This window comes from Pinus tabuliformis, chromosome 9 (assembly GCF_031772625.1).
Source record: "Pinus tabuliformis cultivar Carrire ecotype Pingquan chromosome 9, CPIR1, whole genome shotgun sequence".
In the NCBI taxonomy this organism is placed as follows: domain Eukaryota; kingdom Viridiplantae; phylum Streptophyta; class Pinopsida; order Pinales; family Pinaceae; genus Pinus; species Pinus tabuliformis.
In genome coordinates, this window is record NC_142307.1 from 1,443,543,564 (window position 1) to 1,443,687,742 (window position 144,179).

Genomic DNA, 144,179 nt, shown 5'->3' on the forward strand with positions numbered 1-144,179 from the left:
GAATTTAAAAAAATATGTCATATATATATTATTCAAATCAAAGTGGCATAGTATGTACAACTTTGTAGACTTCAGTAATCAAATTGTTATAAAATGCCGATCTCTTTTTGACAAACAAGGGCTCTCATACACCAATTTAATGTCTTATAATATTAAAAAATAAAAAATGAACACATCATTTTAATATATATATATATATATATATATATATATAAATATAAAATTCAAATCAAAGGGGCATAGTATGTACAACTTTGTAGGCTTTAGTAATCAAATTGTTATAAAATGCCGATCTCTTTTTGACAAACAAGGGCTCTCATACACCAATTTAATGTCTTATAATACTAAAAAATAACAAATGAATACACATCATTAAAATGATAAAAATATAAAATTGAATATATATATCTATATATATATATTCAAATCAAAGAGATAGAACATGTACAACTTTGTAGACTTTAGTCATCAAATAGTTACAAAATATATATCTCTTATTAGTCCCTGCCTGGGACTCTTAGCAATCGATCGTGCGTTGACTGCCTATTAATCTCTTGTTTGACCAAAAAATATTGCTATACATCACAATTTTAACCAAAGTTTTCATATTAAAAAATAATATAAAATTTATTATGTAATTGCTGATTGGCCAACAAAGTTGAGGGTCTTATTGCGGGCTTCGCAGGTTTCAAGACGGGTAAAAGTAAGATATCCTAAGTTTTTGGTACCTCTTCTGCGTGTCCTTGCGGCAAACTTTTCTGATATCCAAAGTTTTCAGGTGCAAAAGATATTCAACTTTTCTGCTATCCAAGGTTTTCTCGTGCAAAAGATTTTTATATTATAAATAAAAGTTTTATTTTCTAGCAGCTACTTTGAATTGATATATTTCATTTTTTTACGTCATATTTTAGTAAGTTTTTAACAATTATCTCTAATAATTTCTTTAGTCAAAATATTACTATTTTTCCATATTTCGATTAGAGCCCTGAAAGGGTAGCATCATTGTGTAATCTCTTGTATTATGTTTTTTTGGGCATAACTTTGAAGTAACCACATCAAAAATATGAAATGTTATAAACCATAGAAAATTTAATATTTTTTCCTTTTTCCTAATATCTTTTTTACCAACAATTTAGAATATATCACACATACATATAAATGATAGACATTCAAAGTTAATTTTGTAGATAAGAAATATTATTTTTCTTATTTTCCTTTCTGGTAATATAATGAAATAATGCAAAAACTAAATATTTTTTCATTTTTCCTAATATCTTTTTAACAACAATTTAGAATATATCACACTTACATATATATGATTGACATTCAAAGTTAATTTTGTAGATAAGAAATATTATTTTTCTTATTTTCCTTTCTGGTAACATAATGAAATAATGCAAAAACTAAAATATAGATGTTTCTTCTACTACTTTTTCATTTCGTAGTGATTTCAAAACCAAATATCATTTTTTCTGTACCATTAAACCAAAAATAATCCATTTTCATTCATCTTGACAAACATATTATTTTTGAATTCATATTCATAATTTAAAATAATATTTTTTCTTTTTTAATATGTAAACAAAAGTTTCGATGATAATCCCTTCATTTAAATATTCAAAAAAATAACGCTCTTGTTTATATTTTGTAAAATATATAAAATATATGTTTTTCCATTCTATGTTTCTTCCATTTATACTTTACTCTTTTTTTCTTTTTAATCTTTTTCTTTATTTACTTTTATTTTTAATAACTATGTTTTAATTTATAATTATCAAGATTTAACTTTGAAATTTTTATAAACTTATTGGAACCTATTACCCTTTCATTTACTATCCATTTTTATTTATTTTTCAGATATTCCCTATTTTCATACTATAAAAAAGCTTAATAAGTATGTGATTATCAATTTGATTATTTTTCATGTTTTGATGCCTACTTAAAGCGGATTTTGTAAATTCCTAGTCCAAACTAAATATAATTCACTAAAGATTTTTATATCCAAACTACATATAATTCACTGACACAAACTTGCCTTCATTTTATCCAAAGTGCAGTTGGGGCAAAGTTTTGTATCTGCCACATGTCTATCTGCATGCATGCAACTCTAGTGCTATCTACAAGTCAGCAAGCCAGTTTATTATCCATCCCAACCTTGGGTTGATTCTTTCTTTCGACCAGCGGTTGGATTCTATCGTCCAGAACAGGCAGTCGATTATCATGTAATCTCAGTCACCGGGGGAAATTAGCTATGGAAGGGCGCAAGTTATGGTAAGGTTTGTGACCTAGACTACAAGATTACTGTTACTGTTTTTTGTTAATATTCTGTTGATATATCAGTGATCAATTTTTTTGGTTATATGTACGAAGTTTACAATCCAGCTAAGGCAAAGCCTGCCATAGATATAAGCTGATATAAAACAATCTTCACATCTAATAAAACATATTTCTATTTTTTTTCTTCCGAAAAAAAAGAAGAAGTTTTCTTATTTATTTATCCCAATTTATTATCTTTTTGACTTATAATTTAGAGATCCATTAGCAATAATGCCCGCATTTTTGTGTTTTATGTATGTGGGTTTATTCATGTGACTGAAAACGAAATGTATCGTTATTTTTTGCACAGGCATAATAAAATTCTCATTCAGGGACTCAGCCAACCTGCCCCGGACTCAAAGGATTTGTGTTTCGAACGGCAATTTGGTCAATCCTTTGTCGTTCAAACCATGGCTTGTTTCTGGAAGCAGCACTGGTCATATTGGTGAAATCCTCAGTACAACACCGTTCGACTCATTTTCACCTTTTGCTGCGCCCTAATATTTGGCTCTATTTTTTGCAGAATTGACCGGAACATGTAAACATTACTTTCTCCAATTCTAATGTGTTGTTCGATGTGGACAAAACGATCCAATTCTTATGTGTGGTTGGATGTTGTTTGCAGGCAGAAGCAACAAGATATATTCAATGCTTTGGGATCCATGTTCGCAGCTATTATCTTTCTGGGCTTCTCTAATGCCGTCTCTGTCCAACCAGTAGTTGATGCGGAAAGGACAGTTTTCTATAGAGAAAAGGCAGCAGGGATGTCTCCCGCTCTTCCCTATGCTACTGCTCAGGTAACTATTTTTAATTTTTTTGGTTAGGGCCGTTCGTATTTTTTTGGGTGCGTGTATTGTAATTTTTGGTGTGTGTATCATTTTTGTTGATGCCCTAAGATTTTCATTCTATTCTTTATTGGTCTGAATTTTTAGCATTTTTCTGTCATGAATTTATGTGCCACACTTTTTCCCTTTTTTTTTTTTTGGCATTTCCATGATTCGAAATCAAATAAATCCAAAAAAATTCTGTGCTAAAGTTCTTCATTTCTTTCATCTTGTCATTTGCATGAAGCGCGATAAAGTCATATGCCTGCGGTAAATTTACCCAAAAATAATTATGAATTGAAGTTCTTAATTACTCAGCAATTATTTCCTTCCCACATTGTACAGAGTTTAGATTGGTATTTATCCAAAAATCAATTATTTGTTTTACATAGGTTAAAATAATGTAATCACCGGGTTTACATTGTTATTCACTTTATAATTTCTGAGTTCAATCTTTAATTATTTTTACCTATAACATTGTTGTCTTTATTTTAGATAGCAACCATTTTTCTATGTATAGTAAATAAGTTAATTTTACTCTTGTATAGGTGGAAGAAGCCATCAAAATTTTGTAACTTATTTTCAAGTTATTTTTATAACCCTCTTCACATTTGTTCCTTTAATGCTAAATTTTCTTTGTGTTATTTATCCAGTTCTTGTTTACTAATTATTAATTTCGTATATGCTTATTTCAGGTACTGATTTCTCTTTTGAACATAGCATTTTCCTTTAACTTTTCCAAATTTGGCATGGCTTGATTTCAACTTATTCAACTCTTCCGCCACGTCTAAGGTACCCAAATTTTGGTTTCTCATTCTACATGGGTGTGATTTCTCTTGTTCGAAGAGGAATCTCCCGACTGTTAACCTCCGAAATGTTTGTTAATTGTTTTCTTTCACGTCTTTTGGGACATGTAGTTCCTCTGAAACATAATTATTTATAAAATGATATGAGCCTCTCATGTATTGAGTATTGTTTTCGATTATGAAGAAAACATTTAAGTTATATAATTATTTTTCTAATTACATGTTTCTTGAGGTTGGTTAGAGCTCTTCCAAATCTTGTCTCCATGTAATGATATTTTTAGATCATAAATGAAACTTTGTATAATTTTGGAAAACAATACCATTGTGTTTTCTTGTGAAAACAATGGTAAATATTGATACTTTTGTATTTTCGATCATTGTGTATCTAGGCTAGTTTATTATATTCGCAAAGTGAAGATTAAGAGTTATTACGTTAATCAAAATTTATTATATACATATTTTATTATTGTTTTGTATACATATTTACTCTTCAAAGTCGAACAAGGTTTTCCAATCCTGTATTACTAGGTGCGGTGTGTGTTGAAATAACACATATAGATAGACTTGTATACATAACCAATACCTATCTAGTTTCAACAAATACCTTCATGTTTAATTTCTCAATTAACACATTAAATGTCTACTATGTATGCGATTGTTTTCTTTAGCATAATTTCTAGTTTTCTTCCTTTAATAGTCCTCCACACAATATTTATGAATAAAAATATAACCATAAGTTTTCTACTATATAAAATTTATAAAATAAAACAAAACAATTAGCCCTTTTCTCTTTACAGTTCAAAATTCTCTAATAAAATTATAACTAACTCTTTTCCTTTTCTTTTACTATGGAAAATGAGTAAGTAAAATGTAACTAAATTATTTTCTTTCTTCTACATAGAATTTTCTAATGAAAAACATAATTATTTACTTTTTCCAAAGAAAAAAGAACAATAGGTAAGGACACTGACTTCAAAATCAGTAGTTTGGGAAAACTAGTAGTTGAGTACTTGGCTCCTCTCAACATTGATATTGCATCCAACCATTATCCCCTCAAGGATATTGCTTCTCTTTAGCATTTTCTCTCACAATGAGCCAAAAGAAATCAAACACAAGATTTTTATCAATTTCCAATCTACCACTCTTTTGTGGTTAGTAACTACCTCCACCTCACCAAAAAGTGGCAGGTAGTTGCTAGATCATTAATGAGATTTTGTTTCCCACTCCCAAATACAACCTCCTATTTTTTAGGGAAACAATTAATTGGTCAATTTCATAACTTCTGGATAGACAGTTTGCTAAATTTTAATTTAAACATTTTATAAGCATATTCATTATATAAAATAATGTTTTAATTTAAATATCTTAATAAATTAATGTAATAGTTTACAAAAGTTCGATTTTTTTGTTTTTAAATTAGAAGTTTTATTCTTAACAAATATTTAGACAGTAAATTATATTACAGTAGAAATATAATATTCGTATCACAAAACACAAAATTGAGTTTTATGTTGGATGGAATGTGGTTGCCGCACCCACCAAACTCTTCATTAATCACATTTGGTCATCCAAAGGCAAAGTTAAATATGGTTTCTGCAAGGTTGCCACCTCCTCTAAGTTCCCTGCAGACCCTGGCAGGGACTACCGCCACGGCAGTGGCTCCTTGTTCACAAACAAAAACCCTCATATACTAAAAGTTTCAGAATCTTAAAAAATAATAATAAAAAAAATAAATGCCCATCATTAAAATGATTAACATATAAAATTACATTTAAGATAAAAAAGTAAAAAATTCCATAACATTAATTATAAATATTTAGAAAAAAAATCCTCAACATATAAAATTTAACCATATATATTATATGAAATTTAACCAAGTGGATGAAGTAGGTCAACACCCACTTTTTCTCCAAGGAATTTAGATACATAGTTTGGTTAATATTTCTAGATCAACAAAACCACAAAATGGATAAGCAATCCCACCAATTTGGGGGATTATAGATTATTTTTATTCTTAGTGATTGTCCTTTGATGGAAGCTATCTTGTCATTATAAATTTCAGTCAAGTTAGATCATAGATAAAAATGATATGGAAGTGATGAATTAGCAATCATATTAGAGCTAAAAATAGTAAGGAAGTAATAAATTAGTGGAACAGAAGCATATGCTCTATAAGTTTCTACATTGAGCGCCGAATGACGTTATCGTCAGCCATTGAGCGTGAAAAATGAAAAAGTTCATATAAATAAATAATAAATAATAAATACTTTCGATTACTTTTATTTTTATGTTTATCTAAGGTGCATTTACATATATAGTATGTATTAAGATTTGCATTTACATATATAATATGTATTTAAGATTTTTAATTACATCGGTCAGATTATTTTTATGATCAACACCTCTTTTGTTGAAGACTCTGATTTAAGTTTTTGATTAAAGATTCTTGAGCCCGTTTTTATTTTGTGACGGGAATTTACTTTATCTGACTGTCTATGCTCGAAACTCAAAAGAGTATTTGTGCCCCTTGTCGGGCTTGTCGTTGGATCAAGAAAATTCTGTATTAGACCTGCATTTTTCTGTTGGGCATTTAGCTGGGTTGTGTAGCATCAGAGGGCAGATAACACCGAGCGAGTTGTGTTTGACACAGAAAATGGCGTCGTCGTCAGATGACGAGGAGGAAGAAGTGAGGATTCCTTTCAGACAGAGGCCAGAATGGAGTGATGTTGAGCCAATCCCTCAGGATGATGGTCCCAATCCAGTTGTTTCAATTGCTTACACCGATGAATTCAGAGAAACCATGGACTATTTCAGAGCTGTTTTCGCCGCAGATGAGCGGAGTCCTCGGGCTTTGGAACTCACTGCTGAAGTCATTTACTTGAATGCAGGCAACTACACGGTGAGGTTTTAGTGTTCCCTTCTTACTTTTTGTTTTAAACAGGGAAAATCTTAATGGATCGAGACTGCATGGGCTTTAGATAGTTGGGTTGATTTCGTATCACAGCACATATGGCATTTATCTGGATTTATCCAGCTAATTGGGATCTTTTTGTACAACTATAGACACTAAATTATTTCTATTTATTTGGGTAATTCAACTTTTCTGCAAGCATGTCCTTTTCCAGTATGGGAATATTACAATGAAATATAGCTGGTTTACAACCTTTGAAAGAATCTCTTGGTTAAGCAGCCACAGATGGGGAGTCTGCTTTGACAGATATGCCAAGGGCTTGCACCTAGTCCCATATCCAACAAGACTTGCATACACAAGTGTGATGACTTTCTTGGATGGGCGAGCTGAAATTCCGTACCTCAGTTAGGGTATGAAACACACCCTCTTTATCATCATACCAAGACCCTGTTGACCGCTATAGTTACTTTTGATTGAGTTTTAACTGCCATTAGGATATATTTATGGGCGGATTTCCGAAGCCATGGTGAGAATGTGGTGCCTGATAAGCATGAAATTACAAATGAACGCTGACTTTGCCTGCTTAAAATAAAAAAAATTAAACACAAGTATTTATGCCCTCCATACTAGCCAAATGCTTGAGAAATGCATTATGGCTACATGGATAACTTTTGTAGATCAATGACATCAGCAATAACATCGTAGAATCTTATTGGATGTCGTTCAATATATTACTATTACAGGGCACACAGAATCTTATTTGATGTCATTCAATATCTTACTATTACAAGGCACACCTTCAGAAAATATTTTAGCATATTGCATTTTCCATTCTTGTGCAACACCATGGGCTTGTGAAGGGTGTCTCTGTTCTTAGTTACTTCAAGGTTTTCTAGTCAGCGTATGTTCACTCGACTACGATTGTCCTTGGGAAAATAACTTTATTAGACTCCAAACCAATTAAATTGCACAACTACGTTAATATAATTTTGGAATTTTTTTAATTTCTACTACGTGTCTCTGTTTAAATACCCTTTATTGGTGGAATTCTCATTTTGCTGTCTGGTACGAATCTGATTCTTGATAATGAAGCTCTTTGCACATGCCCAATATTTTTCAAATAGCTAATGGCTGCCACCAAACAGCTAACAGTGCCTTGTGGCTGGCAATACCATTGGTGGGAAGGGATGTTTATGATCCATCTTGTGCCCAATCATTCTGGGATCCATAGGACAATTGTTCACCACAACCATAATGATCTTTTTACGAAGACAATTCCAGTGGGTTTGACAGGATAATGTCTTTCAACGCCATTCTTTATAATCTGCTTCAAGCTGTAAGCTGTGATAGACTGAAATGGAAGAGATTAATTTCACAAGGCAGTCATTTTCCTTTATTATAGCTGAAAGAAGAGTGAAGTTGCAAGAAATGAAGAAAATCCTTTATATAGGCTAACATGAATTTCTCTAGTATGGATACGAGTCTAGAGTATTCTGCTTTTTTTATATCATTTTGTACATTGCACTGATAGGAGCAACTTTTGAAAGGCTGGAAAATTAGAATCCTAGCATTGTGAAGAGTTAAATATAGATTAAGATTTCACACTACAGAGTCAACATGGTTGATAGCATTGAAAAACAACTGAATATGTTGTTTTTCCCATGTCAGACTTAGCCAGCTATTATGCCACAATCTTTTAATCTGAAGACTAAGACCAAGTAGAGGCATTTGTGATAACGTGGATAGTTAAAAATGGCCATACTTTGTAACTTAGGTGTTTTAAATTAGGAACTTTATTTTATAATAAATTCATGCTATAAAGTTAAGTTGTGTGTAGAAAATCCATGAAATTCTGCAATTGCTCTAATGAACAATCTGAAAACTAGTTTCTTTTCATTAAGACATAGAATTTCTCTACTTGTTTGCAGCGGAATAGGAACAGAAATAAACACAGTCACACAATGACAAAAACACAATATTTTCCAGGGAACCCAACTGGGAAAACCCTCTGCTTGCTTGAGAATTTTATTGACAGAATTTTGAGCAATAGATCTCTTACAATACAAACTTGTTTCAATAGAAAAACAGTCTTGTTCTCCCTGCTTGTCCTAAGCTGAAACACCTTGCAAGAACCCTGATCCTGCTTCCCTATTTCCTTGCGCAAACCCCAAGGAAGTTCTCTATCAACTGCGCATAGGTTCCTCCTTAGTATGCCCTTCCCACACACAAGCTTCTGCACACAAACTCATGCTCTCTATTGCCTTGTCTCACCAACTCATGCTCACAAAACAATGATCAATTATGTGCCTTTGTCCTCCTTATAAGCTTTTTGACCCATCTAAAATTGGCAAGTTTATTTTTTGAACTCTGACATGTGATTGACTAGTTAAATGAGTCTAACTAACTCATGCAACTTGTCCTAGCCACAAATAACCTTTGAGACTAGTCTCTTGTGCTTTTCCAAAGCTAACTCGCACTAGGAGACAAATAACTGAGCCTCCAACTATTCACATGAGTAAAAATTACTCCATGAACTCATCCTGATTTTTAGGAACTCATCCTAACTTTTAGGAACTTATGCATGCTAAGGAAAAAGTGGTTTTGTTCTCATTGACCAAGGCACAATTCAAATAAGGACCTTTCTCGCCACTATTTTCAACACTCCCTCTTAGCGAGGAAGGTGCTTCTGGAAGAACCTCATCCACTTAGATCTGTCTCCAATACTACCACGTTCTCCACTGTTGCTGCTGCTCCCTCTAAATTAGAAGACTTCCCTGCTTTCTTTTGCGGAACTTGATTTAAAGACTTGTTCTTCTTGTTAGAAAATCAAAAAGGCATAAAAATTTTCTTATATTGATAATTACTTGTGATATTGTTATGTTCTTATTTACTTCTTTGTGTTCTTCTTTTATCTTTTTCTCATCAAGCGATTATCAAATAAAAAAAATGAAGATTATGGACACCAGATGTAGGTACTCAGCTAGGGCTAAAAACCCTTTATAGGGGAAAACCTAGTCAAACTCTTCCTTCAGTAGATTCAAATTGAGATAGACCCAAGATCCTAGACCAAAAGACCTTCCTCCTCCACCAAGTCATCTCTTCCTTCTGATAGATGATCTCTTCCAAAGTTACCAAGTGCCAACTTCTCAAATGCAGCTTCAACCCAGAATTTCGACCCCCAGCTTCAAAACTTCGACCCAACTTTAGGACTATAGTTTCAATCTAACAACTTCAGTAGCTTCAGCCTAGCAACTTTACAACTTCGACCTTGATGTAGCTTCACAACTTCGACCTTGATGCAATTTCACAACTTTGACCTTGATGCAGCTTCACAGCTTCGATGTAGCTTCATTGCTTCGATGTAGTTTCACAACTTGAATGTAGTTTCAGAATTTCGTTGCACACGAGAGAGAGAGAGAGAGAGAGAGAGAGAGAGACCCAAAAACTTCGATTCCAACTTCCTTCTTGAACTTTGCACTTTTTCTGCTCCCAACTTTTGCAATTCGAACTTGTGAGAGATGTGCTTCCAAATGAGTCAAGTTGCTCCAATATATAGAGTTTGTGAGGTTGAATTCCTTTATTGAGGCCGACTTGTCCTTTCTTGAAGCCAATTTGGTGGAGGAGGCTTATTGACCTATTTTACAATAAAATAAATTTCTTTCTTGACAAATAAAGCCCAAGAAGGGTCTTTTACATTATGACATGGACAAGGACACTTGACATAAACCCTATAAGTCTTCAATGGAGACTTTGACCTAAAAACAATTGACCCAAGCATGAAACCCATGCTTTAATAAGTCAATTTCTTTAATAATAAAATTTCTTTTTCTTTCTTTTGACAAATATATTACATCATGACTCAAGTATAATTATGAAGACCGATACTAGTTACATTCTTCAACACTCCCTCTTAACTAGGGAGGTATTCATAATTACATATATATAGAGGTACATGGAAGATCTCCAAAATGAACTACGAAGAGTTCTAGCACACTCAGTGTTATAGACTAGAAACCTGACTAGGGTATTCTATCCGGGTGGGACTAAGATGGACTCAAGCTTTCAGCCACTCTAGGTACCATCAGGCTTACTTGCTAACCATTAACCCAAGGTCGGAGCTCCATGACCAATGCCACCCTCCCTCTTCGGGATCTAGACATCAACACATAAGCCGTCCAGATGTCCTCTCAAGCATCTGCCATTAGATGCTTCATCTCTCCTTAATAAACTAAACCAGATATATCCATTTGTCCAAGCATGCTTCCAAAGTGTTCAATCTTCTTGTGGAGAGATTTACCTGTACAAATACAAACCCTAATCAACAATAAACTTTCAAATATATATACAAGTAAACACAAACCTTCGGGGTTCCCAATAATCTTGATGTTGCTCTCATCATCAAGTTATTCATATATAGTTGGTCGAAAGCTTTATTCTTCTTTCATTTCTTCAACAACACCAAATACATCCTCAAATCTTCTCAAGTCTTTTGTTTGCAACTTCATGAATATTTATCGATAGTACTTTTGTTTACTTCAAAGTATTCACTGTCATAGTATGCCCTCCCTTTCAACTGGGAGATATACTTCAGATCTCTTTCTCTTTTCTCAACTTAGGGAGATCAACCACTTCCTTTTTCTATAACATCGGAGAACCTTTTACGACTTCATTCCTTCTTATGGCATCAAGGTCATCTTGATTATCATCATTCATATAACTTCCTTCATCATGCTTATTAATATCATATGATCATCTTCATCATCTTGAAGATTATGTACCTGCAAAAACTTGAATAACAAGTACATAGAAGCATGAAGTTAACTATATCAAAATTATTTGAATATAATGGAAGCATCATAACAATCAAATACTTTAGGTATCAAATACCTAAATCTAGTTAGGTTCATAATCAACAAGAGACACATTCTAGACTTCAACCTCTTGCTAGGGTTTTGTCACAAACCCTTAGATTCCATATTCAAGACACACAACCTTAGATATCAACAATTCAATCAAACAACAATCCTACTATACATCTAAGATTTCAACAATTTTAGACTTTACTAGGGTTTGTAGCAAACCCTAGTTTTTATTATCAAAACTAAATCATATAAGAAAACAATATCATTATATCCTAGGGTTTCGATTAGATGAATACACACCTAGGGTTTCATTCATAACAAACCCTAATTCACCAAACCCTAAAGATTTAGGGTTTCAATACATAACTTAGACATTAACAATAAGCCTTAAAGAACTAGGGTTTCTATCATAACAATACCAAAACCCTAAACATCAAAAGAATAGGATTTCTAGATTTCATCAACAACCCTAAGTAGTCTAGGGTTTCATAATATTGACATACCCTTAGCAACAAGAGGTTAGGGTTTTATAGTGAACCCTAAAGGTTAGGGTTACACAAGAATGATCAAATAATATCATGAGGGTAGATTCAATCTAATGACTAATCACCCTAACAAGAATCTCTATGATTCAAAACCTAGGCATAACGATGTCAGTGATATAAAGTAAATTTCAAAACTTTATAACAAAACTTATAGACTAAGACATACCTTGAGTTGTTCTTTAACAAACCTTGTAGGATATCAATTCTTGAAGAGCTTCCTTTGCAACAAAACTTTCTTCTTGATTCAAGTCTTCCTTTGAAGTTTCTTGCATAACCTTTGTGTATTTTGCAAGCTTTTCCTAACCAAGGAAAATATAAAGGTTATTAACATACAATACAAACAAATCTTGATATGAGAGGAAAACTGAACATAAAAGAGGAAACAAGGAACACGATACTTATCTTTTGGTAAAATGGTGAGGGCTCCCCCTCTCTCAATCCAATCTTGAGGGATATGTATAACTTAAAAAAATAATTCAAAAATGTTCCAATAAGACATGTTAGACCTGCAAACTTTAGAAATCAAAACATAAAGGAAAACATTGCAAAACTTAAAGTTGAAGGATATGCAAGGGATAGTGTCCTTAAGAGTCTCTAGCAAATAAGTCTTTGACTTCAAATTCTTCCATCTTGTTCTTCTTTGGTGGAGCTTCATCGACAATATTTGCTTGATCTCTTTCTCTCTTCCTATTCCTTGGATTCTTCGAACATTGATTTTTGTAGTAACCCATTTTGTGTTAATTGTAACATTCAATCTTGGATAGGTCAACTTTCTTCTTTGGTCCTTTGAACTTCTTGAAGGTTCCCTTCTTCCTATGATGAGCATAATAGGCATTAGAGATATTTTCTTCCTCATCCTCCTCCTTGTTAATTACCAATGATATTTAAGCTTCTTCTTGACTGCATGCATTCCACATTTGTTCAAATGTTGGAGTATCTTTCCAACTGTTAAGTCCTGATGCAAAGGCACTCCAAGATTTTGGTAGTCCTAGAAGAGTAGTAATTACGAGCTCCTTTTCTGGGACAACTTCATTTAGTGCTTGGAGTTCATCTTTGATTCTAGATAAAGTAGTATCATCTTTTTTAATCCTAATAGTCCTTAATTCATTCTTGAGGCTTGCTATTTGACCTATGTTCGTAGTGGTGAATAATTTGATGAGAGCCTCAACATTTTTTGAGCGGAATTTATGTTGGATATGTATGGAATTAGGTTGCCCTTAACTCCATCCACTATTAGGTTCATGGCCAATATTTTTGTTTCTTTGAACTTTTCTTTCTCTACTTCACTTGATTCATTTGTAGGCTTCTTGATTTTTCCTTGAACAAGATTCAAAACTTTGTTCTTTTCGAGAATAAGATTTATCCTCTTTTTCCAGGCCCTGTAGTTAGAGGCTCCTTCTAGTTTGTTTTTCGCCTTCATTGAGCTTGACATATTTGCTGTAGATAGTAGGCGTATCCCTTTATATATGAGCCTCTTTAATGACCTTTCCTTGATCTCCTTTTTCTTCAATAGATTTTCAACCTGCCTTTTTCTTTCTTCTTCACTTTAACTCTGATACAATGTTAGAAAATTGTAAGAGTGTTGATAATTACTTGTGATATTGTTATATTCTTATTTACTTCTTTATGTTCTTCTTTTATCTTTTTCTCATCAAGCGATTATCAAAGCAAAAACATGAAGATCATGGACACCAGATGTAGGCACTCACTCAGCCAGGGCTAAAACCCCTTTATAGGGGAAAACCCTGGCGACACTCTTCCTTCAGTAGATTCAAATTGAGATAGACCAAGACCTTGGACCAGAAGACCCATCCTCCTCCACCAGTTCAGCTCTTCCTTCTGATAGATGATCTCTTCCAAAGTTACCAAGTGCCAACTTCTCAAATGTAGCTTCTGTTGAAGAATGTAACTAGGTTCGGTCTTCATAATTGTATGATGTAATATATTTGTCAAAATAAATTTACTTATTAATAAAATGACTTATTAAAGCATGGGTTTAATGCTTGGGTCATCATTTTCTAGGTCAAAGCCTCCATTGTAGGCTTCTAGGTTTTATATTGAGTCAATAGAGTCATTGCTATTTTTAATAGACACTTCTTGGGCTTTTGTGTCATGTAAAAAAAATTAGTTTTGAGTCAAATAGGTCATTTGACACCTCCACACCAAGTCGGTCTATCCTATGAAGTCGGCCTAAATTAGGCCAATTCGACCCACAGAAAGACTACATATAAAGAGACAGTTCGATCCATTTGAGACATTCACTCAACAAGCTCGATATATAAGCAAGAGAGACAGAAAAAGTGCGAAGTAGTTGGAGAAGGACGAAGTGTGTTGGAAAGGATCTAAATCTAAGTTTTGGGCTATCTCTCTCTCTCACGTGCAAAGTTATTGGGCATTTGCTGGGGCTGAAATTCTGAACTCTACTGTAAGTCGAAGTTCTGTGGGGGGTCGAAATTCTGCTGCTGGAAGGTCAAAGTTCTAGGTCAAAGTTGTTGATGGGAAGCTGTCGCTTGGAGAAGAAGGAAGGGCTGAGTTGGTGATTGGAGGAAGTTTGTGTCTAGGTCAAAAGAGTCTTGGATTGTCTAATCTTGTTCTTGAAACTGCTAAAGGAAGAGTTCTGATTGGGTTTTCCCCTTATACAGGTTTTTCCTTGGCTATGCGCCTACATTTTGTGTCTTTTGTTTTTGTGATCTTCATACACATATAATTTGGTGATTGCTTGATGAAACATAATCTAATAAAGAAGTAAAAGAAGCCAACATAATTCCTTTTTTTTTAACATCATCGGTTGCTATATTATATTTCAAAAAAAAGAGGAGAAGGCTATTCCCCTGAGGTACATAATTAGTTGCCGTGAGATGCAAGGATAGCAGGAGTTACAATAACAAAATCTTCCTTGTTCCTGCCACTTAGGCTTTGAAGTAAAGTCTAAACTGAAATAAATCCTAACAAACTGAAACACTAAAAAACAACATTTGCAGAACATCGTCAATCTATATTGATATGGTTGATGTGCCTCGCTGTCAATTCTTCAGGTTTATCATCTTCTCTAGCTTGCTTGATACTTGAAGAGCTGGTTGGTATTGCATTCTTCTTTTCCATCATGTATTTCAGTATTTCTATAGATTCTTCCGCATGAGCACATTTGTTGGATAGATGTATGAACTGCTCATGCAAAGAAGAGATTCGGTGCAGGAACATATTTATGTCAGCTTCGTATTTTTCTTTGATAATCCGGCTTTGATTATCAATCTTTGCATCTGTGATCGCCAGTTGGCTATCCATCTTGCTGTCCAAGATCTTTTGCTGTGCTCTTAACTGCTCTAACTCCGCTTGTAGATCCGCGCAGTGGAGGCAATCCTCACTCCGCGCCATAGGTGAAGAAGAAGAAAGGGCCTGAAAAACTGAGTGATCCGGGGAACTTGCTTGAAGTGCTGCACTTGATGGCACACAAGGGAGTCACTGCCAGGAGGTAGAGTCTTTAAGGGAAAGAAGCCCAGAGGTTCCAGAGGATGGAAAGTATTTTGAATCGAGAGACAGAGCAAGGGCCGCGAATACCACGAAAATGAAGGAGCGGAACAGAGATTCGAAATTACAGAAGGGGAAAATGGAAGGATGCGGGAAGGGGAAATAGGAGGGGCATATAAAGATGAGGAGGAGCTCGGGAGGGCGGTCACAGGGCATGAGGGGAGAATCGAGAAGGGACAGGGAAGATCAAGAAGGCGATTCAGAGTTGCAGGGGAGGGATGGCCGGAGGGAAGAAGGACGAACAATCACCTGACTGGGAGCATGTGAATGAAGATTTCAAAAGAGTGCCAGATCCCTATGTGGATCTTAGTCACAAGGAGGATTTTATGGATCTTTGACCTTTCCATCATGTCAGGGATTACAGGTTTATTGCAGAACTGATTGAGGATAAAGAGGATCGCTGTCATGGCAAATGATGAAGAGTCTCCACGCCGTTGCAAACTAGGCTGCCCAATGGCCTGGCACATGCCTTGTTGGCTTGAATGTCAGCATTTTTGTTTAGAGTGCGCAGAATATGATGGAAGCGCAAATCTGTCATAGATTGTCCTAAAATATGGCATCGACTAAAAGTCTGCTGAAGAAGAGCGTTGGAGGATTCCCTATTCTGAACCATTGAACTGATAACCACCGCCGAGTCTCCAAAAATGAGGGCCGAGTCTATACCAAGTTTTCTAAGCTGAATGAGTCCCTGATAAAGGGCCAAGGCTTCTGCCCTGTTGTTGGAAATGTGGCCAAGTCCCCATTCATATGAAAGAATGTTGTCCCCATTAACATTAAAGATTACTCCTCCTGCTCCTGCAACTCCAGGATTCGACTTTGAAGCCCCATCAAAAAAAAGGCAATGCCTGTTGCAATTTTGAATCCAAACTGCAAATTCATCTTCCTTTAATCTAATTTTCCAATTATGAGGAACAATATTATGTCTGTTACTAGCAATGCCGCCAATTTGTTTGCTGTTGTTTGTATCCAACAAGTATCCAATGAAGCTTCGCTCTTCAACACTGAGTTCAATGATGTTTATGTTTCTCTGATTCTTGACTGATATAGTTTCAAGGGCGAGACCCCTTGCCTTGTTGCAAAGACTTCTAATGGTCGAATCCTTGTCCTTAAAAACTTTGCGATTTCGAGCCAGCCAAATATTCCATAACATAGTGTAAGGGAGGGTATCCCAGACTCTCTTCACTATGTTATTCTTCCTTCGCTGCCAGGGATAATTCTTTTTCCATTTATGAAGAATTTCTCCTATGGTATTTTGATTGCTCCATAGGATTTGGTTGTTATGAGACAAGTTTCTCCAACATTCTATAGCAAAGGGACATTCAATAAAGAGGTGATGAATGGATTCCTCAGCAGCTAGGCAGTTGGGATAGCGAGAAGGACCATTGATGCCACGCTTTTGCAAATTTTCAGCCGTTCCCCTTGAGAAGAGTCCAGAGGGAAAATTTGATTTTTGGAAGGGCCTCAGACTTCCAAACAGCTTTCCAATGATTCCAGATTGGTATAGGATTAACTCCTTCTTGTCTATTTATTGGCTGCTGACCCATGATTTTGTCAGCTCCAATATTGATGCTTGCACCTCCCTTGGGTATTTTTGAAGTGTTTTGGGCAATTAGAGGAATTGCTCTTTTGCATAAGGTCCATGTTTTGGAAGAATCTCTGTTGGGGATATCTTGATCAAGAAGCTGTTGCCTTGGAAAGTTTAAATATTTAATTTCTAGGACCATTTTCCACCAGGCAAGAAGTCCGGTTATGAGTCTCCATACAATTTTACCTCTGAAAGCTCAATTGAGAAATTTGGGGGATCTGATACCAAGACCTCCTCGGTCTTGGGGCTGAATTACCTGCTTCCAACTGATCAAATTGAATTTCTTTTTGTCATTTTTCCCTCCTTACCATAGGAATTGGCGGAGGATGCCTTCCATTTTATAGTGAAAGGAGGTTGGAGCTTGTAGAAGGGAGAATTGGTATAGAGGCAGAGAAGATATACCTGATTTAAGAAGAATGAGGCGACCAGCTGGGTTGAGCCAAATGGAGCCCCACTGCTGTACTTTCCCTTTCATCTTGTCAATTATAGTGTCCCAGACTTCTGCCGTCAAGGGACCTGCGCTTACAGGCATGCCCAAATAAGAAAAATGAGTCCAATCATAATTGCATGAGACTCCAAAGGTGGTGGCAATATTGTGGAGGACCTGTGCTGTTGTATTCCAACCGTAAATGCAACTTTTTTGCTGATTAACCAAACCACCAGAGTAATTCATGTATTTGTCTAGGAGAGACTTGAAGCGCCTGGCTATTGTGATGGATGCCCCTCCAATTAATAAGGTGTCATCTGCAAATTGCGAGTGATTTATATTCTTGACTCCATTCCCAAATTTTATTCCTGTAATGAGACCAACCCTCCGATTGAATTCTAGCGCTTTGCTAAAGGATTCAGCCATCAAAATAAAAAGATAAGGTGAAAGAGGGCAACCTTGTCTTAAACCACGGGAGGATTGAAAAGCTTCACCTGGTTTGCCATTTACAAGAGGGGAGATCCAGGGCCCGGAGATGCAAGCTTTGATGAGATTTAGAAAGCCTGTATCAAATCCCATCTTCTTCAAAGCGGCCAAGAGAAAGGAATGTCTCACTCTGTCAAATGCATTGGCCAAATCAAGTTTGAGTATAAGCCCTTTCTCAGTTCTGGATTGACTCGAATGAATGGCTTCTTGTACTAGGAGGATGGAGTCAGTTATTTGTCTATTGGCCAGGAACCCCCCTTGATTTTCAGAGATGAGAGAAGGAAGAAAAGGTTTAAGGCGAGAGGCAATGACTTTGGTCAAGATTTTATAGGAGGAGTTACAGAGTGATATGGGGCGGAATCGGGCAAATGAAGAGGGGCAATTTTCTTTGGGGATGAGTGCCAGATGAGTAGCATTGGTGTATCCCCCTATTTTACCCTTTCGCTGGATCCATTTGAACATTTTTATCAAATCTTTTTTTATAATTCCCCAGAATGCTCGATAGAAACATATGGGAAAGCCATCTGGACCTGGGGCTTTGTCAGGCTGGAGTGTCTAGATCGATCTTCTGATTTCCTCCTCATCAATCTCCTTAGTTAGACTATCATTCATTTGCTTGCTTATCCCTGTAGGAAGATGTTGTAACAGTTCTGTGTAATCCTCCTCTTCTTTTGTTTCAGTTAGGAGATCTCGATAATGTTCTTTTGCTACCCTTCGGATAGCATCTTGTGTGCTTTGTCGATTACCCTCAGCATCTAGGATGGAGCTTACATTGTTTCTTATCTTTCTAGCTGTAGTTTGCTTGTGAAAGAATGCTGAGTTCTTGTCTCCCCCTTGCAACCACAGTTGCCTTGATTTTAGTCCCCATTTTAATTCCTCTTTTCTATTTACTCGGCACAACTGTAAATAGAGGTCGCTTTCCTGTTGTTTGTTCTCTTGGGAGAGACCATGTTCCTCTATTACTCTTTGGATACTATTAAGGTTATTCTTAATCTCCTTTTTTACCTTCTTAGGTTCTTTATAGCTGGATTTAGCCCATTCTTTAATTGCCTGTTTTGTTTTTCTTAATTTGGATTCCCAAATGAAGCTGGGGACCCTTCAACGTGCTGGTTCCAAGAATTGAGGACTATTTCTGCAACTGTTGGAATGTCGTTCCAGAGGGAGCTATACCTGAATGGAATGGGTCCGAGAGGGCTATGATTTTCCAGCGTGAGCGTTATTGGGTAATGATCAGAGGCTGAACATGTCAAGATGCTGGCATATCCAACAGAAAAGGTGGAAAGCAACGAGACATTGATTAGAATTTTGTCTAATCTCTCCATAATGTTACCTACACCCATCCTGCGGTTATTCTATGTATATCTTCGGTTTTTTGGAGCAATGTCCATAAGATCACGTTCCTGCATGATATTTTCCAAATGAGTTCTGTAGGGATTAGAGGTGAAACTACCTCCTCTCTTTTCATTGGCATGGAGAATAAGATTGAAGTCGCCTCCCAAAATAATGTTAGAGTTTTCTTTTGCATCTATGCTGACTTTTAGATCATGCCAACAACACTCCTTGTCTCTGAATGATTGGGCACGTAGATGCTGTAGATGATTATAATTTGCTTATCTACTTTGTTTTCCAAGACTGTTTTGATCTAGTGTTGATTGACAGTTTCTGAATTATGGTTCCATATGCTTTGATTCCAAATTGTTGCTATTCCTCCTAAAGCTCCTCTTGATTCTCTGATGCTACCTTTATACTGCCTCTGCTGTTCTATAATTCCATTCATTTCCTGTTGGCCTTGCTTTGTTTCTTGTAATAGAATAATTCCTGGTTTCTCACAATGTATAAGATCTCTTAGGGCTGCTACCTTGGAGGGGTGCCCAAATCCCTTGTTGTTCCAAGACAGGATTTTCATCATTGGATTTGCAGTGTACGGGGAGGTGCTCGCCCCCCTTGACCCTTGTTAGCTGTTTCTTTGTCATATTGCCCCAGAATGTAAGTTTCTATGGGTGTTTGAGTTCCCATTGCTATGTCTTTCTGTGCGTTCTCATCCCGGTGCTGCTTGGTAGATTTCCTACCCGGACTGGGTTTCTTAAATGATTCATTGGTGCCTCCATGGTCTTTAAAAGAGCTCTTGGTTATTCTGTTGAGGGGAGGATCAAGAGGGGGCTGAGAGGAGATGATCAGGGGCAAGGTGGATTCATTGGTGTCCTGGGGAAGGCTTTCAGGGAGAGGAGGATCTTGGGGGTGGCTTTAAGGGAGTGATAAAATAGAGAAGGGGTTGGATGAAAAGGGCGGAGGAGGGGAGTGGGGAGGAGGTTTAGAGGGTGCAGAAGAGGAAGGGGTCGGTTGAGCTGCTTTAGAGGCCGAAGGGCCTGCTTCAGGGGGAGCTTTAGCCAAAGAGGCCGATTTCTTTTTTTTTTTTACCATTTCCCGTTGTTCCTCTTGTGGATCATTCTCTACATTAATAAGCTTAGTACATCTATTGGCGAAGTGACCATATTCGTGACATACCTTGCACTTGAACGGGATCTGCTCGTAATCCAGCTGCTGAATATGGCTCCAGTCGTCCACTTTGAGCTTGATGGCTTCAGGAAGGCCTTTGCCAAGGTCCACTTCAACACAGATCCGGGCATAGGCTTGCATGTTTTCTTTTGGTTCGCTATGATCAATATATTTGCCAACTGCATTCCCAATGGCACGAACCGATTCATCCCCCCAACAATGGAGAGGGAGATGAGGGAGCCGGACCCAAACCGGAACAGCACTGGGGACATCTAGCTCAGGATCGAAGTCTGGGGTCCATTTATTGAGATACAGGCCCCTGGAATCCATGAAATAGGGTTCGTTTCTGAATATTAAATCCTTATCTTCTTTGGATTCAAAGTGAAATGTGAAGTACCCTTTCCCGCAGAATCTAATGGATATTTTTCCTTGTATTTTGTCGGACCAGTTCCTTTCAACCCATCTTTGGACAGTTTTTGGAGAGGGACAGAGACCCGTTCACTGACCAATGAGTACTTTTTCTGCCAGAGACAGAGCAGCCATGCGTGGTAGGGCTGGAGGCGGGTTAACTTCTTGAAGAACATCCAACTTCTTGACGAATTTCGAAATTGTTGATCGAGGGCGCTGAGGAGGCAGTGATTTAACTAAGTTAAAGAATGCCTGTTGTGGATCGACCCCCTCCAGTGGAGCATCCGAAAGGGCCATGGACGGTCGCTGAAGGCCCAAGCGACTGCGCAGTGAGAAAACCTAGGGGAGGCAACGCGCGCAACAGCTAAAAGAAGCCAACATAATTCACAAGTAATTATCAAGAAGAAAATCAAAATCCTAATTCCTACAAGTATTGATTTCTCAACAACTTCAACCTAGAATCTCGACACCCATCTTTAGAACTTCGACTTAGCTTTAGGACTGTAGTTTTGATTTAGCAACTTTAGTTGCTTCAACCTAGTAGCTTCACAACTTCGACCTTGATGCAGCTTTACAACTTCAATGCAACTTCACAACTTCGACCTTGATGCAACTTCACAACTCCGATGTAGCTTCATAACTTTGATTTAGTTTCACAACTTCGATGTAGTTTTAGAATTTCGTTGCACATGAGAGAGAGAGAGAGACCCAAAAACTTTGATTCCAACTTTCTTCTTGAACTTCGCACTTTTTCTACTCCCAGCTACTATAATTCAAACTTGTGAGAGATGTGCTTCCAAATGAGTCAAATTGCTCCAATATATAGTGAGTTTGTGAGGTCGAATTCCCTTGTTGAGGCTGACTTGTCCTTTCTTGAAGCTGACTTGGTGGAGGAGGCCTAATTAACCTATTTTACAATAAAATAAATTCTTTCTTGACAAATAAATCCCAATAATGGTCTTTTACATTATGACATGGACAAGGACACTTGACATAAATCTTAGGTCGAAGTTGCTGCTGGGAAGATGTCGCTTGGAGAAGAAGGAAGAGTTGAGTTGGTGATTGGAGGAAGTTTGTGTCTAGGTCAAAAGAGTCTTGGATTGTCTCATCTTGTTCTTGAAACTGCTGAAGGAAGAGTTCTGATTGGGTTTTCCCCTTATACGGGTTTTTCCTTGGCTGTGCGTCTACATCTCGTGTCTTTTGTTTTTGTGATCTTCATACACATATAATTTGGTGATTGCTTAATGAAACATAATCTAATAAAGAAGTAAAAGAAGCCAACATAATTCACAAGTAATTATCAAGAAGAAAATCAAAATCCTAATTCCCACAAGTATTGATTTCTCAACAACTTCAACCCAGAATCTCGACCCCCAGCTTTAGAACTTCGACCTAGCTTTAGGACTGTAGTTTTGATCTAGCAACTTTAGTTGCTTCAACCTAGTAGCTTCACAACTTCGACCTTGATGTAGCTTCACAACTTCGATGCAAATTCACAACTTCGACCTTGATGTAGCTTCACAGCTTCGATGCAGCTTCACAACTTTGATTCAGTTTCAAAGCTTCGATGTAGTTTCAGAATTTTGTTGCACATGAGAGAGAGAGAGAGACCCAAAAACTTCGATTCCAACTTCCTTCTTGAACTTCACACTTTTTTTGCTCCCAACTACTGCAATTCAAACTTGTGAGAGATGTGCTTCCAAATGAGTCGAGTTGCTCCAATATATAGTGAGTTTGTGAGGTCGAATTCCCTTGTTGAGGTCGACTTGGTGGAAGAGGCCTAATTGACCTATTTTACAATAAAATAAATTCTTTCTTGACAAATAAATCTCAATAAGGGTCTTTTACATTATGACATGGACAAGGACACTTGACATAAACCCTAGAAGTCTTCAATGGAGACTTTGACCTAAAAACAATTGACCCAAGCATGAAACCCATGCTTTAATAAGTCAATTTCTTTAATAATAAAATTTCTTTTTCTTTCTTTTGACAAATATATTACATCATGACTCAAGTATAATTATGAAGACCAATACTAGTTACATTCTTCAACACTTTCCCACCATGCTTTGCAAGTTTATCACTTTAGTCATAAGTGCCATGTAACCCGTGTACCTCTGTGGCTGCTTCTTCTGGCTGAAATTGTTACTGGAAGATCCAACTCTCTCTTGATCTCCCTTAAATAAATCCTCTGCCCATTTGGCTCGAACTCTCCCTATACTGGGAGTCAATGACTGAGTGGCTGCCTCCACTCGCCCTAGGCTCTACTCATCATCTTGCTGGTCAGCTCAACTTCCAACTAGCTTAGACTTGTTGACCACACTTTGTCAACAGTCCAAGGAAGCAGGGTACAAAGAAGTGAAGAATTTTTTTCAAAGATCAAAGTCATAAGCCAACATGATTATATCATTGTAAACCCAGTTTCTGCAAGTTGTATTGTAAATGATGCTAGTATGACCATTTAATTATGTAACAACACCTAGGTAAGCCTCTGATTTTGGCAAAAGATTTCATCCTAGGAAGTTTTTAACCTGCCCGAATTATGTGTGTTTGTAAACACGCATAACTGGCATAGTTTTCCTTCTAGCTTAAACTCCAAAGCTAGGATGGAATTCGTTGACAAGGTATTAGGTGAGTCCTACTGTTATATCGAGTCTATTTCAAAAATGTGTTGAATAATTTTAGTGCCTGGTTCCTCGCAGACAGACACCATGGCTAAATTATTTTATTACAAGCACACTTGGTTTCATACTTGATCATATTGTGTCACAGAATTGGGTAAATTATTGAGGGTCTATGTGTACAAGTGTTTCCCCTTTGAAGGGTTGATATCTAATTTATCGATGTAAAAAACATTTTAGTGCATGGTCTCTCGCAATAAAAAACCATGGCTAAAATATTTGAGGGTGGAAAAAATTATTAATCTTCTCTATAGTCAATTAATTAATTTTTATGGCTAAATTAAATAAAATTCTAAGTAAAAAAATTAACTAGTTTTGAGTCAAAAATATTTATAGAGAAATTAATTTTTCTCCAAGTAGAAAATAATAAAAAATTCGTCAGTCAAAGATAAGTCAATTTTTTGAGGTTCTCCACCAAGGGAAAAATGGATATCTTAAGAAAATTTGAGCCTTTGGACCTTGGTGGTTTTTGAGTAATTAATTAAAAGTGGTTTTTAAAAAAAAATCGAATTTTTCCTCAAAATAAAAAATTGATGGTGGAGATTAAAAGATGATCAAGTTATTTTCAATGGTCGAGATTATTTTGACGAGGATCAAGCCAACTAGCTGTTATTTTCCACTTGGAGGGGTTTCTGTATATAAAGAAGCTATTGAACTTCTATTTGATATGATCTTTGGACGATCTCTATATGAGATTTTTTTTTTTTTAATGCTGGTATTGAGCTGTTGCTCTGCTGGAACATTTTTTTATCATAATAGAAAGACTTTGGGGTTTAGTTCATGGTGTTCTTCTTCTGCTAATCTGTCGTATGTGTTAGCTATGTGCGATCCTATATTATGTTGATTAAAATTTCATGAATTGTTATTTCAATTGTCGGTGATAAGAACATTCTATTGGTACATGCTATATTAGGTGATTTGATTCACATTATGATCTAATAATTTTATTTTGAGAAAATTATAGAGATTTACAGGTACACTCAAGTGCTTGTATTGCCATGAGTTGGACACTATGCAACTAAGTGTCCTAAGCAGAAGAAGGAGTCCAGTTTGGATCATGTAGTTGCATCAACGGAGGTAGATGCATTTTCTACCCAATTCGAGAAAGATTTCCCATTGATTGCTTGCATGGCAATCTCATCAGATAGCTATATATGGTATATTGATTCAGGAGCATCCTTCCACATGACCGAGAACAAGAAGAGTTTCAACCACTTGAAGGAAAAGGACATGCAGTTTCAGATTGAGCTAAGAGATGTTGGTCAGTATGCAACTAGAGGAGTTGGTACTGTCAATTTTCAGAGGAGGTGAAGTAATCCTCTTCATCTCAAAGATGTTCTCTATGTTTCAAGATTAAGGGAAAAGCTTGTTCCGATAACTACCCTTGAAGACAAGGGATATGATATCATCTTCAGCAGAGGTAAGGCATACCTCCAACACTGAGCTTCTGGATGTAAGAAGCAGATAGGTGTGAGGGTGAAGAATTTCTACAAGTTGCAGGTAGAGACAGGTGCAACCTTGAGTAGTAAGGCAGAGAGAGCTCAGAGTAGAGAAGTGGTTGTTGAGCAAGAGCAGAATAGAGCTCTCGATATGGAGCCTTAACCGGTATCTCAGTTTGAGTCTTGTTGTCACCCAAAATGTACAGGCTAAATGTGACAACGCTCAGGACGGGGGTTGTCACTCTGATCCTCGTCCTCTTCGTTCTAGTTGCCTCCCTACAGTAGGCTATGGGGGGTAGTCCCTACGAAATGTGAAGATGCAAGACCTAGTGGGAGAGTGTTGATTTGTGGTAGCATCAGATGTGCTCTAGCCACGAAATTTGGTGGAGAGGTTGGAGCACATGAGATCTCCAATACCCAGAAAGGGTTTGGGCAGATTCTAAACGATTTAGGAGATATTAAAATAATTAATATTTTTAATGGAGTCCCTAAGTCTAAACTTGGGGAAATTAAAATATTAATGTGGATTAATATAAAACTGTGTTAGAATGGTCTAAAAGACATGGATCAAGCCAGATCTAATATTAGCTGTTGATCAGGTATTTAATCTTGACCGTTGATATGTAAACGAGAAAAGTATAAGAGGAGGCTTGAGGGTCACTTGGAGAACACACCAGAGTGATCAGTCATTTTATTCTCTAGAGCGGGGTTTGCTAAGAGAGATAGAATTAGTGATCAGGAGTTGCAACTGAGGGGCATTGAGTACAGAGAGATAGAAAGGCAGAGATAGTGTTGGGAGAGCATTGCAGTAGCTGGGGAGAGTGACGCAGAGCCAGCTAGGGCTCACGCAAGGCCACGTAGAGGCAGTCAGGAGTTGCACAGAGCCTTAGAGAGGCCAACATTGTTGACGTAGAGGGCCAAAGGGCTGACGCAGGGCCTCCTAAGGCTGACGTAGACCCATCTGGGGTGACGCAGGGCCAGCGCTGGGCAGAGAGGGGCTGACGCAGTCCAAAAAAGGTTGACACTGGGGTTTCTGGGGCAGATTGGTGCTGAGGAGCTGCCAGAAGGATTATCCGGGGTTTCAGCCAGGAGATTTGTCTCAAACTGAGAGGTATTAGTGCCAAGGAAATTCTCTTTTGGGTAGGCTAGTTTCGACACCCAAATTGTACTCTAATATTGCTTAATAAGAAAACCCTCAGATAGCTGCATTGGTTTCCCTTGGGTTTTTCCTGGGACATTAGTCAAAAAATAATGGTGTCATATGGTGTGATTGTTCATGTTTCTTTCAGTTGTTGATCTGTAATATGTTGAGCATGCACTAGTGTTTATTTTCAGTATTTACATTGTAAATAACTTGTTAAGTAACGGGACAAGTAGGTAGGAATAAATCAGATAAAGTGCATGGAGGGTTTCTAACTAAGTAGACTTAGAAACTTCAACAGGGTATCAGAGGGTGATTGTAGATCACAGGAGGATTGAGGACATCAGCTGAGCGGAGCAATAGTAGTAGAAAACCACTGTCCCGAGGTGACAGAAGTTGTTTCTAGCAGAGCAACAACACGAGAAGGGTGATGCAGTCCCTGCGTCATCAAGGGTGAGTCGGGAAGAGGCAGTGCAGAGAAGGCAAAGGGAGCCTCACGCAGAGACACGCAGAAGCTGGGAGGGCTGACGCAGTTGGCTGAGGAGGCCGGGTTGCTAGTGCCGGGATTACGTAGAACTTAGGAGCTCTCACCTTCAGGTTGCTGGGGTTTAGAAGGCTGTGGGAATATTGCAGAGTGGCGCTGGTGAGGTACTGTAGTCAGAACAATGCCTGACAGAGCAAGGCCAAGAGGAGGGAGTTGCTATTGAGGGTTTCTAGCTGAGGAACCTGGATCAGTGGTGCGGTTGCACAAGATGACTACAGTAGGGGGCATCTCGACAGCGGCTGGAGGATTTCTAGGAGGGAAATCAGGACTCAGATGGAGTCCAGAAGAGAACTTCCAGACGAGAAGTAGAGACACCGAGGAGTCGAACAGAGAACTTCCAGGAGGGAAGTAGAAGAGCATCATGGCACTACACGGAGTAAGAGACCAGGATAGACTAGACGGAGCGTCGAACTTCGTAGTCTGGAAGGCCAGAATCTTATCCGTACTTGACAGAAATCGTGTCAAGAACTTTGCCTTGAAGATTATAGCTATCCCAGTCGACCCCAATGATAACGACAAGTACGAGGAGGCAATGGCGAGGGCCAAGAGCATCATCCTTGATGGGGTCAAGAACCATGTAGTACCACACATTGCCGAGAAAGAAACGACATATGAGATGTGGGAGGCCCTCAAGAAATTGTACCAACATACTTTTGTTCAGAGAAAAATGCTACTTGAGAATCAGTTGAGGTCGTACCAGATGAAGAAGGGAGAATCGATTGACACCTTTCTCGGAGGACTGAATGAGATCCGAGATCAGTTGACTGCTATAGAAGCCACACTCAGGAGTTGATGGTGAGGACAACCCTGAATGCTGTCTTAGAAGACTGGGAGGTATTTGTCCAAAGTATACTGCGCAGAGGGACTCTCCCACCTTGGGATGAGATGTGGGCGACCCCACTCTTCTCCAGGAAGAGATCAGACGGCAGTCGAAGATGGGTAGTAGCAGCAAGGGGATCAAAGTAAAGCAGGAGGAGGAAGATGTTGCCCTAGATCTGAGGGAAAGCAGGAGAAGTGGAAGAAGAAGGATCTCTCCAAGCTCAAGTGCTTCCACTGTGGGGAGCTGGGTCATTATACGACCCAGTGTCCAAGGAAAAAGAGTAAGGGAGAGTCTTCCGAGACTAAGGTAGCGCCAACAAGGGCAGAGAAGGAAGTTTTGACAGACGATGACTGTGCCATGAGTGCACATGCACCATTGAGAGGAAGTGGGGAGACATCGAGCTATAGTCAGGTGGACTATAGGCGATGAGGGGCAGGATCCTCGAGGTACCTAGCCTCTTGGATCAGACCTTGCTACGGGAGCCCCGAAGAGGAGTAGCAGGACTGGTTGAGTCGGGCAGAGACGGATGCGGATGGAGCGACAGCAAGAGCTACATTGCAGTAGTCCCGAGACAGCGCGAGGCTAGCACGCTGCAGCAGTGCGAGAGGCACAAGAGTGTTGCACCAATGCAGGATGGCACAGAGAGGTGTGCAACGGTGCAAGATGTAGGGAATTGTTGCAGCAGCGCAGAGGTCAGTGAGGGAGCACTTGTCAACGACAGAGGGAGCTTCAACATCAGTGGGTGTCTCTAGCCCAATAGAGAGGTCAATTGGGAGATCAGTTACTTACTTTTCAGTAACTAAGTTGCAGTGCAACAGTAGGCAGCACGATGCAACATGATGAGAGGAGGTGCAGTGCAGATGCAGTGCTGGGAGAAAGGACCAGCAACAACACGGATGTAGAGGGAGCTGTCGTACGGATGTAGCAGTGGCAGTGGCAAAACCATGGGCAATAGTACAAGATACAACAGTGCAGAGGATGGTGGGCAACAGGCCTAGCATCTGCACAGGGACTGATGCCGGATGATCAGAGTAATACTCATTGAGGAGTATTGCTAGAGCACAGTCCTCGCTAAGAGGGAGTGTTGATTTGTGGTAGCATCGAATGTGCTCTAGCCATGAAATTTGGTGGAGAGGTTGGAGCACATGAGATCTCCAATACTTAGAAAGGGTTTGGGTAGATTCTAAACAGTTTAAGAGATATTGAAATAATTAATATTTTTAATGGAGTCCCTAAGTCTAAACTTAGGGAAATTAAAATATTAATGTGGATTAATATAAAACTATGTTAGAATGGTCCAAAAGACATGGATCAAGCCAGATCTAATCTTAGCCGTTGATATGACAACGAGAAAAGTATAAGAGGAGGCTTGAGGGTCACTTGGAGAACACATCAGAGTGATTATTCATTCTATTCTCTAGAGTGGGGTTTGTTAAGAGAGATAGAATTAGTGATCGGGAGTTGCAGTTGAGGGGCATTGAGTACAGAGAGACAGAGAGGTAGAGATAGTGCCGGGAGAGTAGCGCAGTAGCCGGGGAGAGTGACACAGAGCCAGCTAGGGCTCACGCAGGGCCACGCAGAGGTAGTCGGGAGCTGCGCAGAGCCTCAGAGAGGCCAGCGTTGTTGACGCAAAGGGCCAGAGGATTGACACAGGGTCTCCCAAGGCTGACGCAGACCCATCCAGGGTGACGCAGGGCCAACGCTGGGCAGAGAGGGGTTGACGTGGTCCAGAAAACGCTGACGCTGGGGTTTCTGGGGCATATTGGTGCTGGGGCGCTGTCGGAAGGATTATCCGGGGTTTTAGCTAGGAGATTTGTCTCAAACTGACAGGTATTATTGCCAAGGAAATTCTCTATTGGGTAGGCTAGTTTTGGCACCCAGATTGTACTCTGATATTGCTTAATAAGAAAACCCTCAGATAGCTACACCAGTTTTCCCACATTGGGTTTTTTCGGGGACGTTGGTCCAAAAATAATGGTGTCATATGGTGTGATTGTTAATGTTTCTTTCAGTTGTTGATTTGTAATACGTTGAGCATGCGCTAATGTTTATTTTCAGTATTTACATTGTAAATGACTTGTTAAGTAACGAAACAAGTAGGTAGGAATAAATCAGATAAATTGCATGGAGGGTTTCTAACTAAGTAGACTTAGAAACTTCAACAGGCTGCACCTGTCTCTATCTGTAACTTGTAGAGATTCTTCACCCTCACATCTATCTTCTTCTTACATCGAGAAGCTAAGTGCTAGAGGTATGTCTTACCTCTGCTGAAGATGATATCTTATCCCTTGGTTCTCGAAACAAGATTTTGTCTCAATCCTGGAACATAGAGAACATATTTGAGATGAAGAGGATGCCTGACTCCCTCTGAAAACTAACAATACCAACTCTTCTAGTTGCATACTGACCATCATCTCCTAGCTCAATCTGAAACTGCATGTCCTTCTCCTTCAGGTGGCTGAAACTCTTCTTGTTCTTGTTCATGTGGAAGGATGCTCTTGAATCAATATACCATATACTACTATTCACTGAGCTTTCCATGCAAGCAATCAATGATAAATCTTTCTCGAATTGGGCAGAAAATGCATCTACCTCTGCTGATGCAGCTACATGATCCTTACTGGACTCCTTTTTACGCTAAGGACACTTAGTCTCATAGTGTCCAAACTCATGGCAATATAAGCACTTGATATTGCTTAGATCCTTCTTCTTGCCCTTCTGACTGGACTCAGCCTCTCCTTGGCCCTTCTTGCCGTTGGCCTTGCCTGCTAGGGCAAGGTTCTCCTTGTCCACTGTTGTAACTGATTTACCATCTCTAATCCCTCTCCGGATCTCTTCCTAAACGCAGTTAGTCCAAAACCTTTCCTGATCGGGAAAATTCTCTCGACCACTAATAGCATCCTAGAAACCATACCAAGACTTGTGAAGTCCCAGTAAGGCCAAACTCACAAGGTCATGATAAGATACAATCATGCCCACACCACCCAGCTCATCTCATACCTGAGTGAACCTTGACAAATATGTGACGATGGGCTCATCCTTTCTCATCTGGATACTCCTCAGCTTCTCCTTAAGAGCAAGCTTCCTGGTATCACTGGTACTCTAATATAGTTCTAAAATAGTTTTGAACATCTCAAAAGCTGTCTTCTTCTCATGGATATGAGGAACTATATGATCTCTAACCCCTTCTAGAGTAATCCTCCTTGCCTTAAATCATTCTTAGTATGTTGGGTCAACTGTTGGGGATCTTGTGGTGGTGGTATGGCCAGCTTCACAAATTCTCCCACCCCATTATCCTCCAAAACTATCATGATCCTCCCTTTCCATGGAATGAAGTTAGAGGCTCCCTCTAAACAATGGTTTGTTCTCAACCCTTGGAACACCATTCTGCCTACTTAGAGAGCTCTCTAACACCTGCCCACTAACAGTCTTGTAGTCCTTCACAAGAGGCTGTACTTTAGGGCACAATAAGGCAACTTCTAACAACACTCTGACCTGTACTTAAGCTGCCCACCAACCTGTCCAAAAGACTTCACCACTTAGCAATGCATCAACATGGAAGAACAACAAACATACCTTAGAAAGATGTCTTCTTTTTGCCCTTATTAGGTCACGGTTCTGTGGCTGATCTCTGAACTTTTCTGACCCTCGTTAGAACAACTGTCCACAATGCACCAGTCCTCTAACTAGGCCTTTGAACTTCTCTCAAGTCTGCACTGCCCCCTCTCAAATCCTCAAAATATAGTGAAAATCTCACAAGAAGATATGATCCAATCCAAGTGATGATACAAATGAATTCATGTTGCTCCTATTTATACACTCATTAGGAGTTTGAATTACCTAACATGAGCCTACATTAGCCCATCAACTAAAATAATGTGCAAATAACTATCTATTGGTGTCAAGCTCACCAAATTAGCTCATAAATAAAATAATAAGCATCCCAAGAGGTTGAATCATCAATAATGTATGTCGTTGGGCTCTCTAAGAGGGCTGATGAAGTCCACAAATGTCAAAATGATGAGTTGGACTTCCAATAATCATGGACAAGGGGTTGGTCCCTTGTTCTCCACATAATAAACATGTGGTGCTCCCAATGGTTGTGAGGGCACACAAGTGACCTCATGGGTCTCCAAGTAAGTTGAAGATGCCTGTAGACCATCTGTAATCCTACATAAGATGCAATGCGTCCCCTAGCCTTTCAGTACAAAAAGTCATCAAGGAAATCGAGTAAAAGAGCTTACAAACCATGGACCACAAATGTGGACTTCATAATGGCCTGCCCTTCCATAATGGGCTTTGGCATGTGTTAATGTCTCCAAACTCCAAATGGGGTTAACCAAGCATCCCATTAGGTGGTTTCTACTTTTAAAGGGGATAATATGTCCAAGGTACATCTTTTAAAAGGTGGTGGCATGTGATAAAGAGGTGAATGGAGTAGGGAATGAGAAGGGGCAACTATGGGCCACACGCTGGATTACAAGGGTAGCTAGTAGAAGGGAAAACCCACAGTTGGGTATATAATGTATAGGAGGGAGAAATCGTGGTACATGAGGTGCCCTGACCTTGATTTTTCCACCCTTATTTATATGCCTTTTTCCTTTTTATGATTTTTCTTTAATTAACTGCTTGGGGCTCAAGGGGTAAGAGCATGATGTGTGAGATATAGCAGTGGATACCCCCTTTTAAGGTAGGGTGGTTCATTGCCCACCAGGGGTTGGGACAATCATGGGTTCCTATATGATGAAGGAGGCTCATAGAACCTGTAGGAACTAGGGTGATGGCCATGATGATGGGGTAGAGCTCATGTATTGGCTTTTGCCCACGTGCTAAATGTGTTTGTCTCGACCATATTTTGCATTTTGTGGTACATTTTCCTGTTGAATGTGGCCAATTATGCTTTTACTTTTCTTTTTAGTTGCATCAACCTCTGGGGCATCATTCCAGGCCTGACCCAAGGTGTGGGCAAGGGGAAGGGGAGAGCTAGCCCTATGTGGACCCAATGGAGGAATGTGGACCCAGGTGGGAGAAATGATGAATGGGGTTATAATGAGTGGAAAGGGGGCAATATATGTGGATGAGGGAGCGAGACCACGCAACCAAAATCAGGATTTCCCATGAAATACCATCCCTAAAGCCAAATGGTCAATAAAAGAGATCCCACAGGACTAGAATCCAAGGTTAATATACAAACAGGTCTAGGGGAAAAGAGCACAAACCTAGCCCATTCTTTTTGCCGAACCCCCCCATTAATCCATGCCCAAAAGTGTCCATGATAAGCAAACTACAATACTCACTTACCAAATGACAAGGCATACCTTTAGGTTCGGGAGGCCCACCTTCAAACATACGATCATGATAGATGGATGAGGGACCACATGACTGGCTCAGGTGGTGGAGAAAATGGCACAACGAGCTAGTTGGTGGCTGTAAGGGGCTGCCGACTGAGGACCATCTTGGAGATTTTTTTTTCTCTTAGGGATATCACCCACAAAATGGTGGGTAATGTCTGGTTCCAATTGGGACGTGATCTCTTAGAGAAGTGGGTGGAGTTGCTTGAACGGGAGGTCACAAAAACTCCAACAATCTCTTGGTTACCGTAGACCTGTTACATGCATATATAATAGATGAAAAACACAGGGCAACATGCTTTCATGACGTCTCATGATCGCACATGCTTAATGTTAGGTCATAAAATCAACAAAAAAATAAAATATGCAATTTTTTAATGTAAATGCAACTAATCTATTATGAGAAATATCATATGATGTTAGCTCTAATGTGAAAATCAGCATGCAATGCATCCTACCCTAACATGCATATGGTACAGAACTAATACTAAGTGTAATCATAAAGCCAATGCAACCAACATATCATCAAATCAATATAAATATGCTGACCTATATGATTACTCATGTAGTAAATGCCACACCGAATGTGGACACAATCATATGGATGATAAGGCCGGTGGGAGGTATGAAAATAGAATGCCCACACATGGATGATCTTGTGAGAAGAGGTAAGAAAAGGATGTAATCTAATCCATGAGATCCTCTCTTCTAACCAAAATATAGAGATGTCAATGATTAGGCTCATAAACCTTTGATGGATGGCAACCTTCGGCATATTATTTCCATTATGGTCCTTATCATTTATGTCATATTTTATGGCCTCTACAGAGTTATGATCAATAGGAAAGGGAGACTGATGAGATGGAGAAACACAAGTAGGTTGCCCATGATGATCACACTGGAAAGGGGAGATTATAGGTTCATCATGATCCTGAGGGGGCACCCAAGAAGATAAAGAATATTCAATGAGGCGTTTTTCCTCGACACTATCCTTAGAAAGGGGAAAGGGATTAAGGTCACTTGAGATGATATGAGAATAGGTGTGGGAATCACTCTCAAAATGATGAGCAAGAGAAGGAGGCAAAGGGGAGGGTGGAGTGTTATACCCAATAGGATTTTCTTTCTCAAAATCATAATCTAAAGGCTCAAGTGACTTGAACATAGGATCATGAGGAAGATAGGTAAGAATAGAGGCCCTATCGATTTCATTACTATCAGCATCAAAGGTAGGGTTTTCCTTCAAAGGAGAATCAATTACTTCCAAATGCTCCTCTTCATGCAAGGGAAAATAATAATTCTCCTTCCCAAGGGTATCAATGGATATGTCATCACAAGTAATGCCCGAGAGAAGGGGAAAACCAATCTCAGCCTCATCCTCTTTGTCGGTATCATAAATGGGAGCACAATCAAACTAAGGCCCAACAATTTCCCATTTCTCCTTTTCAATGCGGAAATAATCTCCAATGTTGTCTTCCAAGGAGCTCATGGGATCACCTTCCTCAAGGTTCTCAAAAGGAGAGTCATCAGGAGCGGTATCCTCAAGAAAGGTAAGGTCAACCTCAACTTTCATAGCCTCATCCTCCCCAACACATGTGCTCTCAAAATCATCCTGTTCGTCTTGCGGACCCAACAAGGACTCATGTTCCTGCTCATCACCGATATCCTCAATGTTATCTTCATCTTGGTTGGTTGACAAGCAGGACCTTTCTTCTTCCCTCTTTTCCTGAAGAACAATGGCTAAGGTATTTGTTACATGATTTTGGTAATATGCTTCTAGGAGGAGAGCATTAGTAGGGTTCTCTTTATATTCACATTTCATCTTATGAAGCTTTACCTCTTCTTCATGCAAATGGAAGAATACTTCATTAGAATTACATTCCCTTACTAACCCCCTGCATGACCTACTATATTCATCCATTCTTTCTTGCATAATTTGGAGGTTTGCAGGGTCCAACTCTTCGTCATCCTCAGAGGAGGTGTTCCCTTTCTCATTACCATTGTCCCCCAATTCCATAATTGATTCTTGCTCATCATCCTCATCTCCTTGGTCATCCTGGTCATCCAAATCCTCATTTGGTAATGAGCCATATTCCTCTTTGATCTTGTGAGATAAGGAATTAAATGCACTAGTATAATAGGCAAGCTCCAAGAAGAGATAATCTGTGGGCTCTTCTTCATACTCTTGCCTTATGTTGTTGAAGTTTGACTTGCTCCTGTTATAAAAGTTGAGTATGAAGTCCTCGTTCTCATGCTTTATCAGATGATCACAAAGCTCAAACCACAAATCCAATCTTTCTCGTAGGGCTTGTTCTTCTTCGAGGCTAATGTCATGGACACTTTCTTCAGCCATTTTTCATGATCTTGCATATAATGCCAAAATGGAGTCGCCAGGGTGAATTTTAAAGATGCCTAAAAAAATGCTTGCTTCACCCTACAAGCATCGACCTTAAAGTTCAATGAAGAACTAGGGCTTCGTTCTTCCAATGGAGTCACCAATAATGATATATCAGTATGTCGTACGGGGAAGAAAACACGCGGCTCGTGTCCCAACAACAACGCCAAAATGTTACCGCTCAAACTAGTAGGGGTCCTAGGAGGGAATCCTAAAGTCAAGGAGGCCTAAAAGACAACTTCATTGGGCATTAGGGCTTAATGGAAGTAGCTTCAAGGTCATTTATACTTCGTTCAACAATATTTGGTGACTTGTCAAGACAAGGATGTCTCTAGGAACATTCATTCATTCAAACATGGCCCAATCATGATACAACACTATTTAGAGATTTAATTTCCACAATTTCATTCCAAGAAAAGCAGCAAATTAACCTCAGAATAACGGAAATCCCAATATCACGAATGCAGCAAACTAAAGAATAAAAATAGCATTAACATAGTACTTACATGTAAGAAGAATATATCCAATCACCAAGATATGCCAATCATAGAAGCTCCAAGACAAAGAAGAATAACCAAACATCGAAATTCATCCATTCATCCAAAAAGTCTCATCCTCAAAAGATAGCGAAAATCTCACAAGAAGATATGATCCAATCCAAGTGATGATACAAATGAATTCATGTCTCTCCTATTTATACACTCATTAGGAGTTCGAATTACCTAATTTGAGCCTACATTAGCCCATCAACTAAAATAATGTGCAAATAACTATCTATTGGTGACAAGCCCACCAAACTAGCTCATAAATAAAATAATAAGCCTCCCAAGAGGTCGAATAATCAATAATGTATGTCGTTGGGCTCTCTAAGAGGCCTGATGAAGTCCATAAGTGCCAAAATGATGAGTTGGACTTCCAAAAGTCATGGACAAGGGGTTGGCCCCTTGTTCTCCACATAATAAACCTGTGGTGCTCCCAATGGTTGTGAGGGCACACAAGTGACCTCATGGGTCTCCAAGTAAGTCGAAGATGAGGCGTAGACCATCTGCAATCTTGCATAAGATCCAATGTAACCCCTAGCCTTCTAGTACAAAAAGTTATCAATGAAATAGAGTAAAAGAGCATACAAACCATGGGCCACAAATGGGGATTTCATAATGGCTTGCCCTTCCATAATGGGCTTTGGCATGTGCTAATGTCTCCAAACTCCAAATGGGGTTAACCAAGTATCCCATTAGGTGGTTTCTACTTTTAAAGGGGATAATATGTCCAAGGTACATCCTTTAAAAGGTGGTGGTATGTGATAAAGAGGTGAATGGAGTAGGGAATGAGAAGGGGCAGCCCTGGGCCACATGCTGGGGTACAAGGGTAGCTAGTAGAAGGGAAGCCCACACTTGGGTATATAATGTATAGGAGGGAGCAATCGTGGTACATGAGGTGCCTTGACCTTGATTTTTCCACCCTTCTTTATATGCCTTTTGCCTTTTTATGATTTTTCTTTAATTAACTGCTCGGGGCTCAAGGGGTAAGAGCATGATGTGTGAGATGTAGCAGTGGATACCCCCTTTTAAGGTAGGGCAATTCATTTCCCACCAGGGGTTGAGACAATCATGGGTTCCTATATGATAAAGGAGGCTCATAGAACCTGTAGGAACTAGGGTGATGGCCATGATGATGGAGTAGAGCTCATGTATTGGCTTTTGCCCACGTGCTAAATGTGTTTGTCTCGACCATCTTTTGCATTTTGTGGTACATTTTCCTGTTGAATGTGGCCAATTATGCTTTTACTTTTCTTTTTAGCTACATCAACCTCCGGGGCATCATTCTAGGCCTAACCCAAGGTGTGGGCAAGGGGAAGGGAAGAGCTAGCCCTATGTGGACCCAGGTGGGAGAAATGATGAATGGGGTTATAATGAGTGGAGAGGGGGCAATATATGTGGATGAGGGAGTGGGACGACATTGTTGAAGAATATAGGGAAAATCATGGCTTAGTGATTCTTCTTTAAACTTATTGATAACATTTGTGTTGTCTTTCTCTTCTATATGCTTATCTTCATTATGTTAGTGTGTTCTTCAAACAATTATCAAAATAGAAGATGAATAGTAGAACAAGTACACAGTATGTTGGCTCCAAGCCATGGCAAAACCTTTCCTCTTGAGAGTAAAACCCTTGAATCTCTTCTTATAGATGTTTAGTGTATGAATACCAAGTCCCTTGACAAATCTTTGACTAAAGATTACCTTCAATATGCTTGTCACTATCCCTTACACTATTCGGTCTTTGTTTCATAGTCTTTAGTCTTTACTTCACTCCTTCAGATTTCAACCTTCTTATACATTCGTCTTCTTATCACGGTCCACTGCTTCTCGGCTACCACAGTTCTTTAGTTGATCTTGAATGACATAGTCTTTGAGACAATATGTTGAGTTCTTTGCTATGTTGGTAGCGATAGGACAATCTTATACCTAGAGAGTATAGATCATTTGTGTTTCACTGAGAGACAGACTTCACCGAGAGATAGTCCTCACTGTGAGATATATGACTTCTCTGTGGGATAGACTGTGTTCTGAACTTCACCGAGAGACAGACTTGTATCTGAGCTTCTCCGAGTCACTGTGGTTCTGTGTATTTTTTCTTTGCTTTTTCTTCTTCAGAGATGATCCGAAGTTTTGAGCTTGTAATGCCACTTCATGCGTTATATATATGGGTCAACGTTGACATATATTAGGCCGACATGTGAGCCATAAGCTGGGCCGACTTAAGGAGATCATTGTTTTTCATTTAGCCGACTTGCAAGGGATAGTGACACTTATTCATTGAAGCGTAGATCTTTTTGACATGACTTCCATAATACTTATGTTAAGACACAAAATCCTAAAGACATCAAGAAGATGTCTTTGACCTATGGTAAACACATCTTGCTCATGAAACCCATGATGCAAGGAATAATAAATGTTTCTTTTCATAATATTATATTTACAAGTCATAATGAAAACCGAACCTAGTTACGTTTTCTTCAACACTCCCTCTTAACTAGGGAGGTATTCATTAAATGGTACAAGGCTATTCATCACTAAAGAGATCTCATAAAAAGAGTCGGACTAGTAATCCATCTGTATAGCATCATGATAACCAACATTGTCACATAGCAAGGCCTTGACTAACAACTCTATCTCTTAATAGATCAGAGCACAATGTTGGTGAGACCAATGATGATAGACACCTTCATCATTGTCTCTCAAGGTACATACCCACCCGGGTGTTCACCGAGTATGACCTTCTAGGACTATTCTTATCTTGGGTCCCCAACCCTCAAAGAATATTGGTCCTCTTGCCTACTTTTATGTTGGATGCCCTACACATCCTCAAAGAGCATCAAATGCCAAATGATTACTCAATCCTCCATCCTTTCTTCCAAAATGAAGACAAGGATGATGTGTCTATCTCTCCCTCTCAACTAGGGAAGATATGTCAACCAAGCCAAGCTTATTTCTGAAATACATAAGCTTTTTATTGGGTAGAGACTTCGTCAGAATGTCTGCAGTTTGATCATCGGTGGGGATATACTCCAGCTTCAGCACACCATCCTGTACCAACTTTCGAATGTAGTGGTATTTGTTGTTTATGTGCTTTGTTTTCCCATGGAATACTGGGTCCTCAGATAGTCTTATACAACTGGTATTATCACAATGTATGATGGTAGGGTCCAATGGTCCTGCAAACAAATTGGATAGCATCTTTCTCAACCAGACTGCTTCCTTGCTTACTTCACAAGTTGCAACGTACTCGACTTCAACACTACTTAAGGCCACTGTCTCTTGCTTTTTGCTCATCCAAGAGACCATAGAGGATCCTAGGTTAAAACATCCTCCTGTAGTGCTTCTTCCATCCTTCTCGCTTCCTCCCCAGTCAGAATCAGTGAATCCTTCTAGATTTACACTTCTTCCCTTTTCATATTTCAGGCAATAATGGATGGTTCCTTGTAGATATCTTAATATGTGTTTTGCAGCTATCCAATGATCATGTCTCGGTTCTATTTGAAATTGACTAAGAATGTTTACTGCAAAACATATATCTGGCCGAGTATTTACTAGATACATCAGAGATCCTACTAGTTGTCTATACTTGGTAGGATTTACTGGACTAGATTTAGAGTTTCTTAACATCTTCAAGTTTGTGATCATCAGAGTAGTCATGGGTTTGCATTCCATCATATCAAATTTCTTTAGTAATTTGATCACATACTTCCCTTGTCCCAAGTAGATTTCATTTGGCTCTTGCCAAACTTCTAGACCCAAATAGTAGTGCATGAGTCCTAAATCCTTCATGTCAAATTTTGCTGTCAACAATTCTTACATTCTTGAATTCTTTCTTCGATCCCAGTGATTAGAAGATCATCTACATATAGAAGTATGATGACAGGTTCATCATTTTCTATTTTGATGTAAAGGTTTGGATCAACTGTACTTTTCTTGAAACCCAATCTTTGCAAGTATGCATCCATTCTGGCATACCATGCCCTAGGAGCTTGCTTGAGGCCATAGAGTGCCTTCTTTAATCTGCAAACGTGAGTCTCCCTTTCCTTTACTTCATATCCTAATGGTTGTTCGATGTAGACTTCTTCATCTATGGTGCCATTCAAAAATGCTGTTTTGACATCCATTTGATGTACCTTCCATTTCATGGATGCTGCTAGAGATATCAGAGATCGGATTGTGGTGTACCTTGCTATGGGAGCAAAGGTTTCTTCATAGTCACTGCCTTCTTCTTGAGAGAAGCCTTGAGCCATGAATCTTGCCTGGAGTTTGTCAATGCTTCCATCGACAGTGTGCTTGATTTTATATAACCATTTGGAGGTTACCACTGACTTGTCATCTGGTCTTGGGACAATTTCCCAAACTCCATTCTTTCCATTCTTGATGTTTGGTTGCTTCTTCAAAGGCAGAAGGTTCTTCTTTAATGAGATTTGATATGTATGCTGCATATCCTGAGTATCTTTTTGGTTTCTTGCTTTCCATGAAAGTTCGGTTTGCCGTGTGACCTTCTGCTTCTTGAAGAGTGGATGTTAGCCAGTAAGGTCTTTTCCTTCCTTCAGGGATGGTGATAGGTTCACTGGGACCTTCTTCTTGATGGTGAGAAATTTCTTCTTCATTAGAAGCTTCCTCTTCAAACATAGGAAGATCCTCTTCATCAAAATCAGATGGGAGATCCTTGGATTTCTTGAAGGCAATGCTTTCATCAAAGATTGCATCTCTGCTTACTTCTATTTGGTGTCCTTCCTTTATGTAGATTCTGTTGGCTTTGAAAGAGTTGCTATACCCAACAAAGATTCCCTTCTTGCTGGTAGGATCTAGCTTCTTCCTTTTGTCCTTGGGAATGTGGATATATACTGGACATCCAAATATCTAGAGATGATCAATACTAGGCTTCTTTCCAATAATGACTTCTTCAGGAGTTATATTGCCAAGAGACTTGTGAAGACTTCTATTTTGAATATATACTACAGTTTTGGTTGCTTCTCCCCACAAGAATTTTGGTAGGTCTTGATCATGGAGCATAGCTTTGACACTTTCTTCTATAGCTCTATTCTTTCATTCAGCTACTCCATTTTGTTCAGGATTATAGGGAACAATGAGTTCCCTCTTAATCCAAGCCTCTTTACAGAAATCAATAAGTTCTTTGGAAGTGTATTCACCTCCATTATCTGATCTTAGGATCTTTATCTTTCTCTCTATAAGATTTTCTACCCCTCTTGAATTCTTGAAATTTTGTGAAAACTTCATCCTTTGTTTTAAGTAGATAAACCCAAGTTTTCCTTGAATGATCATCGATGAATGTAACATAATATAGATGACCTCCAAGAGATTTGGACATAGGCCCACATACATCAGAGTGAATGAGATCCAAAATCTCTTGAGCTCTAGATGTGTTGTTAGCAAATGGTTTCTTTGTACTTCTTCCCAGAGCGTAGCCTTTGAAGACTCCATGTTCTTCTTTAAGATTTGGAATCCCATTTACAATGGAATTTAGGGTTGGTAGAATTTTGTAATGGAGATGGCCCAATCTTCTATGCCATAATTCACATGGGCTTATCTCAATGTGGACAAGTGCTTGATTTTGAGGAGATGAGAGTCTGTATAGTCTGCCTTCTCTAACTCCAATGACTCTAGCTTTTTCAATGCTTGAATCTTTGGCCCAAACTACTACTTTACCATCAATAAAAGCAACTCTATCTCCCTTTTCTTCTAGAGATGAAACAAAAATTAGATTTTTGTACAAACCTGGAACATATAATATGTTGTTGAGATGAATGTTACCTCCACCTTCCAACACAATTGATGTTGATCCAATTCCTTTGACGGGATAGCTTTTGTTGTCACCAAGCTCCACTGAGTATGAAGATTTTCCTTTAGATAAGGTCTTGAGTTGCTTGTGATACCCAGTCATATGCCTTGAAGCTCCGCTGTCTATTACCCATATGTTTTCATCTTGGAATGTTCTGGAGAGAGCTGAGAACAATCCTTCATTTCTTGAATCTTTTGGGTCTTGGGAAGAGAAGAATTTACTCCATACTGTTTTGAAGTATTGCTTGATTAGTCCAGCTAAAGATGAGCACTTCTTTACCAGCTTTTCTATGGTATAGTTGATCTCCTTCATGCCCTCTTTGAACCATAGCTCTGATACCATGTTGAAGAATCTAGGGCAAATCATGGCTTAGTGATTCTTCTTTAAACTTATTGATAACGTTTGTGTTGTCTTTCTCTTCTATATGCTTATCTTCGTTATGTTAGTGTGTTCTTCAAACAATTATCAAAATAGAAGATCAACAGTAGAACAAGTACACAGTATGTTGGCTCCAAGCCAGGGCAAAACCTCTCCTCTTGAGAGTAAAACCCTTGAATCTCTTCTTATAGATGTTTAGTGTATGAATACCAAGACCCTTGACAAATCTTTGACTAAAGATTACCTTCAATATGCTTGTCACTATCCCTTGCACTATTCGGTCTTTGTTTCAGTCTTTAGTCTTTACTGCACTCCTTCAGATTTCGGCCTCCTTATACATTCGTCTTCTTATCACAGTCCACTGCTTCTTGGCTACCACAGTTCTTCACTTGATCTTGAATGACACAGTCTTTGAGACAGTGTGTTGAGTTCTTTGCTATGCTGGCAGTGATAGGACAATCTTATACCTAGAGAGTATAGATCATCCGTGTTTCACTGAGAGACAGACTTCACCGAGAGACAGTCCTCACTATGAGATAGATGACTTCTTCATGCGATAGACTGTGTTCTGAACTTCACCGAGAGACAAACTTGTATTCGAGCTTCTCTGAGTCACTGTGGTTCTGTGTTTTTCTTCTTCGCTTTTTCTTCTTCAGAGATGATCCAAAGTTCTGAGCTTGTAATGCCACTTCATGCGTTATATATATGGGTCAACATTGACATATATTAGGCTGACATGTGAGCCATAAGCTGGGCCAACTTAAGGAGAACAAAAAAGGAAGAAGAAATGGCTAACTTGCTCCTGCTCTAAATTCTAGGCTTTACAACATAGTCATGGACCATGGTAATACATGTGTTTCTTATGAACTTTGAAAGTAGTACAATCTAGGTTTATGCTGTTTTACAAAACACATTTTAGAAATTGTCATCTGTTTTTCTAATTATTTTTACTCTTGTAGGTTTGGCATTTCAGGCGTCTTATCCTGGAATCACTTCAAAGTGATCTACAAGAGGAAATGAAGTTCATTGAGCTTGTAGCTAGTAAAGGAAGCCACAAGAATTACCAAATTTGGTAAGCTGTTTCTAAGTTTCGTCTGACTTCAATCCCAGAAAGCAAGTATGAAATATAGACACAAAATAGTTCTCTAACTGGCCAAAATATGTAATTTCCGGTAGAAATGATGGTTGCATATGCCGTTCTTTTTATATCATTTGAAACAAACTAAAATATCTCACTATTTGTCATTCCATGCATCTAACATGTGTTGCAGATATTTTTGAATCTCCTGAAATCATTTTAATTTGAGTGTTATGCTCCATACAGGCATCATCGTCGATGGGTTGCTGAAAAATTGGGAACCATAGCAGCTACCAGTGAACTACAGTTCACACAGGAAGTGCTAAGCCTTGATGCTAAAAATTATCATGCCTGGTCACATCGACAGGTTTGTTTTATACTCTTCTCATTCTTCTCCATTTCATGGAGATTCAAAATTGGCCATTATTGTTTGCATCTTTAGGTGAGTCTCAAAATGCAAGTTTTGTCCAATTTCCAAAGTACATGATGCATTCGATCGCTTCTTCATTTAGAAAAAATACTATAACGATATCTTACTATTATTAGATTATATGCTATAATGGTCATCATGTAATACTATCTTTATTAACTTATATGCTATAATAGTCATATCATGTAATAATATCATTAGATTTTATGCTATGAATAAGGATTTTATGTTGTGTTCAATAAAGTAATGATGTCATTAATTAAATTATATGTTATAATTGTCATATCGTCTAATAATATCATTAGAGTTTTAAGCTATGAATAGGGATTTATGTTTTGTTCACTTTACTTCAATAAAGTGATGACATGATATAATGACTTAAAAAAGTTAATTGACATGTTATTTATGGTTAGGTTGTGCGGGTTGCGTAACATATTTCTCTCAGAAAAGACTCATGATTATGTATTGATTTTCACAAACTGAATAATACCAAGAATATCTTTCTTTTCTCTGCAATCCTCTGCATTACTATAAGTAAGCAGTGCAATGGATGGAGTTGGAAGCACACGGGTTGAATTTTGTCTGGAGCATTGATACAAGTAAGCAGATTAGATGACCTCGTTGGAGTCACACGGCTTGAATTATGCATGGAGGGTTGATATAAGTAATCAACAACAAAGAATTTGGTGGGAGCATATGGATTTGATTTTGATTTTTGTTAGTTTTTGGTAGCTCGGGGTTATTTCTGCATTGGTAATGCCTAGCATGCAGAAGTGACCGAGCACATTTCTCTCTCTAGGCACTTTACTTTATAAAGTGATTTTATAAAGTTGGAAAATGTACTTTTTATATTTAATGACTAAAGCTGACTTTTTATAAAGTGAGTTTAACTTTATAAAGTTTAGGTCACTTAAGTGATTTAAGTGGGCCCAATGTGAAATTAAGGAATGACTGTGATCTTGAGATGGTCAGATTGAATCTTAGCCATTGAGATCTAGGGTTAGGGCTTTTAGTTGTTAATAAGAAATAAAAAGAGAAAAGGGAGAGGAAGAGGCACATTCTTTGAGGAGAAAGGAGGAAGAGAGGAGCTGAAGAAAAGCAGAGAAGGAGCCATATTGGGCACGAATCCCAAGGCATTTAGCAGCCATATCGGGCATGTACTTAAAGGCAATTTTCAGCCATTATTTGTAGGGTTGTACAACAGCAATTGGCATGATTTTCAAGGGTTGCTCAACAGGTAATTGGCATGAAAATCAAAGGTCATGCAACACATTTATTGCGTAGCTATTTGGCTCCTTTTTCAAGGGACCATACAATAGGGTATATCTGTACCATATGACATGTTTTTCCAGGGCCATACAATTGAGAGAAGGGTGGCTGTACAACAGGAAAATTGAGGGTGAAAGTGGCTTGGTTTTCAAGTTAAGTACCGAGCATTAATTGCTGGAAATTGTATTTATTGTAAATTTGGAAATTTCCTGTGAGCTCTTTAATAAAATCCCTCCTCTATTGGTTTTCCCTTCGAGGTTTTTGTAGGCGCTTTGCCCAAAATCCCGTGTGTCAAATGTGTGGTGTTTACTGTTCATTTTCAACTGTTAAAGAGATGATTTAGTCGTGTATTTCTACTCATAAAAATTAGATTGAATGTGTTTAGTTTAAAATGCATTATTTGTGAAGTTTTTATTGGAGACAAAAATCAGAGTATTGGCTAAGTGTTTGATGAAAGTCCTACAAGAGAAAACTAGATTGTAGGTGAAATTTCAACATGGTATCAGAGTGAGGTTGCTAAAGTTTAGTGGGTAGATTTTGACATAGTGGTATTGTAGGGAGTGCAAGGGGTTGTGTTAGGAAAAAGTGAAGGGAAACTTACTGTTAGTCATGTTGGAAATTGGCAGCTCAGGGACGAATTTCCTTAAATAAAATCTCATTTCTGACAATTTTGGAGTGACATTCTTAAAAAGAAAGTCATGTCTAGCATCTCAAGTATGACTTTCCAAAAATAGTAAATCACCTTGCATCAATTGGTAATCAAGTATAGTTGAAGGAAAAACACTTAACTTATCATTAGTCAATCCTAATAATTCAATCTCGACTTAATCATCAATATTATTAATATTATTATTATTATCCTTTATGATACCATGATATTATATTAAAAGGAATTACAAGTCACCTTACCTTCATCATGATGAGAAATCTAGGGCATAACAATTGGGTGATTTCTCTTCTAATGATAATTGCGTGTGAATGCTTTTTACTTCTTCAGATTAAGATCTTCTCTACACTTAGATTATTATTGTGTTCTTCTTCATCAAACAACTACCATTGCATAAACAATAAAGAGACAAGAGACACAAAATGTAGGCGATCAGCGAGGGCCAAAACCTCTCCAACTTGAGAGGAAAACCCAAACGAATTCTTTTTCTTATAGAGTCTTCAATTGACGAATACCAAGACCAAGACCCTTGACCTATTCACCTCTCCAAGACCAAGTCACAAGGATTCTTAGCTTGACCTCTTCTTCTTTGAGTCAACGATTGTCAAACTGCTAACTTCTCTCTCCTTCTCAACCACCTTTCAAATTTAGGCTTCCTGCAATTCTCGACGTATTTGAGAAGCCCTAGTTGCAGCACGTGGGAAGTGTCACCACCTAGATGAGCCCTTATTCCCTTCACTTTAGATGGAGACTTCTCTTCAACTCGACTTCCTTCTTGACTTGTCCTCTTCCCTAATTCAGTTCCTTGAGATGACAGTGATACTCTTGGCTTCTCCTGTAACAGCTAATGCTTCTTCTCAATGTGTGATGGATATCAGCCCTAAAATAGACCCAAACAATTTTGCTTTTCCCTTCCTTCTTCTCGCTGGCTATGAGGCTATCTTCCTTGACCTTTTCGCACTTCTTCTAGTTTTAGATTGCTTGACAGAAAATCTGCCCCACAAGTGAAGGCCGAGCTGCTTATATATAATGGTTTGTCCATGAGGAATAAGCCGACTTGACTAATTTGTAGGCCAACATGTCCTTTCTAGAATCCTCCTTAGGCCTACTTGACGGTGAGCTTGTGACAAGGTCTTGGAGGGTAATTTACATAATCAAAATGACTTTTTACAATGTGTAACATGTCTTCACTCCATGATAATGACTCCCTAGACTTTATGACTTGATGACCAATCCTAAAAGCTCACAATGGGAGCCTTAACTAAAAATAAAATTCCTTGCTCATGAAATCCATAAGACAAGCATTACAAAAATAATTTTGTTTTTCTTCTTTACATCAATTACATAAAATCACAATTACACATGTCATTATGAAGGCCGAACCTTGTTACACTTTTCAACATTCCCTCTTAACTAGGGAGGTATTCATAATGGTACTTAGTCATTCTTAATCTGAAGAATTCTCATAAGAAGATTCAGATTGGTAACCCATATGTATAGCATCATATTAACCAACATTGACACATAGCAAGGCCTTGGCTAACAACTCTATCTCCCCACAAGATCAAAGCACAATGTTGGTGAGACCAATGATGTATAGACACCCTCATCATTGTCTCTTGGAACATAAACCACCCGGGTTCTCAAAGTGTGTTCCACCAGGACTATTCTAATCTTGGATTCCTAGTCCTCGAAGAATATCGGTCCTCTACGACTACTCTTATCTTGGATGCCCCGACTCATCCTCAAAGAGCATCAAATGCCAGATGTTTACCCAATTCTCCATTCTGTCTTCCCAAGTGAAGACAAGAATGATGTGTCTATCTCTCCCTCTTAATTAGGGAGGATATATGTATTCCAATGAAGGAATGTACCTAAGCTCCTGTTAGCTTAGGAATTTGCTTCCAAGTTTCTACCAAGTTAGAAACTTGTTTCCAGGCTCCCTTTTAATTAGGGACATACAACATCTCTTTAGGTGGAGATGATGAGACAAACAATTGCTTGAAGAACTCCTCCTCACGATGTCATGAACTTATTTTCTTTATTCAAGAGTCTTCTTGTTTTTGGGACTTCTTTGTAGCGCGCAAAACATCCATCACTTTCATCCATGAGTCAGTCATGTCATTATTCCTTTCATCAAAGTGATCCATCAGTTCATATCTCGCCTTCCTTCATGCCATGCTTCCTTCTTCATGCCATGTTTCCTTAAGGATCTTTCATCCTACTACATGGACATCAGTGGTGGAAGATATCCATAGCTCTTCCCTTCGCAGCCCGACTTAAGCCCATCTAGATATCATTTAAAAATAAGAAATGAACATTAAATCAAAATTACCTTTGTGATGGTCTTTCATCATGACATCTTCTAGTTCGCATCAACATCCTGCATACACATTGACACATCTCCAAAGGAAATATATTGTCAAGGGTCCCTTTCTTTTTCAGAGTTCATCAAAGTCTTCATATCTTTCATGGAGATATCCTAGTCAAATATCTCAGTCCTTGGATGTTGATTACCTTTTTCATAGTTGCATATTTCATGATCTCTTCCTTTCTTTCTTCACACATTTCCTTCTAGGAACTTCCAGTCATAGTTCCTTCAATTTTGTCAACCACCTCATATATCATATGAGGACATATTATGTTGATTTCATCTAGACAATGTGTGACCCATGCCTTGCATCCTTTCAAAGGAGGAGATCCTTTCTTTTGATCATGCTCTCGAGATAGAGCATTTATCCATGTTACTTGCAACCATATGACTTGACTCTACAATATCGAATACAAGCATACATACCTCATTTTTCTTTAGGTCATCTAGACTTCTCTCAACAACTTCCTTGATTGAAAGAACTTCAAATCCTTGATCTACTTCACCTCTTTTGTCATCATACCATCATCCCATGAATTCCCACAAGTTGGAATTCTTGATGAAACACTTGCTTCCTTTTGATTGGTGAGCCTTTTGATGAAGATTCCAATAGAGGACCTTGAGTATCCTCATCCAGTAGATGTTTCCTTTTGACTGATGTATGATGAGTTTTGTACTAGATGACTTTTTCTTCTTTTTCCCATAAGTACCACTTATGTTTTTAATGAGGTTACCAAGAGCTATATCCTTCCATGGGTGACTGCCATATACTTTTATTTAAGCTATTTTTCTCTATGATCACGAGCTCTTTCTTTTAATGCTTCTAAGATGCCATTATGCATCCCATCATTTTCCTTAGTGAATCATGATAGCCATACATTGGAACAAAAATTCTTGAAAACATGAACTTGAAAAGAACTAGGTGAGGAAGACTATCTCAATCATAGTAGAGATCTCTTACTTCCTCTTTTTTTAGACTTCTTCTTTTCAACTTCCTCCACTTCTTTGGTGATATGAGCTTCTTCTCTTCCTCTTTTGATATTGTCCTTCTTGAGCTTAGGAATTTTTTTTGTAATGCCCATATTCTTGACATCCATAACATTGAACCTTAGCCAGGTTCTTTTTTCGAGGACCAAATTTCCCAGACTTTCCTCTTCTCTTTTCCATAGAAGCATATGCTTGATTTTGCTCACTTGATCCCACATTAGTTTTAGCCTTCAGCCTAGTTTCTTCAATCTTGCATAGTGACCATAGATCCTGGAATGGAGTAGCTTCTTTCTTCCCATAAATACTTGAAGTAAAGTTACCCCACTCCTCTGGTAGTGCATTTAGTACTACAATGGTCATCTCCTTGTTAGACATTATTTCACCCAGATCTTGAAGTTGATCCCTTATTTAAGATATCTTCATAAAGTATGAGGCTATTCCTTCTTCTTTTGATATCCTTAGCTTGTAGAGTTCTTGCCTTAGAGAGATAACTTCTCCTGTAGTGCTTACAGAAAACAACTCTACCAATTTGTCATATATTTCTTTTGAGGTGTCGAGTTTAGATACATATGGAATGAGGGGATCCTTGATGGATTCTATGAGAATCCTTTGAGCCCTCACTTCCCCTTCATAAAATTTGCAAGTTTTTGAGCATCTCCTTTTGCTGGTTTGGTGATAGATCCTTTGACATGATCCATAACCTCATTTTCAATGAGGTTCAGATCTGTCCTCTTATTCCATGCAAAATAGTTTGAAGCCCCAACTAATTTGTTCCTTTCCTTGCAAAAAGACATTTTGATAGATTCAGACATAAATATACTTACTTCGAAAAGATGCTTCTTCCACTTGCTGCCTCCTTGAATTTGATGAAAATATAGATGATAGAGATCTTCTCCTTGATGAAGATAGATCTCTTCAAGAGTGATCCTTGACTCCACAAAGAAAGAGATCACTTTAGATCCTTTGATTGTGTTGTCCTTGTTGATAATGATGACTTCTTGATGATGTCTTGATGCTTCTTGGATGATCTTCTTCAATGGTAGGGTCCTTGCTTCAACAAGAGGAAATTGCCTTAGAGATTTTGAAGATGATGTCAACGTCCTTGATTTTATTTCTCTAGGATGAATAGTCTTCAAGAACTTTGATTTTTAAATCCCTTCAACTTGAGTAGGGTCTTTGTGGTCTTTTGAGGATCCCAAGACTTCTTACATAGACTTCTCCTTCGATCTAGGGTTTTGACACTTGTTTGAAGATCTTGACTTCAAGACGATCTTCTAGATTTTCTTTGATGCCTTCTTCGAGATTTGGTCCTTGAATGCTTGAGTGTCCCTTGATGAGATGCCCTTTCCTTGATTTGTCACCTTAACTCTGATACCATGTTGAGAAATCTAGGGCATAACAATTAGGTGATTTCTCTTCTAATGATAACTGCTTGTGAATGCTTTTTACTTCTTTAGATTATGATCTTCTCTTTACTTATATTATTATTGTGTTCTTCTTCATCAAACAACTACCAATGCATAAACAATAAAGAGAAAAGGGACACAAAATGTAGGCGATCAACTAGGGCCAATACCTCTCCAACTTTAGAGGAAAACCCAAACACATTCTTCTTCTTATAGAGGCTTTAATTGATGAATACGAAGATCCTTGACCTATTCACCTCTCGAAGACCAAGTCACAAGGCTTCTTAGCTTGACCTCTTCTTCTTTGAGTCAACGATTGTCAAACTGCTAACTTCTCTCTCCTTCTCGACCACCCTTCATATTTAGGCTTCTTGCAATTCTCGACCTATTTCAGAAGCCCTAGTTACAGCACATGGGAAGTGTCACCACCTAGATGAGCCCTTGTTCCCTTTGCTTTAGATGGATACTTCTTTTACTTCAACTCAACTTCCTTCTTGACTTGCCCTCTTCCCTAATTTGGTTCCTTGAGATGACAATGATACTCTCGGCTTCTCCTGCAACAGATGATGCTTCTCCTCGCATGTGTAATGGATATCAACCCTAAAACAAACCCAAACAACTTCGCTCTTCCCTTCCTTCTTCTCGCTGGTTATGAGGCTATCTTCCTTGACCTTTTCACACTTCTTCTAGCTTCAGATTGCTTGACCGAAAATTGGCCCCACAAGTGAAGGCCGAGTTGCCTATATATAGTGGTTTTCCCATGAGGAATAAGCCGACATGACTGAGTTATAGACCAACATGTCCTTTCTAGAATCCTCCTTAGGTTGACTTGAAGGTGAGCTTGTGACAAGGTCTTGGAGGGTAATTTACATAATCAAAATAACTTTTTATAGTGTGTAACATGTCTTCAATACATGATAATGACTCCCTAGACTCTATGACTTGATGACCAACCCTAAAAGCTCACAATGGGAGCCTTAACTAAAAATACAATTCCTTGCTCATGAAACCCATGAGAGAAGCATTACAAAACTTTTTTTGTTTTTGTTTTTGTTTTGTTTTGTTTTTTTCCTTTTTTTTTTCTTTTTCTTTTTTCTGTACATCGATTACATAAAATCACAATTACACATATCATTATGAAGACCGAACCTAGTTACACTTTTCAACACATCACCTCAATCACTTCACACCTCTCTCGTTGATGACTCACATGGCACTATATAACTCTCTCTCTCTCTCTCTCTCTCTCTCTCTTAATGATACATTACACTCCCTCTTATGCACTCATTAAATACATGGCATATTCCTCTCTTACACCCACTAAAGTCATGTCATAAAAGATTCCTCTTATGCTCTTTTTCATGCATATGTTACACTTTCCTTAACTAAGGCATGTGTACCTCTTCTTAATGGCATAAGTTACTAAGGCATGCGTTTCTCTCCTTAATGGCATGAGTTACACTCCCCTAAATGGCATATGTTACTCTTCCTCAAGGCATGCGTATTGCTCTTCCTTTATGACAAGAATTCAGCTCCTCCTATATATGTCTCATGTCTTCTCACTTGACCACTACTACTTGTGCATTGCAAAAGAAGAATTTGCATTGCAAAAGAAGAATTTGAACTTGAGAGAGAGAGTTGGAGAGACTTGAAGAAGATTGTGAGAGAGAGATTTTGAGAGTTAGAGAAGAATTTGGTGAGCCAAGGTTGATTCAATGTTTCAGTGTTGATTTAGTTGAAGGGAAGGTTGATTCAGTGTTTGCATTTGCTGTTGCTACTAGTGATCTTCTTGCTACAACTTATTCAGATTTGGGTGAACTCACTCATTTTCTTGATCTCTCATTGTACTTTGTATCTTTGCTGATCAATTGATATCTAATAGAAGAAAAATCTGGTTGGGTTTTCCCCTTGTGGGTTTTTTCCCTGGACATTGGACCTAAATTCTCTATCTCATTTTGTTCTTGGTTGTATTGTATTGTGCATTTGGTTTATGTTTTATCTACAAGTGCTTAACTAATATTGTAGCAAAAACAAGTTTTTGGAATAAGTAATTGTTTCAACATAGAACATTGGAATTTCAACAGGTCAGTTGGGTTAGTGATGGATACTAGGGTGTGTTATGAAGATAGAATGGACATGACAAAAAACTTTAGCCCATGGAATGAGAGGATTGTTTTGTTGTTTGAGGAGTAGGAGTTGTGGAATATTGTAGAGAAGACTATCACTATTCCTACAGATGTGACTCAGTTGGCCGAGTTTAATAAAAAAATGTGAAGGCCAAGAGGATAATCTTGGATTCCATTAAAAACCATATTTTACCTCATGTGATAGGGAAGAACAATGCCTATGAGATGTGGACATCCTTAACCAAGTTATACCATAGTACAAACCAAAACAAAAAGATGGTGTTGAGAGAGAAACTGAGAAATACCAAGATGTTTGAAACTGACACAGTTGCATCATACCTGACTAAGATCACACAGATTAGAGATGAGTTGGTAGCAATGAGGGAGATTATTGATAGTGAAGAGTTGGTTAGATTAGCTTTGGGTGGTTTTCCTACGAAATAGGATGTCTTTGTTGATGGGATTGTTGCACAAGAAAATATGCCTAGTTGGGATAGATTGTGGGATGATTTCATATAGGAAGAGACAAGGAGAGGTTCCAAAAATGCAGGCCAACATGATGGTGGAGATGATGAGCTGAATGTTTCCCTTACTATAAAGGGAAAAGGTAAGGTTAAGGGAAGTAGGGGATCTACTTTTGAAAAGGACATGAGCAAAGTGAAATGCTTTGCATGTCACATGACTGGTCACTATGCAAGCCAATGTCTTTATAAGAAGAAGAAGAAAGAGGCTCAGGTGGTTGCAACAACATCAACTGACTTTGATGACTTTCTTGAGAAATTTGAGAAAGAATTTTCTCACTGCCTGTATTTCAAACATTAATACTACTGTGTGTATGAGGACAATGGATTATGGCTAGTGGACAGTAGAGAATCTAGTCACATGACTGGGCTGAGCTCAATTTTCCACAGTATTTCAGAGATAGGCTTAGATTTCCATGTGAGTTGTGGAGCTAGCACCACACATGCAGTAAAGGGGGTTGGATGTGTTAAATTCCAACTAGAGTCAGGAGGATTTCTAGAGGTGATAGGGATGTTATTTGTTCCAGGGCTGATGGTACACTTTCTCTCAGTGTCAACATTGGAGGATGATGGATATAGAGTTTTGTTCCGGGATGGACAGGTGCTTCTATGTTTAGACGGAGCGACCTTAGATGCAGCAATAGTGCTTGGCACTAGACAGGAGTAGTCATACATGTTGTTGGGACAACCTATGGGTGTATCAGAGGGGATCATGGATATAAGATCAGTATCAATTATTGAAGTGGACAGGTGGCTAGGAAGAGTGATTCTTTAGGTACTTCCAGGAGACTCAATTGGCATGATATGACATTGATAGATGCCCAAGAGTGTGATAGGACTCCTCAGAGCATGGTTGGTTGTGATAAATTCTCAGCTTAGGTTTAGGTTAGGTAGAAGGACAAGCTTTAGGGTTAGAGGGAGTAGCTATAGGTACTGCGATGGGCTTGAAGACAGATGGCCGATGCCCTACGAAGAAGTCCCAAAAGATGAAGACTCCATAATGTTGAAGATGAACTTCATGACATCGAAAGAAAGGAGCCCCATAAGCAGCTGATAGTCCCATGATATCCACCTAGAGCAGAAAGTTGCTGGAAGCAAGTCCCTGGTTAAGAGGGAGCTTGGACAAGTCCCAGAATAAGAGGGAACTTGGGTACATTCCTTTTTTAGGAATAGGTACATTCCTTCATAGGAATGGGTATATCCTCCCTAGTTGAGAGGGAGAGATAGACACATCATTCTTGTCTTCACTTTGGAAGAAAGAATGGATGATTGGGTAAGCATCTGGCATCCGATACTCTTTTAGGATGAGGTTGGGCATCAAGATAAGAGTAGTTGTAGAGGACCGATATTCTTTGAGGACTAGGAATCCAAAATAGGAATAGTCTTGGAAGGCCATACCATGTGAACACTCGGGTGGGGTATATGCCTTGAGAGACGATGATGGTGTCTATAAGTCATTGGTCTTCCCAGCGGTGTGCTCTGATCTTGTGGAGAGATAGAGCTGTTAGTCAAGGCCTTGCTATGTGAATGCTGGTTGGCATGATGCTAAACAGATGGGTTACCAATCCGACTCCTCTTATGAGAATTCTTCAGACATGTGGAGGTTTGCTGTTACACCAAAATCCGCAGGTGTTGGTAAACGTTCCAAACCGGTAACTAGGATCCCCAGGGTGGAAATTACAGATTCTATAGAGGTGTGGTGATTCTTCCAACACCCCCCCTCAAACGCAACTTGGGGGAATTGAACTTGGGTCCAAGCTCTAATACCATGTGGAGGTTTGCCATTACACCAAAACCCGCAGGTGTTGGTAAACATTACAAACCAGTAACTAGGATCCCCAGGGTGGAAATTACGGATTCTATAGAGGTGCGGTGATTTTTCCAACACCCCCCCTCAAATGCAACTCAGGGGAATCAAACTTGGGTCCCCCAAGTTAATAGGGAGTGTTGAAATATGTAACTAGGTTCGGTCTTCATAATGACATATGTGATCATGATTTTCTGTATTTAATGAAAAGATAAAAATAAATTAATTATTGTTATTCTTGAGGCATGGGTTTCATGCTCAAGGGAAATTTATTTTTAGGTCAAGCACCCATTGAGTGCTTCTAGGGCTTGTCATTGAGTCTACAAGTTGTGAAAATTTTAAGTCTGAAATTGTATTGCAGCAATTGGAATTTATTTTTCTAATTGTTAATTAATCTAACAATTTATTTGCTACGACAAATACCAAATAAATAACAATGCAACCTTCACAAATAAATTGCGGAAGAAAATAGCGCTAGAAATTGAGAAAATATTAGCACACACACATAAAAATTAACACAGTCATTTTTGGACAAATGTCCTTGGAAAAACCCAACTTGGGAAAACTGGTGCAACAACTGAGTGTTTTTAGTATTATGCATCAATGATAAATTATGAGTACAATTTGGATGCCAAAAACTAACAATCCCATAGAGAAAATACTGGCACAAATATCTTGAGGGAAATTACCCTCACTCCGAGCAATCCCAACACTTGATTGCTACAGAAAAGAAAGCCGTCGAATTGGGTCTGTGCAGGCTTTGCTTCAACCTGAAGCTTCCTGCTACATGTGCTGCACGAATTGACTGCTAATCAAGCCGTTTTGCCTGTTGTTGATTGGGAAAATGCTTCTCCGACACTCTTTAACCTCTACCATGTCTGGAATTGAAGACATCTTCCCCTCAGCAAAATTCAAATCGCCCTTTGAGGGTTTGCGTGCCTCTGTGCAGCGTCCTAGAGAAATCTCGGCCTTTCTCTGCAATGCACTTCACCGGATTTGTAAAGTTTCCTCCGGCCTCACTGTCCTTGCCCCTTACTGTCCCGCTTCCTTCTCTGGCTTTTCGACAACTACTGTTGCTCTCTGGAAATCGAACTCCTCAATGTCTCATGTGTGTTCTCCATCTATCCATCAACTTCTTATAATCCTCTGTTGGAGCACCGACGACCAAGATTAAAACTTAATCAAAGGCCCACATTAATTCACAGTTGATCCGTGTGAGTTTCTAGATATTTCACACCTTATCTCAAATAATTTTGATTAATTAACCCCTTTTCCTAAGTTTAGACTTAGGAAATAATTAAAAAATGGGCTAATAATCTAGTTGAGACTCTTCTAGGTGGAATTTTCAGAAATGATTTCTGGGTTATGGAGAACTCTTGTATTCTGGTCTCTCCACAAAGTTTCGAGACTAGAACACCTCCGATGCTACAAAAACTAACACTCCCTCTTAGCGAGGAAGGTGTTCTAGTGTCGTAGTGCTACAACACCTTGTCTTTGTATCACCTTCTATCACATAGCCGATGTCTGGTCATTGTGACTGCTTGCTACTACCCACCAACTATTGAGCAACTATGATGTTGCATCCGTGTTGTTGTTGACACTGCTGCCAACGCTGCATCTACACTGCAACTTCCTTTCATCTGTTGTTGTTGCAATTGCAACTGAGAAACATCCAAAATACTGAATCATCTATGCTTGCTGCATGTGTCTCCTGAGTCCTGATTGCTACTAGCATCTGAACTGTCTATTGAAGAATCTGCGCTATTGCCAACTCTGCACTGAGCCACCTGCTTTGCTGTCAACATTGCATTGTGCTTCTCAACGTCTGACTGCTACTAGTCTGCAACTGTCACTCTAGATTTGGCTGCATCAATGACACTGATCTATCATGCTACTGAATATTGTGGGCCCCCATGGCAAGGTAATGATCCATGAGGAGGACAACTCAAGGATCCTGCCCAATCTTTGCAGTTTTGGACTACAACTCCATGTCGCCCCACCTCACTCTTGGAGGTATGGTTGCCATCATAGTGAAGTCTTCCTCCAACTTGGAGGACAACTTGTCTATCTCGGTTGACGCTACTGCTTGGTCTTGCTTCTCTTGCTTGCCCTTCTTTTTGAGAGGACACTACGTATTGTAGTGACCGAACTCACCACATCTGAAGCACTTGACCTTTGACAGGTCCTTCTTCTTCTTCTTCTCCCCCTGCCCTTGACTGGGACCCTTGGATGCTAGGGCCACATTTTCTTCTTCCTTTTCACTCTTCATGCCTTTGCTGCTGCTTCCGTTGATGGTACTCTTCAACGAAGTACACCTCAATTCCTCCTACTATAGATCGACCCAAATCCTGTCCCATCTTGGCAATGTGTCTCTGCCCAAGATACTTTGATCAAACACTTGCCAATCCTCTGAGACATTGTTTAGTGCTAGTCGTACAAGCTCTATGGGTTGGGGCGCCTCCCCAACGACTCCTAGTTGATCAAAGACCTCCTGAATCCTAGTGATGAAGCCATCTATGCTCTCACCCTTCTGCATTCTTATGCTTCTCAGCTTCTCTTGGAGAAACATCTTTTGCTGCTCGGAAGAACTCTGATATAGCGTGGAGAGAGCATCCCACATTTCCTTGGCAGTCCCTTTGCTAGCTACATGTGAGACAATATGATCTCAGACTACATCCAAGATCATCCGCTTCGCCTTCACCATTTCTCCTCTGTACTCCTTCAACGGATCCACATTTTAAGGTACTGCTACAATATTGTCCACATAGGCTTTCAGGCCATATTCATCTAGAAGGAAGGACATCCTAGCCTTCCAGATGACATAGTTGGAGGCTCCCTCCAAACTATCCTGATCTCTAAGCCCTGCTGTGGGCATCTCTGAAACTGTCAAAAACTCCCTTTCCCTTTGCTTGGCTGTGTCTGCTATTCACACTCCTTTTTGGAGTGAGAAAATATGCTCACAACTACTGCCAATTTGGAACTGGTAAAATTAGATCTCTAAAACTCAAGATCCCCTGAGAGAAATTTTCCCTCTGTGTGTGATTTTCTTTTCCGCCCGACATTGGTTTTGCTACTGCAAACTGCTACAAAACCCTCTGCGTCCAACCAAGGAATCTGCTCAGCGAAAATCTGAGTTGCTGCTGCTCCCTCTGACTGTTGGAATCACTATTCTAGCAAATCGATTTTTTCTGCCAACCTGCAATTGAAAATCGAACCCTTGCCTAGCAATTCGATTTGCTTGTCTGTGTACTGCACAACCTTTGAAAATTTTAGCCTATTGCTCTCTCTTAACAGTGAAATTCCCTTCTCTGTTTCTGAGCTTCCCGGCTGATCACTCATGCTTTGCTACCGTGTGAAATTTTCAAGTCTAGAATCCTATTGCAACAACTGGAATTTATTTTTATAATTGTTAATTAATTTAACAATTTATTTGCTACGACAAATACCAAATAAATCACACTGCAACCTTCACAAATAAATTGCAGAAGAAAATAGGACCGAAAATTGAGAAAATACTAACACACACAGAGAAAAATTATCACAGTTATTTTTGGACAAATGTCCTTGGAAAAACCCAACTTGGGAAAATTGGTGCAACAATTGAGAGTTTTTATTATTATGCAGCAGTGAGAAATTCTGAGTACGATTTGGATGCCAAAAGCTAGAAATCTTGCAGAGAAAGTATTGACAAAAATATCTTGAGGGAAATTACACTTACTCCGAGCAATCCCGACACTTGACTACTATAGAAAAGCAAGCCGTCTAACTGGGTCTGCGCAGGCTCTGCATCAACTTGAAGCTGCTTGCCACACGTGCTGCCCGAATCGATTGCTAATCAAGTTGTCCTCCTTGCTGCTGACTGGGAAAATGCTTTTTTGACACTCTTGCACCTATGCCCGACCTATGGAACTGAAGGTGTCTTCCCCTCAGCAAAAATCGAACTGTCCTTTGAGGGTTTGCGTTGCCTCTGCACACCCTCCTGGAGAAATTTCGACCTTTCTCTGCAATGCACTTCACCGGATCTGGAAAGCTTCCTTTGGCCTCACTGTCTCTGCTTCCTTCTCTGGCTCTTCGGCAACTACTGCTGCTTTCTGGAAATCGAACTGTCTAAGGAAATCAAACTTCTCAAGTGTCTTAAGTGTGTCCTCCATCTACCCAACAACTTCTTCTTATAATCCTTTATTGGAGCACCAACGACCAAGATTAAAACTTAATCAAAGGCCCATATTAATTCCCAATCGATACATGTGAGTTTGTAGATAATTCACACCTTGTCTCAATTAATTCTAGTTAATTAACCCCTTTCCCTAAGTTTAGGCTTAGGAAATTATTAAAAATGGGCTAATAATATTGAGACACTTTTAGGTGGAATTTTCAGAAATGATTTCTATGTTATGGAAAACTCCTGTATTCTAGCCTCTCCACAAAGTTTCAAGACTAGAACACCTCCGATGCTACAAAAACTAACACAAGTCAATTGAGTCATTGTCATGTATGAAAGACCCTTTTGGGCATGTTACGTAGTGTAAAGAAAAATTATTTGAGTCAAAGAAAGTCAAAAGACCCTCCAAGACCTCTACATGGCACAAAGATCAAGTCGGTCTACATGAAGGGACAAGTCGGCCTAAAGATAGCAATTCGTACCCCTCAAAAGCCTATATATAAGAAGGAACTCGAACTCATTTGGACACACTCTCAAGCAAGTTCAATCTCTTGAAGATAGAAGCTAGAAAAGGGATGAAAAAGAAGAAGAAGAACAAAATCAAAGTTTTGGGCATCTCTCTCTCCCTCTCTTGTGTTAGGGTTTCTACAATTTCTGGGCAAGACGAAATTCTGAAGCTGCTAGATCGAAATTTTGAAGTTGCATCGAAGCTGCAAGATCGAAGCTGTGACGCTGATTCTATGTCGAAGTTGTGAAGCTGCAAGATTGAAGCTGTGAAGCTGCTTCTAGGTCGAAGCTTTGAAGTTGTAAGGTCAAAGTTGTGAAGCTTCTTCAAGGTCGAAGCTGTGAAGCTGCAAGGTCGAAGCTGTGAAGCTGCATCAAGGTTGAAACTGTAGGTCAAAGTTGCAGAAATTGTTGTTAGGGTTGAAGTTGTTGGAAGGTCGAAGTTTGTTGCTGGAGCTGTGCAAATTAAGAAGGAACGTTGACTTGGTCTTGGAGGAGTTTTGGTCAAGGGTCATAGGTCTTGGAATTTGTCAATTGAAGTTCTATAGAAGAGAAGAATTCTTGTGGGTTTTCCTCTCAGTTGGAGAGGTTTTGTCCCTGACTGATCTCTTATATCTTGTGTCCTTTGTGTTATTGTTCTTTATGGTTTGGTAGTTGTTTGATGAAGAGTGCTAATACTAATCAAGTGAAAGAAGAAAGCTAATCAAATTAAGCAAAAATACATCACAAGTAGTTATCAAAGTAAGAGAAGTTATTTACCCTAGCTGCCCCTAGATTTTTCAACAAGGGCGTCATATTGAGACCAACTAACTGCAATTCACCCACCAATCATTGCCAATATATGAAGCCTAATCTTTTTCCCGTCTTCTGTCTTGGATTCTAACCACCTGTTCCACTCTGGAGTCACAACCATGGCTTGCAATGATGGTTCTACCTGCAACATCCTCTCCAATAAGAGAAAATAGCTGGCATATCTAGTCTTCCTGGGCTTGAGGAATTCCTTCCTTGAGTGAGCTTTGTACATGGCTAAAGAGGTGTGGTGGTTGCAGATAAACATCTGCAAATCCCTCGCTGTTGACAACAAGGTGGAAACTTAATGTTTCCAATATCTTTAGTCCATTGTTGAGTGCATGCAAACAACAAGGGGTCCAAACATTTTTCCTGTATATACCCTAAATCAGTAACCCAGTGGATCGACACACTGTTGCTGCATTTGTCACAACCTGCACAACATTGATAGGCCCAACCTCTTCTATGGCATCCTAAAGAAGCTCAAATTGGAAAGTTGCATCTTTGCGCTTTCCAAAACAATCAACAACTCCAAGAAAGAAAGGCCCATCTCTGCATGTAACTACAATGTTGATGAGTGGACATTTGGCAATGTCTGTCCACCCATCCATAATAATAGAGCAACCAGAACTCACCCATGTTTGTTTGATCATCTCTTTCTAAACTTTAATTTTGGATGCTTCCCCTTCCAAAATCACTTTCTTCAACTTGGTTAAACCTGGGGGCACATATGAAGGTTCCGCTGTTGCAATTGTATGGACCATGTCCCTATAATAACGAGAGCAACTAACATGAAAAGGAACGCAATTCGCAAAAAGGAATCTCCCAATGGCATCATCTGTATCATGACAATTCAACTTACCATACATCCCTATAATAGTTGTCCTGTTGTAGAAGAACGAGCATCGTTCTTTCTTGATGAACATGCCTCAACAAGAGATGGTAAAGGCATCTTGAAGGATGGGTTAGCCTTCCTTTTGGAACTTCTTTCTATTTCTTAATGTGATATGACATTTTTGCTAGCAAAAGTGCCCTTTGCCTCTGCTGCATTTTATAGCCTCAAAAGCTCAGATCTTTGCATCATGTCTACTTTTTTACATGGAGCAACACCTTTGCCACCAATGCCCAAAGGGTGTTGTTTTACCCGACTGTAACTCCCAATCCAAGGATGGCCACAAATGCTGCATGTCCAATGACGTGATCCACCCTTTGTTTTTTTGTTTGTTTGGGTAGCAACTCCAGGTACTTTGGTTGCATACAACAAAAGGGGTTTTGAGGGATTAAATGTCCCCTTTGCAAATTCATTCAATGACTTTGGGTAGAGATTGGCACTGGCACTTTCATTTTGGTTTAATCTTCTTGATGATGTGGGAGTTTGTGAAGTTTCAGTTCCAGTTGCATTGCTTGTGTCTATATTAACCTCATTTGCCTCGTAGTCTGAATCACTACCACTGTTGTTGCTCCTGCTGGATTCACTGCAACTCATGTTGCCTGTTTTTAAGATTAATGTTTAAAAATGAGAAAAAAAATAAAAATTCAGTAATTTAAAAATCATAATTTCAATAATATATTCCTACCTCAGACTGCTAGTTACTCTAATGTTTCTTCATCTGAATTGCTACGCCAAATTCCAATCCTCAACTGAATCACTGCTTCAAGAGTCTAATCTCAGCTGGTTCGTTGCAAATCCCAAATCTGAGATCACTGCTAATGGCTGTAAAAAAAATTAAAAAAGGAAATTTGATAACCTGCTATTATAACAATCTTCTACAACACTGGTTCTATAGAGGCCGCTATAGGAATAGAGAATGCCCCTGAAGCACACTGTATAGGAATATAGAATGTGCTGGTAATACCTTCAGAGCTGCCATTTTAATTGTCTTCAAATCTGTGTATAAAACTTGACTAACTGGCTGGCTAAGTCACCTGACACAGGGACACGGGACACAAAGGACATGAGGATTTGAGTGTCGGACACAGACACATTTTATATATATATATATATATATATTAAAAATTAGATATTTCTTACACAAATTCTCATTCATGATACAAATTCATTGATTCAAACATAGATCTTCATCTAGATGTAAGCTTTACAAAATTACAAAGTAACATTATGCATAAAAATACAATTGTGACAAAATACATATTCATCAATGATCCAATAGGAGAAAGACAAGATATTGTAGTTTTCTCATTAAGTCATCAAAATCAAAAATGTGTTACATAGGTAGTAGCAATGCCAATGGCGAATAGAAATAGCAAATACAAAACAACTACAAGCCTAAAGGCAGTAGGTAGCTCATGAGTCATCAATCCTTATCATCAAAATCAGCATCACTGTACTCATCATCATGGTCACCACTGCTCTCCTTTGCTGCATCCTCCTCTGTATCCAATGTCATCTCTGCATCTGCTGGTGTGGAGGATGACCCCTCTACAATATCACCATCATCAAAAGTGACAAGCTCTAGCACTGGTTGGCTCATTAAGATCCAAGTTGGCCAATGCCAACTCAACACTGTTGTCCAAACCCATATCATCAGGAAAGACATCCCACACCTTTGTCTTTTCCTTCAACCACTCATTCCTTTGTCTATATATAAGACGAAGGTTGGTGTGCACATACATCATTGCCTCTGCCCTGGACTGCTCAAGCCTGCTCTTCTTGACACTATACAAATTCCCATATGTGCTCTATCCTAAAAAATCCACCTCAATGCATCTTTCCTCCCTTGTGAAAATTTCACCATCCATGTGAGGAGGGAATATGTGGGAAGGTCCACCATTCAACCACTCATGGCTGTAGTATTTTAGGTTCAATGCGTGAGCCAAACAATGTAAAGGTGTGCAATTCTTGTCCCATCTGCTGACAAGAATATCTTGTATGGTGGTGAAGAAGGCTTCTAATGATGTCTCATACTCGAGGCACTCACTCTGTAAAATAATGCTCCTCCAAGACTCAATCATGGAATCCCATCCCTCATAAACCTCTCTTAGGATGGGTTGGTCTGTATTTGCAAATTGAAGCAAAGAAATGATAGGGTCCATGATCTGAATAAGTAGATCTACCCTCTTCCACCAAGCATCATTTAACATTGTGTCCTTCACTCTTTTTGAGGTTGCTTGATCTGTCTTTCTCCAAAAAGACCAAAACTTTGAAATAACCATGGCCCCAAGAGCGGTCTTGACCTCCCTCAACCTCTTCAACATGATGAATGAAGAGGCAAACCGTGTATCCGCAATCTTCAACAATGATAGATTGGTGTACTCCTTGTAGATAGTGAGGGCATTTGTATGATTTTGTACAAAGTTGCGGATATGTTGTGCATCCTCAATAATGCTTCCAATCCAAAGCACATTAAAAGCAATAAATTTAAGTGCTAAATTCAAAGAATGGACAATGCAAGGTGTCCAAAATACTTGTGGATATTTAGCTTCCACAATCATGCCAGTAGCCTTGTAAACAGGTGCATTATCTGTAATGATTTGCACACAAGAATCAACACCTACATCTTCAATAACTTTAATAAACAACTCACCCATATATTGTGCATCCTTGTATTGTCCAAGTGCATCCACTGATTTCAAGAAAATTAGACCATTCAAGGAAGACACCATGAAGTTGATGAGTGGGTGTCATGCTGGATCTGTACATCCATCACAAACAATGCTAAACCTAGATGTTGGCCATGTTGATTTAATAGGTTCAAGCATTTTGTCCACCTCTTTATTTGCCTTTGTCAACAATGTGGTTCTAAGCTTCATTGACCCAAGAGGCACATACCCTGATGGAGCCTCTTGAAGGTGAGCGTGCAACATTAAAGGATATGAAGTTCTGATAGAAATAAATGCAATGGTGAGATTAAGCTCCTCCCATTTCTCTTTCTGAAAAATCTTGTCCATTGGACCAAGTGCCATTGCCTTTCTTTTTGCTGCTTGCCCTCCACCATAACTCTCAAATGGAAATTTGTTGCTGCTTTTCCTTTAGAATGGAAGGGGATCATCATTCTTGTTTTTTTTAGGTGTTGCAGCCACCTTTGCCATACCAATATTGGTCTCTTTTTCCATTTCTTTCCTCTTAGCTAAAGACACTTGTATACACGCGACAATTACACAGCTTGGTAAAGCCAACAAATGAGCTTTCACACGGTAATATGTGCTCATGAAATGATTGTTGCAATAGTTGCATTTCCAAGCAACATTGCCTCCTCCCTTCATCTTGCTGCTTGTCCCTTGCGCTGTTGTGACATATTTGCACAAGGGATATTTGTTATCTTGAGGCTGCTGTTGCAGCCCCACTTCCAATAGAGGGAACACTTGTAGACCTTGATGAAATTGGAATAGGAGTTGCATCTCCAATGGGGACATTCTTCCCCCTTCTTTGCCCCTTCCTTGCTGCCCTTGATTGAGCCATGAATGTTGTAAAAAAATAAAGAAAAAATGCACAAATTTGTGAAAAAAATGCGCATGCAAACTGCTGTAATAAAAATGCAAAAAAAAAATAGAGACAAAATGCACTTACATGTTGTTTGAATCACCTCCAAGATGCTCCCATAGCCTTTGCTCTTTGCTCTCACTCACCCACAACAAACCCACAACAAGAGAAAATGAGAAATGTGATGTTAGAATGGCCCAAATCCGCCTTTTACGGCCGCGCAACAGTCCAAAAACCGGGACGTGCCCCATTGGGACATGGACACGATTGGACACGATCCATAGGACATGTGTCCCACCGAATCGTGTCTAATTCGCTTGATTCGGGACATGAGGGGGCCTAGGCATGAATCCAGTTTCTTAGCTGGCTAGGTAGACTCAAATGACGGATGGACAACTCCAGAAATTGAATTGATGTGGCTGTGAAGATGGCTCAATGGCTATAGTATATGACCCAGGTGACAAACATCTCATTCCTATGATGGATGACTCAATCACTAAGGTGAATGACTCAATCACGTGCAACTCGAATGAATGAAGAAAAAACCAATGCGTAGGTAAGTTATAAGGTGAGAAATTAGGTTTAGGTAATGTTTTTTATTTTATTTTTTTAGTTATAATTATTTATAATTTTTTTTAATAACTAAGGAAAAATCAAAGGGATGTCTGGACTTGTTTTGTTACTGGGGAAACATTTTCCCCAGAGTTTCCCTGCCTCAGAAACATGGGGAAGCGAGGGGACAAGCTTCCATGGAAAACTGATAATTTCTTCATCGTGTTTTTCAAGTAGGCTTTTCAATTCTCTATATTTATTTTTGAGCTTGGCATTTTCATTTTCACTTTTCTTCAACTTTTCTTGAAGATCTTCATCTCCCTGTTTGGTCTTTGAATTTTACTGGGTCCCCAGAAAGAATCTATTCTCATATTTGGTTCTTCATCATCCGAATCATTGACCTCTTCATCATCATGATCAATATCTTGATTTTCTTGGGTTATGAAAAAAACTTCTCTTGTATCCCCTTCTTTTGTGTCTCTTTCACTTGAAGAACTACTATCTTCTTTAGAATATTTTTTTTTCTTATGGAAGCTTTTATTTTCCTTAAAAGGACATCTCTTAGCATAATGACCTATTCTGCCACAATCGAAACATTTAAAAGGTAATTTACCTTTGTGTTTTCCGGTTTCTCTTTTGAGCTTCCTAATGAAATTTGCTTCTTCTATACTTGATTAATCATTTGGAGTTCCTTCGATCTTGAGTTATTTGGTTATTGTCTTCTTTGTGGCTTTAAAAGCTGCTTCTCTGGTTGATGGTTTATCTTCTATATCTATTCTCATTTCGTATGTTGTAAGAGTGCTATGTAATTATTCCATTGTCATCTTGGTCAAGTCCTTTGTTTCTTCCTTGGCAGATACCTTGGCATCATATCTTAAGGGAAGCGATCTCAGGACCTTTTGTACGATCAAAGGATCCTCAAATTTTTCTCCTAATCCTTTGACAAAGTTGAAAACTTCATCTACCCGAAGTAAGTAAGTCGCAATATCTTATTTTTAATCCAATTTTAGGTTTTCAAATTAAGCTCTATACTTTTGAAGTTTGACCTGCTTGACCTTATCATCACCTTCATATAGAGTTTTAAGTTTATCCCAAACTTCTTTGGTTGTGGTGCAGGACATCACCTTGGACTTAATGGTTCTTGACAATCCACCCATGATGGTATGAAGAGATTTTGAATTGCAATTAAACAACTTCTCATCATGATCAGTTGGAGGATTTTTAGGAACTTTGTAGCCATTTACGATGGAGAGCCAAACATCCACTCCTAAAGCCTTCAAGTAGGTTTCCATGCAACTGCTCCATAATGGATAATCATTTCCATCAAACATCGAAATTGTTATTGGAGAGATGCCTTCAATTTCCATAGCCTCTCATGATCTTCCATCCAGTGATTAGACTATTAGAGGGTAACCTACTTTGATACCAATTGTTGGAAATATTGAGAGTAGGGGTGAATCAACATTTCATAAATTTCAACAATTTAAGTATCAAAGCAATTAACCAATAACATCAGATCAAAGGAACACAAGATATATATGAACAATATATTAATATTACAAAGGAAGCTACAACTTCCAGATTTAAACCCCAAGATTTACCAACTCCTATTGGAAGGAGATGACAACCTCTTGAAGGAAGCTACAACTTCCTTCCCTATCACCGCCCTGCCACCCTATAGAATAAAAGATGAAAAAAACTTCTTGGGCTCCCATACCAGGGACAGTTATCCAATTACAACAACATTAAGACCTAGTTATTTTCAACTTTGATACTACCCCTTTGTCATGTCCCAACTTGCATGCTACATTAACTCATATTGTAGACAAGTCAATTATAGATATGCATACTTCAGATGACTAATGCAAGTGCCCTTACTTTTCCTTTGATTTTGCTTCACAAGTTCTTCAAGGTTAGCTCAAAGACTTCAGCAAGGAGTGCTTCCTGCTTCAAGACCAATATCAAGTATACTCTAGTATATCAAGGCTCTGCTACAAGTCAAGGTTTGCTTCAAAATATCAAGATTCCGCTACAAATCAAAATATCAAGACTCTACCACCAATCAAGGGTTTGCTTCAGAACAATTATTAAGGTATGCTTTCAAATCATCAAAGGGTTTGCCACAAATTACATGTCAAGGTCCGCTTCAAAACAAGTCCCAGAGTCTGCTCCTCATCTCAAAAAGTTGCCTAAGGATGGATCTGAATTCTGTGTCAATTATAGGTCTGAAATGTGCCTCAAGCAACTCGAGTTGGGCCTCCTAAAACATGGCCGAATAAGAGACTAAATAGATGACCTTGAACAAAGATATATCCTAACGCAAGGGGGGCTGAATTTCAGCCTCTAAAATAGATGCAGAAAAAGCCCCATGAGGGCCGAGATTGGGCTTAGAAGAGAGCTGAAAGAGGGGTTGAGATTGGCTACAAAAACATGGCCTTTCTCAAGAACATTAGTTGCCTCAAAATCGAATCAAAAGGAGCTTAGAAAGTCCCTTCGGAGTAGGATTTCCTTGGAAGGAGGCGACAACATTGTTTTTCAACATGTAGATAGGAGATGAGGAGCTTGCATGGTATCAAAGGTTTAGGTGGAGTTGCTTGTTGCCTTAGAGACTCCCTTCAGAGTAGGATTTCCTTGGTGGTTGTAGATGAGTTTGCTAGTGTTAGAGATTGGTTAGAGGAAAAATTGCAACCTTCATTGCTTTTCCATTAATCCAAGCAAACATATATAGACAAAGATTTTGCAATATTTGGTTTCAACTTCCAACGTTCGATGTCTCGTCCTATTCTAACTGTTCATATTTATAATTTTTCCTAGTTACATATTTATAAAATATTCACAATTCACAAAATTCCCAAGGATTAGGTGTCTAACATTCCCCCCATTTGAAAGGGGTATTTGTTGAGTCCACGTAGAAAGATTAAGGACAACTACTTATGGCTGAATGTGCTTTTTGAATCTAATGGTTTTGGGATGACCATATTGTTGAAATATGTAACTAGGTTCGGTCTTCATAAATATGAAATGTACTCTTGATTCTTGTATATTGTAAAAAGGAAGAAAAATTATTATTGTTAATTTTAGCATGGGTTTCATGCTCAAGGTTATTTTATTTAGATGTCAGGCACCCATTGAGTGCTTCTAGGGTTTTTCATAGAGTTAAGAAGTCTATAGAGTCATTGTCATATGAAGAAGACCCCATTGGGCATATTGTAACATGTCAAAAGAATTATTTTTGTATTTAAAGTATCAAAATACCCCTTGGAGACCAAGTCGGCCTCATTAGGGCATGCCATCCTCCTTGGAAGCCTATATATAGGAGGGAATTCGACCTCCTATAGACACTCACTCACTTCTCATCATTTAAGCGAAGAAGAGGCAGAAGAAAGGCAAGTGAATAAGGATAGAAGGACAAAGGATGAAGGTTTTGGGTTATTTCTCTTTCTCTCTCTCTCTCACGTGCGAAGATAAGGCTAGGTTTTTGTAGCTGCAAGGTCGAAGTTGTCAAGTTGCAAAAAGAAGGTTGAAGAAAGGACTTTTAGGTCACTTACAAGCCCTAGAAGGAGAAGCAACCCAAGCGAAGGAGAAAGGAAGCCTTGGAAGCCCTAAATTTTCTCACGTGTGGAAGCAACAACTGTTGCAGGGGTCGAAAATTTCAGACCTGCAGTGGAGGCCAAAATTCTGTAGCTGGGGGTTGAAATTGTGCAGCTGGAAGAGATTTGACTGGGTTTGAATTGGATAGAAGAAGCACATCATCAAGAAGGTCTGACTTGGTCTTGGAAGGGTATTGGTCTTGGTCTAGAGGTCTTCGAATTCGTCATTTGAAAAATCTATAAGAAGAGAAGAGATTTGTGGATTTTCCTCTCAAGTGGAGAGGTTTTGGCCTTGGCTTGCAACCTAAATCCCGTGTTCTTGTGTACTATTGATCTTCATGTACTTGGTAGCTGTTTGATGATAGGAACACCATAATAATAAGAGAAGAAGCTAATAATCAAGAAAAAGTAAAAATACATCACAAATAGTTATCAAGTATAAGAGAAATCACTCTAAGTATAGCCGTATAAATTTCTCAACATGGTATCAGAGTTAAGGTTGATAAAGGGCATGATGAAGATCACTACATCTTTGAAGAAGTCATTGAAGCAGTTTTATAAGATGGCAAGTCATCTCAAGCAAGGCATCAAAGCATTTTCGGATCTCCTATTATCTATCAAGAATCATATGACCAAGACTTATACTACAAAGGACAAATGGTTATTCTTAGCACTTACAAGTACGTTTGAAGATGAAAATATATGGGTAATTGACAGTGGATCATCCAAATATATGACAAGTGAGCACAAACAACTAATGACCCTATCAAGAAGAAAATCTTCCTACTCTCTTGAACTCGGTGACAAGAAGAGCTATCCTGTAAAAGGAATTGGATCAACCTCGCTAGAGATGGAAAATGGAGGAAACATACATCTCAACAACATTCTATTCGTACCAGGTTTGCAAAAGGATTTACTTTCTATTTCATGTCTAGAAGATAAGGGAGATAATCGCTTTTATAGATGGAAAAGTTATGGTATGGGATAAAGGTTTTAGCTTCAACAATGCAAAAATCCTTGGAATTTGTGAAGTAAGACTCCACAAGTTACTCACACGTCTCTCTCAAGCCTTGGTTCACATTGAAGTCAACCCATGTGAGCTTTGGTATAGAAGGTTTGGACACCTTCACTAAAAAATCTTACCAACTCTACACATAATGGTGAATGACATCCTTGAACTTAGGGAGGAACATGCAGGAGTTTGCAAGGGATGTGCATTAGGTGAAAATGTTAAGAAACCATTTGGAAGTAATGCTTCAAGATCAAAAGCGGTTATCACAAGCAATTATCAAGTATAAGGGAAATCACTCTAAGTATGGCCCTATAGATATCTCAACATGGTATCAGAGTTAAGGTTGATAAAGGGCATGATGAAGATCACTACATCTTTGAAGAAGTCATTGAAGCAGTTTTATAAGATGGCATGTCATCTCAAGCAACGCATCAAAGCATTTTCAAATCTCTTATTATCTATCAAGAATCATATGACCAAGACTTATACTACAAAGGACAAATGGTTATTCTCAACACTTATAGGTATGTTTGAAGATGAAAATATATGGGTAATTGACAGTGGATCATCCAAACATATGACAAATGAGCACAAACAACTAAAGACCATATCAATAGGAAAATCTTCCTACTCTCTTGAACTCGGTGACAAGAAGAGCTATCTTGTAAAAGGAATTGGATCAACCTCACTAGAGCTGGAAAATGGAGGAAACATACATCTCAACAAAATTCTATTCGTACCAGGTTTGCAAAAGGATTTACTTTCTATTTTATGTCTAGAAGATAAGGGAGATAGAGTCGCCTTTATAGGTGGAAAAGTTATGGCATGGGATAAAGGTTCTAGCTTCAGCAATGCAAAAGTCCTTGAAATTGGTGAAGTAAGACTCTACAGGTTACTCACACGTCTCTCTCAAGCCTTGGTTCACATTGAAGTCAACCCATGTGGGCTTTGGCATAGAAGGTTTGGACACCTTCACTACAAAATCTTACCAACTCTAAACACAATGGTGAATGACATCCTTGAACTTAAGGAGGAACATGCAGGAGTTTGCAAGGGATGTGCATTAGGTGAAAATGTTAAGAAACCATTTGGAAGCAATGCTTCAAGATCAAGAGAAATCTTGGATCTCATTCACTTTGATGTCTATGGTTTTGTTGACCACTGGAGTGGCACCTGATGATTATATGAAGACTCCATGCCTAAGGATGTACCAAAGGACACTTGTACCATCAAATATCATCAGTCAACTGAGTTTAACTCTACTTCTATTTTCTTATCATCTTTCTTGTACCCAGATTCCACACTAATAAGTGATACTAATAATGATGAGTTTTGAGCCTGTAACAAGCCTAGGATGTTGGGACTCAATCAATAAATGAGTACACCTTGGTGTGCTTTTTTTATCTGGTTAATTATCCCTTATTTTTTAGAGGCAGATAATTTTTTGGGTTTTTTCACTCATTTTTTACCCCAAAGCCAGGGTGACGGTTTGAAGGTTGAGCCCCTAACACATCTAGTGTCTAGAGTCGATGTATATTACCATACTAGATCATACAAAAAATTTCTTGGAATCCCGCAAAACAAGATTTTTTAATTATTTTCTATATAATGATGTAAATAAGTGGCCTTGGGAAATGTCTAGGGCGTGTGACTACTCGAAATTCATCTTCAGAGACCTAACATTATCCTAGGACCCACTTTGAGTGTCAAAAAACAACTTATAGTCCCACAAAAGCTGATTTTCCTAATGTCAGTGGCAAAAATAAGAAGAAATTAAAAAAAAAAAATAGTAATTGGAAAAATAATTATTATTTCCAAAGTAAAAAAAGAATCATAGGGTGACATGGAGATTCATAGGAGAAGTCAAAGCTGATGTGGCAAGTATGTGGGGGCCACCACATAAGGTACAAGTCAAAGTCAAATATGCCAAGTGGCAAAGGAACTTATGTAGCATGTTGTGAAGTGGCAGCGAGTTCTTCTCTTTTGCTGGGAGCAAGTTCCATTCACTGATGGCTACCATATATCTCTGTTGAAGGGAAGGTCATTCGCTGTCCCAAAATTCTGTCCATCAAATTTGCCCTTTTCTCTTCCTTTGTTGCTAGATTTCATCATCTCAAGAGGTTAGATTTCCAAGACATTATTTTGAGGAATTTCTCTTCTATTCCATTGCGAAAATTTTGTGAAATCCTGTCATTACTTTCTCAAGAAAGGAGGTCTAGTGTCGAAGTTTTCAAGTGATTATTGTGAAGACTCTCATTGAAGTTTAGTTGAGGACTTTGAAGGGTCCTTTTCTCATTGTAATATTAATAAAAGATATAATTTGTTTGGGGGAGCTTGGGATTTCTCCCATGGTATCCTATCTCCCCATTTAGAGGGAGGCTTCTCTTGGGTGGATTGACTTTGCATGGTTTAAACTTTCACACTGCATTCATTTGTATGCATCTTTAATGTTCTAAATTGCTCAACACTCACATTAATTCTTGGGATTAACATATTTTTCTCATTTCCGTCTCTTTACTTGACAAAGTGATTCATAAGTTATTTTGGAGTATGTTTATTTGGAAGCAATATTGCAATTTCACATTTGGTTACTTACTTTCAAGCATTTTGTGAAGTATACAAATCCATTTAAGTTTCTTGGCAAGTAACATTTAGATAATTCCATTCTAATTTTCTTTGAACTTGCTAATACAAGTTACTTTAAGCATTGTCATTTTACATTTACTCGAGCATCTTACTTAGGCTCATTTTCAAGCATCTCTAAAATCAACCTCCAACTTAAGTTGGTTGTATAGACTTTAGGAACCCTCCACCCTTATTGACTCCTCACTGTGAGATCCAAATCTCTGGGTGAGGGTGAGGTCTAGGGATAGGAGTTCAATTGAAACTTTGTTTTAGAATACAAGTAATAAAATAAACCAAGAGCACATCTACATCACAACCTAACTTTACTTGCAAATGTAATTCTCGTATCTATGCTATCTTGGATTTATTTGAGTCTTATCTGCAAATATCTTTTTTATTTCAAGAAGCATTTATTTTATTATGCAAGTATTGCGAATTCCTTTATTTTTGCAACTATTAGCTTTTCTTGTACTTGGGATATTCTCATTGGTGCAACACTATTTCAAGTTACTTCATGTATTTGCTACTTTGATGATCATTTAGCTCATGAGTAATTGATGTTATTATTTTGTTACTTGAGGATTTTCTTCCAAGTACCATTTCTTTATAGTTCCAAGTGATATTTATATGCTCCCCTAGAGCTAATATTGACTGGTTTTGCAGGATTACTTGTTTGTTTCTTTTGAGCAAGTGTTTATTTTGAGGCAGTGATTAAGGCACACTGGTTTTACATGCTTATCTTCGAATTATGTGTTGATGATTATTGGGAATATATTTCATTTCATATCTTGTAATTCCTATCATACTTGTTGAACTTGCTCATAATTTTGAAGTAATCCAATTTAACTCTAACAACTCTCCTAGAAACTCATATAACTTTTAACTTAACTTTTCATTAGAGACCACCCCACTTAGCTAACCTAGGAGATAGCTCAAATGGAGAGAGTCGAGATTAGTGTGATAGCCCCTTCTCTGAGTTCCTTCCACCAACCACACCTTGTGGGGTTGAAGGCTTTTCCCACTGACTTGTAGGTAGGTGTAGGCAACAGGGTCAACAGGTCCTAAGTCTACAAAGTCTCTAGGAGGTCATCTATACTATGTAACTTTCATTGATGACTACTCAAAGAAAACTTGGATCAATTCGTTGAAGTCCAACAATGATGTATTTGAAAAATTTCATGAACTCAAAGCGGAAGTAGACAATATTATAGAAAGAAAGATAAAAACACTGAGATCTGACAATGGAGGCGAATACACATCAAAGGAGATCATAGCTTTCTGTAAGGAGGCTCGAATTAAGAGGGAGCTGATAGTTCCATACAATCCATAGCAAAATGGAGTAGCAAAACGGAAGAATTACTCAATTGAAGAAAGTGTTAGAGGCTTAGAGCTATGTTACACGATCAAGAATTACCTCAATTTCTGTAGGTTGAAGCATCTAAAACAACTGTCTACATTCAAAATCTAAGTCCTCACAGAGCACTAAACAACATGACTCCTGAAAAAGTTGTAGACCATCTCCAATTATTTGGTTGTCCTGTCTACTTTGACATTCCAAAAGATAAAAGATAGAACTTGGATCCTACAAGCATGAAAGACATATTTGTTGGCTATAGTAACACTTCAAAGGCATATAGGATCTACATAAAGGAAGGGCACTGAATTGAAGTAAGTCGAGATGTGATCTTTGATGAAAGTGTTGCATTTAAGAAATTTAAAGATCTACTGATTGATTTTGAATCTTGATGATGAAGAACTACCGACATTTGAAGAATGTTCTAGGGAGGAAGAAGATTCCAATCATGAAGAAGATCCCAGTGAACTTGTGCAACAAGTCATCATTCCTGAAAATGGAAAGAGACCTAATTGGTTGAAGTCTACTCTTTAAGATGCAAAAGGACATGGAGCAACGAAGGGTACATTCAGGGAAAGTAAGAAGCCTAAAAGATATTTAGGTTATGTAGCTTGTTGACCACTACATGTCAACGATCCCATAGAAGTACACCCCTTGGGATAGCTCTTGATCGATGTGTCCATGTCGTCCAACTATCATCATCAGCCTGACTTCCAAGATGTTATGTAAACCCATTCTGCATGTGTATAATGTAAATAATCTCAATAGACCTGTGTCATGTATATAACGACCTAGGTAAACCTACTTTTCTAGTGATGATCTCCATTGTACGAGGTTTTTCGTCTCATCGATTCATCTTCGGATGATCGACAAAGTTTTTCCCTTCAACCTTACCCCAAAGATAGAATGGATTTTGTCTCTAGGATCTTAGGCGAGTTCTAATGTTTTAGATCACGTCTATGTAAAAGAAATTTGGGAATAATCCTAACTATTTGGTCAGATTATTTTATTGCAAATTGCTTGGTCTGCTGGATTATACTTGTGTCGCAGAAATGGGTAGTCTGTGACAGTTTTAAAATTCGGCCGATTTGAAACGGAAACAGCCGAGTTGATCCGTTTCATTGCCCAGAAATGTGACTCGGTGGAGGAAACGGTTCAGTAGGCCGAGTCAGCCATGACTCGGCCAACTCGGCCGAGTCATGGCTAACTCGGCCAACTCGGCCGTTTTTGTATTGACTCGGCCGAGTCATAACCAGTGGCCTGTAACTCCATCAAAACAACGATTTGACATTTTTTTAATGAAATTTTGAAGTGTTTGCTGATTGGTTTGAACTCCAATGTGTTTTATGAATTAGTTAAATTTTCTTTGGGGTCCATTTCCCCCTCCCAAACCCTATTTAACACACTCAAATGCTCTCTACTATTGATATGCTATTCAAATTTCATGGTAATGTTAAATTCTTAAAGTAAAAGTGACATTCTCCTTAATCTTCATTTTCATCATTTTACTTAAATTTTTAACATTACCATGAAATGACTCAGGATGTTTGAGAGTGGTTTCGGCCTCATTAGATTTCATATGGAGAAAGTAGAATTTTAGATTTCATTCAAAATCCAGCAGACTTATCAGTTTTTCAGGATTTCAGGATTGGAGGATTGCAATGTTTCCATTGAATTTTGTCATGTATTAGGGTATGGAACTCGTATTTAATCAAGAGCACCAATCCCTCTATGTACCTTGATGTTAGTGACATTGGTTGTCGAACTCCTCTGGGATTCGCTCCCAAACCAGGAGCTTCTGAAAATGTCGCTCCCACTCCCGTTTTCGTTCTTGCTCCCCACTTTCGCTCCCGCTCCCGAGTCCCAACTTCCAAGTAACACTGAGCCAGATGATGTTGGCAACTCTAGCAGTAGCCAATAGTACTGGTCACAGACTTTTGTTGTAGAGGCCATTTATAGCCTCATTGGTTATGTGTTTTTGTTTTGATCTCTATATCATCATCGTGTATGTATTGGACAATGCATTGGGTGCCATTTTGATATAATGGATATATTCATGAGCCTAATTTGATCATATGTTGTATTCTATCTATATTCTAATGCTGTGTGTTTGGAAACATGAATGAAAATCTTTAAAATTATGTGTTTTTATAAAAAATAAATATTTAATGTATTTTTTACAATGACCGAGTCATTGAAATCGAGTCGGCCGAGTCGATATCGAGTCAGAGTCGGAGTTTTAAAACATTGGTCTGTGAGAGTCTGTAACGAATGGGTTTTCCCTCTTGCAATGTAAAAAATATGTAAATCATGATATAAAATGTCTAGTGCATGCTTTCTCATAATTAGGTAACCATGGCTAAACATTTAAGGGTTGGAAAATTAATTTATCCCCTCATAGGTTAATTAATTAAATTTTCTGGCAAAAAATGAATTAAAATCCTAAGCCATAAATTTAATTATTTTAGGTTCCAGGTAAATTTAAATTCTCCAAAGGCAAAATTTGTAGGTCCTAAAAAATTAAATTTTAAAAGGTCCTGGGACTAAGGTAAATTAATTATTTTGATAAATTTTAAATCTTTGATCCCTGGGGGTTAAGTCAAAGTCAATTTTTTTGGGAAATTAACTCAAAAATTCTATTTTTGAGTTAATTAAAATGCATTTAAATAAAAATTTCGAATTTCCTCAAAAATTAAATATTTCGACGGATGAAATTAAAAGAAATTTTGATCTTCATCAACGGTCGAGATTACTTTGATGAGGATCACTCGAACTAGCCGTTGGAGAATTTATCTTTAAATAGGAGGTCATTTGTTAGTCGATCCATCTGATCTTTGCGTTGTGTGCTTAGCAAGAAACTCTGGTGTAATCTTTTTTCTGGATAATAAAGAAAGACTTTGGGGCTAAATTTTTTTGGTGTTACTCTTCATGGGAATATTGTAAGATGTTTTATTTTCATGCATAATTTTTTCTAAAGAAATTGATGATAGCTTTTGAAGAGTGATTTGAGTACAGGTATCTTGCTCGTCACTGGGGTTTGAATAATAATCTAAATTTTGAACGTAATAGTAGGTATCTCTATTTGTTTAAGTTTTATTATTACTTTTTCGCCCTATTTTTAATGGTTGGATCGAGTTTTGTAGGGGAATTTCGATTTAGGTCATCGGGCATTAGGGGAAGTTTTCAATTGGATTAGCCAACTCCCGATCCGTATGTTCTGAAGAGCCCAGCTAAATTAGCTCCAGGCTTATCATAAGATTTTTGTTTTATTGATGCATGAGGGTTTCAAGTTAGCACCTCCTTTAAAATTAAAAAGAATAAATTAATTTCTGTGCGGCATAATGATAGATCTGACTACTTAGAGCCTTCAACTTGTAATTATTGTAATTATTTAACTGGGTTTCTGGGTTTTCTTTTTTTCATTGTATATATCGTTCTGGGTGTTCTGTTTTTCTTTTTTTGTAACTACAAATCTGAAGGAGAATTCTTGTTTGAAGCCAGATCTAGGTCCTGGAGGGTAAGGTCTGGCCTCAATATCATTTTGCAGGGACATTTTTTTAGAAAATTTTATAGTCTCAGGGTTTTAAAATTTAAATCTAGAGATTTAATAAGGGTTTCAAGAACAGATTTGAAGCAGGAGTATATCACTTTAATTAAAAATTTCTCAATTTTTTTTAAGGGCTTGAGTTACTAGCTTTTGGCTGTGTTTTTCTCTCTAAAAAATTTCGAAATTTATTTCTGCTGCCTAGGGTTTTCGATCTGCTGCAAATTTCGATTTTTTTTCTTTAGAAACCCCTTACTCCTCCATTTCGCTAACCTTTCCCTCTTCCTCGTTGCTCAAGCTCTTCCCCTTCGCGGCTACCATAACCTGCATTTTCTCTATCATTCCTGCGTGCTACTCGAACTCCCTGCTATACCCGCGGTCTTCTAATGCTGCCTTTGCTCACTCTCCTCCATTGATTAGTAGCCCTTTCTCCCTTCTCCTCATCGCTGCAGCCTGCGGCCCTCTTCGACCTGCTATTGAACCACGCCCATCTTCTCTCCTCTCCTCTGTCGCCATTTTACTCGATCTGCGGCTCCCTTATCTTCTGCTCGCTCACGTTCTCCCTTCCTGCTCCTCCTGCGGTCTTCATTACCTGCATCAAATCTTGCAACTCCAACCTCCATTGCCGTCACTGCGAAACACTGCCATCACTCTCTCTGCGTCCATCTCCTCTCCTCTCCGTTGCTGCTAGTCCTGCACAACACACAAACAAAAAACTCGACCTTTCTTTTGTTTCTTATTGTTAATTTTAGGTATGTTCTTTGCTGAGAGCAAATTTATTTCAATTTTCCATATTAGCTCAATATCAATTCCAGATTAGCAATCACATTTAGCATGATAGTAAAATGCATATAGAACATAAACATAAATCGCAGAAAACAAGCGAAGACAAGAGGACACAAGATATGGCGCCAGCCAGGGACAAACCCCAATGTGGGGAAACCCTTGATCAATTCTTCGTATGTTCTTCAATAGTTCAGCAGAGAGAGATAGTACATATACATCAGAAGTCAACAATTTGACTTATCGAAATAAGAGTTGAGATCTTCTTTATGAAGATAACATATGAGGTAGATGATCTAAACTCCGGTGAAGACATATTGCTTCAGCTGATCCTGCAAGGTGACTCCATCACCATGTTGCACTCATCACTGTGCTGCACCTCATCATCATGCTGCACCCAATCACTGCGCTTCTCTCATCACTGTGCTGCTCCCATCATAGAGCAGTACCTCATCATCATGTTGTACCCATCATCAACAAGCTGTTGCAATACCATGTTGTACCATTGTGCTGCACCATACTTGTGCTGCACCATACTGCACCATGCTGCATCCATCCTTACTGTCACCTATATGTAGCACCACTATCATTGTGCACTATGCTGCACCATTCATCATGCTGCACTAATCATTGTGCTGCACCCAATTACTGAGTTGCGCATCATCACCATTTTGCTGCATCCTTCATGATGCTACACTCATTCATGCTTGTTGTAATATATTATCATTATGCTGCACATACAACATCCAATATGCTGCAACCATTTACACTTATCAGCCTTAGCTGCTTGCTATGGCTTGCAGCCTAGCAGAGCAGCTAGGCTATGGTTGTTTAGGCTTCTTTCATATTCAGGTAGCGGAGAGCTTCTCTAGGACAACAACCAACATATTGCTTATGACAGTCCTCTAACAATCCTCCTTAACTGCCTCTAACAACCCTCCTAAACTGCCTCTAACAACCTAAACTGCCTCTAACAACCCTCCTAACAATCCTCTTTAACTGCGGATAGGTTCCCTCCATGGACTGTGTCTAGGGCACCAATGTGACACATAAGATTGCGGTTAGGGCTTGCTAAAAGGCCTCCCCTTGCTGCATTCAAACCCTTAATGAATGCGGCCTAGGACAACGTATTAGGGCTGAGGTAAGTGTCCCTTCTTGCTACATAATAAGGCCAACATTTAGAGTGCTACACAGAAATGTGGCTAGGTCTCTTTTAGACCAACGTGTAGATCTCTCCTTAGGACAACATATAAGACACTTCCTTAAGTGCTATGGCGAGGAGACTGTATTAAGGTCATCTTCATAGGGTCATCCATGACAACGATAGGCTGCAACGTAGATTCTTCTAGGATAGAGTTTAGGTTTCTCTACATTTAGGGCATGACAACATTAGAACCCTTGTTCCATGACTACGATTAGGTGGCATCTTCATTAGGCAGTGTTAGGGCTTTATTTCCTTGCCAGCGTTAGGGGCTAGGGCATCTTCTTTAGGGCTGCGTAGATCCTTCTTACCCATGGCAACATTCAAATCTAGGACATCTCTTCACTAGGGTAGCGTTGTCTCTTAGGATCTCTCCTCCCACCAAAACCCAAAGACAAGTGGAGAGGAAGAGATCACAAGAAGAGTGTGTGTTCAAATGACTAGCAAGCCACCTCTTTTTATGCTAAAATGTTGAGCACAAGTGGGGGCAATTTGGTTGGTGGCTGACCTTGACGAATTGTCCCATAACACTAATTAATTCATATCTCCATGAATACATGTCGGAATCGGATGATTTTTAGATCAATCTTACACCTCTCGACGAGAGGAATCCAAGAAAAATATCAGTTGCCATAAATAAGATGACCCACATGGAGTTTGGCCCTAGTTTCCAATTTTAATACTTATTTTATGTTTTAGTTTCTTTTTTTTTTCCAAAGAAAAAAAATGAACTTTTTATTAATAAAAATAAAAAGTTACAAGTATATGCGTTAAGCATTGAATTTGACTGTATGAAAATGGATCATACAGCCCGCAGGATACACTCCTGCCTACAAGCATAATAAAGAAAAAGGCTCTCCAGTTAACCGAAGAGCAGCCCTCAAAAACCAGCTGGCCTAAGTCTTCCTGCCCTTCTTTTTCTCCACTTTTCGCCAACCATCAGTGTTGAGCGTGGAGGCAATAATGGCGAGCTGGTTTTCTACTGTGTTCATTTGTTGTTCCTTATCTGAATCTGATCCATCAGGACTGAGACTTCGTTTATTACCACTTATTTCCAGCTGGAGGTCTTTTTCCTTTTCCTCATTTATCTCTTTTTCCTTATTGTCCTGATCTTTATCCTTTGCTGTTTTATGTTCTTCCTTCTTTGCTGTATCTGCCTTCTTTAAAGCAACATCTATATTCTGCCATCCTTTCGGCTTCCTTTGTTGTGGCTTGCTCTTGTTGAGGCTTGGACATGCATTGTACAAATGACCTATTTGTTGACATCCCCGGCATCTGAAAGCTGTATTCTCATAGTCCAAGGGTTGTTTCCACTGTGTATTATTGAAGTTCAGGATTATGCTTTCAGGTAGTCCTCGGCTAAGATCTACCTCGACACATATTCTGGCAAAGGTAAAAATCCCTTTTATATGTCTCTCTCCGTCTATCTTTAACATTCTCCCCAGGGTGTTTCCAATAGCTGTTAAAGCCTTTGAATGCCAGAAATGTAAAGGAAGGTTATGCATCCTAACCCATACTGGCATCCTTGATACCACCATGGTGTTGGCATCAAACTCAGGGAACCATGGAGTAATAAAATGTCCAGCACTGCCCCAAAACCATGGCCCTTGGTTGAGAACCGTTTCCTTTTCTTCTTCTGTGTGAAAACATACTATGAAGAACCCCTTAGGGTATAGGTAGATTTGGCAATTTTTTGTCCAAACCGTGTGGATCCATTGATACAATGCATCAGTTCTAGGCCAGAAACCATTGAATCTACAAATAACTGCATTTTTTTGTAGATCTGAGAATATGTTATTTACCTCTGGTATGTCGATGGAGATGGAGGGGCTCTCCGGTATTTGATCTACAATATATTGCCCCTGGGGTTCAGTGACAGCTGTAGATTATTTCCCCTTTCCCTTCACTGCTTCCTTAAATGTCCCTTTACTTTGCGAGCTAGTTCCAGTGCTTTCGGCACCCCCTTGTAACCTCATATTAAAAATGATTGTAGAGCCTGCCTGGATGTTGTATTCTTTCAAGGTTCTGCTTTCCTGCAGCGATCTGCCCTCATATAAAAGATGTTGTTCCTCAGCCGGGTAGCCAAACCGTTCAACGATTTTATTCTGCAGGTCTGAAACCCTGTCACTGTCAAAAGACCTGATCACGATTGTATTTCCTTTTGGCGTTTTTACAAAAATTTTCCCACCGGGTCTGGCAGTCTGGGATGGCTCTATTCTTGTCAGATCTGAGCCATCCCATACCTTATCCGATCTGTTAAAAAACTTAGTTTCCTGAGCGTAGCTTTGGATCTCACTTCCCTTACGCAGTTCCTTTGTTCTTGAAAAGGGGTTCGTGGGAAAAAAATTTGATTTTTAGTATGGGGGATTTTCGCAGTGCATTATATTAGATATCATTTTTGGGATTCAACTGCGTTAAGTAAGTCATTCAAAGTATGACCATTTCCATGAGAGGTAGTCGTAAAGTGACTAATTTCCCATGATTTTTGAATAGTTCACTTAGCACTCATTGCATCGGGTGATGCTCATAGGGGTGAAGAAGTGGGATTGAAACTAGTGAAATGTGGAGAACGAATCACATAGCATCAATCATCACTTCCGGGGCTTGCACCCGGTAACCAGGACTTCCCAGGAGGTCACCCATCCCAGAACTCCTCTGGCTCAAGCGCGCTTAACTGTGGAGTTTTTCCCCACAATCAAGCCCACTTAGCTTGCTACCCCATTTGCAAAACCTTAGCAAGTATTTTGCCTCATGAACCATTCAGGTAGAGATCCCTTAACCCTTTTTGAATTTAAGTATGGGGGATTTTCGCAGTGCATTATATTAGATATCATTTTTGGGATTCAACTGCGTTAAGTAAGTCATTCAAAGTATGACCATTTCCATGAGAGGTAGTCGTAAAGTGACTAATTTCCCATGATTTTTGAATAGTTCACTTAGCACTCATTGCATCGGGTGATGCTCATAGGGGTGAAGAAGTGGGATTGAAACTAGTGAAATGTGGAGAACGAATCACATAGCATCAATCATCACTTCCGGGGCTTGCACCCGGTAACCAGGACTTCCCAGGAGGTCACCCATCCCAGAACTCCTCTGGCTCAAGCGCGCTTAACTGTGGAGTTTTTCCCCACAATCAAGCCCACTTAGCTTGCTACCCCATTTGCAAAACCTTAGCAAGTATTTTGCCTCATGAACCATTCAGGTAGAGATCCCTTGACCCTTTTTGAATTTAAGTATGGGGGATTTTCGCAGTGCATTATATTAGATATCATTTTTGGGATTCAACTGCGTTAAGTAAGTCATTCAAAGTATGACCATTTCCATGAGAGGTAGTCGTAAAGTGACTAATTTCCCATGATTTTTGAATAGTTCACTTAGCACTCATTGCATCGGGTGATGCTCCCTGATTTGTTCCCTGATCCCCGCTTTAGTACTGCTCGGATCCAAAACCTATCCTACAGTCGCTTCTGAAGCACCGTCAGGTTGATGGCGATGTCTTGGAACCGGAGATCCATCTGCGGGCCAGCGACATCGATCATATGCCAGTCCTGTTCCTTTACATTGACTGTTATTACAGTATCCCGGTCCCCACCGATAAGGGTTCCCAGATCCGACCAGTATAGGGGTTGATCCGGCAAACGAATGTCTGAAGAGGTGAAAACTAAGTTGGATCTATGCATCAAAACCCTGATCAGAGGGAAAAAGGCCCGATTAGTCCTCGAAATCCATCGCCTGAACCGCTGCATGCCAGGATCTGCGTTTAAGAAATGCTGGTCTAAAAAAACCTTGACGATTTCTCCCTGGCCTTGGCTGCGTTTGCGTCGTCCCCTGCTACCAGTTTGGAGCGCCCCTGCACTCTCGTTGAGCTCGGCCCCAGTTTTCCTCGCGCAAACCCTCGCCATCCTTTCTTTAAAAAATTATAGTTGTAAAGATCATCTTTTTATGTTTTAGTTTCATTTAGCATAGTTTTTTTATTTTTTATTTTTATTTTTATGTAATTCAAATTCATTTCTTAGGGTTTGCCTTTTTTTTGTTTCATTTTTGGTTCTTTTGTTTTATTTATATTTCATGGCTTTTTTGTTTTGATTTTCTTTTCTTAGAACAAATCTAAAAAAATTAAAATTTGTTTGCTTAACTTATGACTTTTATTTTTTCTTTTATGTTGTGATTTTCTTTTTCTTTTTAGGTTTTGATTCATTTAAAAACATTTAAAAAACATTAAAAAACTAAAAAACTAAAAACTTTAAAAATTTTGGTGACTTTGGAATTGCGAATGAAATAAATCAAAAGAAAACTTACGGCTTTCACATAAAAAATAAATTAAATTCTTATGTGGCCTATGGCCCATAAAAAGTTCAAATTTAATTAAGTTCTTTTGATTTTTATCTTTGGTCACATTAAAAAATTTAATTGCCATATTAAATTTGCTTCATAAGCTTAGCACATTAAAAAATTACCTAAGGGATAATTAAATTCTAATTTAAAGTTCCTTGGTGTCTTTTTGTGTTGTGTAAAATTTTGTGGTATTGATTTCTCTATTGTCAAGCGCGATTAATGTTTTAGAATCATATCTAAAGATTGACTATAGGAAAAAGATAAATTCTATTAATGAAAATCATTTTAAATTTGGAATCATTGCTTAGCAGTTAAATTTCATAGCTCTTCATGGTATTTAATTGCTAGAATATCTTGCATGATAAAGTTTTGAGCATTTACATGTAATCGTTCATGATCGCCACTTTCATCACATTTATAAATTGCTCTGGATAACTTGTTTTCATTTACTTTATGGTTAATTGAATATTAAGGCATTGGTCTAAAATCATTTCTATGGTCAATTGAATATTAAGGCATTCGTCAAGTTGTTCATCCTTAAGTCTCCTAGAGCCTGTGTTCAACGGGCTATCCTCATTCATCCACCCTAGTGACTACCCCCCTTGACTTGTCTAGGAGAGAGTCTAAATGGAGTAAGGATAAGAGTGACAACCCTTACTCTGAGCGTTGCGTGGTGCCTACACACTTTGTGCAACAACACAGCCTATATGACAAAGTTAATTGAAGCAAACCCATCCACCTTTGAAGATGTTGTTAATCATTAAGAATGGAAAGATGCTATGAATGAAGAATATCAATCAATATGAAAAATGGATTTTGGGAAATCGTTCCTAGACTAAAAGAAAAATTTGTGGTAACTTCCAAGCGGCTTTACAAGATTAAACATGCAGTAGATGGAAGTATTGATAAATATAAAACAAGGTTTGTGGCTAGGGGTTTCTCCCAACAAGAAGACATCAATTATGAAGAGACATTTGCTCCTACAACTAGATACATGACTATTCAATCATTGGTCTCTTTGGCAGCATTAATGGGATGGAACATCCATCAATTGGATGTCAAGACAACATTCCTGAATGGTAGTATCGATGAAGTCTATATAGAACAACCCTTGGGATTTGAAGAGAATGATGGAGAGACTCACATATGTAGGCTGAAAAAGGCACTTTATGGCTTTAAGCAAGCTCCAAGGGCTTGGTATGCAAGGATGGACACATACCTACAAAGATTGGGCTTCTCAAAGAGCTCTGTTGATCCGAACCTCTATATCAAGGCAGTGAAGAATGAACTCGTAATCATTCTTCTATATGTGGATGATCTTCTCATAACAGGTGTGGAAGGTCGTATTCAAGAATGCAAGAAGCAATTAGCAACAAAATTCGATATGAAGGATCTAGTGCTGATGCGCTATTACTTGGGGTTTGGAAGTTTGGCAAGGACTTGGTGAGATATACCTAGGTTGAGGAAAATATGTGTTTAAGATGCTGTAGAGGTATGGCATGATGGATTGCGAAACTATGACGATCCCTGTGATCACAAATTTGAAGAGGCTAAGAAGTTTTGATTTAAGCCCCATGGATCCTACAATGTATAGACAATTGGTTGGTTGCCTGATGTATTTGGTGAACACTCAACCAAACATTTGTTTTGCAGTGAATATTCTAAGTCAGTTTCAGATAGAGCCCAAGTATGACCATTGGATAACAACCAAGCATATATTGAGATATCTGCAAGGAAAAATCCATTACTACTTGAAGTATGATAGAAAGAATGATGTCCAATTGATTGGATATACAGATTCTGATTGGGGAGGTAGTGAGACAGATGGAAGAAGCACTACTAGAGGATGTTTTAGCTTGGGATCCTCTATGATATCATGGATGAGTAGAAAGCAAGAGTCAATTGCTTTGAGTAGTGCTGAAGCTGAATACATTGCAGCATGTGAAGTAAGCAGAGAAGCTGTTTGGTTGAGGAAGTTGTTGTTCAACCTGTTTGAAGGACTGATGGACCCTATAGTTATACATTGTGATAACACCAGTTGCATAAGGTTGTCTGAAGACCCAATATTCTATGGAAAGACAAAGCACATAAATAACAAGTATCATTACATATGAAAGAAGGTGCAAGATGGAGTGTTGCAACTACAAGCTATTCTTAATGGGCTTGACAGGGGCTGCTTTATTGATTTGTATGATGACATCGCCTAGTATTGAATAAGTTGGGGAGGTTATCCTCCTAGGTGAGGTTAGTCAGAGGAGGTCTTCTGCATCCAAGAGATAGATCCAGAGTTAGTGGCGCTTCACCAAATGTTTGACGATGCGTTGGGGCCCCTCGTAGCTTATGATCAACATCTTTTGTGCTTAGGTGAATTTCAAGAGTTGTTAATTTTTTATAGGCTCCCATGTTTTCCAAATTCTTGTTTTTTCATTTGCCAACCTCATGGTGTAAGAGAAAGTGTTGTTAATTACATCCTTGTTAGCCAAAACTCCTCTCCTTTATTCATTTCTTCTTCGTTTGCCCCTCCCCCTTATCAACCATTCTATTCTTTCCTTCTCTCTTTGAGATAACACCCCCCTCTTAGCCACTCCTCATCCCAAGGGACCACCACGTACTACTTTCTATTTCAATAAGGGGGACCTAAACATCTCTACCCACCTCTGCCAGATGCTTCCCTTTGCGACCCAGTTCTCCCTACTTGATTCTACATCCACTGAGTACATTTTCCTTTTATCCATCATTTGGGACATAGTCCTCAAATCCTACCCACACTCCACTCAACCCTCTTCCACCTTGCAAAAAACCAACTACTTCCTATGAATATATGGTATCACGAGGAATGTAAAACTCTTTACGGCCAACTTTGGCATGCATTCACCCACACTCACCCTTCCTACCCCAACCTCAAAGTTTCACCACTGCAAGAAACACCTCTATGTTTCTAAGAAGAGATGGAATTATGTACTTCTCTTGCTCACTCTCCTAAACACTTACGGTTCACTATCCTCCCTCTCCACTCTCCCCTCCCATCCGACCTTAAGTATAGATCCTTGTTCTTCCACGTATCCACTCTTTATGACATCTCGGTGCAAACATAGATTGAAGTTATGTCTTCACCCTCTTCATGCTTCTTATTCTTTGGTAGTGACATCAAAGAGGCCATTTGGGTGATTAAGAACAACAAAGTAGAAAACGAGAATGGTTTTTAGGTAGAGTTCTTTAAGTGTTGTCTTCATGCTCTAGTTCCTTACTTGGATGACTTCTTCAACCATGTGGTTTGTGTAGGTCTCCCATCAACATGGTCACAACACATTATTCACTCGATACACATATTGGCCTAACTCATATTTCGACAATTATAGGACGATCATGGTGGGCCACACTTTCTCAATGCTCTATGCTACATCCCTCTAGCTACAACTCTCTAGGGAGCTTGAATTAAGGCAACTTAGAGGTATAGGACAAGCTGGATCCCAACTTGAGTGCCAAATTATTGATCACATTTTTACATTGAGGGCCATCATTGAGGGAACTTGACATTGCTCTTCGAAAGTTACTGTTGTTTTGTATACTCTTAGAAAGCTTTTGACGTTGTCCCTAGGGAGGATTTATCCCAGAGACTTAGAGACATTGGCATATTAGAAGCCCTTTTGTAAGGAATTATGCATCTATACGAGTCAGTTCTTGGTCGTCTACGCACAACACATAGGCTATCAAATTTTATTTGGAGTACTTCACTGTAAAACAAGGTTGCACCTTGTCCCCCATAATATTTGGTATCTACATTGACGAGATGGAGCCTGGAGGCCTTGCATGAGTACATATTGGACAGTGATGGTTGCCTTTTGCACCATGTCTTGATTTCTATGTTGATGTTTGTGGATAATGTGGTTCTTCTAGCCTCATCCTTAGATGGATCGCAGAGACCATTGGATTCCTTAGCCCTTTTCTGTGATCTCTATTAGTTGATGGTCAACCTATGTAAAACCAAGGTCATGATCGCCAATGGGTCAAGAAGATCCTCTTTGAACTCCATTTTTTTTTCAAAGTAGAGGAGATCGAGGTCACTAGCTGATATACTTATTTTGGGGTATTATCCACAGGACCTTGCTTAAGTTTGTGACACGTGCTTCACTCTTGAATCAACAAGGGCTATGGGTCCTTGGCCTTGTTACCAATCTTTTTAGCAGGGACACTAAGGTCCTGGGAGTCTTGTTAGATGGGCACACAGGGCAAGGACCCACTATCACCTTGGCCTAAGTGCTCACTATTTGGGCCAACACTTCCTAAACAACCAAGGGAGGAGTCCCTAATTATTTTCCGGCAACTCCAATATATGTCTCGTGCCTTGTATGCTATGTTACTAGGATTCAGATACGGATACGGATCCACTAATTTTTTGAAAATCCAGGATCCGAATATGGCAAGGATACGTCACGTACAAAAAATAAAATATAATAATATTGAAAAATAAAAAAAAAACACTTTAGAGTTCAAAAATCAAATACTCCATGAAAACATCAAACACTTTTAGAACTGAAACCATTAGATATATTATAAATGCGAAGACTGAAACACTGAAATGATGCATCCTCCCTCATACAAAGTAACAAAAAGGATCATAATATCATAAATGATAATAGTAAATACATTTACATATCCTCAAATGGATCTATATCTTGATTCTTCTGCATATTGCAACTCTACATCATGAATAGATGATGGGGGTCCTAGAATGTAGGAAGTTGCATCAATAGGCTAGACTGGTGGTGGAACAATATCCTCAAGTAGGTTAAGGTGAGTCGTGGCATTTAATGTCAGGTTCAAATCAGAGATCTCAGGCTCCACATCCCACATCCTGCTTGGACCTTTTTTATACTCTAGTTCAACATGTGATAGAGGATAGAGGTTGGAATGAACATACACAAGATCCTCAACGTTTTCCGCTCCCAACCTGTTTCGCTTCACTGAATGGATGAAGCCATATGTACTCCAATTCCTCTCAGCTGATGAGGAAATAACAACCTGTGATAATAACCTGATGGCTAGAGTAGAGAGATGAATGCTATCCCCACCATGGAAGCCCCACCAAGTAATAGGATCAAGATGCCCTTGATCGTCCATAGCTACTGGATCTGAAAAGCTACCAGTAGATTGTACAAACCCTCCAAATTCTTGGCGGACTTCCATTGCAACTCCCATATGTCTTTAAATTCTCCTCAAAGCTGTCTTGTATCCTTGTACCAGTTCAAAATCCTTGTTTGGTGTTGTTCTACCAGGTAAAGACAAAATTTTGTAATGATAGTATTTAGGGTGCAATGCATATGGCAAAAGGTGTAATGGTGTGGTCATTTTGTTCCACCTTTTTGTAACTATGTCCTTCACTAAATAATAGAATGTTTCATAAGGGTCATTTTCACTTGCCCTGATAATTTCCCTTATCCACTCCAACATACTATCAATGTTTTCATAAACTTCCCCCAAGCAAGGTGTATCTGTATCAAATGCCTTGATCAAGGTCAAGATTGGTTCAGTGAACTGTAGAAGTATTGGACCTTGTCCCACCATGCATCATCAAGAATGATGGACTTGATTTTTTGCCCTCTATCAAAAGTGGAAGTCCTCCATGATTCCCAAAGAGGGTCAATGACCATTACTTGTAATGCTTGTCTCACTTCCACAAGCCTCTTTATGACAAGAGTGTGGGAGGCAAAATGAGTTTCAACAACCTACAAGTTTCAAAAAGTCAAATCTCAAATGAGAAATCATATATAAATTTGTAATTAAAATTAAGAATTTCCAATACAAATAATAATGATTAAAAAAAGAGTATGTTCAATAGCTCCAACTTTGCAAAACCCCGATAAATGGCTTGGGACATTGAATGATTGGTTATGAACATTTGGATTTCTTTTGTTGCTACATATATTTCATTAATCCATTCAATCTCACCAATCTTGGCAAGCATAAGGTTCAATGAATGTACTGCATATGGAGTCTAAAAGATGTGATCGTATCGACTCTCCACAATCAAACTTGCAACTTTACAAACTTGTGCGTAGTTCGTAATGACTTGACAACATTATGTGGCCCCACACTTTCTATTGCATCAATAAGAATGTGGATATGAAAGATGCATCTTTCTCTATTCCACTGCAATCAACAACCTTCAAACACATTGCCCTTTGGGGGCATACTGCAACAACATTAATTAATGGACTTTTTCTTTGGTCTTTCCATCTATAAGAAATGATGGACACACCTGTTTCTGCCCATGTATCCTTAATTACCTGTAGCTGTCTATCCACATATTGTCTCTCTGATGCCAACAAAGTAGTGCGGACCTTTTCATATCCAAGGCTTTTGTACCTTTTTGGCACTTCATTAACTGCCTTAATCATTTGTTGTCAATAAGAGGAATGCACCAAATTGAATACTAGCCCATTTGCATAGATGCAACGAGCTACATGTTCATCGACTATGTCTCTACCTTGATTATTAAAAGCTGCTTCAAGAGGGCCTAGAGTGGGCCTTTTATTAGTTGTGGCAGCAAGCCTAGATGGCAATGGAGGCCTAGTTGTAGAGCTTTGCACAAGGTGTTTTCCCTTGGCAAGCTTCCTATCAGCAACTTCGTGCAAAGATGCATAGAATTTCATTTTTCTAGGACTCAAACCTTTGCTAGGTTTGCCATTTGCATCTTTTGGCCTGGTACATACTTGTACTCCCGTGTTAGTTTGACCAGTGAGATGGGCCTTCACTCTAGTATATGAGCCATTTTTGATATCTTGGCATTCATTGCACTTCCATTTAAATGAACCAGCTTCGGGATTTTTTCCAATAATCTCCACATACTGCCATAGAGGAGATTTTGGGTATGTTTTGATGATTTCCCCTTCATTCTGCTCATGCTGTGATGGTTCCATAATGATAATGGTCTATAGGTTACCTTACTGCATATAAAATTCAAATTATAATATATTAATATATTATCAATACACAATTAAAAATAAAAATACACGGTTAACAACTTAACGCGTAACACTGTTAACTAATTTGTTAAGTTGTTTTGATTAAATCTATGTATCAAGTTTTTCAATCCAATTATTTTACATAGTTATATAATCCAAGAATGATCACATCTAGAATTCTAAACTATATATAATATAAGTTATATAACCATATAACTATGGCATATAAATATATTTCACTAAACTATAAACTATATATTAATATAACTATGGCATATAATTTATAAATGATTAAATCCTAGAATTCTAACTTAATAAGTTAATATAGTTGCTATAGGGATTATATAATTCTAACCTTAGGGCTGAGGCATAGTTATAATATATATGTATAAACCAAGAATGAGTGAACAGCGAACTAGTAAACGAGTGAAATATATTTATGGCTAGTGGTAAACGCGTCCATGGTATATTTAACGAGTGAAATGCTGAGTGAACTAGCGGTAAACCCATCCGTAAAACTAGTGCGTAGTGGAGCGGTGGTAAACCGTAAACCCGACCATAAAAGTTAAAACCGTAAATGAAACAGACTACAGGCATACCTTGGTTCTACCGTCTGGTGATGAATAAGCTGACCGGTGATGAATGCAGGTGATAGAATAAGCTGACAGGTGATGAATAAACCCTACTGATGAATGATGACTGTTCCGCCTGTGATAGAAGTGTTAAACGCAACCTGCAGGTGATAGAAGCTCTGTTCCTGTGATAGAAGTGTTAAACACAGGTGTGTTAAAGTTAAACGCTGTTCTGTTCCGCAGGTGTTAAGCTCTGCTCTGTTCTGCTTGAGACTAGCTGACCAAGATATTTATGCAAAAGACAAAACCGACCTTTAATGTTTGCACACACTTCAAAAACACAAACGACCGAAACCTAAATATCTGGGCGGCAATTCCTTTTCCCTTTTGCCGGTTCCGGCAAGCGTGTACGGGATGCGTTTCTGGCGTCAACAAGCCGTTTCCGTTTTTTTTAACCGCCACCTGCCGTTTTTTGGGCGTATTCCAGTGGATCCAGATCAGATCCGCGGATCCGGGGATCTTGGCTGCCCCCCCTGCCGGTTCCAGTAACATAGCTTGTATGTAGTTAATGGGGTGGAGGTGTTCTTGAATTGTCTGTCATCCTGTATAAAAAAATGTTAAAAGCAGATCAAATTTCTACAACAGATATTAGTAGCCAAAATATTTCAAAGATATAACATGTAACTTATGGATTTTGGTCTACTGGAATTACCCTAACCAAATATGTGATTTTCCCTTGATTTTGAGGTCTGGTTAAGGAGTTATGAGTCAAAATAATTCGCTTCCCTGTATGACAGCCTGTAAAACTTGCGTAAAAACAATGGACAACAAGCTAATTTCTGTAACAGCCAATCTATTGTGTGAAAAACACCTCTAGGGAGTTACCCTGGAGTGTAGAGAGGCTAGAGGGTGATTGTAGAGGCTTTGGGGCCTCCCCTCTATCAAATTTGGGCTGAAAAGTCAATTTCCAGCTAGCTGGAAATTGATTTTCAGAATTCTAGGTTATTAACTTATTTTTAATAATTCAAAAGTTTTCTAGAAAATTATCATTCAATTTAAATGGCTGGAAAATTAAATTTATTCAATAGTAATGTCAAAATTTTATTGATAAACAAGTATACAGCTGAAAATTACAAATTCTAGTGCAATATACTTACCAAGTTACCAGGTAGGTTTGTAGAACTTGTTTTCTGATGGCTGAAAATGCAGGTCCACCAAGCAAAACGCCCTCTTAATCTGGTAATCTGCAACCAGAAGGCTAGATACAGGGTAAAATGCAAGCAAAGATAACTTTTATCTAAATGGGTTTTAGATCTAGCAATTTATTTAATATTTGCCAAAAAAATCTTGCTGTAAACTAATATAACAGTAAAAACCCGCAAACAAAAATTCTATCCTAATGCAGATATCCTTAGAGTCTCATCCTTTGTTGGAGTGTGAAGTAGATATCTCTCTAAGTCACTTTATGTCCACGGAGTGGGCTTGGTCCTCACGGAAGCCGCCCTCACCTTGGCTTAGTCGACCCTGCAATCTTCGATTCTCTTTAGGAGTGGCACTCTTATTTGACATCTCCAACCTTTGCTCTCTTTCTGCAGCAAGATACAGAGCCTTGGGATAATAAAGCCTTCTCACGAAGTGGTTTAGAACCCTTGGACTGATTTACTTGCAAAACCAAAACAAAACAAGTGGGGAACCCTAGTTGTTGGCTTCCACGCAACGTATTAGCTCCTCAATCTCAGATAATATTAGTTTCAGGATAAATTTACTAATTAGCAAAATAAAATTAGATTAAAAATAATTCAATACTCAGTGACAATAGAAAGAAGAAAAATATTAGTAGAAGCCACTCCATAATTGTGCAAGACAAATGTTTACAAAATGAATGAGCTCTTTTTATTAGATAGCACTTGTCTCAAATGAACCACAACAATTACAATAAAGGAGAGCCTAGCCTTTTATAGAAAAATATCTAAATGGTTAGTTAACAACTAGTTGACTCTCCTTATTAAAAATATTGCTAGTCTTCCATAATCCGAGACTTGAGCATTTTTTTATTTTCTTGAAAATGTTACAAAATATTAGATAATTCCCTAAGGTGGTCGAATTTGTTCAAATATCCCAAGAAAGGCCACACTTTCCCTTCTAAAATGGTATTCAAAATGAAATATCATCAAGACCCTCCCGCCCCCTCAACGTCTAGCTCCTTTGGTCCATGAAGTGAGTCGATTTGTCCACAAAAGAGAGTATGAATTGACCAAGGGAAGTCGACTTGGTCCTTTGGGGAGAGATTGGTTATCCATCTTCTAGCTTCTCGGTCCAAGGTAAGTATAACGACTAGTTGACTTCCTTAAGTGAGTCGATTTGTCCACAAAAGAGAGTATGAATTTACCAAGGGAAGTCGACTTGGTCCTTTGGGGAGAGATTGGTTGTCCATCTTCTAGCTTCTCGGTCCAAGGTAAGTATAACGACTAGTTGACTTCCTTTCCAATGGCTATCTCTGACCCCAATGGCAAATTCGACCTTGACTCAGCTTTATTTGTCAACCCTGCAATCTTCGATTCTCTTTAGGAGTGGCACTCTTATTTGACATCTCCAACGGAGCCTGTGAGATAATAAAGCCTTCTCACGAAGTGGTTTAGAACCCTTGGACTGATTTACTTGCAAAACCAAAACAAAATAAGTGGGGAACCCTATTTGTTGGCTTCCACGCAACGTTTTAGCTCCTCAATGTCAGAGAATATTAGTTTCAGGATAAATTTACTAATTAGCAAAATGAAATTAGATTAAAAATAATTCAATACTCAGTAACAATAGAAGGAAGAAAAATATTAACAGAAGCCACTCCATAATTGTCCAAGACAAATGTTTACAAAATGAATGAGCTCTTTTTATTAGATAGCACTTGTCTCAAATGAACCACAACAATTACAATAAAGGAGAGCCTAGCCTTTTATAGAAAAATATCTAATGGTTAGTTAACAACCAGTTGACTCTCCTTGTTAAAAATATTGCTAGTCTTCCATAATCCGAGACTCGAGCATTTTTTTTGAAAATGTTACAAAATATTAGATAATTCCCTATGGTGGTTGAATTTGTTCAAATATCCGAAGAAAGGCCACACTTTCCCTTCTAAAATGGTATTCAAAATGAAATATCATCAAGACTCTCCCACCCCCTTAACGTCTAGCTCCTTTGGTCCATGAAGTGAGTCGATCTGTCCACAAAAGAGAGTATGAATTGACCAAGGGAAGTCGACTTGGTCCTTTGGGGAGATATTGGTTGTCCATCTTCTAGCTTCTCGGTCCAAGGTAAGTATAATGATTAGTTGACTTCCTTTCCAATGGCTATCTCTGACCCCAATGGCAAATTCGACCTTGACTTGGCTTTATTTGTCTCTTTAATAATTCGACCTCAGCCCAATAGGGTAGATTTCCAACATTTTTTCCCTCCTGGAAAATATGAGACTTGGGTTTTGCTGCTCTGATCCTAATCTATAATGGGTCTGTCTCTATTTTTTCCTAGCCTATAGGGCATTGCCACATCATCACTAGATTGCCATGGCATCTTGTCCCAATGCCTGATCTCCAACATCCTGCATGATCTCAGAATTTTGATACCTGGGTTTTCTTTGTCTCATTGCGTTGATCACTTTTGACGTAGTGCATGCAAGAAACTGTCTAATGCTCTACCTGAAAATCCAGATGGTATAATACTATTATCCCTACACTGCTGATCAAGTTTGACTAAGCCATAACATTTCACTAAATTCTCTGACTGGAAAACTTCCACATGTCATGGGATCCTCTCTTCCCGCTCTTCAATCTTGAGCCCGAGTTGACTTTTTGACGACTTGGACTATTAACATGAAGGATAAACATGAAGGATTGCCATTGGCAATTTACTTCCTGCCAGTGAAATCTACAAATGGGATGTGAAGGATTGTCATGATTATTGTCAATGTTATCAACTTCATCATGGTAATAAATTATAATAGACATATTACCGACAAAGGCAATTTGCTTCCTGCCAGTGAAAACTGTTGCCTTATGTACCAGAAAATAGTATTCCCGACATAGATCTTGAATTTACTTCTAAGTTTTTAATTAGTTTTTGTTGAATGTTATAGTAGCTTTGGAAGGTCTTCTGCATAGGCTTGGTGTTTTGGCATGTGGAAGATGATTTATTGCCACTTTAGGTGCTTGCTTGGTGAAGTAAAGTGATTTATGTCTTTTAAGTTTTTTCCTAAGTCCAACTTAGGAAAAGTACAATAATTAAAGTCAATTAATTATTGTGGACTATCAAGTCATATTTTGAGGATAAATAATTTAATTATTTGACTTATAAATGATCTCAACCATTGATCTCCAAGATCTTCTAGAAGGGAGGTCAGGGTTAGGGATTTGGGTTTAATGAAGATTATAAAAGGAAGCATAAGGAAGAGGTGAAGAAACAAGAAGAGAAAGCAATTTTTTTTTGTGCAAGTGGCTCAGTAGACTGAAGCGCAGAGGAGGAAGAGTACAGGTGAATTCGAGGGTGTATCCAGGAGGCTGAATTGCTGGAGATTGCAGGGCTGAGTTGTTGAAGTGAAAGGGAGGTCGATTTGATTGGAGAGGCCGATTTTCCAAGGCTGGATTTCCTGAGGCACAGAGGTATATTGAAGGGAAGACCCAGGGCCGATTTTCTGGTGAGTTGCTAAGCTGAAATTCTCCATCTAAATTCCTTCAGAGGCTGATTTCCAGTGGGGGCTGAGTTACGGTTTCCAATAAATGCATTTTTCCTTGTAAGTCTCTGTGGGTCGAAAACCTTGATTTTCGAGATTAATGAATGACTGAGAATTGTTGTGGGTATTTATCTATTGCAATGTGTGATTGATTTCTCCTAATTTTTATTTTCCGCTATATATATTTCTGTAAGTTAAAATACCAATGATTTTATTTTTCGGTAATTCAAAATTTATTTGGTTAATTAGATAAATTGTTGGGAATAAATAATTGCTGGGAGAGAATAAATCTGGGCTCGTATTAGGAGATTTAACAGTTTTAATGCAGTCTTGGGAACACAGTTAAACTTCAGCATAAATTATCCCCCATAACCATAAACAGATGGGCAGGCAGAGAGGGTTAATCATATCCTAGAAATCATATTTTAAAGGACATGTCAAGGTTGTATATAATGGATGAACATTATAAGTGGAAGGGCTACTTACCATTGGTTGAGTTTGCTTATAATAAGAACTCAGGCATCTATTGGGATGGTACCTTTCAAAGCACTCTGTCAGAAGATGTAGGACACCACTTAGTTGGGACAATTTGGATGATAATGCTTGTGATTGGACAGGATATTTTTATTGGAAATGGAATATCATATGGTTTTGACCAGAAAAAAGGATAAAGGAAGCCAGTGACTGGAAAAAACTTAAAAAGTTACGCAGGCCTACGTTAGGTACTGTGAGAATTTTGTGTTCGAGATAAAATGTTCTTTACAATTAAACCATATAAAAACTTAATGAAGGAAATCAATTAGCACATAAGTTTTGTGGTCCTTTTGAAATTATTGAAAGGATTGCCTCCGTTGCATATTAATTAATTTTTCCTCCTACACTGCACACTATCACAGATCTATGATGTGTTTTATGTTTCTGTATTGGAAAGAGTCATATTCTTGTTGCAAAAATCTGCCAAGAAAGGGTAAAAACGTACCTGGGATATGCAAAATGTTTGATGGATATTGTTGCCGTATACAACAACGATTTGCTGCCATTGATTAATCACCATGTAAACCCTCTAACATCAGGCAGTTCTCACAGTTAGAATTGCAATCGGTAAGTCATTGTGAGAAAAAAGAGCTTGAATGTTTTTTTACTTTCCATAGGAAATTTTTTCCTGGTAAGTGATTTATTTTTGAAAATATTGCGTTCGACTCTCTCTACTTGTAAATGTTTTTAAAAGCTTGAGATTCTAAAGATTTTTTTTAAAATTTGGAATGTTTCTGCTACCAAACACTTGTTTTGTGTTGGACTTGCCAAAAAATTGGTGAGTCTGGCAACACTGCCATAAACTTAGCAATTATTGACGGGAATACATTCTTGACTAAGTGAGAGTCTCATTTCAAGCAGCTCTGGTTGAAAGCCTAAAGTAATTCCAAGGATAGTCAACTAGGACGTTTTTTAGGACTGTTGGATAACATATTTTCCTTCCACTTTTCCACAACATTGTTGTTGGAAGAGAGAATTCAATTTTTGTGAGCAGCATCCTCGCAGATGCTTGTCACCATGTTTAGGAAAATGGTGCTTGCATGTCAGGCTAGCCGCTGTACTAATCACAATTTCTGTACCATTCTATAAAATTGTCAAATGTGTTAAACTATTCTTGGTTCCATGGTTATAATAGTTGTGGAAAATGTTGTTGTGGCAGTGCTTTTATGGGTTGTATAAAATTATACAGTATGTTGTTGTACAACATCATTAACATTGATTTTGAAGTCAGAAGTAGGAACTAAGTAGTCACATAATTTTCATGGCACAGTGGGCTCTCCAAGCATTGGGAGGATGGGAAAATGAGCTTGAATATTGTCGGGAGCTTCTGGAAGCTGACATATTTAACAACTCTGCTTGGAATCAGGTAATGAAATTTCAATGGTTTAGTTTAAAGTTATGTCTTTGTAAAAGACATCGTTTTTCTGTTTTTGTACTCTGCAAATTCTAAAATTATGACTCTACTCCTTGACACGGTTGTATTTCCTTCAGTGCTTTGAGTTCAATGTTCAGATGCCACTGCATCGTTCTTGCCTATTCGCATTTCTGAAAACATTACAAAATGCAGGATCTTTGTCCTTGTTTCAGATCTGGGTGTGTACTAAGCAATCTGTGAGATAATCACAGCTTTCTGTAATCTGCCAATATGACTTTGTATTTATTAACAATCCATAAATTATCATTTTTCTGGGTAGGTTTGAGCTGAGGTGACATAAGCTAAATAGTTTTGATGTTTTTTGTGGCTGCGGAATTTTTATTTAAAGCTTCTAGATTGTATGTATGGATTTAATATTTATTTGCATTCACATTTTCCTGCAGAGGTATTTCGTTATAACAAAGAGTCCCTTCTTGGGAGGTCTACAGGCTATGAGGGATTCTGAAGTAAGCTTCTGTACTAATGCCATCATAGAAAATCCTGACAATGAAAGTCCATGGAGATATTTAAGAGGGCTTTACAAAGGAGATAATGAAGCTTTTGTTAATGATCCTGCTATTTCCAAAGCATGTATCTGTGTGCTGGAAAAGAACAGAAACTGTGTTTTTGCACTAAGTCTACTTTTAGATCTGTTATGTTATGGCTTTCAACCAACACCTGACCTGAATCGGATTCTGAGTACGTGGGGGTTTTCTGGTTCAGACCAAAAGTATGCTAACCTTTTGTGTCTGATCTTGGAGAAAATTGATCCTATGCGTGCCCGATATTGGATTTGGCGTAGAGACAGCCTTCCAAGTCATGTTTGCTAAACTGGCCACTATTTACATTGAATGTTAGCCATATATTTCAATAATGAAATTTATGGGCTTGGTAATATATTAAAGGGAGTTTGATTTTGTCTATTAAATTGTACTAGTTTCAGTTTACTAGGTCTGTTTGCTCAATCTATTGTTTACTTAATAGGATGTTAAAAAATAGGCAGCTACTTCTGGTAAGTTTCATGGAAATGGCTGGAAAAAATACAGTGGGCTACAAGTAAAATCTTTCAAGTGGTTAGAAAGGTTGCATCTCCATTATTCTTCGTGTCTACAACAGGTGCCATTGATGTTTTCACTGTCAGTCTTCTGCCTGCAACTATTATTATTTAATCTGGCCATCTCTTCCTCAAACTTGATGCTCTTTTAGATATCTTGAATAAATAGATTCAGCGTGTAAGAGAAACTAACAAAGGTCTATTCATAGTGGAACTTTTTCTGTTGCCTTCCCTCCAAATAGATGTCTGGAATGTTCCAGGTTTTATTTGTCTGTTTGTTTTTCAAATGTTCAATAAAAAGCCTATCATTTTGTGAAACCTTGAAGAAGCATATTAATTTGTGTTTGTTTTTCAAATGTTCAATAAAAACCTATCATTTTGTTAAACCTTGAAGAAGCATATTAATTTGTTTACAAAATCATATAGCTAGTCTGTGGTTTCTTCTGTGTGTGTGGGGAAATTGTCTAATCATAGTCATTGCATGTCACATTAGATACAGTTTGATATTAAGCCACCCTGCCTTGCATATCTCTGCATAACCTCTAGATTCAAATTTGTTGAGATCAACTTCTAGTATCATCGCACTATTTAGAAACCATTGTGTTACTCTTTCCTTCTTCACCTGGTACCAAGGTGGGACAAAGTGAGAATTTTGTCTAGACAACATTACCACACGCTGAATCACAATTAAGCAATGGCAAGGAAGTCTTACCAAGTAAATAATAATTTCATGACATTTCAAATGTAGCCGGCAACCTCCAAACATCAGACATACCAAAAGATGTTTTTATGAGTCATTAGGATAAGCATTCAGACAAATCTTATCATAACATGTTTATTATTTAAGGAACTAATCAAGTATTATTCTAGCAAGAGTAAAAGGGAAACGTGCATGCTGAGGAGCTGAAGGAACTTTGGGGGATTGCTAGGGAAAACAACACCCACAGGGCTCAGTTAGAAGGAAATTCAAATGACAGCTTAATCTATGTCTTCTATCCAAGTATTGTTTTTATAGATGCATCTTAAGTTCATATTTGTTCTATTAATCATCATTTTAAATTAAAATATCTTGGTGCATTCTGTTCAGGCCTATAAGCTGCTGTCTTTGTGAGTGCAAGATATACTGGGTGGAGTTTTTGATTGAAAATCTAGGACTTTTGTAGATATTCAGGTCAAAACTTTGACTGAAGTTTAATTGACAAATTGGCAAGGTGAACCTCCTTATAAGTAGACCATTGGAAAGGGGGCAAGGGTTCATCTTCCCGTTGATTATTTTGATTTGGGTTTTGTGAGCTCTCACACTTGGCTGCCATCATTTATTCTTGGAGTAATAACTTTGCCCATTTAAGCCTTGGAGTTGTGGGATGCTGGTTCTAACATTCTCGTGGAGGATGAATGGTGAAGAGTAGAAAATTGAAACAAGGGAATTTACTACCCCAGTAGGCACTTATCTCCATCTGGATTATATCTGTGGTTAGCATGGAGGACTCGTAGACTTGATCTGATCAGGGTTGGCAGAGAGTGCCCGATAGTGTGGATAGACTGAGCTGTGATTGTTCTGCTTTGATTTTGCTAGACCCAACAAGGTTCTTTGCATTATAGCTTTAGCCTTTTCCTTGATCCAATTGGGCTAGTAGAATGGGTTTTCAGAGATGCTTTTGTCACACTCTGGGTTGGAAGTCTTTGCTTGTGGATATGCTGAGGCGTGGTTGCTCTGCGTTGGTTTCACTAGACCTAACAAGGTTCATTGGCTTAGCTTAGCCTTTTCCTTGATCTATTTGGGGCTAGTAAGGGTTTTAAAATCACTGTTGCATATTGGATTGTGTTCTTTGCATATGCTTTCACTTGTAGAATGGGTTTTGAGAGAATGCCTTTCTCACGCTCTGGTTCTCCTTCGTCACATTGGTTCTCAGCTAGTGGGTGGCTCTGTTCAATGAAGAGCATGTGTCTACGTGGTGAAATCTTCTTTATGAAATTGAGTTGCTGATTCTTTTTCAAGATAAGCATTGTATTATGGTGTGAATTCATGAGATTGATGTCATTGCATTTATGGTTTTATTTCTGTGCAACTATAAATGATTATTCACCGACGTTGTTTATATTGTTATGATTCATGCATGTTATATCTGTAACTGTATGTAGAACTCAGAGGTTCTCTTCATAAGTTATTTCCTACACTGCAATAAAGTGTAAATGAAGAACCCTCCGGATTTGATGTCCTATACTTTTAAAGGAATGGATAATCGGTGCATTGCATTGAAGACTAGACGTTACATAGAGAATATTTGATTATAAACATAATGTTCTACATAGTCAAATAAAATATCTTTTGAATGTTTCGAGGCCAAGACATTATTCATCTAGATGAATTTCTGAGCCATTCCAAATAATGGTTTATAGATTGATTCCAATAGGTTACATATCAAACGTTTATGCGGTTTTCTTAGGAGGCTATATGGAAAGCGTGACCAAGCGCTGAGAGGAAATAGATTGAAATCAGGAAATAGATTGAATAAAAGATGCAATATAAGGAAGAAATAAAATAACCTTTGGTTCGTTTGAGGCCAAACCTGGTTTGCAAATGGCTAGATGATGTTGCAGGCAAATTACAAGGTTTTGAACAATGCGTGAAACGAAGAAGACTGGATGAGGAGAGGTGGAGATATCAATATATCTCTAGATATTTTGCATTTACGTTCATTTAAGTATATTCATGTACTCATGCAATCATATATTGAACTTTAGGTGCAGATAATGTTAAAAATAGAAAAAATAAGATTTTAGTGTGTCCATATAATTACTTTTGAAGTGCTTCGGTATTTGTCTTGATGTATGTAATGCAGAATCCCTACTGTGGCGAACGGAACTTTTATTTAGCCCAACTTTTATTTGGAAAAAGCATCCATGAAGGTTGTTAAATGTTTATTTAAAGGAAGTTATTTAGTGAAGAAAGCATCCATGAAGGTTGTTAAATGTTTATTTAAAGGAAGTTTATATGAAGGTTGTTGCAGAATCTCACGGAACTTTTATTTAGCCCAAATTTTATTTAAAGGAAGCTTCCATGAAGGTTGTTAAATGTTTATTTAAAGTTTATAGGAAGGTTGTTGAAAATGATGGCTTGGAAGTTTATTTGCAGCAGTTATAGAAATTTAAGAAATATATTTGTTAGTTTAAATGTTTATTTAATGAAAGCTTACATGAAGGTTGTTGAACGAGAGTTGGAAGTTTATGAGCAAAAGTTATGTTTATGAAATATTTTTGTTACTATGTAATGAGTAGTATGTTTAATTTTAGTGAATGATAATATATAAAGTGATACATGGTTATGATTTTTTTGTTTTGTTTAATATGTAATGTAATAGGAATATGATCTATAATGAATCAAACAATTTTTTTTTGGTAGAAATTACATGAGAGAATTTTTTGGCTAACACATTTCGAACCAACAAGTGTGGTTATCAAGACCAGATGAAGACGCACACCATGGCAAAGGCTTAAATAGAGAGCAATGTAGAGACATAATTTCAAGTAACCCCTATATTTGAACAATAATGTTTAAATTATAATATTAATTTATTAATATATTAAAAAAAATATTATTAAGTAATAGCTATATTAAACGGCTAATTTTTGAAAAAATATTAAGAAAATGATATTATTTCATTAATTTATTAAAAATATTAATAGGTAACGGTTATATTAAACGTCTAGTTTTTGAAAAATAATATTTAAATTAATTTATTAAAACCAAATATTACTAGATCTTGAAAAATTATATTTAAATAATGATATTAATCTATTAAAATATTAATATGTAACGACTAGTTTTTGAAAAAAACATTTAAATAATGATATTATTTCATTAATTTATTAAAAATATTAGTAGGTAACAACTATATTAAATGGCTAGTTTTTGAAAATTAATATTTAAATTAATTTATTAAAATCAAATATTACTAGTTGAAAATTAATATTTAAATTAATTTATTGAAACCAAATATTACTAATTTTTGAAAAATAATATTTAAACTGTTATATTAGTTTATTAATTTATTAAAAACAAATATTAATAAGTAATCGCTATATTAAATAGCTAGTTTGAATTTGATTATTTATTTATTTATTTTAAAAACTAGCTGTTTAATATAGCGGTTACTTGTATTGGGGTTTTTGTAATGCATTATATTAGATATCATTTTGGGATTCAACTGTTTTAAGCAATTCATTCATCTATGACCATTTCCATGAGAGGTAGTTGTAACTGACTAATTTCTCATGATTTTTGAATAGTCCACTTAGCACTCATTGCATTGGGTGATGCTCACAGGGGTGAAGAAATAGGATTGAAACTAGTGAAACGAATCACATGGCATCAATCATCGCTTCCGGGCAGGCTTGCACCCGGTAACCAGGACAACCTGGTAGGTCACCCATCCCAGATCGCCTGTAGCTCAAGCGCGCTTAATTGTGGAGTTTTCCCCACAATCAAGCCCACTTAGCTTGCTACACCATTTGCAAAACCTTAGCAAGTATTGTGCCTCATGAACCATTCAAGTAGAGTTCCCTTCACTCTTTTGAATTAAGTATTGGGATTTTCGCAGTGCATTATATTAGATATCATTTTGGGATTCAACTGCTTTAAGTAAGTCATTAATCTATGACCATTTCCATGAGAGACAGTCGTAACTGACTAATTTTTCATGATTTTTGAATAGTCCACTTAGCACTTATTGCTTATTAATATTTGTTTTTAATAAATCAATAAACTAATTTCACAATTTAAATATTATTTTTCAAAAACTAATAATATTTGGTTTTAATAAATTAATTTAAATATTAATTTTTAAAAAATAGCCGTTTAATATAATCGTTACATATTAATATTTTAATAAATTAATAAATTAATAAACTGATATCATTATTTAGATATTATTTTTCAAGCACTAGTAATATTTGGATTTAATAAATTAATTTAAATATTATTTTTAAAAAACTAGCCGTTTAATATAGGCATTTCCTATTAATATTTTTAATAAATTAATGAAATAATATCATTATTTAAATATTTTTTTTTTTCAAAAATTAGCCATTTAATATAGTCCTTACATATTAATATTTTAATAAATTAATAAATTAATAAACTAATATCATTATTTAAATATTGTTTTTCAACCATTAGTAATATTTGTTTTAATAAATTAATTTAAATATTAATTTTCAAAAACTAGCCGTTTAATATAGCCATTACTTAATAATATTTGTTTTTAATATATTAATAAATTAATATTATAATTTAAACATTATTGTTCAAATATAGTGGTTACTTGAAATTATGTCTCTACATTGCTCTCTATTTAAGCCTTTGCCATGGTCAGCTTCTTCATCTAGTCGTGATGATGAACCACACCTGTTGGTTCGAAACGCGTTGGCCAAAAAATTCTTTCATGTGATTTCTATCGAAAGACTTTGGTCAATAGGAATATTGTTAAGTGTTATGTTTTTTTTTTGTTTTTTGTTTAATATGTAATGTAATAGGAATATTGTTAAGTAATATGTTTAATTTTATTGAATGATGGTTTGGAGTTTTATATGTAAAAGTAATTTTATGAAATATTTTAGTATGCAATTTAATATAAATATTGTTGATTAATATATTTAATTTTTTAAAAGTGAATAAAATGTTAAACTAAAATAATAAAACATGTTTGTTTCATTTAGATTTAATATTAGATTTAAAATGAAACTAAAATTCTAAGGGCAACCATGTTAGAAACATTGAATAGGCAAAAGTAAAAGGAAAATGATACATATTAGATCGACTTAAAAAATAAAATAAATAGAATTTAGCTATAAAGAATTATAAACAACAAGCATTGAAAAGCATGAGAATAATAAAAATATGATCAAATTCATTAGGAAAAGAAAATTCTTGGTAAGAGGTCACACTTGAGTATTTCTTGTCTAAGAAAAGCTAATATTGACTTGGTGGAAGACTAGTAAGTTACAAGTAAAAATGTAATTCCTTACTATGAATATCTTTGGTTTACACAAAGGCGCTGCATTGATAGCCAAATATGAGGGGTGGGGGATTTCATTTTTGTTTTTTTTAAAGAGAATCACTAGTATGGATAACGAAGGAAAAATCATTTCAAACTAATTGTTAGTGATTCACAATTGATCAACTATGGCTAGCGTGATTCACCAACATGAATCCTAAAACTATTTTTAAGATATAACCTGTTTTTATGTGCTTATTACTATTATGTGATTACCCATCATTGTAAATTCAAATTCAAACAAGCTTGGTGCAACAAATTCTCAATTATGCAAACTAGAAAACATAGAAAACTATCTTGGAGAAACTTGATATGGGAAAGCTCTAGCCTAAAATGGCTTGCTCGACTCTTTATATTCTTAGGACAAATGATTGATTACAATTATCCCCTCATGGAAGTCTTCCTTTGATATAGAAGGTATGTGTGCCTTTGCACCTTTTTTTTTGCCCTTTCTTCACCACTGCATAGGCATGGCCTCATGATTGACTTATCCTTCACAATGAGCAATGCACATACATTCATTAAATGATCCAGAGGGCAACGGAGATCTACTTTTGTCTTCAAACATTGCTTGTGTCACCTTATTCCTTGTATCTATTGACTTTTCCAATTCATAGTGTGGAGGATGAATTACTCCTGCTTTGACTTCTCTACCTTGCATTCCACTTTACCCTCACCATCCTAAGTAATGTAGGTGGTTGGAGGTAACACCTCTCAACCAAAGTTTGTGAAGCTTTGCATTTTCACACTTGGCCCCCTCTTAACTATAATTTGGCCAACACTTGGGGTATCATACTTCGAAGGGTAGAGAGAGAATTCAATACATGTCTCTAGAGTTTTACCCCACCTTCCACATTTTGCATTCTTAAAAAGGCTTAGTTTTTCTTCCACATTCAAAGGGTTGATTGAACTTTGTATTTCATACCCTAAGAACATTGTTGTGCTTGCACTTTGAAATTTTGTTCACTATAAAGAATCTATTTAGATTGCATCTCCCGTTTGGGAATATTTTGGTCCCCAAAAGCCATCAAGAAGAGATGATGAAACAATTCTGAGATTTTGCTTCTCATATACTAGTTTGATTTCTTGGGAGATTACCCTTTGAGTATTTCTTGTTGTCCTCTATGAGTACCGACCTTTTGCAACATAATGCCCTCTAATGGAAATTGACATTAAAACTTCTTCTATAGGTAGAACCTATGTTTCTTCAACCTTATCCAACAAGTATGATTCATACAAAAACAAATTCTCGCATTTCCTATTGGATACACCACAAGTATGGAGGTAGACTCAATTTTAAATGCAATTTTACTTACTTGTTCAATGATTTTATATGATATATATCTTGATGACTTCAACTTTTTAGTTTTTCCTTGAATTTGATCTTCACTGAGATAAACGCTAGAATTTGTCCCCAACAGAGTTTGTGATTAGTCCTATGTTGGTTATGGTGATGCTAGTACTTCTTGACACTTTGAGATGCTCCTGCAACTACAAATGGATCCCCATGATCTTGTTAATGAATCAATGTGCCCTATTTGCCTCTTACACATTTCTTGTTTGTTCACCTTTTGTTGCTCATAAATGATATCAAAAGGCGAAGGTGATAGATACCCATAACACGATTTGGAAGGAAAATTTTGGGTAGAAGAATGTGCTTCCATGTTATAAAGAGTGTTGGATGTACAACCTCTCAATAGTTGCACCAAAATTTTGCTAACTATTTTAGTTTTTCCATGGGTTTGGGGATGAAAGGTTATAGAATGCTTTAGTGTTGTATCTATTCTTTCCTATAAGGTCATCAAAAACTTAACTAAAAATCTTGCATTTTGATAAGATGCATTTGAACAAGAACATCTGAAATGCATCCATACATTTGAAAATTAATTCAATAACTTCATGACTCTTGATTGTATTCTTGCAAGACATCAACACACATTTTTTTGAAATGCTATACTACCATAAACAAGTAATCATGACCTTGTCTAATCATTAGAAAATTTTAAAGAAATACATACGAAATATTTTCCCATGGTATGTTAGGCATTAGTAAGTGGCATGTACAACCCAAGTTTCCTATTGCATGGTTCACTAGTGCTACAAAGAACACAACCTTGGAAACTTTTTTTTTAATTTTGGATGATACACATACCTTGTAATTCAACAATGTTTCCAATGTAGAATTGTCAAATAATTCTTCACACGTGCATCTCAAATAATTTGATTTCTCATTTCTTGTGGCATGCACAACTTGCCTAATTTATAAAGACACCCATCTTTGATATGAAACTCATTCTCTCTTGAGTCAACAACTATTTTCTCTTTCAACTAGTGAAAAACACCTTTCAAATGAAAATTATTCACATAATCTTCTCCTATAACTTCATGGGTGAAGCATTCATGCCATGATATTGTTTCCATAGTTGCAATCATCTAAATGGGTGGTCTTGATTGCATGTTTGCAACCTTGTTTGTCACTCGTATTTTATGATTCGATGCTAAAAAAGTCTCATTAATTTGTAATGCTTGGCTTACTACAATTTGGTTTGACTCTGCAAATACTAGAATGGTTGGTGATCAGTGTGAATCACCATCTCCTTTTTCAAGAAATAGTGTTTCCATTTCTTCACTACTTGTACAAGGGCATATAGTTCTTGATATATGTCGGGTATTCTAGTGTTGCTCCATGAAAAGATTCAAAGTCACTCAAAGCCTTATTCCTTGTATGAGCACTCCCTCGATGTCAAACCCACCTGGACCAGTCTTAGTCTAGAACCATTGTTGTAGCTTAGGCATGACCAACATTGGTATTCAACAATTCATCTTTTTAATTCATCCAAAGATCTCTATCATTGCTTTTCCCATAGAAAATATTTCCTTTCGTTATAACTATTGGAAGGAACTAATTCCAACTACCCACATTATTACAGTAGCTAGAATTCAACAGATGTTTTAATGGATTTTCTAGAATTCGTTGACAATGGGTAAGCTTCCTGAAGAAGCCACTGCCCCATCGAACTCCAGAAAGATCTCTGTCCTGTATAAATATCTGTTTTATCAGCAAATGAAGGCAAGTTCCAAGTTCTAAGTTCTATGCTGTGTTTATGTGTTTGAGTCTCTGCTCTCTGATATGGTATCAGAGCTCCGTGTGAGGCTCAATGGTGTGTGTTGTGGATAGGAGTAATATTCCCACGCTCCGTGTGTGGAAATATCACTGTGATTTTGAGGTGAGCTGAGTTTATCGTGTAAGCCTAGTGTTGTTGGGAAAAGTATCCAATACGGAATGACCCTATCCCACTCTAAGGGTGATAGTACCTCAGCAACAATCAAAGCAAAGCTATTTGAGATTACTTCTTTATGAGATGTAAGAGAGGGGAGAAAGAGATCCACTAACCGATGTCTTCCGCTAATGATTGATCCAATCTTCTCTCTTTGCTGCTTGCTCCCAGCTCCTTGCTCTTTCACTGGCCCAGCTACACCAAGATCCTGCAAAATGTCAAGAGAGGGAAACTACACGAAGCATACATTCATAATTGATTCAAGGATTAGCATAAATCAAATACACAAGTATAACAACACATCATTGAGACACATGCATATAGAAGAACCTCAAATGCTTTATTAATGGAAGAAGTAAAGTTCAAGAAGTGATACAACCATAAAAGGCCCAATCCAGCATCACCTCCCAGCAGAAAGAAATCTCCTCTTCACCTCCTTCAAGCAAATCACCCAATAGTTCTATACTCAAACCAATAGCACTTCCTTACATTCACAAGATTCCAGCCTCCCTAGACCTCATGAGAGAGCTCTATATATAGGAGTTTTGGGGAAAGGATGAGTCAACTTGAGGTTGGCATGAAGCTGACTAGTGTCCTCTCTCACTTCAGTTATTCTTCAGTTCTTGAGTCCACTTGGAGGTTCTTGCTTCCACTTGGAGATCTAGACCCTCTTACTCATCACCAGTCGAATTCTCTGATCCAAGTGTCATTTTGGAAGCTTCTTGGGCATTGACACCTTGAGGAATGACTGTGCCACTTGGCCAAACTCTCCCAGCGCAGGTAGCCTTCTTTGCAGTTGACATTCAGCGCAGGTACACAGTGGAGCAGTTGACATTCAGCGCAGATGCTCAGTGGAGCAGTTGACATGATCCATAATTAGCTTGTTTTTGAGTGTTTTCAGGTGGAGAACTGATATTCAGTGCTGTGGCTTGCTGACCTTGTTCCTCTAGAGGTAGGAACAACATGTTTAGGGACTTTGGATCCCTTAGATTATTGACATTTCATGCTTCATGCTGTAAGGCACAAAAATGTCTATAACAGTTGCCCCCTAAAGTATGAGGTCGTTTATTGGGTGAAATGCTTTATCAGGAGGATCCGAAGTTCATTCAATCGCTGAGAGGTGACCTGTAATAAAATACAATACAATACATTATTTTTCATTCTGCTTTCATGATCTAGCTGAGGCGGGCATTCCTATGCTCAACTTTATAAATTCATTTTGGTACATAGAACAGACGATCGTCTAATGATAGACTGATAATTCTCTGCTGAAATTATCATCCTTTGAGTAGGATGATCATCTGCTGCAATGATGTACATGTTAAATGTCTTTATATTTCCTGAATATATATTGCAGCCTGGATGGATGAAACTAGATCCAGGGTCTTCAAACTCGTTCGATCTTCACTCTAAGTACAAGTCGATCCATGTGAGAATTGCGCTGAAGTCGAACATGGAAAGACATCGCTTGATTACCGGTCAATGATGTAAACCGTTAACAAGCGCGAGAGGAATCACCGATAATGATAATGACCCTCAAGGTATTGCAGTACAATTCACGTGGTGTGAATAAAGGACTTGGCGTCGAACACCACGCAAAATCTTCTGGTCGAAGGTCATTGATGTATACCTGTCGCCGGAAGTGAGAAACTTGCCATTGAGGCATGCAAGCTTCAAAGTACTGAGGGGGTGTTCCTAGATCAACTTCTCGGATAATGAGCTGAAGTCGACAAGAAGCGATCCGTCAAAGGAGGGCCTTAATGAATCCCACATTAGTGACACGGAACGTAGCTAATGATTTTAGTGGAGGTGAAAACAATCTGTGACATATGATTCAGGGTGGCGATCATGGGTGGATGAAGGATAATGTATGGCAGTGGATGGGACACGGTTGACTCTTTCTGAACAACATCTCTTGAACATATAACGACACTGATGCGATGGATTGGTAGCATTACCCCAAATATGGATGGTTTGGCGAGGACCATGGTGATGAGACCGGTGAATGAAACAACCCAACCCGATGTGATACGGAGGAAAAGTGTCATGTTCAAGAGCGACTTGCTACCATTAAAGCTTTGAGGTTCTCCCAATTTTTCCCCAGTCATTTCTGACCAGTACCTCTTTATTTTTGTCAAGCTTGAGGAGGATAACATATGCTTGTTCTATAACCTGCCCTTCGGGCAAGCCCATCGCTATGTTTTAACGAGCCTAGCGATAGGGAAGCTCGTTCTCGTCTAAAGACAAGTTGGTCGCTATTTAATCATTTTAACGAGTCTAACGACAAGGAAAACTCGATCCTTTTCATTTTTAGAGAGTTTGAAAAGGTACAGAAAGCTAACTCCAAAATTCATTTTTCGTCATCTAATCCCTTAAGTCCGAAAAAGTATAAAACAATACAGAAGGGATGAGTTTTCGATTACTTTAACGAGCCGAATAAAACAAGCGCTCGACCTTTTTGTGTAATAATCCTTCAGGTCCAAAAAGATTAAAATCTAGAGGAGGGATAGCTCTTCCGGTCCTTTTAACGAGCTGGAAGGCCAAAACTCGGCAAAATTTTCATATTTTACGAGTCAGATGAAAAGAGCTCAAAGAAGACTCGTCTTTTGAGGAACGAGTGATAAACAGGGATAGCAGCAGATTCCAGGTACAAGTTGGAATTTTCCAATCACGACAGTGTCACAAGGATGGCTAGGTGAAATCACTCTTCGTAGCTGTTCCTCAAAATGGGTAAACAATCATATGGGGGTGAACGATCGGCCAAATGGAATGGAGGTGGCAGGTGCAAACACGACCAAGGCTTTTTATGGCTAATAAATTTACAATCACAATGGTTATTTACCGGGATGGGTTCATTTTTTATTTAACGAGCTTGAATGCGCCAAAACACTGCTCAATCTTATGTTTATTTTTTAACGAGCATGAACTATGTACTAAAACTGCTCGGATCTCGCTTTTCTATTTTTTAACGAGCATAAATTCCGCGGTAAAACTGCTCGATATACCAGTCATAAGATAAGAAATGTCTCCTGTAAGATCCCATTTTTTATAGAGCTCGCGCCTTACATAAGCTATGCTCCCTCTCATCCTTTCTTTATGCAAGTTCGGAAACGGCTAATCCCAAAAATAGATAAATAACCGCTCTTAGCTTGCACTCCAAAAGGTTTGCATGCCCCCGGGTATAAAATACAATTTCAAGGCTGCCCCTCCTCTCCCCCACCTCTGCTTTTCTTTGGGTGTTCATAGCTACTTGTCGTCTTGCTAGTCTAATGTTAACGATACTTGTCTTCTCGTTATTTTTAACGGGTCTTATGCGGTACTTGTCTTCCCGTCGGCCCAACTTTTAACATATCTTTTGCAAGATCGCAAGAGAACAGCTACTTGCGACAAGAGAGCAGCTACTTGCGACAAGAGAAGAACACTACTCAAAGACAAAACATATGTGTTATTGAGGGAGGCTTGCCTCTTTCTGGTTACCCAAAGATTGTTTTGTTAACTTCTTCAAACGAAAACATTTCCTCGGCACTGTCTACCGAAGTAGACAATGGTGAATGACCTTTGTCAAACACGTAACCTTGACAAAAGAATCCGGTTCCAGAACAACCCCTCTTCCATCCACGGACGGGGTACGAACTGGTCATATTCTCTCGCGGAAATTCTATCTTATACCCAAAGTTTTCTCTGCCCGAAGCAGACCAGGATGCATGCCCCCTGGGTTCCAGTCCCATCTTTCCGAATCACTCGCACTCATCGGGAAGGAGGACTGGGGGTGGAGACATTTCTTGATTGAATAGACCATTGAGGGTTGGTATGTGACTATTTGCGATGCGTGATCCCGGAAATGAAAGTTGGTCTACGAGCTTGACCATCCTTCCTTCGTGTGGAAAACACATTACTCTAAAGAGTGAGGAGACTATAGCTCCCATGCAATATATATAGTCTCGTCCAAGGAGTAGGTTATAATCCAAGGGTCCTTGAACGACCATCACGTTCATTTGAACGGTCTTCCCTTTCAATGTAACAGGCACATTGGGGAGAATCCCTAATGGTCGACTGGTTCCTTTATCAAAACCCCAGAGATTTCTTATCTCAGGCAAAAGCGACGGGGAACCCAGTGCTTTCCAAGCAATAGAGGAAAGGATACTCACAGATGCCCCTTCATCAATGATAGTGCCAGCCATTACCATTCTATAAATTTGGACTATGATTCTGAATGGTATACTGGCTGGCAACCGGGGTCTGCCTAGTTGGTTCCAATCAAAGGACACAACCAGGTTGCTTGGCGGTGGGACCGAATATACGGCCGGATATGACCCTAACGATGTTCCTTCCTGCGATAAAGGAATGGGCGCATTTCCCTGATGCTCATCAGAGTCGGTGTTGATGAAAAGAATCTGGATGGTGTCATCCTTATTCTCTTCAGTGAGGGTGTCATTTGAAGATGAATCTTCAGTGACGGTGTCATTTGAGGATGAAACCTCTGAAGGGAGAACCGGGTCAACTGCCGTTTCGACCTTTGGACTTTCGTCCGGTCTGGATTCAGTAGGTTCATTTTCAATGACTGACGCTTCAGCTGACCACTTGAGCGGGCCGGCTGTATTTTCAACCAACGAAGGACTTGGCACAAGTTTTTTGTATCCAGGAGGAAGTCTCAACGGTGAAACCGGGCGATCTTCCAAAACTCTCTTCGCTTCGTCTAAGAAGGGACAACGGTGGATGGCGTGATCGCCTTCACACAGTCTGCAGGGGGATCTTGCTCCCCCTCTTTGTCTTGAACCTTCACTTTCACTGGTTGACGGTAAGCATTCAACATGACTATCAGAGGTTGATGCTCCCAAATTGTGCAACCGAGGGGACCAGTCCCTTAGTATTCGGGGAATACAGGGACAATCTCTATGGAAGTGGTCCCCTTTACATATGACACATGGCGATTTAGGCCCGGTTTGTGCTGTGTGTGGATTTTTGTTAGATGTCTTTTGCTTGCCCCCAGTCGCCTTAGGCTCCTTCTTTTTCTTTTCTTTCTTCTTCTTCTCCTTCTTCTCCATGGGAGCTTGGCTTTTGCCGGCTCTACCTTGCGAAGATGAAGGATTGGAGGAAGAGTTATAGGAAGTAGAAGGCTGGTGGGCAGCTCTAGACTCATCTAACTGTTGACTCGACTGTTCAGGAACCATGGTGTTCTGAACTACACTGGCTGAGAATAGCCAAATTGGCAGGCCAATTGTCAGTCCTGGAAGTGACAATGTGGCCATGTGGGGCGCACCAACTTCTCCCCAAGAGGAGAAAGGACTAGGATTTCCATCATGTGGAATTATTTGGTTGGTGCGTTCCATGTTCTCAACCTACAGATCAACGCAGGAATAGGAGGTGATTATGTTCCGTTTAAAATAAATTTTATAACGACGCTTTAGACACAACTTGCTTTTTCACTTTTTAAGAGTCGAGAAAAAGCTAAAGATGACTCTAGTATCCTTCGATGTTTTAACGAGCCCGAAGTGACAAATGCTCGGATGGACTTTTTCAGTTATAGAGTTTGAAAAAGGCCAAAAGAAACTACTCTGGAGTTCTAGGCAGAGGGTGTGCCAAACTTTTTGCAAAACCACAGAATACGTTTTACGGTACGAGTGGTCGATCTTCGTGAATGCTGTGTTCACTGCATTGCGATCAGTAGGGCGGCCGACACGGTTTCCTATGGATAAAGGCTTTGTTCCTATAGGGGTCTCCCAATATATACGCAACGGTACGTGGGAGCACAAGTCCGTATTGATACTTATCGCTTCATCGTGGAGGAATCACCCAACCACTCAACGCTAAGATATCACGTTTAACGACGCCGGAACACGTCTCTAGCTTAGACCTCTATGTGTTTGCGTTATGTTTCAATGCGTTGTTATGTAAATTCCATTTATTTTAAGGTTGATCTTGTTTAGCAGTTTACCTTTATGGATCACCACGAGATGTATAGTAACACTCCTAAATGCAGTCTAAGATGATAAGCAAGCTTTTCAATCTTTCAACTTTGAAAATCTTAACTACTGAGGGAAAAGAAAGACATCATCTTTTCACACAGATCATAGAGCACACACTAATGCACTTTTTCCTAAATCAACATGCAAGCTGTCAAAATGCACATGCACAATGCAGGTATTTCTTTTCTCTTTCTTAATGTTGATGTAATACAAAAAGAAAGGTGTTGTATAACTTTGAATTCAATTTCAAGTGAAAGCAAACAAGCTTGTCCAAAATCAAAAGACACCTTAAGATTTACTTGTTTCGACACTAGAAATATATAAATTCAAACCATATGACGAAAGCAAAAGCTCAATCAGCTATGAACAGCAAACAAACTAACTCTTAAGATCAAAACGACACTTAATCACAGGTCTAGATCTAAGAGGCCACAGGAAGACTAGTTCACTTTCGTTATGGGAAACTGCAAATGATACAAGAAATACACAAAGAACAAACACAATTTCTTTATACAACCGAGGTGGAATAGTGGCAAGGAAATTTGGTTTCAGATAGGTACATTGACTGACAACAGGCTGCAAAAACAAGGATGAAAACAGGGCAATAAACAGCAGGGAACCCCAGTAGCACTAGGCAAAACTGGTTCAGCGCAGGTGGTACACTGTCAGTTTGACATTCAGCGCAGGTAGCCCCTTCGGGATCTGCGCTGAAATGCAGACTGCCTTCACAGTGTCTGCAATGAAGAGTCAAACTTTCGTTTTTCTCAGTTTCCGGGTTACAGATTGCTAAAAAATTCACAGTTTTTGGCCAAATCAGAAGCTATCAATCAAGTACACACTAAGGGATGAAAAGGAGGATGAAAAGCTATCACTAAGAGCTATTCAGAGTCCTTGTGGATCAGCTCTTCAAATCATAAACATGCCCAGAAACTGAGCTAGAGTAGTTGCCCTCTACTTTGCATTTGAAAGCTCCAAATGCAGTTCGATTCGATACTCCCTGTGTTTATGAAATGAATGGCAAAAACACAAACAACCAACAAGATACGATCCCCAGTGGAGTCACCAATTTGTTGTTGGGAAAAGTATCCAATACGGAATGACCCTATCCCACTCTAAGGGTGATAGTACCTCAGCAACAATCAAAGCAAAGCTATTTGAGATTACTTCTTTATGAGATGTAAGAGAGGGGAGAAAGAGATCCACTAACCGATGTCTTCCACTAATGATTGATCCAATCTTCTCTCTTTGCTACTTGCTCCCAGCTCCTTGCTCTTTCACTGGCCCAGCTACACCAAGATCCTGCAAAATGGAAAGAGAGGGAAACTACAAGAAGCATACATTCATAATTGATTCAAGGATTAGAATAAATCAAATACACAAGTATAACAACACATCATTGAGACACATGCATATAGAAGAACCTCAAATGCTTTATTAATGGAAGAAGTAAAGTTCAGGAAGTGATACAACCATAAAAGGCCCAATCCAACATCACCTCCCAGTAGAAAGAAATCTCCTCTTCACCTCCTTCAATCAAATCACCCAATAGTTCTATACTCAAACCAACAACACTTCCTTACATTCACAAGATTCCAGCCTCCCTAGACCTCATGAGAGAGCTCTATATATACGAGTTTTGGGGAAAGGATGAGTCAGCTTGAGATTGGCATGAAGCTGACTAGTGTCCTCTCTCACTTCAGTTATTCTTCAGTTCTTGAGTCCACTTGGAGGTTCTTGCTTCCACTTGGAGATCTAGACCCTCTTACTCATCACCAGTCGAATTCTCTGATCCAAGTGTCATTTTGGAAGCTTCCTGGGCATTGACACCTTGAGGAATGACTGTGCCACTTGGCCAAACTCGCCCAATGCAGGTAGCCTTCTTTGCAGTTGACATTCAGTGCAGGTACACAGTGGAGCAATTGACATTCAACGCAGATGCTCAGTGGAGCAGTTGACATGATCCAGAATTAGCTTGTTTTTGAGTGTTTTCAGGTGGAGAACTGATATTCAGTGATGTGGCTTGCTGACCTTGTTCCTCTAGAGGTAGGAACAACATGTTTAGGGACTTTGGATCCCTTAGATTATTGACATTTCATGCTTCATGCTGTAAGGCACAAAAATGTCTATAACACCTAGTCACGTAATTGGAAAGCTGAGTAGTGTAAGCCCTGTGTAATTGGTCGACGCCTTTGTTGGAGACACTGCTGATTGTGTGAGAGCATTGTGAGCGCTGTTTCTATTCATATTGGTGCTGGCTGTGGGGTCGAAGGTCGCGGGATCGTAGTCATCTGGGAGCTTTCTCCGGTGTATTTCTACTTCTTCTTCTGCCACTGCTGCATTCGCTGAAGCGGATGAGTTTTCTTTTCTGCCATTGCCATGGTCTGAGTCGTGTAAAGTTGCCATCGCGTGCCAACTGATCTTCAAATTTGTTTTGAAGTTAAAATCTATTCGTATGGTACCCAGTTTTTCTCTGAACAACGCTGGTATGCCCTATTTTATGCTCATGTGTGATGGTTTTTTTTGAAAGTTTTGGTGCGGCTGATGCTTAAGGTTTCTTCGGGCTAGAATTGTGGTGGCTGTTTGGCGCTTTTAAAAGGGTTTAAAGGCAAATGGATTTTTATGAATTATTTTACACTAGTGTTTAATGTTTTCTATTGAAAGCTTTGGTGTACCCCGTGTTTTAGGATTAATCGGGATGCAATTGTGGTGGGCTATGTGAAGCATTTTACTAGGGGTTTAAAGATAAATCGGGTTTTCTTTTAACTTTTATGTGTCTATGGAATGTCTTATGTTGTGATTCTATCCTTTCCGGGGTTCACCTAAGATCACTCTGCTATACCCATAGCACGCTATTGAATATTATTGTTGTAACATGCAGAGTGAGGAATTATCTATCTGAGTTCAAAAAAATTGGAAATTTTTAATAGTGAAAAGGAGTTAGTAAAGATTTTTATGGTGCATGTGTGGTGAAAGTTTTCTGAGATTTAGTGAAATTTGGTACATTTGGATTTAGATTTGGTGGCATTTTGGTGATTGGAGAAAGTTTTTTTTTTCATCATGGCAAATTTGTTGCCTGATACTTATTTGAATGAATCCACCAAACTTGATGGAGGAAATTATGTGAATTGGAAATTCAAGTTACTGACTATTTTAGAAGGTTATAATTTGTGGTCCATTGTGAGTGGGGATGAGCCCAAACCCATTGTTGCAGGTTCTATTCCAGATTGGGAGAGAAGGGAGACGAAAGCAAAGGTGTTGCTGCGTATGTCCGTAAAGGACAACATTATTCCTCACATCAGAGATTGCAAGACATCAAAAGAAACATGGGATACGTTGAAGGGTTTGTATGAAACAACAAATACAAACCGGATCTTGTTTTTGAAGACTAAGCTTTTATCTCTAAAAATGGAAGCAAATGAAAATATAAGCAATTTCATATCTCGTGTCAAAGATTTAAGTGATAAGTTAGGAGATATTGGTGAAAAGGTGTCTAGTACTGACTTAGTCACCATCACATTAAATGGCTTAGTGCAAGATTATCAAATTTTTGTTTCAAGTCTTTCAGCTAGAGAGAAACCCCCTACATTTGATGAATTGATAGGAATTCTTCTACAAGAGGAGGAGAGGATGAAGAGCTTTAATTTGGGCTCTAGTAGTTCAGATTTGGCATTGGTAGCCAAGGGAAAATATCCATACAGAGGCAAGCCATGGGACAAGAACAAAGGAGGCAAGTTTCAAGCAAAACAAAAAGGTATGACACAGTGTAAATTTCCAATACATAGGAGAAATGATGATTGTTATTATTGTGGCAAACCTGGGCATCATTCTAAAGATTGTTATAAAAGGAAATATAATGAGTCTAGGAAAAGAAACAAAAGGCATAATGGGAATTTTATGGACAAAGATACCTCAATCAATGATGGATTTAAAAATTTTAAATTGTTTGTTTTTGATGCTGCATCGTCTGTGGAAAATGATGATGTGAATGCTTGGTTCATTGATTCTGGTGCATCACTCCATATGTCTTGTAATAAGGAGAGGTTTGATGAATATTATGAAAACATTGATGGAACATATGTTTGTCTAGGAGATAACAGATCACTTAAAGTTCAAGGTTATGGAGTAATAGGTGTGAATTTGCCTAATGGACAAGAGAGACATATCCATAATGTGATGTATGTTCCTGGTATCAAAAAGAATTTAATTTCTGTTTCTACTATTGCTGACCAAGATTTGAAGGTGGTATTTGTTAAATCACAGTGTGTAGTAAACGACATTCAAGATAAGTACAAGGTTATTGCCACAGGAACTAGAGTTGGAGGCTTGTACAAGTTGGATGTGACTAGGAAGAGTCATCAAGCGTTGGCATCTACAACAATATCAACAGTAGATTTATGGCATCAAAGGTATGGACATCTAAATCACAAAGATATAATGCTACTTCAAAAGAACACAATGGTTGAAGGTCTTCCTATCTTGAAGAATGATCATGTTGAATGTGAAGCATGTGTACTTGGCAAGCAACATATGGAGGAATTTCCTATACATAAAGAAAAAAGGCAGAGGGAAATACTTGAATTAATTCATACTGATGTATGTGGACCTATGCAAACTAGATATATTGGTGGAGCATGGTATTTTCTTATTTTTGTGGATGATAGATCTAGGTATACATGGGTTTATTTCATAAGAAAGAAGAATGATGTTTTTGAGTATTTTAAAGAATTTAAGAGTATGGTAGAAAAACAAACTGGTAATTACATCAAAATTTTGAGATCTGATCAGGGGGGAGAATTCAAATCAAGAGAATTTAATCAATATTGTAAAAGCAATGGGATTCTGCAACAATTTACAGTGCCACATACACCTCAACAAAATGGAGTTGCTGAGAGGAAAAACAGAACACTAGTTGAATGTGCATGTAGTATGCTTCAAGGTAAAAATATCTCTAATGGTTTTTGGGCTGAAGCCATTAATACTGCTTTTTATTTGAAAAATAGGAGTCCAACCAAAAGTTTAGAGCTTAAAACACCTTTTGAAGCATTTTATGGGTACAAACCAAAAGTGAGTCATTTAAGAGTTTTTGGTTGCAAGGCATTTGCTCATATTCCAAAAGATGAAAGAAGAAAACTTGATGCAAAGTCAATTAAGTGCATATTTATTGGTTATTGTGATAATCAGAAAGCATACAAGTTGTTTGATCCCAGTACTCATAGACTGCTTGCAAGTAGGGATGTGGTGTTTCATGAGAATGCAAATGAAGGTGATAAAATAAATAATACTAGTGTATGGCATGATATTGATGATTATGTCAAATTAGATACAAGTGTTGAAAAAGAACATGAACACGCACAGGAACAAGTACAAGTTCAAGAGCAAGTAGCATCAAGCAGTGATGACACTCCAAGGAGAGGAGAGGAGACTCTGCAAAGCCGAAGGAAAGATGAAAGTAGTAAAACTCCAAGAAGGTCATCATGTCAAAGTCAGGTACCTGTAAGGTATAAAGATTATGCATTAATGTCTCTTGTTATGAATGTTGTAGAAACTTCAAGCTATGAAGAAGCTAAATAATATGAAGAATGGAGAGATGCAATGAATGGAGAATATAACTCTATAATGAAAAATGACACATGGGAATTAACAAAATTGCCTAAAAACAAAGTTCCCATAGGATGCAAATGGCTTTATAAATCTAAATTTAATGTTGATGGAAGTATTGATAAACATAAAGCTAGATTTGTTGCAAAAGGATATTCACAAAAGGAGGGAATTGATTATGAAGATAATTTTGCACCTGTAGCTAAGTTGAACACAATTAGAATCATGATTGCATTAGCTACAAAATATAATTGGAAAATGCGTCAGTTAGATGTCAAATCTTCATTTTTGAATGGTGAGTTAAAAGAAGAAGTTTATTTAGTCCAGCCTGAAGGGTTTGTAAAACAGGGATAGGAGCATCTAGTTTGCAGGTTAAAGAAAGCTTTATATGGCTTGAACAAGCACCAAGATCATGGTATGTGAAAATTGATTCTTTCTTTTATGAGAAATGTTTTATGAGAAGCAAAAATGATCCCAACTTGTACATCAAGGAAGATGACGGCAAGAATGTTGCTTTAATATCTGTATATGTTGATGATCTTATCATAACAGGAAATGCATGCAAGTTGATTGAATAAATTAAAAATCAGTTGTCACATGTATTTGAGATGAAGGATCTTGGTGAATTGCATTATTGTTTAGGTCTTGAAGTTTGGAGGGAATCTGGTAAGACACTAATCACACAAAGCAAATATACAAGGGAAATCCTTAAAAGATTCAATATGATTGAATGCAAGGCAACATCTACTCCTTTAGAACAGAATGTCAAATTGTGCAGTGATGATGGAACCAAAGAGGTGAATGGAACTATGTACCGTCAACTGGTGGGAATTCTAAACTATCTCACCACTACCAGGCCAAATATAGAATATTCTATCAGCATACCTAGTCAGTTCATGGCTAAGCCTTGTGAAAGCCATTGGAAAGTAGCAAAGAAAGCCCTTCGATATCTAAAAGGAACACTTAATTTTGGTATTATGTATACTGATGAATTTGATGTTGAATTGGCAGGTTATTATGATTCTGACTGGGTTGGAAATCTAGATGATAGGAAATCTACTACTGGATACGTGTTCAATATTGGTTCAGGACCAATATCATGGAGCAGTAAGAAACAACCAACTGTTTCATTGTCATCCACTGAAGCTGAGTATAAAGCATTATGTAGTGCTACCTGTGAAGCAATATGGCTTAGGAGGATACTTGAAGATGTTGGAGAAACACAACAAGCACCTACAGTAATCAGATGTGACAATCAAAGCACTATCAAATTGGAAAATAATCCTATATATCATGCAAGGACAAAACACATTGACACACAACATCATTTTGTAAGAGAAAAATTGCAATCAAAAGAAATTGACTTATCATATTGTAATACAAATGAAAATGTTGCTGACATATTCACCAAGCCTCTTGGAAAGGCTAAATTTGAAATGTGTAGAAGTAAGTTGTGCATTGTAGAAAATCCAAATTATGTTGTAAGCCTAGCTGAGACTTAGACCAGCAGGCATATCAATTAAGAGTATGTTTGTTATATAGTTGGAATTAAGGGGGAGTGTTGGAAGGAACTAATTCCAACTACCCACATTATTACAGCAGTTAGAATTCAACATATGTTTTAATGGAGTTTCTAGAATTCGTTGACAATGGGAAAGCTTCTTGAAGAAGCCACCGCCCCATCGAACTCCATAAAGATCTTTGTCTTGTATAAATATATGTTCTATCAGCAAATGAAGGCAAGTTTCAAGTTCTAAGTTCTGTGCTGTGTTTATGTGTTTGAGTCTCTGCTCTCTGATAATAACTACATGTAGTGGTGTAACTATTGCTGATAATGAAGCTATGAATTTTCACAAGCATTTTGATTCCTCCATATAGCTTCTTATCGCCATTAGACTGTTAGGAGTTCATCATCACTTGTTTGAATGATCTTCAGTGGATCTATATTCAATTTTCCTCCATCAATCACATGTTCGAGGTAAAACAAAGATTATTTATCAAAATCACACTTCTTGATATTGGCGAACCACTAATGTCACCTTAGTGTGTCAAATGTGAGATATGCTCTTACACAATGTTGAATACTAAAGCATTGACCAAATAAAGTATTACAAAGGAAGCTATAAATAGATGCAACACATCAAAACTTGCACACAAGTAGTGGGCCCATCATATAATTATTATCCATTCATAAAAGTAGTGGGTATGTGTTATATTTATTGTATGACTAGCCTTATATGTCATTCATATACGTTGGGTGTAACAAAGGGCTCACAAAGGGGGGTTATCAGGCTTCCTCTGATTGGGGGTTTGACATGGGAGCTTGTTAAAATTTGGGTAGCTTGGAAGGTATTTCCGAGTGGAGAAAACCCACCAAAAGTTAGCTTGTTGGGAAAAGTACCCAAGTGGTTGGGATTTTGACTCAAAGTTGTGGGTTTGGGACCCAAGTTAATGATATTTTAATCTAATTTGTGATTGAGTGGAAAAATAGGGGCTTCTTGAGGGACAAGGAAAACCCCCAAGATCACTCACACAAAAGTATAAATAAGAGGCCAAAGGATATCCCTAGACACACAAGTGAGATGGACATAATTTATGGAGGAGTTTTTCCTTGAAAGAAGAGAGCCGCAATTAGCAAGAGGGGCACATTTATGGGGTTAGAAGACTATCCAAGAGGAGGTCATGCAAGGATTTTTTTGAACAAATGGCTGAAGTGTAATAATAGGCTACAGATTGTAGGCACTGCATGTCACAGGTTGTAGGCAGGGTCGGGGGCACAGTAAGCCCTAGTATGGGCCAAAGTCAAGGAGGATCCTAGAGGCTGAGATTGGTTGGGCAGTTTAAGCTAGGTATACGTGAGAGTTCTGGATTGTCCAGTAAGGACATAGTATAGCCACAACCATAGGAGGTGATTTGCAACTGAGAAGGAGGAGGGTTGAACCCTATCTATTACTGAGAATGCAACCATCGAGCTGTACAATGAGAAGGGGGTTGACCAGATAGAAAAATGGTTGATTAGGTGCCAAAATGAGTAAGCCGAGGGTTTGCTAGAAAAGGGAAGAGGTCTATGTGATAGGAAGGATTTGCTAGCCCACCATGAGAAGCAATAAAGGCTTGTTGAAGGCCTCAAGGATTGTGGACAATAAGGCCAAGGCCTAAATATTGAGGCCACTGTTGGAAGAGTGTAGACAGAGCCCTATATTGGTACTTACATGTTATAGGGTTGTGCCTAGGATGCCAGGTGGGAAACTAAGAGTGACTAAAGGATTTAGCCTAAAGGAGCAGACCAAGCGTGATAAAAGTGAAGTCCGTTGGAGCAAGGAGGACCTAACAAAAAGTGTTTTGATGTTGGTATACGTACATTGAAATGAAGGAAGAGTCCACCTGTGAGCAACTAATTGACAAAGGTTTAATGGAGCTAGTCTTTGTGTGACAAGGAGGCAAAGGATAACAAGGAGTAGTGTGAAATAGGTTAGAAAGGGTTGGAAGCAAAAGAATGTTACAACAAGTCAAATTATTTGTCTATGTATTCATGGGTAGATTGAGGGTTCGAATGATTAAACCTCAAGCCCTAGTTGTACTTTATTGCATACTATGTATACTAGTTTGTATCACAGTTTCTAAAGGGCCATGATCCTTGGTACGCAAGCCGTATGATTCTTTTATTTATGGAATAATAAATAATGAGATTTGGGCCATATATCTTGTGTACTATTGTTGATTTCACTGCTTATAATTTCCATTATGCAAATTTGTTCATTATTGAGCACTGCTAGTGTGTTTATGTGCTAGTCTAGTGATAGACCAAACATAGGGTGAAAGGGAATTTCAACATGGTATCAATGCTACCTTGAAGGGCAGTTGAATCAAAGTGTGCACATGTGTCAGCTGAAGAGGGCGTTGTGAGAAGCATATTGCCTAGACATGGAGTAAGAGGTTCAATAAAGAAGGTGATCTGGCATGGATGAGATAACTTCATGTGAATGACAGGTTGATCATGAGATAGTTACATCTTCGTTAGGTTGTGGAGTTTTACATTCGACAATGGAGCCATGTGCGCATGAGGTATTTGACTTAGGAGGATGAGAAACTTGCAAATTTGAGTTGTGTTGGTCTAGAGTGGATTAGCTAGTGTTCAACCACAACTCGAGACTAACTTTGGAGGGGACACAAATTAAAGAAGACATGGAATATGCAAGGACAATTATGGCCATTCAAGGGAAATTCATGACTCATGCAAGGACAATTATGGGTATGTAAGAAAAGTCATGGAGCTGGAGATTTCAAGGAGTGATGGAAATACTTTCCTCACTAAGAGGGAGTGTTGAAATTTGGATAGCTCGGAAGGTATTTTTGAGTGGAGAAACCCACCAAAGTTAGTTTGTTGGGAAAAGTACCCAAGTGGTTGGGGTTTTGACCCAAATCTATGGGTTTGGGACCCAAGGTAATGATATTTTAATCTAAATTGTGATTGAGTGGTAAAATAGGGGTTTCTTGAGGGACAAGGAAAACCCCCAATATTACTCACACAAAAGTATAAATAAGAGGCCAGAGGAGAGGCATAGACGCACAAGTGAGATGGACATCATTTGCAGAATATTTTTTCCTTAGGAGAAGAGAGCCACACTTAGCAAGAGGGACATGTTTATGAGGTTAGAATCCTGTCTAAGAGGAAACTGTGTAGGTATCTGTTGAAGGTCTAAAGAGTCATGGATTTTTTGTCTGAACAGAGGGTCGAAGTGTAATAGTAGGATGTAGACTGCAGGTTGTAGAGGGTCGCAGACAGGAAGTCGTAGAGTGTCATAGGATGTAGGCAGGGATGAGGGCACAAGAAGCCCTAGTCTAGGTTGTAGTCAAGGAGGATACTGGAGGCTGAGTTTGGTTGGGAAGCTTCAGCTAGGCAGATGTGAAAGTTTTGGGCTCTCTAGTAAGGAAAAAGTATAGACACAACCATAGGAGGTGATTTGCAGTTGATAAGATGGAGGGTTGATCCCTTTCTGTTTTTGAGAAGGAAACTAGAGAGGTGTACAATGAGGAGGGGGCTAACCAGATAGAAAAAGGGTTGATTAAGTGCCAAAAATGAGTAGGGTGAGGGTCAGCTAGAAAAGGGAAGAGGTGTGTGTGATAGGATGGATTTGTTGGCCCACCATGAGGAGCAACAAAGGCTTGTTGAAGGCCTCAAGGATTGTGGCCAGCAAGGCCAATGCCTAAATATTTAGGCCACTATTGAAAGAGTTTAGATCAAGCCTTGTATTGTCACTTACAACATGTTATAGGCTTGTGCCTAGGGCTGCAAGGTGGGAATTTAAGAGTGAATGAAGGGGTTGGCCAAGAGGAGCAAGCCAACCCTGATAAAAGTGAAGTCTACTAGAGCAAGGAGGACCTAAAAACAAGTGTTTTGATGCTGGTATAAGTACAATGAATTGAAGGAAGATTCCACCTGTGAGTAGCTAATTGCCAGAAGTTTAATGGAGCTAATCTCCGTGTGACAAGGAGGCAAAAGGAAAACTAGGAGAAGTGGACAAGAGGACAAAAAGGGCTAAAGGAAAAGGAATGCTACAATAAATAAGTCAAGTTGTTTGTCTCTGTATTTATGGGAAAATTAGTGGTATGAAGGATTAGACCTCAAGCCCCAGTTGTAATTTATTATATAATGTGTATACTAGTTTGTATCAAGGTTTCTTAAGGGGCATGATCCCTAGTACCAGAGCCATATGATTATTTTATTGATGGACTAATAAAGAATGAGATTTGGGACATACATCTTGCGTACTATTGTTGATTTCATTGTTGATATTTTTTGTTGTGCAAAGTTGTTCATTGTTGAGCACTTGTAGTGTGTTTATGTGCTAGTCTAGTCATATACCAAACCTAGGGTGCAAAGCAATTTCAATAGAGCCCTCAATTTTTTTGGTGGTATTTTTCATTTGTTTTTGGTGGTTTTTAGCACACAATTTTCACTTTTTGTAGACTTGTGGCACCTTTTTTAGCCCATGGTTTTTTAATTTACCTTAACTAATTAAGGTAGTAATTTAATCTGGGTCAAAAAATTAGAGTTTTAGATACTACAAGATCCTATATATTGTATTTTAAATGATGAATTTAGTTCATCATAAAAATGAGAGGTGCAACTCTAAACATTTCGTTAGTTTTCTTGGCTACGGGTTTCTAATATTATGTGTGGTTTTCATTTGTTTTACTTTTTTGTTTATAATTAATTGGTGTATTCATTTCTTACTATAAAGGTTCAAAACTTACATTTGACATTAAAGAAGTTATTGGCTTTAAGGGGGAACCTTTATTGCTAGGGGTTTGGTTATCCTAGGTTTGTGATAAACATAGTTTCAGTGAGATTTAAAATGATGATTTTTATGCTGGAAATGAATGGTGAGCAGGTCAAAATTTGAGATTGAGAAATTTAATGGAAATTTTTTTGAGCTATGGAAGCTTAAGATGGAGAATCTTTTGGTAGATAAAGATAAGAGGGTCATTGTGAATCCTAATACTACACCTTTGTGTATGTCAATGAAAGATTGGAAAAAGTTGGATAAGAAGGAAAATACCACAATTTGGTAGCCTTTTTAAATTTAGTTTTACTGAATGTTTCAGGGGAAGCTACAACCAAGGAGTTATGGGATAAATAAGGGACTTTGTGTCAGTATAAGGTCTTGGTAAACAAACATTTCCTTTGAAAAAAATTGTACTTCCTAAGGATGAAGGGTGGAGACTTTTTGATAGAACATCTAAATGCCTTCAACACTGTGGTTAGTTAGTTGATGAATGTTGATATTAAAGTTTTAGATGAAGATAAATGTATTAGTTTATTGTGTTCATTTCAAAATTCATGGAATAGTTTGGTTGTGGCTATTGGTAGAAATACAACCACATTGAATTTTGAGGATGCGATTTCATTCTTATTATTGGAAGAAATGAGGAAAATCATGGATAGTCAAAGCATAGATGCCTTATTTATAAGAGGATATTCCTTGGATAGAAATTAAAGTAAGTCCTCAAGTGGGAGATCTAAAACAAGAGGTAGATCTAAATCTCTAGGAATATACTTGAAGAAATAATGAATATGTGGTAAAGCTTGCCATTGCAAGAATGCTTTTAGATAAGAAAATGATAAAGGGAAGGGATCTGATGATGCTCCTTCCATAGAAGGAAAGCCTCCTCAAAGGAAGGAGGGAATGTGTACTTGTCTTCTTCAAGTACACATGCAGATCATGATATATGGCTTATCAACTTTGGTGCTTCTTTTTATTTGAATCCCTGTAGGGAGTGGTTTTGTGAATATGAAAGATATGATGGAGGCGATATTTTCCTAGGAGATGACCTAACAACTAGGATCAAAGGACATGAAAATGTCAAGTTGATGCTAAAGGATGGAAGTTTTAAAATAACATTTGGTGTTCTACACATTCCAAGGCTATCAAGAAACTTGATGTCTCTAAGCAGGATGAGTGATGTAGGTGTAAATACCATGTTTGAAAGGGAAACTTTCAGGATGGTTCAAGGAGCAATGGTTTTGTTGAGGGGAGTTTATATTGGAATTATATACAAACTATTGGGAAGCACCATCATTGATGGGTATCATAGTTCTGTCGTTCATGAGAGTGGAAATCAAGAAGACAAAACCATATTGTCTTTGGACAAAAGACAATGCTATGGCACCAATGACTAGGGCATATTGGAGAGAAGGGCCTTTGAGCATCACACAATAAAGGTATGGTTGACTGTATTGTAGGTCTTGAATTCCATGAACATTGCATATAGTTTAAATATAATCAAGTAAGATTCTCGTCATGTGTTACAAGAGCAAATGAAATTTTAGAGTTAATACACAATGATGTGTTTGGACCTATGCCAAATCCATCATTAAGTAAATATGTGTTATGTTTCTTTCATAGATATTTTTTCGAGAAAAACGTAGATTTATTTCCTTTAGAAGAACTATAATATCTTTGCACTAAAGAGTTCAAGTCTCTTGTGGAGAATCAAAAAATAAAATTAAGGTGTTGAGGAAAAACACTGGTGGAGAGTTATGTAGGAATGAATTCAAGGAATTCATTAGAAGCATGGTATACCAAGGAAAAACACATCCATACACACATCAAAACAATGGGGTTGTGAAAAGGATGAATATGACATTGATGGAAAAAGTAAGGAGCATGTTGAGTGGTGTCGAGTTAGGAAAATATTTTTCGGCAGTGGTAGTGGATACTTTATGTTAATTGGAAATTGACCACCCTCATTAGCATTATTTTACAAGACTTTGCACGAGGCATGGATTAATAAAAAACCATCTCTTAAAGATCTTAGAGTTTTTGGTTTTGATATGTGTGTACACATTCCAAAGGAAAATAGGAGTAAGCTGGACAATAAAGTTGAAAGTGTATCTTTATTGGCTATGAAGATGGTCTAAAAGGTTATAAAGTTAGGAACCCAGAAACTAAGAACATTGTTTATAGTTTAGATGTTTTACGTTTAGAGGTTGGAGATGTTACCAAATAGGAAGTTATTATATCAAAGAAAAAAGAATAAGATAATATAGAGTTTGAGTTGAAGGACAATGAATTTGATTCAATAAAATATCAAGATTCAAAGAAGAAGAGCCTCATACTCTCGTATTGAGAAGATTGAGTTAGAAAAGAAGGAAGCCATAAAGGTATACTCCACTTTATTTTTGTTCTACTTTTTCCTTGTCTGTTACTAATGATGATCCTATAATCGTTAGAGAGGTAGTGGATTCATAGGATGGTAACATTTGGAAGAAGGTCATGGTTGAAGAAATGGAAGCCTTAGATAAGAATGAGGCTTGCGATATAGTTGGGTTGTTGACTAGAAGAAATACATTGGTAGACAATGAGTTTTTAAGAAGAAGTTGAATGCATAAGGTAAAGTGGAGAAATACAAAGCTTGGTTAGTAGCAAAGGGATATTTACAAGTGGAGAGAATTGATTTTGGTTAAAATTTTCAACCTTTTGTTAAATTAACATCCATTGTATTTCTTTTGTCTATTATTGATGCTTGTGATCCCAATATTGAAGTAAAGTAGATGGAACATTTCTATACATGGATCATGAAGAATGAATCTAAATGAAATAGCTATAGGGTTTTGCAGTGAAGGGAAAGAAAGAGATAATTTTTCAAACTAAAAAATTCCTTGTATGTGTTAAAACAATCTCCAAGGATGTGGTATCCGAAGTCGATACTTATATATCACAACTTGGTTTCACAAGGGGAAATGCTAATATCTTGGTGTATTTCAAATTATTTGGTGATCATTTTATTTATGTGGCCTTGTATGTGGATGAAATGTTGCTAATTGGAAACAACAAGGAAATAATCAAGGATGTGAAAACTTAACTGTTATCCTCTAAATTTTACATGAAAGACCTTGGTGCTACAAATAATATTTTGGGTATGGAAATTAAAAGAGATTTGGGAAATATGAAATATTGGATGAATAAGAGGAAATATGTTGAGACAATATTGAAGAGGTTTAATATGAAAGAATGCAAATCGGTCAAGGTCCCTATTCGTATCGGTGTAAAGTTATCTACATAATAGTGTTAAAATACATAGAAAGAGGAAGAGGACATGCCCTAATGTTCCCTATGTTATTTCCATTGGTAGTTTGATGTATGTAATGGTTTTCATTATACAAAACATTACACATGAAGTGGGAGGTTTAAGTAGGTATATGTCAAACTAGGAAAATAACATTGCACAATTATAAAGAGGGTTTTTTCAGTATTTGTGTCACATTACTGATTATGGAATTTGCTACCAAGGAATACCTAGAGTAGGAAGAGTGTTGGACATTCATGGCTTCATTGAAGTAGATGGGTTTAGATATCTTGATAACATAATTTATAACTGGTGATGTGTTTAACCTATTTGAAGGAGCCATCAATTGGATTAACAAGAGATAATATATAGTTGCAATGTGAACTACAAACATTGAATACATGGTAGCCACTCATGAAAGTAAGGAAGTTGTATGTTTACAATGATCTCATTTAGTATTACATTTTTGCAACAAGTGGTAATGTTATATTGTGACAATTAGAATGCAATGTTTTTGAAAAGAACCAAACTTATCATTCTTACAAAAAACATATTTATGTTTAGTATCACTTTATGAGAGACATGGTTGAAGATAAGAATGTATTGTTAGTGAAGGTCGACACTTTGAAGAATGTTGAAAATTCATTAACAAAGTTTGTGAGTACTATGAAGTTTTCTTGGTGTAGAGAAATGAACATCATTTACTTGGATTGTTGATGTTGTGGTCCCCTGTATGTAACTAAACAACAAGCGGGAGAATGTTGGGTATGTGTTATATTCTTTGTGTGATTATCTCCACACATGATTTGTATGTGATTGGTGCAATGTTTGGAGGGGAGGTGGTTATAGGCCCCCATTTCCCAAGGGTTCAGGGGTGGAGTCCTTGAAAAATTATTTAGAGTGGTTTTTTTGCATCCATTTTTGGTTAATTTTAACACAAATTTTGGTTTTTTCAATATTGTGTCACATAGTTTTTCAACATATGGATTTTAAATTTTGGTTAAGGAATTAATCCAAATCAATAGATTGCTATTTTGGATGCCACCCGATCCTATATATTTTATTGTAAATGATGATAAAATTAGAGGTGCAACTCTAAACATTTTGTTGGTTTTCTTGGTTAAGGGTTTCTATGTAAATCTCTTATTTTTATATGTGATTTCCATTGTTTTTCTTTTCTATTTATAAACAATCTATGTATTTATTGCATACTATAAACATTCAAAACTTACAACAATTCTTGTCATGCTTTAAACATAATCTTCCAAGTGTCTTCTACCTTTACTTACACTTAGTGATAACATAATTTTAGGTCTAGCTTTGTTCTACCTTTACTTACACTTAGTGATACCATAATTTTAGGTCTAGCTTTGTAAATAACTTGGATTTCTATTTCTTATCCACTAAGTCATTTTTTCGTCGCAATGTATATACATTATTGATGGTTATTTTTTTCAATGTTCAATAAATGATACATATTCTCCAATGTCCATCCTTCTCACACTATAGTGATGGGTGACCCACAAAGTGAAGAATTGGAATTTATGATTCCTTGCTTGATCTGATAATCACCCTATGAGTGACCTCAGTTAAAGATTTATTAAACAAAAGGTATTACAGACCCATGTGCTTGCGTGTGTTCTGTGTTACTGAAACAACGGATCGATCAGATTGCCAATACATAGAAAATAAATGGAAAGATAGCAGAGAAATACAGTAAGCAACACAAAGACACAAACTATTTTTAATAAGGAGTTCACCCTATTCTCCAGGGCTACGTCTCCGGTCTAGCTTCAGTGGTGGCCTTGTTTTATTATTTCTTTGAGCAGAGAAATTACAATACAGGGACTCAATATGAGTTCTCCTGAAGCATATTTTTCTTGTCAAGGTGGTTCTTGGATTCCCCAAGCCACTCGGAGTACACAGACTCTTGTTCTTCCTACTAGCTCTGTGACCCTCGGTCTACAGTGGAAAGAGCCAACTGTGATGCTTAATCCGGACAGATTCCTCTATGGGAAGGCTTGATACTTCAATCTCTTTGGTGCTTGATGCTGCCTATGGCCAGCTCGGCCCTCTCTCTCCTCTGCTTGGCTTTACTGCCCTCTGTGCTCAGTCCTCCTCTCAGGGTTCACTGTTCACTGTCTCTCTTGGTCGCTTGGACTCTTCGATCTGAATCTCTCTTTTGATGTCCCGTTCACTGTCTCTGTTCATGGCTTTAGCCATTCGACCTCCGTGCCTGTTCGTTTCCTCTCCCGCCTGCGTCGATTCGCCTGTCACCTACGTGCTTGGAATTCCCTGTTCGGCGTCAGCATGAACGCTCGAGAAGTAGCCACGCGTCCCCATCGAAACTGTGCCAGCCCGCTCATCGATTCGTTGCTTTCTCCACCGTGGCGGTCAACAGATCTCAAATCCCCTTAAATCGCGGCTTAATCCCCTGTCAATTCCGCTCTGTCTATCGGACGCAATCTCAGCCGTCTGATCTGGGCTCCTCCAGATCCAACGTCATTCGCACGCCGAGCGCGGTTGACTTGCTCGACCAATAACGCGCGATCGCAGTGGTTTTTCTCTCTCCTCCGCTGCCACGTGTCAATCACTGAGGGTGCTCACTCCGTTTCTTTCCAAAACCTCTTACTGTTCAAGGGCACCCCGGGTAAAACCGCCGGTTTCCAGGTCGTGGGTCCCACCGTGCGATGGCACTTTTTCGCTTTTCCGCCCACGGTCCTCTGGCTCCCAATGTGACCGAGTGCTTAAGCCCTACCATTTCAGCCCTTTTTCCCAATGATGCGCGTTAGCGCTAAGCGCTAACGCGCATCGAAAATCAGCTCCTTTTCCCATTCCGGGGCTCCCAGGGGCTACATCGACCTCTTGCGCAGTCTCCATGGGCCTCGGTCAGCGTGCTTTGACCGAGGTCCTCGTCGTTTCGCGCCGGCTGCCATGGCCACTGGTTCAAGGTGTTTTCGATTGCTGTTTTGGATTCTTCAAGTGTTTGTTCGACTTGATTTAGTCACGGTTCTATGACAGTCGTTTATGGATCCGATTCGGATCATGACCTCCCAACTGAAAAGCTTTTGGACCACCATAAGTTGGTTTTTCTTCAAGAATCGACTAAGTGAGAAACTGCTGTCTCACATGTCCAATCTCAATCCACTTCGCACTGCTCGGCTTCGAACCTTTAAGCCCAATTCTGAGGTATTCCACCTGTCCACTGCGCATCGTCCTTACCTTCCTGTCCAACATTGTATCTTCCTGCAACTCATTAAGATATTCAGGTAGTAGGTCATCAACAGAAGGCAATTGACTCTGCTCTTCAGGGTCCTCAATCATTGAAGGTTCAAACAACCTCAAGCAATCCGCGTTCACGACCGAGTAGATGTGCATGTAAGCTGGCAGATCAAGGCAAAAAGCATTTTCACCAATCTTCTCAAGTATCCTGAAGGGTCCATACTTGATAAGTTTTACCTTTTTACCTTCACCTTGCATCCTGTCCTTGCTGATATACAGCCAAACTTGGTCTCCAACTTGAAAACTACACTCCATCCGATGCTTATCATGCCTAGCCTTGTACTTGGCTTGGCTCTTTTCCAGCTGTTCCTGTACTTCCTGGTGGATCTCCTGGATCTGTTCAATGAACCTAGTTGCTTTGTCCACATCATTGTGTCCATCAACCATGGTATCCTTACCACAGACAAAATGCAAGGGAGACCTTGGTATGAAACCAAAGCAGGTCTCAAAAGGAGATCTCTGGGTAGAAGAGTGTTTGGCTATATTGTAAGCATGCTGCACATAACACAAGTGTTCATCCCAAAGCTTAGGGTGTTTGCTGCAATATCCTCTCAGTAACTGGATCACTGTCCTGTTAACTACTTCTGTATGGCCATCTGTTTGTGGATGAAAAGCTGTCATTTTCTTTAATTGGTGTCCATTAGTTCCCACAGACTGGACCAAAACTTCCCCACAAATCGGTTGTCTCAGTCAGATATAATAGAAATGGGTAATCCAAAATGAACCCATACATGTTAAAGAATAATTTTTCAGTTTGTTTAGCTGTAATCTGTTTACTACAGGGTATCAAAATACACATTTTTCTGAACCTATCCACAACGACATATAGATTATCATGACCTTTCCTAGATTTAGGCAGCCCTCCAACAAAATCCATGGAAATGCTTTCCCAAGGGTGAGAAGGAACTGGCAATGGAGTGTATAAGCCTTGTTTTCTATTACTGGGCTTGCTTTTAGCACACATAGCACACCCCTTTACATATCTAGAAACTACCTCACTCATTCTTGGCCAATAACAAAACCTTTACAGCTGTGCGACTATTTTACTTACCCCGAAGTGACTTGATATCAGAGAAGTGTGTGCTTCCCTAATTATCGTTGCTCTCTCAGTTTGTGGAATGCAGAGTTTCCCACAATGATATAAGAGTTGGTCCTTTACATGATAGTCCAATTCTTCTACTCTTTTGCCTTGAATCAAAGTTGCATATACATCTTTAAAGTCCATATCCTGAGCATACTGTTCTATGTGGCTTTCATGTAGCACATAATTATGCTTAAGTATGGTAGATGCATTTATAATGGGTCTAGATAACATGTCTGCAACCTTGTTATGTGTGCCCTTTTTATATCTGATGACTAAATGAAACTGTTGTAGAAAACCCATCCATTTGTAATGTCTTGATTGTTGCAACTTAGTTTGGGAGTGTAGATATTGAAGTGGCTGATGATCAGTATGTATTACTGTTTCTTTTCCCATTAAGTAATGTTTCCACTTTTTCACACTCTGAACTAATGCATACAATTCCTTATCATAGGTAGGATAGTTAACTACTGCAGGATTAAAAGTCTCAGAATGATAACATATGGGTTTACTATGCTGTGTCAACACTGCTCCCATGGCATGGTCACTGGAATCAGTTTGGATCTCAAATGGTCTTTGTAGATCTGGCAGTGCTAGTACAAGTGTTGTACTAATTTTTTCTTTCAAGGTGTTGAAGGCTTTCTGCTGTTTGCCTCCCCACTGAAACACCCTGTTCAATCCAGTCAAAGCATGTAAGGGAGCTGCAATTGAGGAGAAATTTGAAATGAAATTCCTCCAATATTGTGCTGCTCCTAAGAAGCTTCTCACTTCTGTAGCAGACTTGGGTTTAGCCCAGTTTATAATGACTGCCACTTTAGAGGGATCTATTTTCAATTCACCTCCCCCTACTATATGACCCAAATAATTTAGAGAGGTTTTTCCAAATTCACATTTGGAGAGTTTAACATGAATCCTTCTCTTTTCAAAACATCTAATGTCTTCTTAACATGATTTAAATGTTCTTCCAACGTTTTACTAAAAATCAGAATGTCATCCAGATACACAATAACAAAATCATCAAGAAAAGGTCTGAGTACATCATTCATTAATCTCATGAAAGTAGCAGGGGCATTGGTCAAGCCAAAATGCATAACCAGCCATTCATACAATCCCTAATTTTTTTTGAAAGCAGTCTTCCATGCATCTTTCTCTGCAACTCTAACCTGATGGTATCCACTGTGAAAATCCAGCTTGGTGAAATAAACAACTTCCTTCAATTGATCTAAAATATCATCTATGCGAGGAAGGGGATAATGATTTTTGATCGTTATTTTATTCAGTGCTCGGTAATCAATGCACATTCTCCATGAGCTATCTTTCTTTCTCACCAAAACGATTGGTGACCCACATGGTGATGTGATAGGCCTGGAGAACCCTTTCTCGAGCAACTCCTGCATCTGCTTCTTGATTTCAGCATTCTCTAAAGAAGATAACCTGTACATCCCAATGTTAGGCAAAGGAACATCTTGCTGCAAAATAATATCATGTTCTATTCCCTTTTTGGGTGGCAGACCTTGAGGTTCTTGAAACAAGACATCATACTTTGAAACAATATTTTCTATATCAGCTTGCTGATCAGAATTACAACCCTCAAATACATTGGTTTTATTAGTTTTCTTTTCCTTTACAACCATTAGTAAGAAATGTTTGCATGAATTTATCATTCTTTTCATATGTCCTGAGTTTATGAGAGTTAGTTATTCTTGAGCTTATGAGCCCTTACAAAGTATTCAATTCCATCTTTAACAAGTAGATACTTGTTCTCAGCTCTATAGAAAATATTATTTCTATCATACAAGTAAGGAATTCCTAAAACAATTCCACATATATCCAAAGGAATTATATCTAACTCAACCTCATCTACAAATGCTGACCCAAAAGAAAACTTGAGTTTGCACTGTCTAGTCACTTGTAGTTGTGCTTTATCATTCAACCATCCTAATGGGTATGGTTTCTTATGAGGTGTAGTTGCTAATCCAAATTTCTTTACAATTGCTTCAGAAATCAGATTTACTTGTGAGCCACTATCAAACAAAGTATCAATCTTTTGATATTTGGAAACAACTCGAATATGGAAAAGCTCACGCCTTTTTCTCTCATGTTCTTCATCAATAACAGATTGAGTAGAATTACTAGTAGATGCTTCAGAATTCTTACCTTTTATACCTGTGGCTGCAATGATTGTTTCATCTCCCGAGTCTGACCCCAAATCTTTCTGAATAGCTGCAACAACTTTCTTCTTCTTGCCCTCGGACTTCTTAGGTCTCAGCTCTGGATGCAGAATCCAACAGTGCTCATCATCATGCCCCTCCTTTTTACAGTGAGTGCATGAGGGTTTGCCTTTCTGTGTAGTGTTAGCCTTCCTTGCTTTCCACTTCTGCTTTCTTTTCTCCTTGCTCTTGCTTATAGTGGGTTGGGATGGTCCCCCAACTTCTGGATTTCTATTCTTTCCTCTAGCTTCTAGATGAGTAGCTTGTACAAATACCTCATCTATAGTAGTGGGATTAAACATGAGGATAATGTGCCTCATGTAGCTATGTAGACCCCCAATGTACTTCAAAAGAGTTTCTGGTGAGTCTAATGAAATACCTAACATCAATGCTCTCTTTCAGAACTCTTGAGTATACCCTTGTACACTTTTCATTTTCAACTACCGAAGAGTTTGCCAACTCATCATGGCTTGTTGCATGTAGGCCAATGGATAGAACTGCTTTCTGATGACATAAACAAAGTCACTCCAGACAGAGATGGTCTTACCATGCTTCTTCACATCAGCTTGGGTTCTGCCTTCCCACCAAACCAAGGCAGTGCCCCCTAGGTGAAGGCTTGTCAGCTGAATCTTGCTCTTGTCTGAGTCTATATTTTGTACTCTGCAATACACATCAATTTGTTTTTATCCAATTGTACAACTTTTTATCATTTAGCTCTCCATCATATATAGGAAAATCAAACTTAACATATAACTTAATCAAAGATGCCTTCTTATTATGTATAGGGCTACTAGGAGGTGTAGGGAAGTTTTCCTCTTTCCCCTTTCCTTTGGAGTGGTCATGGGAATGAGATTCATATTCTTCTTTATCTTGCTTGGAGCTTGATGAATCTTCACCCTTATGCTTTCTAAAGTCCCTATACATTTCTTCCACCATGGACTTTATAGTTAGGAAACTTTCTAGGAACTGAGAGTTTGGTCCTACAGAACCTTCTTTTGACATTGTCTTTCGAGAATAGACTCTTCCAATTTCATCATTAGTTTCCACCAACTCTCCTTCTCCTAATTTGAGCTTTTATCTAGTGATCATTCACAGCTAAACCAACACAAGCTTGTCTAACCTTACAGCCTAGAGCTCTAATACCACTTGATCTGATAATCACCCTATGAGTGATCTCAGTTAAAGATTTATTAAAAAAAAGGTATTACAAACCCATGTGCTGGTGTGTGTTCTGTGTTACTGAAACAACGGATCGATCAGATTTCCAATACACAGAAAATAAATGGAAAGGCAGTAAAGAAATATAGTAATCAACACAAAGACACAAGTTATTTTTAATAAGGAGTTCACCCTATTCTCCAGGGCTACATCTCCGGTCCAGCTTCAGTGGTGGCCTTGTTTTATTATGTCTTTGAGCAGAGAAATTACAATACAGGGACTCAATATGATTTCTCCTGAAGCAGATTTTGCTTGGCAGGGTGGTTCTTGGATTCCCCAAGCCACTTGGAGTACACAGAATCTTGTTCTTCCTACCAGCTCTGTGACCCTTGGTCTACAGTGGAAAGAGCCAACTGTGATGCTCAATCCGGATAGATTCCTCTATGGGAAGGCTTGATACTTCAAGCTCTTTGGTGCTCGATGCTGCCTATGGCCAGCTCGACCATCTGTCTCCTCTACTTGGCTTTACTGCCCTCTGTGCTCAGTCCTCCTCTCAGGGTTCACTGTTCACTATCTCTCTTGGTTGCTTGGACTCTTCGATCTGAATCTCTCTTCTGATGTCCTGTTCACTGTGTCTGTTCATGGATTTAGCCATTCGACCTCCGTGCCTGTTCGTTTCCTCTGCCTGAATCAATTCACCTGTCGCTTGCGTGCTTGGAATTCCCTGTTCGGCGTCAGCATGAATGCTCGACAAGTAGCCACACGTCCCCATCGGAATTGCGCCAGCCCGCTCATCGATTCATTGCTTTCTCCATCGTGGCGGTCAACGGATCTCAAATCCCCTTAAATCATAGCTTAATCCCTTGTCAATTCCACTCTATCTATCGGACACAATCTCAGATGTTCGATCTGGGCTCCTCCAAATCCAACATCATTCGCACGCCGAGCGCAGTTGACTTGCTCGACTGATAACACGTGATTGTGGCGGTTTTTCTCTCTCCTCCACTGCCACGCGTCAATCACTGAGGGTGCTCACTCTGTTTCTTTCCAAAACCTCTTACCGTTCAAGGGCACCCCGGGTAAAACTGTCGGTTTCCAGGTCTTGGGTCCCACCTTCGTACGAGGATGATTTTTCGCTTTTCCGCCCACGGTCCTCTAGCTCCCAACGTGACTGAGTGCTTAAGCCCTACCATTTCAGCCCTGTTTTCCCAGCGATGCGCATTAGCACTAAGTGCTAACGCGCATCGAAAATCAACTCCTTTTCCCATTCCAGGGCTCCCAGGGGCTACATCGACCTCCTGTGCAGTCTCCATGGGCCTCGGTCAACGCTCTTTGACCGAGGTCCTTGTCGTTTCGCTCTGGCTGCCATGGCCACTGGTTCAGGGTGTTTTCGATTGCTGTTTTGGATTCTTCAAGGGTTTGTTCAACTTGATTTAGTCACGTTCTATGACAATTGTTTATGGATCTGATTCAGATCATTGCTTCAAGTGCCATTGTGTCTCCTTCACTTTTTTAGCCTCCTATAAAGATTGTTGATTCCATTGGATATTGACAATGGAGATTCTATCAACAATTGAATCTCGTGCTCAACTTTCTTTTTAGGTCACAACCCTTTGGGTTCTTAAAACACTTCTTTGTCAGTGTAGTGATCAATTTATTCTGCTATTACTTTTGTTTGTTTTCACATCCTTCAAAGGATGCTTTTATCTCCTTATTTATATTGACTCTCTCTCAAGACCATCAATATATTTTCGTTTGTTTTCACTAACCAATCTCCAAGCATTGTATGCACTTATTAATGAGAGTTTCAATTTCTGTTTGTATTCATTTACAAAAAATATTTCCCTTGTGGTATTGGTTACCGTACCACACCATTTCTTAAATAAATATATAGCTTCCTAATATGGCTCCACATACATCTAATGGAATCACATCTTCCATTACTTCATTAACTATGAATTTGAATTTTCATTGCTTGGTTGTTCTCAACTCCATATCTTGGCTCACTTGTCCCAATGAATATGGATAAGGATTGTCATGCCTTCCAATTTTTTTTCTCAACTAGTTGGGCTGAAATAAGAGTTCGTTAAGATTTAGAGTTAAAAGCACTATATACCTTTGTCTTATCTAATGTGATATTAATATGAAAGTGTTCAGTGATCTCTCTTTCCTCCTTGGTATTGAGTTTACTCAAGGCCAATTTTCTTTGACTACATGCGTATATAACCTCACCATCAATTATGATATTGATTTCATATTTTATTTGAAATATATAGCTAACAATTTCTTATTCTTTTATTGTATTTTGTACCATTTAGGATGCATTTGGTCCAAAAATTCTCTTTTGTGTAACCATTAATGTTGTAGTTCTTATAGTGGTTACTGGGGCTTCATATTCTTGTGTAGCCATGGTTTCTCTCTTTCCTTTCTTCTTGTCACTTTTCTTGTGTTCTTGTTACTTTCTCTACTTGGGTCCATCAAATTGTCCTTTCCTATCCCCTTTTATACACCATACTTGTACACAATGTTCATTTTAATTTGAAAAACATGCTTCTATTTGGATATAATTGTGTAGTTCCCCCATACATTTAATGAAAACATTGGTGTTATTGGGAGATATTTGCAGCTAAACTAGTTGTTTTTGAAACATAGCGTTGCACACTTGTGCACTTTGTCCTTGTTGAAAGAAATATCCATGTATATTTTGTTCTTCCTCACATTCAATGAGATAAAGATGCAACTTAATGCCATTATTGAATGTTTCCCATTGAGTCATTGGTGACCACTTCTTGAGTATTGAAGTGGTAACACAACTTTCCCACCTTACTTTAACCAAGAGAAATAGACCGTTTTCCCTTCACAAATTTCAAGCACATTGAAATAAATTTCCAGTTGTTGTAACCACCAATTTACTCTAAGGGCATAAATTTCATATTTATGGGGCTTTGTGTTAGTATTTGCTTCAACTCTGAAAGTTGTTTAGACTTTGCTAGTGTTTCCATCTACCAACTTTGTCTTCTCCTCACAGTTATACTCTTTTTCTTTAGATATCTAGCTTGACTCATGAGGTAGCTAGTGCTTCTCCAACATCATATTATGGCCAAGGGGACACTGTTATTGTTTTTATTTTCCATGTTGATGGCCAACTTGGTAAACAATGACATGCTTCACGAAAGTTGGTTCATTTGAGTCCTAAATTTGTAAGTTTGGATTCCAAATGACTACAACTTCCTAGTATCCCATATCAAAATATTGACGCTGATTCTTTATTCTTGATCCAATCTTGGGGTTATTTGAAACTAACTGTCCACCTTTTTATAGTCTTCTCACCAGTGTTAAAATTAATTGTGGTATCACTTTACAAACTTCATGAATAAATGCTCATATATGAATATGGTCCGCAATATATCCACCAATGCCCGACTTGACTCACCAACTTAGATCTTAAAATTACCTAAATTTTTGTCTTCTCTTATGTGTTTTTTTTATTGTTCAATCATCATTTATTGTGAAGTTATATGGAAACAAAATAAATGAAATAAACTCTGAGTCACACACTATACAACACATAATTTTAACATGGATTAAATTAGCAAGGGATGGCTTACTTGATCCTTTATTATACTATTAAGGGTAAATTACATATTACATATAGCTCAACTAGATATTTTGGGTCTATTATAATAATTAAAAGCTACAAGTGTATAATGCCTCCTCTACTCTAGATTCACCTTCCTGCCGTGCCCACTTTGGTTTAAGAACCATGATATGACATTAACCTTGATACATTATTCTTTGAGGACCTCAGGTTGAGGATTAAGATATTTGACTCTTACTATGGATGGATGTGATAATAATTAATTTTCCAGATTTATGTTATGATGATAATAATTATGATGGACACGTTTTATGACTATGTCTAATCATATGATGGATTCATTATGTGTCTATTTACATTGGTTCTTGCTCACAGTTACAAAGATGTTGATGATTATGTCATGATGATGATTTAACATACACAATTATATTGGTGACTAATATTATGAATCAAATATTATTGATGATCATTGAGTGTGGCAGGAGACCACCTAGATGAACTTTCATGTCATGAGTAGGAAACCTCTGGTTTGGTTCAAATTACATATTATTATCTCAAGAACTTTTTAAAGTTCAATTTAAAATTGTGCTGTGAATTCTAATGACATGATAGTGGCTACAAGAATAGGTTAGTTGCTTGGAATAATGACTCACACATGGGTGATGGGGATGTATAGATATATGGAACTTCATGGGAGGGGTGGGACAATGTTATTGATTTCACCCGCTAGTACTCCCGCCATGACTTGTGCTGGAAGGTCTTGGGATACTTTCGCCTTGAAGATCACAATGTCACGGCGACAGACCCCAGATTGTGCTGCTCACTAGGATGTTACTAGGGGGCATGCATCAAGGTAGATTCCTTGATCCCCAATACCATTAGAGGGAATCATAGGAGAGGGTAGAAGTGTCCGTCATTGCACCTAGTTTGTCCCTGTTAGCTCTGCTATATAATCAGAATTTTTTAAAGCTGGAGGCCAACTTGGCCCTTGGTCGTGCTAAAAAAAGGCTTGAAATGGTTATCCTCACCTTTCTCCATTACCTCGCTCATTCCCCTTTCATCTCCTTTACCCATGCTTTTGTTAAAAAATCACATAAAACTTTTTCCTTAAGCCCCAGGCGTTAAAACCCCAAAACCCCATAAAACCCATGCCCATATGACTATGCGCCTTCACAAACTCTTCACCTGTCATCGCAGTTGTTGATTACTGCACCCCGATCCAACAGCTCCCCTTCACATTCGACGAAAAACCTGCTTGATTGATTCCCCACCGTCCGATCATCTCCGCCACGATCGGACGACGTTCGCTCTCCCCACGCCCGCGAAGTGACAACATGTTAACATGCAATGGAAAGCGGTTTCATTCCTCCCACTGCCACACATCACACGCTGATTGAGATCGCCCCTCGTCATCCTTTTACTGCCCATCGTCTGAAAGCGGTGCGATCAATACTGCCTACGGCGCCGAAACTGCTATTCCTGCCCGTTAACTCCCATGCGTCTCCTCCACCCGATGACCGTTGGATCTGTCCACCCGAGATCCAATGGCTCACGATCATCTTGCTCCCGCTTCCTCCCAATACCCTCCGCCGAGCGATCCCCACCGTCCATCCGCTTGATCCGAAGGCTGATTTTCCTTCTCCGTCCTGCTCGTACACTCTCCATGCAGTCCACTTACCCTGACCATTCTGTGCACCCGATGGACGAAGACAACCGTTTATTAGTACCTAGTGCATTTGTTCCTCAATGACCGCATTCAACAAACAGTATGGCCAAGGAGGAAAAGGACAGCGCCCAAGTAGGGGGATGCATTTAAAAGTTATGGAATTTCGTTCTACACAGCACTCCACCTGCCCGAGAAGGACAGTAGAGCACCTGAAAGGACCGGATTCACCCACTACAGTGAGAAATCACACCAGAGACTCCATCAGTCAGTTAAAGCGGTTGGTGGTCAATTATGACCCCTCCATACTTAGAATGGCCGAGTGCCTTTGTACTTAAACTCTATATATACCCAGAAACAAGATGTAATGAGGGTTGATGGTTAATGTTTTGATGTAAGGTTCAAATTCTGGAGATTGTAACTGCTTTGATACTTGCAGCGTCTCATCTTAATTTTCATCTAATACAAGCTTCTTTTGCTGTTAATTGCTCACTTTTCATTCTCTTACTACTCTAAACTGTGCCTGATATGCTGTATTTCTGAGCTCTTGATATTTAGCATTAGGGGAGCTGTCATCCTACCTCTATGTTAAATTCTTGTATGTATCAGTGAATGAGTTATTTAGGTTTCTTTTCACCTAATGATAGAGAGCTGTCATCCTGTCTGTGTGTTGGGGAATTAGATTTACATACTTCTTTACTGGTTGCAGCCGGCCATCACATGGTCTTGTGCATCTACTGGTGTGGTCAGTATTCTCCATATTCACCCAATCCTTAAATTGTGAGTAAGTGATGGTCTAAAGCCTTACAGTCTGGGGGTGTTCACGCATGTCTGGAGTCAAGCAAAGTATAAGTGGTTATCTGGCTTGAACAAGCATCATCTCTTCCATTCATCCATTTGCAATATTAAGTTGAATTTGTAATGTTCCTGAGCATCTCCGAGCTACAACCTAGGAGAGTTTCTTGGGGTGATAACATTAATTGGTGTCATTTCTGGGGAGAGGATATTGAAGCTCAGCTTCCCTGGGAGAACAACACAGTTCCAACTTTGATGATAGACAAAGTCTGGACACATTTCAGGTTGTAATTATCTATCTGGTGACTCTACTGGAGAACCAACCTAGTGGCGACTCCACATTACAGTTCTGGCTCAGTTTGTGAGGTATACCCGGAGAAACCCTCGGAAATCACCATCTGACCCAGTGCCTGACCCTGAGAAGAGTGCTAAGCAAAGGAAAACATCACACAAAGGAGCATCAGGATCAGGTAAGCCTAAGAAATCCTATGTATCTCTGCAAGAGAAGGTTATAACTGGGAATGTACAGTTTGAAGATATAGAGCCTAGCATTGTTAGTGAAGAAATACCTTCAGAGATTCATAAAGCTCCTCATTTATTCAGTTCCCCTTTGGAACTTAGTCCAAAGAAAGTTTCCCATACAGTTCATCATATTCCTTTGTCCCTGTCATCTATTTCATTGCCTCCTACCATTTAGTCTGCCAGTATCCTTTCATCTATCCCAGTCATGGCAGGCCAACAAGCTCCCACAAAGATGGAAAGAATCATAGCTGCTAGGTATGGACCCCTGGTCTTGCCTGTTCCTTTGAATGCCATGCC

At 38.3% G+C, this 144,179-nt stretch overlaps 1 protein-coding gene across 1 annotated transcript; it reads left to right on the forward strand.

Moving 5' to 3' along the window:
- Positions 1-6,340: 6,340 nt before the first annotated feature.
- Positions 6,341-98,945, forward strand: FTA (farnesyltransferase A). Its single transcript, XM_089440420.1, has 5 exons — positions 6,341-6,845; positions 43,249-43,361; positions 43,614-43,734; positions 97,905-98,000; positions 98,453-98,945. The coding sequence occupies exons 1-5, from the start codon at positions 6,600-6,602 to the stop codon at positions 98,876-98,878; spliced, it is 1,002 nt and encodes a 333-aa protein (XP_089296546.1). The 5' UTR covers positions 6,341-6,599; the 3' UTR covers positions 98,879-98,945.
- The last annotated feature ends 45,234 nt before the right edge of the window (positions 98,946-144,179 follow it).

Bases quoted from the DNA above. Each gene is read 5' to 3' on its own strand.
- FTA (XM_089440420.1), top strand. From the start codon at position 6,600: ATGGCGTCGTCGTCAGATGACGAGGAGGAAGAAGTGAGGATTCCTTTC. The intron at 6,846-43,248 runs GTGAGGTTTTAG...TTACTCTTGTAG, and splicing joins TGAATGCAGGCAACTACACG to GTTTGGCATTTCAGGCGTCT. The intron at 43,362-43,613 runs GTAAGCTGTTTC...TGCTCCATACAG, and splicing joins CACAAGAATTACCAAATTTG to GCATCATCGTCGATGGGTTG.